A 109,056-nucleotide genomic window follows, 5' to 3' on the forward strand; every position below is an offset into this window, starting at 1 on the left:
CTGTATCCTCCCTCCCCATCTCAACACTATCCCTGTCCCTCCCTCCCCATCTCGACACTACCCCTGTATCCTCCCTCCCCATCTCAACACTATCCCTGTATCCTCCCTCCCCATCTCAACACTATCCCTGTATCCTCCCTCCCCATCTCAACACTATCCCTGTCCCTCCCTCCCCATCTCGACACTATCCCTGTATCCTCCCTCCCCATCTCAACACTATCCCTGTCCCTCCCTCCCCATCTCAACACTATCCCTGTACCCTCCCCATCTCAACACTATCCCTGTACCCTCCCCATCTCAACACTATCCCTGTATCCTCCCCATCCCGACACTATCCCTGTATCCTCCCCATCTCGACACTATCCCTGTATCCTCCCCATCTCAACACTATCCCTGTATCCTCCCCATCTCGACACTATCCCTGTATCCTCCCTCCCCATCTCAACACACTATCCCTGTCCCTCCCTCCCCATCTCAACACTATCCCTGTATCCTCCCCATCTCGACACTATCCCTGTATCCTCCCCATCTCGACACTATCCCTGTATCCTCCCTCCCCATCTCAACACACTATCCCTGTCCCTCCCTCCCCATCTCAACACTATCCCTGTATCCTCCCTCCCCATCTCGACACTATCCCTGTATCCTCCCCATCTCAACACTATCCCTGTATCCTCCCTCCCCATCTCGACACTATCCCTGTATCCTCCCCCTCTCAACACTATCCCTGTATCCTCCCTCCCCATCTCGACACTATCCCTGTATCCTCCCTCCCCATCTCGACACTATCCCTGTATCCTCCCTCCCCATCTCAACACTATCCCTGTATCCTCCCCATCTCGACACTATCCCTGTATCCTCCCTCCCCATCTCGACACTACCCCTGTATCCTCCCTCCCCATCTCGACACTACCCCTGTATCCTCCCTCCCCATCTCAACACTATCCCTGTATCCTCCCTCCCCATCTCAACACTATCCCTGTATCCTCCCTCCCCATCTCGACACTACCCCTGTATCCTCCCTCCCCATCTCAACACTATCCCTGTATCCTCCCTCCCCATCTCAACACTACCCCTGTATCCTCCCTCCCCATCTCGACACTATCCCTGTATCCTCCCTCCCCATCTCAACACTACCCCTGTATCCTCCCTCCCCATCTCGACACTACCCCTGTATCCTCCCTCCCCATCTCGACACTATCCCTGTATCCTCCCTCCCCATCTCGACACTATCCCTGTATCCTCCCTCCCCATCTCAACACTATCCCTGTATCCTCCCTCCCCATCTCAACACTACCCCTGTATCCTCCCTCCCCATCTCGACACTATCCCTGTATCCTCCCTCCCCATCTCGACACTATCCCTGTATCCTCCCTCCCCATCTCGACACTATCCCTGTATCCTCCCTCCCCATCTCAACACTACCCCTGTATCCTCCCTCCCCATCTCGACACTACCCCTGTATCCTCCCTCCCCATCTCAACACTACCCCTGTATCCTCCCTCCCCATCTCAACACTATCCCTGTATCCTCCCTCCCCATCTCAACACTACCCCTGTATCCTCCCTCCCCATCTCGACACTATCCCTGTATCCTCCCTCCCCATCTCAACACTACCCCTGTATCCTCCCTCCCCATCTCGACACTATCCCTGTATCCTCCCTCCCCATCTCAACACTATCCCTGTATCCTCCCTCCCCATCTCGACACTATCCCTGTATCCTCCCTCCCCATCTCGACACTATCCCTGTATCCTCCCTCCCCATCTCAACACTATCCCTGTATCCTCCCTCCCCATCTCAACACTATCCCTGTATCCTCCCTCCCCATCTCAACACTATCCCTGTATCCTCCCTCCCCATCTCAACACTACCCCTGTATCCTCCCTCCCCATCTCGACACTACCCCTGTATCCTCCCTCCCCATCTCAACACTATCCCTGTATCCTCCCTCCCCATCTCGACACTATCCCTGTATCCTCCCTCCCCATCTCAACACTATCCCTGTATCCTCCCCCTCTCAACACTATCCCTGTATCCTCCCTCCCCATCTCGACACTATCCCTGTCCCTCCCTCCCCATCTCGACACTACCCCTGTCCCTCCCTCCCCATCTCAACACTATCCCTGTATCCTCCCTCCCCATTTCCACACTATCCCTGTCCCTCCCACTTTGCTTTTTCCTCATGGTTTATTTTTCGTCATTAGCTTCCCAAAAGTACCATGAAACAGACCTAGGGCTCTATTTAATGTGCATGGCAGAGGTTCAGCTGTACAGCACACTCCCTGCTTTACAGGAGACTGTATGTCGACGTAAACCGGAAATTACCTTTACATTTCTATCGCTTCAGCTTTATACACTTTGAATAGAAGACACTAATTAAGCTATATTTTACTCAATACAAATGTGGTCAAATATATATTAGAGCAGCTGTGAGGCATTGGAGCGTGTCCTTATATTCCAGTTTAGGGGACCAAAAACAAAACTGAATCGGCAGACATGATTGATCTATGACAAAAGTAGCATTCAAAGTTTTTTTTTCTCTCTCTCAAAAATATAATGTTAAAAAAGGTGACATATTAAATGGACTTCCTTATTTTCTTCATCTCTCCAGAACTTCCACGAGCCAACTCACTGGTTTTATTTGGGCACTGTGCTGGAGAAGGTGGACAGTTGGTTTATCTGCTGTCATCGTCACCACCGCCGAGCCCCCGGTTCCTCGGATGCATCCCTCTACCACAACAACATCAAGTCCATTGGGTAGAAAACAGAGTATCAACATATAACATTTTTGTTGTAAAAAAAATAAAAAATAAAATAAAGTGCTCCTTTGCGTGAGGCATTGGACGGCACTTATATTGTGTAACGTACCTTTAAACCCCTGAAGCTAGTTTTTTGTTTTACCTTTAGTAGTCTCCTGCGGTTTCTCTTTAACTTGTAAAAAAGTTACCAAGTTAACAGCAGATATTTGAAAATTCTCATCTATTTCTAATTGAGTCTATTGTAATAGCATAAACTGTGTATTGTGAGACACAAGCTTAGACTGTAAATAATAATAGACCAAACTCTGTTTGGCGAGACCATTATATCGTAAGTACTGTGAGAAAGGGACCGTTTTGATTAATACGTTTGTTCTTATTTTCGAAGTGTAGAGACAAACAAATAAAGATGTATAGACTTCTCTGTACTCTGTTTTTTGATAACTGAAGATTACACAGACACCGATTACACAGACCGTACCAGACATCGATTACACAGACATCGATTACAGACCGTACTGGCACAGATTACACAGACCGTACTGGCACAGATTACACAGACCGTACTGGCACAGATTACACAGACCGTACTGGCACAGATTACACAGACCGTACTGGCACAGATTACACAGACCGTACTGACACCGATTACAGACAGTACTGACACAGATTACACAGACCGTACTGGCACAGATTACACAGACCGTACTGACACCGATTACAGACAGTACTGGCACAGATTACACAGACCGTACTGGCACAGATTACACAGACCGTACTGGCACAGATTACAGACAGTACTGACACAGATTACACAGAACGTACTGGCACAGATTACACAGAACGTACTGGCACAGATTACACAGAACGTACTGGCACAGATTACACAGAACGTACTGGCACAGATTACACAGAACGTACTGGCACAGATTACACAGAACGTACTGGCACAGATTACACAGACCGTACTGGCACAGATTACACAGACAGTACTGGCACAGATTACACAGACAGTACTGGCACAGATTACACAGACAGTACTGGCACAGATTACAGACAGTACTGACACAGTTTACAGACAGTACCGACACAGATTACAGACAGTACCGACACAGATTACAGACAGTACCGACACAGATTACAGACAGTACCGACACAGATTACAGACAGTACTGACACAGATTACAGACAGTACTGACACAGAGAAAACAAACTGTTTGCAGCACTGTCATTTAGACTTGGAGTCAATTCCATTTCAATTCCAGTCAATTCATGAAGTACATTTCAATTCTAAATCCAATTCTCTTCAATGAGGAAAATTAGGAATTTTGTTTACTTTCTGAATTGACCTCAACAGTGCTTCTATTCCTCTTCTGCATGACCTGTTGTATGACAGCAGAGTGGATGGACCAAACGCCTTGGATAGATACAATTGAATCAGAACACTGTGATGACAACAGTTGAGTTGTACTTAATACTATTACATAGAGAACCTGAACGATCTGTGAACATGGACATCATATATCACACTTTACCATCAGCTGGTGGTTTCATTTATTTTATTTAACCTTTAACTAGTCAAGACAGTTAAGAACACATTCTTAATTACAATGACGGCCAAACCCTTTCTTAACCCGGACGACGCTGGGCCAATTGTGCGCCGCCCTATGGGATTCCCAGTCACGGCAATGTTGTGATACAGCCTGGAATAGAACCAGGGTCTGTAGTGACGCCTCTAGCACTGCAGTGCCTTAGACCGCTGTGCCACTCGGGAGCCCTTGTGTTGTTTATGAAGACAAGGGATGTGTCCCAAAAGGGCATCATATAACCTTTGGGCCCTGGTCAAAAGGGCATCATATAACCTTTGGGCCCTGGTCAAAAGGGCATCATATTCCCGTTGGGCCCTGGTCAAAAGGGCATCATATACCCTATGGGCCCTGGTCAAAAAGGGCATCATATTCCCTATGGGCCCTGGTCAAAAGGGCATCATATACCCTATGGGCCCTGGTCAAAAGGGCATCATATTCCCTATGGGCCCTGGTCAAAAGGGCATCATATTCCCTATGGGCCCTGGTCAAAAGTAATACAAGGGAATAGGGTGCCATCTAGGATGCAACCAAGGATAGAAAAAGAGCAGAGAGTTGAAGTGCCATCATTTAATATAGTTAATAGTAACACATTTGAACAAAGTCAACCTGAACCAGAAGTATAAATGTAACCACCTCATCTGATCCATCTACAGGGTCGCATTCATTAGTGCACACCGTTTCAAAACGTAGCAAAAAAAACATTTGGCAACAGGAAACAAAACAACAGAAAAAAAAGATTTGTTATTGGACAATTTCGGGTAGTCCCTTCCTGTTTCAGTGTATTTTATTCCGTTTGGTACCTGATGAATATGACCGTGGAATGTAAGGTATAGTTCTGACCGAGGCGGAAGTCATGACAGTCTCTAACCCAGATAGTTAGTGGCTATTTGACAAAAACTGTTTTCTGGACAAAATAAATGCTCAGTGAAGTTCTCCTTGGTTCCGAACCAATCGTGTTTCTTATGTAAACGTAACCCAACCCATAAGCTAAGCTTTCGTGGAATGACTTGCTTAGTATCACATTTCTCGCCTAAACTGAACTATTCACATTTGTTTCTGCCTCCCCGTAGAACAAGACGGAATAAGAAAAACTCAATTTCTGCAAGTGAAGGCATGTATTGGGGTTCTGAGCACAGCTTCCCCTCTGTAAAAATACATGTTGTTACATACTCGATCTAGTTCATTGGTCAGTTCATTCTTAACAATACACTTTGGATAAAATACATCTCTTAATTAATTATAAAGGCTATAAAATATCAAGATGTGAATTCCAAAATGGTCTTTCATTCAAATAATCAATAAGTATTGTATTATAAAGTGGTGTGATAAAATTATTAAATCTCACTTGACAATAATCAATATTCAATGATCAATATTATACAATAATGTGCCGTAGTGAACAAGAGTCCTAACATATAAAAAATACTGTTCAATACAAAGTGGTCCATTTGTAATTTAAGTTTTGAAAATGAATGAACAAATAAAGGACGTAGCCTAGGTAACACCTCTCAATAAGGACGTAGCCTAGGTAACACCTCTCAATAAGGACGTAGCCTAGGTAACACCTCTCAATAAGGACGTAGCCTAGGTAACACCTCTCAATAAGGACGTAGCCTAGGTAACACCTCTCAATAAGGACGTAGCCTAGGTAACACCTCTCAATAAGGACGTAGCCTAGGTAACACCTCTCAATAAGGATGTAGCCTAGGTAACACCTCTCAATAAGGACGTAGCCTAGGTAACACCTCTCAATAAGGACGTAGCCTAGGTAACACCTCTCAATAAGGACGTAGCCTAGGTAACACCTCTCAATAAGGACGTAGCCTAGGTAACACCTCTCAACAAGGACGTAGCCTAGGTAAAACCTCTCAACAAGGACGTAGCCTAGGTAACACCTCTCAACAAGGACGTAGCCTAGGTAACACCTCTCAATAAGGACGTAGGCTAGGTAACACCTCTCAATAAGGACGTAGGCTAGGTAACACCTCTCAATAAGGACGTAGGCTAGGTAACACCTCTCAATAAGGACGTAGGCTAGGTAACACCTCTCAATAAGGACGTAGGCTAGGTAACACCTCTCAATAAGGACGTAGCCTAGGTAACACCTCTCAATAAGGACGTAGCCTAGGTAACACCTCTCAATAAGGACGTAGCCTAGGTAACACCTCTCAATAAGGACGTAGCCTAGGTAAAACCTCTCAATAAGGACGTAGCCTAGGTAAAACCTCTCAATAAGGACGTAGCCTAGGTAACACCTCTCAATAAGGACGTAGCCTAGGTAACACCTCTCAATAAGGACGTAGCCTAGGTAACACCTCTCAATAAGGACGTAGCCTAGGTAACACCTCTCAATAAGGACGTAGCCTAGGTAACACCTCTCAATAAGGACGTAGCCTAGGTAAAACCTCTCATGTTAAAGTTGAGACAAGACTTTAAATAAGGATGTAGCCTAGGTAACAACTCTCAATAAGGACGTAGCCTAGGTAACACCTCTCAATAAGGACGTAGCCTAGGTAACACCTCTCAATAAGGACGTAGCCTAGGTAACACCTCTCAATAAGGACGTAGCCTAGGTAACACCTCTCAATAAGGACGTAGCCTAGGTAACACCTCTCAATAAGGACGTAGGCTAGGTAAAACCTCTCAATAAGGACGTAGCCTAGGTAACACCTCTCAATAAGGACGTAGGCTAGGTAACACCTCTCATGTTAAAGTTGAGACAAGACTTTAAATAAGGATGTAGCCTAGGTAAAACCTCTCATGTTAAAGTTGAGACAAGACTTTAAATAAGGATGTAGCCTAGGTAACACCTCTCAATAAGGACGTAGCCTAGGTAACACCTTTCAATAAGGACGTAGCCTAGGTAACACCTCTCAATAAGGACGTAGCCTAGGTAAAACCTCTCAATAAGGACGTAGCCTAGGTAAAACCTCTCAATAAGGACGTAGCCTAGGTAACACCTCTCAATAAGGACGTAGCCTAGGTAACACCTCTCAATAAGGACGTAGCCTAGGTAACACCTCTCAATAAGGACGTAGCCTAGGTAACACCTCTCAATAAGGACGTAGCCTAGGTAACACCTCTCAATAAGGACGTAGCCTAGGTAACACCTCTCAATAAGGACGTAGCCTAGGTAACACCTCTCAATAAGGACGTAGCCTAGGTAACACCTCTCAATAAGGACGTAGCCTAGGTAACACCTCTCAATAAGGACGTAGCCTAGGTAACACCTCTCAATAAGGATGTAGCCTAGGTAACACCTCTCAATAAGGACGTAGGCTAGGTAACACCTCTCAATAAGGACGTAGCCTAGGTAAAACCTCTCATGTTAAAGTTGAGACAAGACTTTCAATAAGGATGTAGCCTAGGTAAAACGTGATGAAAGATGGCCGATTTAAAAAAAATCTCAAAACGTAAAGAGTTAGGTGCACGTCAAATCTATCACATTAATTCCTGATCCATCTTTAGAGCATTGACACGACTTATAGATGGAATCTGATTTTGTAAAGAAATCCCAAATGAAAAAGACAGTTTGAACTACAAACAACACGTCATAAAAACATGGTTTTACAGGAAATTAAATGAGATAATTAACTCAGTGAACGAATGCAACAAAGTGTAGATAACATATATATATACATATATATATATATTTTTAAAGTGAAATATTGACATGAGAGATGTCCAGCTTGGTGGTTTGGTCCATTGTGCATACCGAGTAGACAAAACATTATGAACACCTGCACTTTCCACCAGACTGACCAGGTGAAAGTTATCATTGTAGATGAAGGGGAGGATTTCTAAGCCTTGCTATAATTGAGACATGGATTGTGTACGTGTACCATTCAGAGGATGAAGGGGCAAGACAAAAGATTTAACCACCTAAGGTCGATGTCCACACCCCAGTGGGAAAATGAATAAGCATAATAAAATACAAATATAATATGAAAACCTGTCAGTTTAAGCTAGAGATACATTTTTTTTTTTGCTTTGGATGTATCTCAATCCACCGCCGTTGTAACACTTCCTCATCTGTGGTGAAAAGGTGACAAAGCTAGAGAGGTGTGTGTGTGTGTGTGTGTCAGACCATGAGACATTGTAGAATAATAGTGAAGAACATCAAAACTATGAAATAACACATATGGAATCATGTCCTGTTCTGAGGGCAAAAGGGGGTTTGCAAACTCAATAGTAGGAAGGTGTTCTTAATGTTTTGTACACTCAGTGTCTACCAGTATTGTGTCAATGTATAGATGGGAGCACTGGAATGGAGAGAAGGGATATGTTCCAAAGACATCCTATTCCCCTATATAGTGTACTACTACTCTGCACTACTACTCTGGTCGAAGGTAGTGCACTACTACTCTGCACTACTACTCTGGTCGAAGGTAGTGCACTACTACTCTGCACTACTACTCTGGTCGAAGGTAGTGCACTACTACTCTGCACTACTACTCTGGTCGAAGGTAGTGCACTACTACTCTGCACTGTTACTCTGGTCAAAGGTAGTGCACTACTACTCTGCACTACTACTCTGGTCGAAGGTAGTGCACTACTATTTTGCACTGTTACTCTGGTCGAAGGTAGTGCACTACTACTCTGCACTACTACTCTGGTCGAAGGTAGTGCACTACTACTCTGCACTACTACTCTGGTCGAAGGTAGTGCACTACTACTCTGCACTACCACTCTGGTCGAAGGTAGTGCACTACATAGGGGATTAGGTGCCATTTGGGACACAGCCAATGATAATTTCTTCTATCTGTGTGATGTGTTGGTTAAATCAACCAAGTGCCATAAAAACATCACTCCACTCCGCCTACACTGAACAAAAATATAAAAACGCAACGTGCAACAATTTCAAAGATTTTTTCAGTAAGGAAATCAGTAAATTTAAATAAATTAATTAGGTCGTAATCTATGGATTTCACACGACTGGGAACACAGATATGCATCTGTTGGTCACAGATACCTTAAAAAAAAAGGTAGGGGCGTGGATCAGAAAACCAGTCAGTATCTGGTGTGACCACCATTAGCCTTATGCAGCGCAATATCTCCTTCACATAGAGTTGTTCAGGATGTTGATTGTGGCCTGGGGAATGTTGTCCCACTCATCTTCAATGGCTGTGAGAAGTTGCTGGATATTGGCAGGAACTGGAACACGCTGTCGTACACATCAATCCAGAGCATCCCAAACATGCTCAATGGGTGACATGTCTGGTTAGCATGCAGGCCATAGAATAACTGGGACATGTTCAGCTTCCAGAAATTGTGTACAGATCCTTGCGTCATGGGGCCGTGCATTATCATGCTGAAACATGATGTGATGGCGGTGGATGAATGGCACGACAATGGACCTCAGGATCTCGTCACGGTATCTCAGTGCATTCAAATTGCCATCGATAAAATGCAATTGTGTTCGTTGTCCGTGGCTTATGCCTGCCCATACCATAACCCCACCGTGACCATGGGGCACTCTGTTCACAACGTTAAAAGCAGCAAACCGCTCGCCCACAAGACGCCCACAAGACGCAGATGTCTGCCATCTGCACGGTACAGTTGAAACCAGGATTCATCTGTGAACAGCACACTTCTTCAGCGTGCCAGTGGTCATCGAAGGTAAGCATTTGCCCACTGAAGTCGGTTACGACGCCGAAACTGCAGTCAGGTCAAGACTAAGTAGATGAGCTTCCCTGAGAAGGTTGCACAAACCCACAGTTTGCATCAGCTGTCCGGCTGGCTCGTCTCAGACAATCCTGATGGGGCAGAAGCCAGATGTGGAGGTCCTGGGCTGACGTGGTTCACACGTGGTCTGCGGTTGTGAGGCCGGTTGGACGTATTGGCAAATTCTCTAAAACGACGTTAGAGACGAGAAATTAACATTAAATTCTCTGGCAATAGCTTTGGTGGACATTCCTGCAGTCAGCATGCCAATTGCACGGTCGCATAAAAGTTGGGTCATCTGTGGCGTTGCGTTGTGTGACAAAACGGCACATTTTACACTTATCTTTTATTGCCCCAGCACAAGGTGCACCTGTGTAATGATCATGCTGTTTAATCAGTATCTTGATATGCCGCACCTGTCAGCTGGATGGATTATCTTGGCAAAGGAGATATGCTCACTAACAGGGATGTAAACAAAATTCTGCACAAAATTTGAGAGAAATAAGCTTTTTGTGCGTATGGAAAATGTCTGGGATCTTTAATTTCAGCTCATGAAACATGGGACCAGCACTTTACATGTTGCGTTTATATATTTTTGTTCAGTGTAAATTATCTGGAACTAAAAACAGAAGTATTCTGTAGTCTGACTTGGCAGTTCCCATAGAAGTCACAGTGACTATATTTCACTGCTTAAGGTTTTTCCCCACAGTTCAGTTCTGTCCTGAGCTCAGTGTATCAGAGGGTTGAACATGGAGAAAAATAAAAGTGGTAAAAACAGAAACAATCCCAAAATGCAGTATTCATCATCCTCTGTATTCAGCATGGCAACCAACAGTCTCAATCGCTGGTTCTACTTTCCATTATCTTCTTCTATTTCCACGATCATCTAATGCAAATCTCCCAAGTCATCTCATATCATCACCCCCCCTTCCACGAGGCTCACGGTCCACCAGACACCTACAGAAGAGGAAGAGAGAGGATAAAAGTGAACCATTATAAAAAAACATATCTATGACTGCATCCAAACTGTGCTGACATCACAATGAAGCACGCCCCCCTCATGAATCCAAGCTATCATGACATCACAATGAAGCACGCCCCCCTCATGAATCCAAGCTATCATGACATCACAATGAAGCACGCCCCCCTCATGAATCCAAGCTATCATGACATCACAATGAAGCACGCCCCCCTCATGAATCCAAGCTATCATGACATCACAATGAAGCACGCCCTCCTCATGAATCCAAGCTATCATGACATCACAATGAAGCACGCCCCCCTCATGAATCCAAGCTATCATGACATCACAATGAAGCATTCCCCCTCATGAATCCAAAATATCTTGACATCACAATGAAGCACGCCCCTCTCATGAATCAAAGCTATCATGACATCACAATGAAGCACGCCCCCCTCATGAATCCAAGCTATCATGACATCACAATGAAGCACGTCTCCCTCATGAATCCAAGCTATCATGACATCACAATGAAGCATGCCCCCTCATGAATCCAAAATATCTTGACATCACAATGAAGCACGCCCCTCTCATGAATCCAAGCTATCATGACATCACAATGAAGCACGCCCCCCTCATGAATCCAAGCTATCATGACATCACAATGAAGCACACCCTCTCATGAATTGCTTCATTACAACACCTACACATGCTGCCACTGAATCAAACAATCAAGAGGACAAAGAATCTGTAACATACAGTCATCTTGGCGTTCTGCGGACTATCCAGTCCTTTCAGATATTACCCAAATGCCCCAAAAATAAAAATAAAGCTTCTGCAGCTTTAACCAATAACAGGTGTATATCTACAGTGATGCAGTATGTACAAAGTTCAAAAGGTCACTAACCTGAAGCTCCCTGTCACCTCCTTAGAGGCCAAACCCTAACAGTTCTCACAGCAAGGACATGTTCGAGCCCTCATGGTTATGGGTTCAATCTCCCCGCTAGCCTTTCTGTGGGTTCAATCCCCCCGCTAGCCTTTCTGTGGGTTCAATCCCCCCGCTAGCCTTTCTGTGGGTTCAATCCCCACGCTAGCCTTTCTGTGGGTTCAATCCCCACGCTAGCCTTTGTGTGTTCAATCCCCCCGCTAGCCTTTCTGTGGGTTCAATCCCCACGCTAGCCTTTCTGTGGGTTCAATCCCCACGCTAGCCTTTGTGTGTTCAATCCCCCCGCTAGCCTTTCTGCGGGTTCAATCCCCCCGCTAGCCTTTCTGTGGGTCCAATCCCCCCCGCTAGCCTTTCTGTGGGTTCAATCCCCCCGCTAGCCTTTCTATGGGTTCAATCCCCCCGCTAGCCTTTCTATGGGTTCAATCCCCCCGCTAGCCTTTCTGTGGGTTCAATCCCCCCGCTAGCCTTTCTGTGGGTTCAATCCCCCCGCTAGCCTTTCTGTGGGTTCAATCCCCCCGCTAGCCTTTCTGTGGGTTCAATCCCTCCGCTAGCCTTTCTGTGGGTTCAATCCCTCCGCTAGCCTTTCTGTGGGTTCAATCCCCCCGCTAGCCTTTCTGTGGGTTCAATCCCCCCGCTAGCCTTTCTGTGGGTTCAATCCCCCCGCTAGCCTTTCTGTGGGTTCAATCCCCCCGCTAGCCTTTCTGTGGGTTCAATCCCCCCGCTAGCCTTTCTGTGGGTTCAATCCCCCCCGCTAGCCTTTCTGTGGGTTCAATCCCCCAGCTAGCCTTTCTGTGGGTTCAATCCCCCCGCTAGCCTTTCTGTGGGTTCAATCCCCCAGCTAGCCTTTCTGTGGGTTCAATCCCCCAGCTAGCCTTTCTGTGGGTTCAATCCCCCCGCTAGCCTTTCTAAGGGTTCAATCACCCCGCTAGCCTTTCTGTGTGTTCAATCCCCCCGCTAGCCTTTCTGTGTGTTCAATCCCCCCGCTAGCCTTTCTGTGGGTTCAATCCCCCCGCTAGCCTTTCTGTGGGTTCAATCACCCCGCTAGCCTTTCTAAGGGTTCAATCCCCCCCGCTAGCCTTTCTGTGGGTTCAATTCCCACGCTAGCCTTTCTGTGGGTTCAATCACCCCGCTAGCCTTTCTGTGGGTTCAATCACCCCGCTAGCCTTTCTAAGGGTTCAATCCCCCCCGCTAGCCTTTCTGTGGGTTCAATTCCCACGCTAGCCTTTCTGTGGGTTCAATCACCCCGCTATCCTTTCTATGGGTTCAATCACCCCGCTAGCCTTTCTGTGGGTTCAATCACCCCGCTAGCCTTTCTAAGGGTTCAATCACCCCGCTAGCCTTTCTAAGGGTTCAATCACCCCGCTAGCCTTTCTAAGGGTTCAATCACCCCGCTAGCCTTTCTAAGGGTTCAATCACCCCGCTAGCCTTTCTAAGGGTTCAATCACCCCGCTAGCCTTTCTAAGGGTTCAATCACCCCGCTAGCCTTTCTAAGGGTTCAATCACCCCGCTAGCCTTTCTGTGGGTTCAATCACCCCGCTAGCCTTTCTATGGGTTCAATCACCCCGCTAGCCTTTCTGTGGGTTCAATCACCCCGCTAGCCTTTCTATGGGTTCAATCACCCCGCTAGCCTTTCTGTGGGTTCAATCACCCCGCTAGCCGTTCCTATATCTATTTTCCTGCTGTCTCAATAAAGCAAAAAAATACATGAGGGTGGAATTCCACAAGTCAAAGGTCACTGACCTGAAGATTCCTGCTCCCCCTCAGTAGAGTCCATACTCCTTGAGGTTGATCTACAGGAGGGGGTAGGTACTAGGGGGTAAGGGTTGATTTGGTACTGACCTGAAGATCCCTGGTCCCTCAGTAGAGTCCATACTCCTTGAGGTTGATCTACAGGAGGGGGGAGGTACTAGGGGGTAAGGGTTGATTTGGTACTGACCTGAAGATCCCCGTCACCTCAGTAGAGTCCATACTCCTTGAGGTTGATCTACAGGAGGGGGGAGGTACTAGGGGGTAAGGGTTGATTTGGTACTGACCTGAAGATCCCTGGTCCCCCCTCAGTAGAGTCCATACTCCTTGAGGTTGATCTACAGGAGGGGGGAGGTACTAGGGGGTAAGGGTTGATTTGGTACTGACCTGAAGATCCCCGTCACCTCAGTAGAGTCCATACTCCTTGAGGTTGATCTACAGGAGGGGGGAGGTGCTAGGGGGTAAGGGTTGATTTGGTACTGACCTGAAGATCCCTGGTCCCCCCTCAGTAGAGTCCATACTCCTTGAGGTTGATCTACAGGAGGGGGTAGGTGCTAGGGGGTAAGGGTTGATTTGGTACTGACCTGAAGATCCCCGTCACCTCAGTAGAGTCCATACTCCTTGAGGTTGATCTACAGGAGGGGGGAGGTGCTAGGAGGTAAGGGTTGATTTGGTACTGACCTGAAGATCCCTGGTCCCCCCTCAGTAGAGTCCACACTCCTTGAGGTTGATCTTGATGATGACGTCTGTGACGGCGTCGAACACGAACTGGACGTTCTTGGTGTCGGTGGCGCAGGTGAAGTGGGTGTAGATCTCTTTAGTGTCCTTCCTCCTGTTCAGATCCTCAAACTGACACTGGATGTAAGCTGCTGCCTCCTCATATGTACTGGCTCCTGTAGTAATAATAATAGTGCATTATGGGTACTGTAGTACACTGGATGTAGGCTGCTGCCTCATATGTACTGACTCCTGGAAGGTTATTATGACATATTTGTATTGATGCGCACACTGATGATGATTCATTTGCACTGTCCCTGTATACATTTATACATGTTATAAATTATATAAAACATGCCTGGATTGGACAACATGATGTTAGATTCAGAACAATCTTAAATGAAACAAAACCCGGAAATGGTACTGTGCACTGCATGATACATTTTCAAAATTGTGCACTACTACGGATACAGAGAAATATGTTTCAGTACAGCTCCCTAACTCCATGCTGCATTCCCCCTGTGTCCTAAACCCCGATAAACAGGAAGACCTGTCAGAGTGGATCAGGAGTAAGACAGGGGTCTGGGTTATCAGAAACCAGTCTAATGCAACAGGGGGACACACACTCCTATTCTGACTGGATCTCAATACAGTTGGATTCAATTATTTAGTACCTAACTGTTACGCACATCTGGTTACTATTAGAGGTATGAAGCGCCATCTAACTACTTGGGTAAACATATGAATTACCTGTTGCACAACGTTCGGCGCAGGTGTTGGTAACTGGTTCGCCATACACCTGTGCAGGTAATTCACATGTTTACCTAAGCAGTTAAATGGTTTGTCATTAAATGTATTAGATAGACATGCTTCCAATATCCGTACATTATTGACCCGTGACTGACAATTTTGAAGTACGTTAGCTAAAACCCTAAAACGAGGTGACGTCAGACCGTCTACTTAATTAGGCAATAGAAAAAAAGAAGCCCGTCTATCATGTTCATTGATTGGGTTAAGACGAACTGTCACTCCAACACTCGCGGACCAATGGAGACTCGTTGTCTACGCCTCCATGTAAACCCCGCCCATCACGGAAAAATAATGCCACAACTCGCAATTGAAAAGACCGGTCAGTGAAAGCAAAGAAACAGACATTGAAAGCAAAGATACGAGTAGCGTAACCAAAAGATACGAGTAGCGTAACCAAAAGATACAAGTAGCGTAACCAAAAGATACGATTAGCGTAACCAAAAGATACGAGTAGCGTAACCAAAAGATACGAGTAGCGTAACCAAAAGATACGAGTAGCGTAACCAAAAGATACGAGTAAGCGTAACCAAAAGGCAGTACATGCAGGCAAGAGACTAGGCAACATGTATTCAATAGGATTGGTTGCTGGGAAAGTTTAACTGAAAACGATTTATGCATTCGTTTTCAATTATATATTTTTAATAATTTGTCAGAGTTTTGCTCTCGCTTTAAAATGATTTGCTTACAAGTTTTTGGGTTTTGCTTTTGATGTCTTATATTTGTTTAAATAACTATACATTTTTCTTTCAATTGTTTGGTTTTTGATTTCAACATCCATTATTTCACCCGTCCTCAAAAATATATTGTTTACATTCTCAACTTTATTTATCATGTTCACGATTTATTTTATTTTGAATTCAATACATATGGCGTGAAGTTGACCCCAATATTACGCTCTGTATCTGGCTCTCTGTCTGTCTATCTGGTTACCTCGATTGGTAGGCTCGCGTCACTGGACAGCTCGCAGCTGGGTTTCCCTTTGTAATCCATGATGGTTTGCAAGCCCTGCCACGTCCGACGTCAGTGTCGGTGTAGTAGGATTTGATCTTGGTCATGTACTGACGCTTTGCCTGTTTGATGGCTCGTCGGAGGTCATAGCGGGATTTCTTATAAACATCCAGATTAGTGTCTCGCTTCTGGAAAACGTCAGCTCTAGCCTTTAGCTCAGTGTGGATGTCGCCTTTAATCCATGACTTCTGGTTGGGATATGTACGTACGGTCACTGTGACGTCATCGATGTACTTATTAATGAAGCCGGTGACGGATGTGGTAAATTCCTCAATGCCATCAGACAAATCCCGAAACATATTCCAATCTGTGCTAGCGAAACAGTCCTGTAGCTTAGCATCTGGTTCATCGGACCACTTCCCTATTGAGCGGGTCACTGGTACTTCCTGTTTGAGGTTTTTGCTTGTAAGCAGGAATCAGGATAGTTATGGCCAGATTTGCCAAATGTAGGGTGAGGGAGAGCTTTGTTTACATCGCTGTGTGTGGAGTATAGGTGATCTAAAGTTGTCTCCTCTAGTTGCCCAGGTGACTGGTAGAAATTAGGTAAAACAGATAGAATTTGTCCTGCATTAAAATTACCGGCCACTAGGAGCGCAGCCTCTGGGTGAGCATTTTCCTGTTTGCTTATGGCCCTACACAGGTCGTTGAGTGCGGTCTTAGTGCCAGCATCGGTTTGCGGCGGTAAATAGACAGCTACGAAAAATATATACTGAACAAAAATATAAACTCAACATGTAAAGTGTTGGTCCCATGTTTCATGAGCTGAAATAAAAGATCCCAGACATTTTCCATACGCACAAAAAGCTTATTTCTCTCTAATTGTTTACATCCCTGTTAGTGAGCATTTCTCCTTTGCCAAGATAATCCATCCACCTGACAGGTGTGGCATATCAAGAAGCTGATTAAAAGTCCACTCTAAAATGTGAAGTTTTGTCACACAACACAATGCCACAGATGTCTCAAGTCTTGAGGGAGCGTGCAATTGGCATGCTCACTGCAGGAATGTCCACCAGAGCTGTTGCCAGAGAATTGAATGTTCATTCCTCTACCATAAGCCTCCCTCAACTTTGTTTTAGAGAATTTGACAGTATGTCCAACCAGCCTCACAACCACAGACCATGTGTAAACAGACCTCCACAAAACGAATTCTGATTGGCTGTGCCTGGCTCCCAAGTAGGTAGGCCTTTGCCCTCCCAGGCCCGCCCATGGCTGCGCCCATGCCTAGTCATGTGAAATCCATAGCTTACGGCCTAATTTATTTATTTAAATTGACTGATTTCCTTATAACTCAGTAAAATCGTTGAAATTGTTGCATGTTGCGTTTATATTTTTTTGTTCAGTATAGATGAATAGTCTCTTGGTAAATAGTATGGTCTACAGCTTATCATGCGGTATTCTAACTCAGGCAAGCAGAACCTTGAGACTTAATATTCTATCTTATTGGATCTCTCGTATTGGCACTGTAGCAGAGAGCATTGGCCATATCCCCGGTGACTGGAACGTTTCTTATAGGACAATAATTTTGTCCTTCAGGCTAGATGGACGTCATAGCCTACGTCTCCCCTTTTCATAGGCCACGAAAAATACAGCTTCCTCAAGCTTGAAACCCACGCGCCGCCTATGGCTCCTTGTATTATATATAGCAGATCAAAACATTTATTTTAAGACTGTCGCAGAGCCAATGTCAACGGATACCGGTAGTAGAAAGGCAAGCCAAAGCAAAACTTCTTAGAAGTTCTGAAAAAGGCCAACCATTTAAAGATGCTTGATTTAGTTGTCCAGGTAACCATGGAACCAATGGAATGGTCCCAAAATAGGAAACACAACAGGTTCGAACAGCTTTTTCAATAATGCCTTTGTGCTTTAAAAAAAAGTACACAAACTAGTTGAATCAGGAACAACTCAAACACTTCCAAGTATTTCATATCATGTATGTGGTGTGTGTGTGTGTGTGTGTATTCTTCACATGCGCACAGGCGCGTGTGTGTTACAGTTGAAGTCAGAAGTTTACATAAACTGAGTTTAAATGTATTTGGCTAAGGTGTTTCACAATTCCTGACATTTAATCCTAAAAGAAAATCCCTGTTTTTGGTCAGTTAGGATCACCACTTTATTTTAAGAATGTGAAATGTCAGAATAATAGTAGAGAGAATGATTTATTTCAGCTTTAATTTCTTTCATCACATTCCCAGTGGGTCAGAAGTTTACATACACTCAATTAGTATTTGGTAGCATTGCCTTTAAATTGTTTAACTTGGGTCAAACGTTTCAGGTCGCCTTCCACAAGCTTCCCACAATAAATTGGGTGAATGTTGGCCCATTCCTCCTAACAGAGCTGGCGTAACTGAGTCAGGTTTGTAGGCCTCCTTGCTCAAACACGCCTTTTCAGTTCTGCCCAAAACATTTCTATAGGATTGAGGTCAGGGCTTTGTGATGGCCACTCCAATACCTTAACTTTGTTGTCCTTAAGCCATTTTGCCACAACTTTGGAAGTATGCTTGGGGTCATTGTCCATTTGGAAGACCCATTTGCGACCAAGCTTTAACTTCCTGACTGATGTCTTGAGATGTTGCTTCAATATATCCACATAATTTTCCTGCCTCATGATGCCATCTATTTTGTGAAGTGCACCAGTCCCTCCTGCAGCAAAGCACCCCCACAACATGATGCTGCCACCCCCGTGCTTCACGGTTAGGATGGTGTTCTTCGGCTTGCAAGCCTTCCCCTTTTTCCTCCAAACATAACGATGGTCATTATGGCCAAACAGTTCTATTTTTGTTTCATCAGACCAGAGGACATTTCTCCAAAAAGTACGATCTTTGTCGCCATGTGCAGTTGCAAACCATAGTCTGGCTTTTTTTTATGGCGGTTTTGGAGCAGTGGCTTCTTCCTTGCTGAGCAGCCTTTCAAGTTATGTCGAAATAGGACTCGTTTTACTGTAGATATAGATACTTTTGTACCTGTTTCCTCCAGCATCTTCACAAGGTCCTTCGCTGTTGTTCTGTAATTGATTTTCACTTTTCGCACCAAAGTACGTTCATCTCTAGGAGACAGAACGCGTCTCCTTCCTGAGAGGTATGACGGCTGCGTGGTCACATGATGTTTATACTTGCATACTATTGTTTGTACAGGTGAACGTGGTACCTTCAGGCATTTGGAAATTGCTCCCAAGGATGAACCAGACTTGTGGAGGTCTACAATTTATTTCTGAGGTCTTGGCTGATTTATTTTGATTTTCCCATGATGTCAAGCAAAGAGGCACTGAGTTTGAAGGTAGGCCATGAAATACATCCACAGGTACACCTTCAATTGACTCAAATTATGTCAATTAGACTATCAGAAGTTTCTAAAGCCTGGACATAATTTTCTGGAATTTTCCAAGCTGTTTAAAGGCACAGTCGACTTAGTGTATGTAAACTTCTGACCCACTGAATTATAAGTGAAATAATCTGTCTGTAAACAATTGTTGGAAAAATGACTTGTGTCTTGCACAAAGTAGATGTCCTAACCGACTTGCCAAAACTATAGTTTGTTAACAAGACATTTGTGGAGTGGTTGAAAAACGAGTTTTAATGACTCCAACGGTAGTGTATGTAAACTTCCGACTTCAACTGTACTTGTAGTATGCTTATCACCCACCTGCGTACTCGGGGTAACAGATGGTGAGTGGACTCCTGGCGATCTTCTCCTCAAACAGATCCTTCTTGTTGAGGAAGAGGATGATGGAGGTGTCTGTGAACCACTTGTTGTTACAGATGGAGTCAAACAGCTTCATGCTCTCATGCATCCGGTTCTGTAGACCCGGAAACACAGTGTGTGGAATCAGAACAGGATAACAGTAGACCTGGCCGATATGGACAAAAATCTATTTCGCAATAAACTGACAATTTATTTTTGCGAAAACAATAAATCTGCAACAAATACTTTTTTTTGGGAGGGGGGGTGCTATAGCTGGGCGATATGGACATAAAGTCATGTCGTGATAAACTATTTAGCTTGATAACAATAAATACAACAACAACAATGTAATGTCTTCCAGTGCCAAGTCAGACAACTGAGATGGCAGCCTTTGATTAAAAAAGCTATTTGATCATATATCCAAGGAACAAATGGTTGATATGTTGATATGCAACCTGTCAAAATAGGATCCAGAATGATCAGATTTATTTTCGGCTTTTCAGAGAATTTGCCGACGTCTTTGCGCATATTGACTTGGAACTGTCTATAATATTCACCATCTGAAGAAGTGGGAACTCAAAACACTTTCCAACAATAAATATGATATTGTTGCTACAGCGCCTTCAGAAAGTATTCATACCCCTTGACTTATTCCACATTTTGTTGTGTTACAGCCTGAATTCAAAATGGATAAAAAATATTATTTACACATAATACCCAATAATGACAAATTGAAAACATGTTTAGACATTTTGGCTAATGTATTTCAAATGAAATACAGAAATATCTCATTTATACTAAACAAAAATATAAATGCAACATTGGTCCCAAAGTGTTGGTCCCATGTTTAATGAGCTGAAATAAAAGATCTCAGAAATTTTCCATAGGCACAAAAAGCTTATTTCTCTCAAATTTTTGCCACAAATTGGTTTAGTGAGCATTTCTCCTTTGCCAAGATAATCTATCCATCTGCCAGGTGTGGTATATCAAGAAGCGGATTAAACAGCATGATCATTACACAGGTGCACCTTGTGCTGGGGGAAATAAATGGCCACTCTATGTGCAGTTTTGTCACACAACGCTACAGATGTCTTAAGTTTTGCGAGAGCGTACAATTGGCATGTTGACTGCAGGAATGTCCAACAGAACTGTTGCCATAGAATTGAATGTTTATTTCTCTACCATAAGCCGCCTCCAACGTTGTTTTAGAGAATTTGTCAGTATGTCCAACTGGCCTCACAACCCAGTCTAGGGGGGAGGGGGGTGAGGAATTTCTGTCTGTAATAAAGCCCTTTTGTGGGGGAAAACTAATTCTGATTGGTTGGGCCTGGCTCCCAAGTGCGTGGGCCAATGCCCACCCATGGCTGCGCCCCTGCGATAGATTAGGGCCTAATTTATTTATTTAAATGGACTGATTTGCAAACATTTTTTAAAACATGTTTTCACTTCAGCAGATGGGAGAAAAAAAAATATTTAATACATTTTGAATTCAGGCTGTAACAACAAAATGTGGAATAAGTCAACGGGTATGAATACTTTCTGAAGGCATTGTATTTGTACTCACAGAAAGCTGTGACTCTCCTATCTGTAACTAGAACAACATTAGTTGTATTTTGAGCAATGGTCATATGCTTGTGCTTTCAGAATGCATCTCTCCCTCCTCTGTGCTCACAGTGGGGAGAGGGGTGAGAGTGGCTCGCACTTCTTCCTCAACACCTCTCCCTCAACTCCTCTCCCCCAAGTCCTCACCCTCCACTCCACTCCCCTCCACTCCACTCCCCTCCACTCCAGTCCTCTCCACTCCAGTCCTCTCCCTCCAGTCCTCTCCCTCCTCTCCTCAACACCTCTCCCCCAACTCCTCTCCCCCCACTCCTCTCCCCCCACTCCTCTCCCTCCACTCCTCTCCCTCCACTCCTCTCCCTCCACTCCTCTCCCTCCACTCCTCTCCCTCCACTCCTCTCCCCTCAACCTCCTCAACACATCTCCCTCAACTCCTCTCCCTCCACACATCTCCTCCAGACTTAACTGAAGACCCCTCTCCCTCTCTCCACCCCTCCTGCTCTCCCTCCTCACCATCTCTTTGTCCTCTGCCAGCAGCAGGTCATAATCGCTGAGAGACCACACAGAAGATAATGGCCGTCACACCCTCCCTCAGCACCCCTCACCCTCTCTCCACCCCTCCCTGCTACCCCTCCTCTCTCCTCACCATCTCTTCGTCCTCTGCCAGCACCAGGTCATAGTCACTGAGCGCCACACAGAAGATAATAGATGTCACGCCCTCAAAGCAGTGGATCCACTTCTTCCTCTCAGAACGCTGGCCGCCCACGTCAAACATCCTGAGGTGAAACAAAGGGACACAGGGTGAGGTGACGCAGCAGGGTAAGGGTGAGGTGACGCAGCAGGGTAAGGGTGAGGTGACGCAGCAGGGTAAGGGTGAGGTGACGCAGCAGGGTAAGGGTGAGGTGACGCAGCAGGGTAAGGGTGAGGTGACGCAGCAGGGTAAGGGTGAGGTGACACAGCAGGATAAGGGGGAGGTGACGCAGCAGGTTAAGGGGGAGGTGACGCAGCAGGGTAAGGGGGAGGTGACGCAGCAGGTTAAGGGGGAGGTGACGCAGCAGGGTAAGGGGGAGGTGACGCAGCAGGATAAGGGGGAGGTGACGCAGCAGGATAAGGGGGAGGTGACGCAGCAGGATAAGGGGGAGGTGACGCAGCAGGTTAAGGGGGAGGTGACGCAGCAGGGTAAGGGAATAATGAACAGACACCACTATTTAACTGTCCATCACTTATTTAGTTGAGCTTCTGCTTTGCTTTCTCTGTGGGGGGGGGGGTCAACGTCGGGTTACGCCGGGTTACTCTAAAGCACTTTGTGACATCGGATGATGTAAAAAAAAAAGGGCTGATTGTATTAATTAAGAACTAATGGATTGTGTTTGTCTAAACAAATGAATGAATTAAGTATGATTATTGAATCCATCTACTTAATGAATCATGTTGACGCTATGACAAATCACCTGTCCCCATCACCTGTGAAACAGTTGTCTGTCTCATTAGGCTCTGGCTTGGCACTGAGCCGAGTATTCTCAAATAACTAAGACCCATCTCAATCAAAATGGTGTGTGTGTGTAGCTATCGGTGGGTATAAAGACTTGAAGCAGCACTCCTTGAAGGTGTGTATGTGTGTGTGTGTGTGTGTGTGTGTGTTCTCGTTTTTGAGATCGTATTAGGACCTCAACTTATATAAACACCTTCCATATTAGGACCTTTGACCAAGTTAGGTCCAAAACCATGGTCTCAACTAGGGAAACCATTGGAATAGCCTGCAAATAGCATGCTAATATGCCTGGTTTGAAAATCACACAAAACTGTCAGGGTCCTAAGAAGGGGGTATTTTTGTAAGCCACCTGGTGGTAACATACCATACTGCAGCGTATCAAAACAAATCAAATCAAATGTTCTTGTCACACACACACACACACACAGTCTTGTATTTGTAACCATTTTAGGACACATTGTAGTAATATCTAACAAGTAATCTAGCAATTCAACACCAACCGTTCCAGAACAACTACCTAATACACACAAATCAAGTAAAGGGATGGAATAGAATATATACATATAAATATATGGATGAGTAATGACCGAGCGGCATAGGCAAGATGCCATATATGGTATAACATACCGTATATAAAGACACATGGTTAGCAGATGTTATTGTGGCGAATGCTGTAAATCAGTCAGTTCTTAATGTAAAGACTTGAAACTCAGGATTCTGTAAAAGCCTACCCCAATGAGGATATGTGTTTATTTTCAGCTTCCTGTGACAACCGGAAGTGCCTTGAATTGGGGTCATAGGGGCTGTTTCAAAGGGTTAAAAAGGTCACATCTTTCTAAAATGTCATGTGTGTGATTAGGCAACCCTCATGAACCGGTACATATTATAAAAACAGATTTTTATCCGGTTTTTTTGGCTCTTTTTGGAGGACTTACAAGTTCCACCTAGGTAGTGCTATGTATCCATGTATAGTCTGAATTTAATATATTTCCAGATTATGGTTGGGGGCCATATACAGAGCCACATATGTGAAGAGCAGCTGTCTCTGACGTTTTTGGGGAACGATATTGACATCCAGAAAGGTCTTAGCACAAGGCCCAAAACGAAGCCTGACCTAAATGTGAGGTGCTTTTGGGTGACAGCGGCAGAACCGTTGAGGCTAGAAGCACAATTCAATCACAGGAACCTTCCCAAGGTCCTCCCGATCTGTGCAAGCCTAACCTTGACAGTGTGGAATTAACCCTTAACAGTGAAAACAGGGTGTTTTCTTCTAACAGTTTACATTGACATCTCTCCCCATAGGAATACATTGCCTGCTGCCCTAAATTCAACCTGATGCCTATGTGGGTTATGATTGCCATCTCAAGCTGTCTTCAATGACAATCCATCAGGCCACTATGAGGATTACCTGTGTTGAGTTTAAGCTTCCTAGAGCAACCGGAAGTGGTTAAATTACCCTAAAAGTGGTTTTGATATACCCAACCTGCAGTTTGTATAAACACTGAGTTCAACCCTCTGTAAATCAGTCAGTTCTTAACGTAAAGACTTGAAACTCAGGATTCTGTAAAAGCCTACCCCAATGAGGATATGTGTTTATTTTCAGCTTCCTGTGACAACCGGAAGTGCCTTGAATTGGGGTCATAGGGGCTGTTTCAAAGGGTTAAAAAGGTCACATCTTTCTAAAATGTCATGTGTGTGATTAGGCAACCCTCATGAACCGGTACATATTATAAAAACAGATTTTTATCCGGTTTTTTTGGCTCTTTTTGGAGGACTTACAAGTTCCACCTAGGTAGTGCTATGTATCCATGTATAGTCTGAATTTAATATATTTCCAGATTATGGTTGGGGGCCATATACAGAGCCACATATGTGAAGAGCAGCTGTCTCTGACGTTTTTGGGGAACGATATTGACATCCAGAAAGGTCTTAGCACAAGGCCCAAAACGAAGCCTGACCTAAATGTGAGGTGCTTTTGGGTGACAGCGGCAGAACCGTTGAGGCTAGAAGCACAATTCAATCACAGGAACCTTCCCAAGGTCCTCCCGATCTGTGCAAGCCTAACCTTGACAGTGTGGAATTAACCCTTAACAGTGAAAACAGGGTGTTTTCTTCTAACAGTTTACATTGACATCTCTCCCCATAGGAATACATTGCCTGCTGCCCTAAATTCAACCTGATGCCTATGTGGGTTATGATTGCCATCTCAAGCTGTCTTCAATGACAATCCATCAGGCCACTATGAGGATTACCTGTGTTGAGTTTAAGCTTCCTAGAGCAACCGGAAGTGGTTAAATTACCCTAAAAGTGGTTTTGATATACCCAACCTGCAGTTTGTATAAACACTGAGTTCAACCCTCTGTAAATCAGTCAGTTCTTAACGTAAAGACTTGAAACTCAGGATTCTGTAAAAGCCTACCCCAATGAGGATATGTGTTTATTTTCAGCTTCCTGTGACAACCGGAAGTGCCTTGAATTGGGGTCATAGGGGCTGTTTCAAAGGGTTAAAAAGGTCACATCTTTCTAAAATGTCATGTGTGTGATTAGGCAACCCTCATGAACCGGTACATATTATAAAAACAGATTTTTATCCGGTTTTTTTGGCTCTTTTTGGAGGACTTACAAGTTCCACCTAGGTAGTGCTATGTATCCATGTATAGTCTGAATTTAATATATTTCCAGATTATGGTTGGGGGCCATATACAGAGCCACATATGTGAAGAGCAGCTGTCTCTGACGTTTTTGGGGAACGATATTGACATCCAGAAAGGTCTTAGCACAAGGCCCAAAACGAAGCCTGACCTAAATGTGAGGTGCTTTTGGGTGACAGCGGCAGAACCGTTGAGGCTAGAAGCACAATTCAATCACAGGAACCTTCCCAAGGTCCTCCCGATCTGTGCAAGCCTAACCTTGACAGTGTGGAATTAACCCTTAACAGTGAAAACAGGGTGTTTTCTTCTAACAGTTTACATTGACATCTCTCCCCATAGGAATACATTGCCTGCTGCCCTAAATTCAACCTGATGCCTATGTGGGTTATGATTGCCATCTCAAGCTGTCTTCAATGACAATCCATCAGGCCACTATGAGGATTACCTGTGTTGAGTTTAAGCTTCCTAGAGCAACCGGAAGTGGTTAAATTACCCTAAAAGTGGTTTTGATATACCCAACCTGCAGTTTGTATAAACACTGAGTTCAACCCTCTGTAAATCAGTCAGTTCTTAACGTAAAGACTTGAAACTCAGGATTCTGTAAAAGCCTACCCCAATGAGGATATGTGTTTATTTTCAGCTTCCTGTGACAACCGGAAGTGCCTTGAATTGGGGTCATAGGGGCTGTTTCAAAGGGTTAAAAAGGTCACATCTTTCTAAAATGTCATGTGTGTGATTAGGCAACCCTCATGAACCGGTACATATTATAAAAACAGATTTTTATCCGGTTTTTTTGGCTCTTTTTGGAGGACTTACAAGTTCCACCTAGGTAGTGCTATGTATCCATGTATAGTCTGAATTTAATATATTTCCAGATTATGGTTGGGGGCCATATACAGAGCCACATATGTGAAGAGCAGCTGTCTCTGACGTTTTTGGGGAACGATATTGACATCCAGAAAGGTCTTAGCACAAGGCCCAAAACGAAGCCTGACCTAAATGTGAGGTGCTTTTGGGTGACAGCGGCAGAACCGTTGAGGCTAGAAGCACAATTCAATCACAGGAACCTTCCCAAGGTCCTCCCGATCTGTGCAAGCCTAACCTTGACAGTGTGGAATTAACCCTTAACAGTGAAAACAGGGTGTTTTCTTCTAACAGTTTACATTGACATCTCTCCCCATAGGAATACATTGCCTGCTGCCCTAAATTCAACCTGATGCCTATGTGGGTTATGATTGCCATCTCAAGCTGTCTTCAATGACAATCCATCAGGCCACTATGAGGATTACCTGTGTTGAGTTTAAGCTTCCTAGAGCAACCGGAAGTGGTTAAATTACCCTAAAAGTGGTTTTGATATACCCAACCTGCAGTTTGTATAAACACTGAGTTCAACCCTCTGTAAATCAGTCAGTTCTTAACGTAAAGACTTGAAACTCAGGATTCTGTAAAAGCCTACCCCAATGAGGATATGTGTTTATTTTCAGCTTCCTGTGACAACCGGAAGTGCCTTGAATTGGGGTCATAGGGGCTGTTTCAAAGGGTTAAAAAGGTCACATCTTTCTAAAATGTCATGTGTGTGATTAGGCAACCCTCATGAACCGGTACATATTATAAAAACAGATTTTTATCCGGTTTTTTTGGCTCTTTTTGGAGGACTTACAAGTTCCACCTAGGTAGTGCTATGTATCCATGTATAGTCTGAATTTAATATATTTCCAGATTATGGTTGGGGGCCATATACAGAGCCACATATGTGAAGAGCAGCTGTCTCTGACGTTTTTGGGGAACGATATTGACATCCAGAAAGGTCTTAGCACAAGGCCCAAAACGAAGCCTGACCTAAATGTGAGGTGCTTTTGGGTGACAGCGGCAGAACCGTTGAGGCTAGAAGCACAATTCAATCACAGGAACCTTCCCAAGGTCCTCCCGATCTGTGCAAGCCTAACCTTGACAGTGTGGAATTAACCCTTAACAGTGAAAACAGGGTGTTTTCTTCTAACAGTTTACATTGACATCTCTCCCCATAGGAATACATTGCCTGCTGCCCTAAATTCAACCTGATGCCTATGTGGGTTATGATTGCCATCTCAAGCTGTCTTCAATGACAATCCATCAGGCCACTATGAGGATTACCTGTGTTGAGTTTAAGCTTCCTAGAGCAACCGGAAGTGGTTAAATTACCCTAAAAGTGGTTTTGATATACCCAACCTGCAGTTTGTATAAACACTGAGTTCAACCCTCTGTAAATCAGTCAGTTCTTAACGTAAAGACTTGAAACTCAGGATTCTGTAAAAGCCTACCCCAATGAGGATATGTGTTTATTTTCAGCTTCCTGTGACAACCGGAAGTGCCTTGAATTGGGGTCATAGGGGCTGTTTCAAAGGGTTAAAAAGGTCACATCTTTCTAAAATGTCATGTGTGTGATTAGGCAACCCTCATGAACTGGTACATATTATAAAAACAGATTTTTATCCGTTTTTTTTGGCCCTTTTTGGAACGTTTACAAATTCTATCTAACTAAGGGTATTCGTACATTTCTAGTCTTCAAAGCTATTGAGGGGATTTGTCTAGGGGGTCATAGCTTAAACATGTCTATGGCAATGAGGGGAGATGCGTATGTGAGTCTCGAGCTAATCAGACCATTGATATAAGAAGCCTTGCCCCTGGACACTTGTAACTTAACTGGGTGGCACAACGTGGCACTCCCGACATCATACTTGAATACTGAGCCAATAGCAGCATCTATATATTAGAAATGGCCTTAGGCCCCATAAAGTTCATAAACGAGATGGGCGTGGCCACCCTACCTTCATACTTGAGGCTTTAGCCAACCGCAAAATATATATACAGTACCAGTCAAATGTTTGGACACACATACTCATTCAAGGGATTCTATATTTTTACTATTTTCTACATTGTAGAATAATATTGTAGACATCAAAACTATGAAATAACACATATGGAATCACATAGTAACCAAAAAAGTGTTAAACAAATAAAAATATATTTGAGATTTGACATTATTTTAAGTAAACACCCTTTGCCTTGATGACAGCTTCGCACACTCTTGGCACTCTCTTCGCACACTCTTGACAGCTTCATAAGGTAGTCACCTGGAATGCATTTCAATTAACAGGTGTGCCTTGTTAAAAGTACATTTGTGGAATTTCTTTCTTTCTTAATGCGTTTGAGCCAATCAGTTGTGTTGTGACAAGGTAGGGGTGGTATACAGAAGATAGCTCTATTTGGTAAAATACCAAGTCCCTATTATGGCAAGAACAGCGCAAGTAAGCAAAGACAAACGACAGTCCATCATTACTTAAAGACATGAAGGTCAGTCAATGAGGAAAATGTCAATAACTTTTTAAAAGTTTCTTCAAGTGCAGTCACAAAAACCATCAAGCGCTATAATTAAACTGGCTCTCATGAGGACCGCCACAGGAAAGGAAGAACCAGAGTTACCTCTGCTGCAGAGGATGAGTTCATTAGAGTTACCAGCCTCAGATTGCAGCCCAAATAAATGCTTCCCAGAGTTCAAGTAACATCAACTGTTCAGAGGAGAATGCGTGAATCAGGCCTTCATGGCCGAATTGCTGCAAAGAAACCACTACTAAAGGACACCAAAAATAAGAAGAGACTTGTTTGGCCCAAGAAACTCTAGCAATGGACATTAGACCGGTGGAAATCTGTCCTTTGGTCTGATGAGTCCAAATTTGAAATGTTTGGGTCCAACTGTGTCTTTGTGAGACGCAGAGCAGGTAAACGGATTATCTATGCATGTGTGGTTCCCACCGTGAAGCATGGAGAAGGAGGTGTGGTGGTGCTTTGCTGGTGACACTGTCAGAGATTTATTTAGAATTCAAGGCACACTTAACCAGCATGGCTACCACAGCATTCTGCAGCGATACACCGTCTGCGCTTAGTGGGGATATCATTTATTTTTCAAAAGGACAATGACCCAAAACTCACCTCCAGGCTGTGTAAGGGCTATTTGACCAAGGAGAGTGATGGAGTGCTGCATCAGATGACCTGGCCTCCACAATCAGCCGACCTCAACCCAATTGAGATGGTTTGGGATGAGTTGGACCGTAGAGTGAAGGAAAAGCAACCAACAAGTACTCAGCATATGTGAGAACTCCTTCAAGACTGCTGGAAAAGCATTCCAGGTGAAGCTGGGTGAGAGAATGCCAAGAGTGTGCAAAGCTGTCATCAAGGCAAAGGGTTTAAAGAATCTCAAATATAAAATATATTTTGAGTTGTTTAACACTTTTTTGGTTACAACATGATTCCATATGTATTATTCTCAGTTTTGATGTTTTCACTATTATTCTACAATGTAGAAAATAGTAAAAATAAAGAAAAACCCTTAAATGAGTTTGTGTGTCCAAACTTTTGACTGGTACTGTATATTAGAGTTGGCTTTAGGCACTTAAAGTCACAGATCTAGGATCAGTTGACCTCCACTCAATGTTAACATGAGCCACTAATATCTTACTTCAGTATTGTCTATAGCAGTTTCTTCATTAAGACTTATATTTGGCCTTAATATACACTGCTCAAAAAAATATAGGGAACACTTAAACAACACAATGTAACTCCAAGTCAATCACACTTCTGTGAAATCAAACTGTCCACTTAGGAAGCAACACTGATTGACAATAAATTTCACATGCTGTTGTGCAAATGGAATAGACAACATGTGGAAATTATAGGCAATTAGCAAGACACCCCCAATAAAGGAGTGGTTCTGCTGGTGGTGACCACAGACCACTTCTCAGTTCCTATGCTTCCTGGGTGATGTTTTGTTCACTTTTGAATGCTGGCGGTGCTTTCACTCTAGTGGTAGCATGAGACGGAGTCTACAACCCACACAAGTGGCTCAGGTAGTGCAGCTCATCCAGGATGGCACATCAATGCGAGCTGTGGCAAGGAGGTTTGCTGTGTCTGTCAGCGTAGTGTCCAGAGCATGGAGGCGCTACCAGGAGACAGGCCAGTACATCAGGAGACGTGGAGGAGGCCGTAGGAGGGCAACAACCCAGCAGCAGGACCGCTACCTCCGCCTTTGTGCAAGGAGGAGTAGGAGGAGCACTGCCAGAGCCCTGCAAAATGACCTCCAGCAGGCCACAAATGTGCATGTGTCTGCTCAAACGGTCAGAAACAGACTCCATGAGGGTGGTATGAGGGCCCGACGTCCACAGGTGGGGGTTGTGCTTAGAGCCCAACACCGTGCAGGACGTTTGGCATTTGCCAGAGAACACCAAGATTGGCAAATTTGCCACTGGCGCCCAGTGCTCTTCACAGATGAAAGCAGGTTCACACTGAGCACATGTGACAGACGTGACAGAGTCTGGAGACGCCGTGGAGAACGTTCTGCTGCCTGCAACATCCTCCAGCATGACCGGTTTGGCGGTGGGTCAGTCATGGTGTGGGGTGGCATTTCTTTGGGGGGCCGCACAGCCCTCAATGTGCTCGCCAGAGGTAGCCTGACTGCCATTAGGTACCGAGATGAGATCCTCAGACCCCTTGTGAGAACATATGCTGGTGCTGTTGGCCCTGGGTTCCTCCTAATGCAAGACAATGCTAGACCTCATGTGGCTGGAGTGTGTCAGCAGTTCCTGCAAGAGGAAGGCATTGATGCTATGGACTGGCCCGCCCGTTCCCCAGACCTGAATCCAATTGAGCACATCTGGGACATCATGTCTCGCTCCATCCACCAACGCCACACTGCACCACAGACTGTCCAGGAGTTGGCGGATGCTTTAGTCCAGGTCTGGGAGGAGATCCCTCAGGAGACCATCCGCCACCTCATCAGGAGCATGCCCAGGCGTTGTAGGAAGGTCATACAGGCACGTGGAGGCCACACACACTACTGAGCTTCATTTTGACTTGTTTTAAGGACATTACATCAAAGTTGGATCAGCCTGTATTGTGGTTTTCCACTTTAATTTTGAGTGTGACTCCAAATCCAGACCTCCATGGGTTGATAAATTTGATTTCCATTGACCATTTTTGTGTGATTTTGTTGTCATCACATTTAACTATGTAAAGAAAAAGGTATTTAAGAATATTTCATTCATTCAGATCTAGGATGTGTTATTTTAGTGTTCCCTTTATTTTTTTGAGCAGTGTATATGACTTTGTGGTTGTGGGTGGATGTCAACTGCTGGCTGGAATTCTCACTCAACTGTACCACTAATATGAACCTGTTCTACAGACTCTTGTAGACTACTATGCACTGAAAAACAGTTAATATGTTACAAATCAAAGCTTAACATTGAAATATGTGATTTCAAATGATTAAGTTAAATTCAGATAGGCATGTTATGTGCTCTCTAACACAAACATAAAATGTGTTGTTGCTGTAGACCTTTTAACAGATCTAGTTGACCTCCACAGAATGTGCACATTAGCCACTAATATCTGACTTCAGTACTGTCTATAGCTGTTTGTTCATTAATACTTATATGTGGCCTTAATATACAGCATATGACCTGGTAAAGGAGAGGGGGATGGGAGCAGAGAAGGGGATGGGAGGCTGCTCAATGATTGGCTGTAGTGTAGGGCGTGTCATACAATGTATCAAAATTTCAACTGCTGGCTGGAATTCTCACTCAACTGTACCACTAATATGAACCTGTTCTACAGACTCTTGTAGACTACTATGCACTGAAAAACAGTTAATATGTTACAAATCAAAGCTTAACATTGAAATATGTGATTTCAAATGATTAAGTTAAATTCAGATAGGCATGGTATGTGCTCTCTAACACAAACATAAAATGTGTTGTTGTTGTAGACCTTTTAACAGATCTAGTTGACCTCCACAGAATGTGCACATTAGCCACTAATATCTGACTTCAGTATAGTTTATAGAGGTGTATATGTCTGTCTGTGTCTTTCAGTTTCTATTTAGACTACATCAAATATGAAGAAGCTGTGCAGCCACACCATGTTCAACATGTTACCTAATTAGCTAGCTAGCTGACAATCTGGTTTACCTGTAGCATATAAACATTTGTTGGCACAGAAAGAAAGGGGATACGAAAAATGATTGATCAAATTCCTCCTGACACTATCTGACTGGGTTAATAACTTAATATTAAGTTAATATGGACCCATTGTCTTAGACTTGAACTCTTGGACCAAACAGTGGGACTCTGATTTCAGCCATAGGGACTTGTGACTCGACTCCTGACTCCAACATTGGTGACTTTGACTCAACTCAGAGTAGCCATAGGGTCTTGTGAATTGACTCGGACTTATGCTTTTGTGACTCAACTACAACACTGCTGCCATTACATGGCTACTACTACTGCTTCAACTACCAATTCTAGCAAGTTGTACCCCAGGTTGGGTACACTTTTCTGCTGCTCCCTCAAAAGCATTAAGCAGACATTTTGATTATACCTCCCTCCCCATAACTCTCTGTTGGGGTGAGGCTTTCTACAAATATACGCAGCAAGAGGATTACAACAGCTAACACAGGAAGCTGAAATCCTGGGGTCTGCCTTATGTTCCCTCAGTTCTACCCCAGTTTGAAAATGTGCTTTTCATCCATGACCAGGCCATGTTTCGGCCATTTTGCCGCACTAGGCAAGTCTGCAATAGACCTTCTCCTACCCGGAAAAGAAATAGGCCTATAGTGTACAATGTTGGCCTATAATGTCATTTTATAACTAGGCCTAACATTTGATAGCCTACCATTTGTAAAACATGCAGTTGCGTTGGCTTTATTAACCCAGTCCTGATTCCTGACAAAGGCTTATAGGGACTTGTCCTTTAAGATATGAACATCAGCTACTCATCAGCTACCCAATGTTATTATGAGTTTTCTTGAGGCTTTTTGCAAAGAGATCAATGCTGATGTAAAGGCCTACGTCTTCACAGCAGTACAAACCTGAAATCACGTATTATCATTACATTTTATTCCACATTGTGAAACCAGGGATCTAGTGGAAGATAAATGCAAATATGATTAAAAAAAGGCCTGTTATAAGAGAGAAAGAGAGATTGTGGGAGTAGCTGAGTGCCTATAGTGAGAGATGGCTGTTAATATCAGTAGGCTGTTTGAGTGGTCTGTGGGCAGGTAATTAATCTGATTGCTGATGGGTTAGGTTGCTAGATCAAATCTTAACCTGCCATAAGCTACTTTTGTGTCAGCAAGTCTCCCCAGTGAAAAATGTACATATCCACCACTCCATCTTTCATGTACAGACCATTCAAGTAGATGCACTTACCACCTCACTGATACTGATTGTGTAAGCTACAAACCCAAATTGTCTAAGGAAATGTGGCTAACAGTAATAACATTGCAGACATATTCAGAAATCTGGGCTGATGGAATCATTGTTATGCATATCTACTGGCCATAATTTCCGCTTGAGGTCCTGCCCCTCCCCCACTGCAAAGTGCACAACAGTACCAAACTATCAAAGGTTTTATAGGTCAACACAGTCCCCCCCCTCCCCCGTCCTTTGTATATTATTTATATATACTTGTGTTCCCATATGTACTTCCTGTATTTATGTGTTGTTAATAAAAATATTATAATAATAAAAGATACACAGTTCCCCCTCCCCCATGTTGCAGCATAAATCTCTGCTCAAGGTTGCCATGTACACTATTTGTGGTTTATTGATGTACTTTTAAAACTTTGTGGCAGGTGAAAGGTTTTGGTCGCTAGGTGGAAGTTGTTATACTACTTCTATATTGCAACGTTACCAACATGGCATTTAAAAAAAATCATTAATTTCGCCGTATTCTGCTAAAATTGTGCTAGTGAAGGTGGGTTTTGAAGGCTGGTTTTGAGCAGACTCCTAGAAATTTGAAATTGACCTGGCAAACCTGTCCCTGCCTGAGCGTGATCACCACTGAAGTAGCTGTGCAGCACGTGTTTTAAGGAAGAGGAGGATGGTTGCAGATGTTTGCATTCATGCAAGAAGGTAAGCTATTAACTAAACTGTTAACCAATATTTTAGCTAAAATTGTATTTGGTGTATTGACAAGCAATGCATGTTCTCGTTGTCTTTATTTTTAATGAATTAATGTCAGTCATGTATGTCTTTCGGTGGAATCCAACATGCATTGACGATGTCTGAAAGCCGCATTGTGTCAGATATACTGCGTCATGACATTGAAATTGGCAGGTTTATCCAAACAATTCATTAATGTGCAATTGTTACTTTGCATGTTTCTACCTTATAGTTATTTGTGGCTTGCTAACGGTTAGTGTGCTAGCTAACTGTTAGCGTGCTAGCTAACGGTTAGCATGCTACCCATGCTAGTTAAAAAAAGAAATATGCTAGCTATGGTTGCAAGCTAGCTAATAAGTTTAGCATAATTGGTAAACGTGTCTATGATTTAGAATACATGATTGTGGTTAACACAATGTTACATGCATTGGAAAATAATATTGCTATAGTGTAACAAGCTAGCAAGAAAAGCCAGTTCCTTTTCATCTGTTTTGTCAAGTCATAAGCCTGTATGTGTGTTAAAATATTTAAACCCCCTCATTAAATTAATGTATTGAAGTTGCGCCCGTTTTTTATAGCCCTTTCTTACCCAAATACCGTTTTTTACATTGAAATAATTCAGATGAAAATAAGAAATATGTTAAACTAATTAAGAAATAAGTGACCAGATTTTTTTTATTGAAAACCATGGACATTAGTTTGGGTGGGGGGAGGGGCGTGGTGGGGTTCCTAGTTCTTTTTTTTTTGCACATAAAAGAGTGAAACACCACAACAAGTATAAGGGTTGTGGAAAGTGTCCATTTTGGTAGGACTGTGACAATTCACTGTCTTGAAAAAATATATACATATACTGGCAGATTCTTTAACCAAATCCCTATTTCTTACACACATTTTTTAAGATCGAAAACATAATGGAAGATAAGAGTCCAGGAACCTACAAAGTAACCAATGCGGTATGTTTTCTGATTTGCCTAGTATTTAGAGTACGCTTGCCTTGCTTTAGCCAAACCACTCATACTGATTCTCTTTTAGTCCATCCATAAAAGCAGATTCAGCTTTAGTTGCATGCAGGAACTTGCATAATGTGCTTCTGTTATGCTTATACTTGCTTTTTTACCTTGAAAGTAGTTTTAAAAAAACAGAAATTGTAATAGATGTTTGTTGGACCTCTATTAGTCAATGATAACAGCCCCTCTATTAGTCAATGATAACAGTCATTGGTGTCCCCCAGCCCCTCTATTAGTCAATGATAACAGTCATTGGTGTCCCCCAGCCCATCCCCTGTTGTGTGCCGAGCAATCTTGTCATTCTATTAAGTCTCAACGTTTCTTTTTGTCTTCCTTTACAAAGGCACTGCAGAGGCTAAGAAGGCGCATGGAAAATCTAAAGAAGCATAGTTCAACTTGTGAGGCCAGATTTGAAAAGGAAAAGATAAATCCCGAAGCGCAGGTTTGTCAGTTGTTTAGAATGAGGATACTGGGGATGGTTGAATCGTTATCATATCCTATTGCCTAATTTGCACATGACTAATATCATTTTATTGTATCCTTAGATGTCAGACACCGAGGCTGCCAGTACCTCTGAGGCTGCCAGTACCTCTGAGGCTGCCAGTACCTCTGAGGCTGCCAGTACCTCTGAGGCTGCCAGTACTTCTGGGTCGATAGTCAATGTGTTGGATGATGCACCACCGTTGATCAGAACAGACAGTATATACGTAAGTTAAAGTGTCATTCAACACCAGCACATACTGTAAGTTCTTGTGAATCAGCTTTGTAAATCAAAGATGGGCAAGTCTGCACTTTCATCCCATATTCATAGTATTATAACATAAACAAGTAGAGGAGCACAGTCGTAACTAATCAAAATGTGCCGGTGTCCAAATACTTTGTAATCTGTCTAGTTATCCAATATAATTTTTTTCTTCAATACAGTTGACCAAAGCTATGCTTGGATACAAGACTGATGACTCAATAACCAGCATTGACAACAGTGAAGGTGATTATGTCCCAGGGCCATCAGAATCATCAGAGGAAGACAATTCTGATGATTTTTCAGAACCAAAGACAAGGGTGGACAGCAGTAAACACGTTGATTTAGTCTCAGAGGGAGACAGTTCAGATAAAATAGCAGGAGTCAAGAGAAGGAATCACTACAAGAAGACTAGCAAGAGATGCAGAAGTTCCTCAGAAGAAAACAGCTCAAATGAAGAAACAGAACTCAAGAGAAAGAATCAATATGCAAATACTTATAAGAGATGTACTAGTTCCCCAATGTCAAACACTAGCAGTGAATCATTGCTTGTAATGAATGTCTCAGAATTAGATGGATCCAAAAAGTACCACCAAAAAAAGCACTTCTGTCTGTTTTGCGAGCAACCGCAATCCAAAATTGCCCGTCATTTACAACGTAAACATGGGGATGAAATAGAAGTAGCTACTGCACTTCGGTTTGCAAAGAGATCAAAAGCTAGGAGACTTCAGCTGAATCTTCTTCGCAAGAAGGGGAATCGGGCACACAACATTCAGGCACTTAAAGAAGGAAAGGGGGTTTTGGTACCATGTAAACAAACAAGTAATGACAAGACCAATCACCAGGACTATCAGCATTGTTTTGCCTGCCATGGGCTCTTTAAACGCAAATCTATGTGGAGGCATGTGGCAAGGTGCACACTAGCACAACACGTTCGAAAGGAGATGCCTGGCAAAACCAGAATACAGGCGCTCTGTGCTAATGCTCAACCGGTTGCTAAAGGAGTGAGTGAAAAGGTATGGAAACTTGTGAGTAACATGGCTCAAGATGATGTAGCCCATGCAGTAAAACAAGACAGATACATCTTGGCATTGGGTGAAAAAATGTACAACAAGAAAGGGGAGAACCCCTCACAACACCAGCACATTCGTCAAACTTTGCGAGAACTAGGGAGACTTGTGATTAAAGGTAGAAAGGTGACACCACTGAAAAAGATGAAGGATTATATCAACCCAAAACACTTCCAACACATCATAAAAGCTGTCAAAGAAGTGACTGGCTATGATGAAAAGACAAACAAATTCGAAAAAGCAACCCTGGCGACAAAGCTTGGGCAAAGCATCCAGAAAATTGCAGACATCATGGAGGGTGAAGCTCTTATTACCCAGAATGAAGAAAAGTTGAAGCTTGTCCGAGACTTCCAAGGCATCTACCGTCTTCGCTGGAATGAAATGATCTCTTCTGCTGCATATCGTACACTTGAACAGAAGAAATGGAACGCACCGCAGCTTATTCCATTAGCAGATGACGTTAAAAAAATACACATGTACTTAGATGAAAAGCAGAAACAATACTACAACCAACTGTGCGATGAGAAAACCTCAGGAAAATGGAGCAATCTAGCAAAAGTGATACTGGCTCAGATGATTATCTTCAACAGGAAAAGAGAGGGAGAGGTGTCAAAGATGTCTGTGGCAACATTTCACTCCAGGGACAAATCCCCACTTAACAAAGATGTTGCAGTGGCGCTAACAGAGGTTGAGAGACTACTCTGTGCGCATTTTGAACGCATTGAAACCTGTGGGAAGCGTGGCAGGAAGGTGCCTGTAATCCTTACTCCAGTGATGGTGGAATCTTTAGAGCTGCTTATCAAAGAGCGGTGCTCATGTGGAGTGAGCGAAGGAAATATCTACTTATTTGCCAGGCCAGGATATGATACACATTTTCGGGGGAATGACTGCATCCGCGCCTATGCCAAACAATGTGGTGCCAAGTTACCTGAAGCATTGTCATCAACTAAACTACGAAAACAGGTTGCCACCCTCTCCAGAGTGTTAAATCTCAATGATACAGAACAGGACCAGTTTGCTGACTTCTTGGGTCACGACATTCGGATTCATCGAAAGTTCTACCGTCTTCCAGAGGGAACGCTTCAGTTGGCCAAAATAAGTAAAATACTGATGGCATGTGAACAGGGCAGATTGGCAGAGTTCAAGGGGAAAAGTCTGGATCAAATAACCATCAGTCCCAGTGGTAAGTTTACCCCCAGTGTTTAGTTTAATGGCAAAAAGTTTACACTGACAATAAAAACAAAGGTTTTGTTTTGCGCAGATTTAGCTTGCCTCAATTTAGCATTCTTCTTTTGGCCATCTTTTAGAAAAAAGCATGGCTGAAAATAATGAGGCTGCAGACTCTTGTTCATCAGAGAACGACTCTGAGAGAGAGGAGTCATCTGAAAAATCCTATGAAGAAAATCTGACCGGTATGCCTATACCTTACATAGATATGGACGTATTCTTAATTACAATGTCCTTTTCGAAAAATACATGTTTTCCACTGATGTTTTCCAGGAGAGATGTCAGCGATTCGGGCCAAACAGCCAATGACTAAGGGAAAGCTGGGACAAAAGAGAGGCTCACATGGTTAGACTGTTTCCTGCTGTCTTCAGTCAGTGCATTTTCACTCTGGCAAAAAATGCTGACTCTAATTTCTTGTGCACTGATTTAACTTGCTGCAATTTGCTTTTGTTTTTATTGTCTTTTACAAACTGTTATGTCTGAAGAAATTGATGCTGCAGCCACTGATTGTGCATCAGAGAACGACTCTGAGAGAGAGGAGTCGTCTGAAAAATCCTATGAAGAAAATCTGACCGGTATGCCTATACCTTACATAGATATGGACGTATTCTTAATTACAATGTCCTTTTCGAAAAATACATGTTTTCCACTGATGTTTTCCAGGAGAGATGTCAGCGATTCGGGCCAAACAGCCAATCACCAAGGGAAAGCTGGGACAAAAGAGAGGCTCACATGGTTAGACTGTTTCCTGCTGTCTTCAGTCAGTGCATTTTCATTCTGTAGTGTCAACGTATAGTACAGTGCTGGTCCAGATCAATCCTGTCTTCATCAGTTGGTGTATTTCCAACCATGCCAGTACAGAACGGATTAGTTTGGATTGGACACAAGTCAAGACGTTAGATCTGAACTAGTGTGTCAGGATAGATGATAACACAGAAGGATTACCACACTTTACATTGTTTTTCCTGGGGGAGGGAACTTAATTTAATAAGTATTGCTTTTATTAGAAGGTTTACATTGCAAACAATTTGATGGGCTTAGATTCCATACAGATTGAGTCTGCCTTGATGTCAGCATTGCACATTCTTCTCTCACATCCTTATCTATGTAGTTATTTAGTTGGGATTGTTAGTTTAACCTCAACACACTTTGCAGAAACAGCTGCAACCTTGTAGAGTTAATACAGAGATGAACACATACTGTATTGTACTCAACCTTTATTTAATGTAGTCATTCATAATGTCATCTCTTTCCAAAGGTGCCAAAGGAACAAAAAGGTTTTGGTCGACAATAGAGGTGGATGCAGTTGAAGATTCCTTGATGAATTTTATCCGAATGGGAAAAACGCCTGGAAAACAAGACTGTGAGAAATGCATTGCTGCTTCTGGCCAAGCGCTAGTAAACAGGGACTGGAGAGCAGTAAAGTTCTATGTACACAACAGAATAGTTGCAGATCAGAGAAAATAAGTGTATAAGATGCTTCTCTCTTGGTGTACCTCTGAGGATTTAATGGGACTTACTTGACTTAAGCTCATAGGCAGTTAATGAATGTCCTCCATCTCACTCTGTTTGGGGGAAGTTTTCCCAGGTGGGTTGTTCACTTTTGGAGTGATTAAGGTCTCAAGAATACAAAGCCTGCTGACTTTGAATGTTACAGAAAAATAAAAAACATTTTTCTAAACTATTAATCTGTTACTTGGATATAATGACTCTATTACTGAAATGGTTGTTCCAGTTTAAATACTTTACAGAAGAACTACACTACAGTAGAACTACACTACAGTAGAACTACACTACAGCCGTTGAGTTGCCATCCGTGTTGCATCATTGTGGCATTCTACATGCAATATTTTCAGTCATAAAATAGAATGAATGCATCAAATATCGATGTAATAAATGTATCACTAGTCACTTAAACAATGCCACTTTATATAATGTTTACATACCCTGCATTACTCATCTCATATGTATATACTGTTAAACCAGCTATAATGGTACCCTACATTACTCACCTCATATGTATATACTGTTAAACCAGCTATAATGTTACCATACCCTACATTACTCATCTCATATGTATATACTGTCCTCTATACCATCTACTGCATCTTGCCTATGCCGTTCGGCCATCGCTCATTCATATATTTATATGTACATATTCTTATTCATTCCTTTACACTTGTGTGTAAAAGGTAGTTGTGAAATTGTTACATTACTTGTTAGATATTACTGCACGGTCGGAACTAGAAGCACAAGCAATGCGCTACACTCGCATTAACGTCTGCTAACCATGTGTATTTGACCGATTTGATTTGATTTGATTTGCAATGTGCGGTCTCAAGTAGGTGGTAAAATTACAAGTGATCTTTTTTCAAGATGTCGGCAACTTTCGGTGATTTCCTCATATTAGATTTTTTTTCTAGCTCATGAGTGTAATTTCTGTGATTCTATGATGTCTGGAAAGCAGGGTCCTAAAAAGGTATGTAAATGTGAGGAGTCCTAAATTGGTTAGAAATGCAAGACTGTGTGTGTGTGTGTGTGTGTGTGTGTGTGTGTGTGTGTGTGTGTGTGTGTGTGTGTGTGTGTGAGGATAGCAGCGGGTATACTGACTTGAAGTAGAGCTCTTTGAAGGTAAAGTGTGTCTCCACGATGCCGGTAGTCTTGACTCTGGTCCTCAGCACGTCTTGCTGTGTGGGGACATAATTTTGTTGGGCAATACGGTCCAGGTCATTCAGATAACTGAGGGAGGAGAGACAACGAGAAACAAGTCAGGCGAGAGAGAGACAGGTCAGGAGAGAGAGAGAGACAGGGCAGGAGAGAGAAAGAGAGAGACAGACAGGTCAGGAGAGAGAAAGAGACAGACAGGTCAGGAGAGAGAGACAGACAGACAGGTCAGGAGAGAGAAAGAGACAGACAGGTCAGGAGAGAGAGACAGACAGGTCAGGAGAGAGTGAAAAAGAGAGACGGGTCAGGAGAGAATTATGGAAGTAACACTGAAGTAGTTTAGTGCCCTAAAAAACATGTTAAATATGGATAAAAATAAATCGAAATAATATCTCAGATATAGGACAGACACTTTAAAACAAACTTCCTTTTTGATGTATTTTTTGACCATCTATTTTTCCATGTATGAATCTGTTATTCAATGTGTTTCTATGAGGAAACAGCAGTCAGGACAAATTCAATGTGTTTCTATGGGGAAACAGCAGTCAGGACAAATTCAATGTGTTTCTATGAGGAAACAGCAGTCAGGACAAATTCAATGTGTTTCTATGAGGAAACAGCAGTCAGGACATATTCAATGTGTTTCTATGAGGAAACAGCAGTCAGGACATATTCAATGTGTTTCTATGAGGAAACAGCAGTCAGGACAAATTCAATGTGTTTCTATGGGGAAACAGCAGTCAGGACATATTCAATGTGTTTCTATGGGGAAACAGCAGTCAGGACATATTCAATGTGTTTCTATGGGGAAACAGCAGTCAGGACATATTCAATGTGTTTCTATGAGGAAACAGCAGTCAGGACAAATTCAATGTGTTTCTATGGGGAAACAGCAGTCAGGACAAATTCAATGTGTTTCTATGAGGAAACAGCAGTCAGGACAAATTCAATGTGTTTCTATGAGGAAACAGCAGTCAGGACATATTCAATGTGTTTCTATGTGGAAACAGCAGTCAGGACAAATTCAATGTGTTTCTATGTGGAAACAGCAGTCAGGACAAATTCAATGTGTTTCTATGTGGAAACAGCAGTCAGGACATATTCAATGTGTTTCTATGGGGAAACAGCAGTCAGGACAAATTCAATGTGTTTCTATGGGGAAACAGCAGTCAGGACAAATTCAATGTGTTTCTATGGGGAAACAGCAGTCAGGACAAATTCAATGTGTTTCTATGGGGAAACAGCAGTCAGGACAAATTCAATGTGTTTCTATGGGGAAACAGCAGTCAGGACAAATTCAATGTGTTTCTATGGGGAAACAGCAGTCAGGACAAATTCAATGTGTTTCTATGGGGAAACAGCAGTCAGGACATATTCAATGTGTTTCTATGAGGAAACAGCAGTCAGGACAAATTCAATGTGTTTCTATGAGGAAACAGCAGTCAGGACATATTCAATGTGTTTCTATGAGGAAACAGCAGTCAGGACATATTCAATGTGTTTCTATGAGGAAACAGCAGTCAGGACAAATTCAATGTGTTTCTATGGGGAAACAGCAGTCAGGACATATTCAATGTGTTTCTATGGGGAAACAGCAGTCAGGACATATTCAATGTGTTTCTATGGGGAAACAGCAGTCAGGACATATTCAATGTGTTTCTATGAGGAAACAGCAGTCAGGACAAATTCAATGTGTTTCTATGGGGAAACAGCAGTCAGGACAAATTCAATGTGTTTCTATGAGGAAACAGCAGTCAGGACAAATTCAATGTGTTTCTATGAGGAAACAGCAGTCAGGACATATTCAATGTGTTTCTATGTGGAAACAGCAGTCAGGACAAATTCAATGTGTTTCTATGTGGAAACAGCAGTCAGGACATATTCAATGTGTTTCTATGGGGAAACAGCAGTCAGGACAAATTCAATGTGTTTCTATGGGGAAACAGCAGTCAGGACAAATTCAATGTGTTTCTATGGGGAAACAGCAGTCAGGACAAATTCAATGTGTTTCTATGAGGAAACAGCAGTCAGGACAAATTCAATGTGTTTCTATGAGGAAACAGCAGTCAGGACAAATTCAATGTGTTTCTATGAGGAAACAGCAGTCAGGACATATTCAATGTGTTTCTATGAGGAAACAGCAGTCAGGACAAATTCAATGTGTTTCTATGAGGAAACAGCAGTCAGGACAAATTCAATGTGTTTCTATGAGGAAACAGCAGTCAGGACAAATTCAATGTGTTTCTATGGGGAAACAGCAGTCAGGACATATTCAATGTGTTTCTATGAGGAAACAGCAGTCAGGACAAATTCAATGTGTTTCTATGGGGAAACAGCAGTCAGGACAAATTCAATGCTTCATCTAATATTATTGGGGTTGTTTTTTTTCTGTATACCTGAAGGAGTCATAAAATTCCACATCAAATATCTAAACGATACTTCCCTTTTAGTAGAACCGTTCCTCACTGTGGATTTATTACTACCTGTTTTACTTTTCTATTATTTATCTATTTACTTTCTCTCTACATTGTTGGGAAGGGCCCCATTTCACTGTTAGTCTACACCTGTTGTTTCTCTCTACATTGTTGGGAAGGGCCCCATTTCACTGTTAGTCTACACCTGTTGTTTCTCTCTACATTGTTGGGAAGGGCCCGTCAGTCAGCATTTCACTGTTAGTCTACACCTGTTGTTTCTCTCTACATTGTTGGGAAGGGCCCGTCAGTCAGCATTTCACTGTTAGTCTACACCTGTTGTTTCTCTCTACATTGTTGGGAAGGGCCCTTCAGCATTTCACTGTTAGTCAACACCTGTTGTTTACGAAGCATGTGAAGGATAACATTTCATTTATTCAGACGGTATGTCCAGTCAATCAATCAAAAGGTATGTAAAGCCCTTTTTACAAAGTGAACAACAGTCAAGTGAATGTGACTGGAGGACATATTCTCTGGACAGACAGACAGACAGGGACAGACAGACAGGGACAGACAGACAGGGACAGACAACAGACAGACAGGGAGAGACAGACAGGGAGAGACAGGGACAGACAGACAGACAGGGACAGACAGACAGGGACAGACAGACAGACAACAGACAGGGACAGACAGACAGACAGGGACAGACAGAGACAGGGACAGACAGACAGACAACAGACAGGGACAGACAGACAGACAGACAACAGACAGGGACAGACAGAGACAGGGACAGACAGACAACAGACAGACAGGGACAGACAAACAGACAGACAGACAAGACAGACAGACAGGGACAGACAACAGAGACAGGGAGAGACAGACAGGGAGAGACAGGGACAGACAGACAGACAGGGACAGACAGACAGGGACAGACAGACAGACAACAGACAGGGACAGACAGACAGACAGGGACAGACAGAGACAGGGACAGACAGACAGACAGAGACAGACAGGGACAGACAGACAGAGAGAGACAGACAGACAGGGACAGACAGACAGGGACAGACAGACAGGGACAGACAGACAGGGACAGACAGAGACAGGGACAGACAACAGACAGACAGGGAGAGACAGGGACAGACAGACAGACAGGGACAGACAGACAGGGACAGACAGACAGACAACAGACAGGGACAGACAGACAGACAGGGACAGACAGAGACAGGGACAGACAGACAGACAACAGACAGGGACAGACAGACAGACAGACAACAGACAGGGACAGACAGAGACAGGGACAGACAGACAACAGACAGACAGGGACAGACAAACAGACAGACAGGGAAGACAGACAGACAGGGACAGGGACAGCCGAGGCCTGACAGACAACAGACAGAGGCAGACGAGGCTGGACTGGAGTACAGAAAGACAGAGACAGACAGGGACAGACAGACACAGGGACAGCCAAAACTAGACAGACAACAGACAGAGGCAGACGAGGCTGGACAGTAGTATAGAAAGACAGACATACAGACAGGGACAGCCGAAACCAGACAGACAGACAGACGGAAACAGCCGAGGCCTGACAGACAGACAGACGGAAACAGCCGAGGCCTGACAGACAGACAGACGGAAACAGCCGAGGCCTGACAGACAGACAGACGGAAACAGCCGAGGCCTGACAGACAGACAGACGGAAACAGCCGAGGCCTGACAGACAGACAGACGGAAACAGCCGAGGCCTGACAGACAGACAGACGGAAACAGCCGAGGCCTGTGGAATCCCATGTGATCCATGTGAATTGAGTGTAAATACGTTGATAACTGATAATAAACATTGCCTGCTAGAGGTGTGAGTGATAACAGAGAGTAGCGCTGGACTGACTCACTCTAGTAGTCTCTCCAACCAGGCAGCTCTGCAACGTGGACACACGGAGACCACCTAGATACAACCAGACTAAAATGTTTAAATACTTTCAGCGTTTGCTCTAGCTTGCCTATATAGTTCCAGGTGGGTGGAGTTTGCACTTTTGGAACTATACTATTGGTCCATTAAGTTCAGGCGAGCTCAATCAAGCACAGAAAGTATTAGAAATAGTTTTGAAATACTATTTGAACCCAGGTCTTGCATTGACAGACAGACAGAGAGCTCTGACCTACAACTACCACTACATGTTCTGTGTTGCCAAAACAAAGTCGACGTGTCCTTCACACCAACCCCCCCCCCCCAGGCAGGATGTGTGACAGGAACACTAAAGGTCGCCATTAACTTTGCATTTATCATAATGGTAAAATGATACACTATTATTCTACCTTAACTTCCTCTTATTGTGACATCGGCTAAATCAGGGATCATCCACTAGATTCAGCCACAAACACATATAATATAAATAAAACATAATAATTTCAAACCTTTGCTTTTGTTTGTACACGATCACATACACACAGCGGCCAGTTTATTAGGTACACCCATCTAGTACCAGGTCGGACCCCCGAATTCTTCAGGACGTGGAAACGTTGGTCAATTGGTATCAATGGACATAACGTGTACTAGGAAAACATTCCCCACACCATAACACCACCACCACCAGTCTGTACCGTAGACACACCATAACACCACCAGCCTGTACCGTAGACACACCATAACACCACCACCACCAGTCTGTACCGTAGACACACCATAACACCACCACCACCAGTCTGTACCGTAGACACACCAGGCAGGATGGGGCCATGGACTCATGCTGCTTACGCCAAATCCGGACTGTCATCAACAGGAACCGGGATTCATCAGAGCAGGCAATGTTTTTCCACTCCTCACCTGTCCAGTGTTGGTGATGGCGTGCCCAACTGAAGCCGCTTCTTCTTGTTTGTAGCTGATAGTGTAACAGTTTAACTTTACGTCCGTCCCCTCGCCCCGACCCGGGCGCGAACCAGGGAGCCTCTGCACACATCAACAACAGTCACCCACGAAGCATCGTTACCCATCGCTCCACAAAAGCAGCGGCTCTTGCGGAGCAAAGGGGAACCAGTACTTCAAGGTCTCAGAGCAAGTGACGTCACCGATTGAAAGGCTATTAGCGCGCACCACCGCTAACTAGATAGCCATTTCACATCGGTTACAATAGGAGTGGAACCCGGTGTGGACGTCTGCTGCAATGGCCCGTCACTGACAAGGACCGACATGTTGTGCGTTCTGAGATGCCGTTCTGCATACCACTGTTGTACTGCGCCCGTTATTTGCCTGTTTGTGGCCTGCCTGTTAGCTTACACGATTCTTGCCATTCTCCTTCAACCTTGAGCTGTTTTTCACCCACAGGACTCTGCCACTGACTGGATGTTTGTTTGTTTGTCGCCACGTTCTCTGTAAAAACCTAGACACTGTCGTGAGTGAGAAGCCCAAGAGGACGGCCGTTTCTGAGATACTGGAACCCGGAGCGCCTGGCACCAACGATCATACCACGCTCAAAGTCTCTCAGGGCTCTCGTTTGGCCCATTCAAATGTTCAAATCGAACTGAATGCCTCGATGCCTGTCTGCCTGCTTCATATAGCAAGCCACGGCCACGTGACTCACTGTCTGTAGGAGCCAACCATTTTCATGAACGGTGGTGTACCTAAATAACAGGCCACTGAGTGTATATATAGCTCTACTATGTGTGAGAATACTTGGATCTGATTTGCTGGTGTTTTTACAGTCTATCCAACAACTAAAACAATAGTTTTTGGAGGGGGGGGGGGATCACTAGAGGGCCAATATAGGTCGGCAGGCTGCCAGTTGGGGAACCCTGGCCTAAATATTCAGTACATGTATAAATAAAGTTTGTTCCCTCTTTTAGATTCTGGTGTACAAATATCGTATACTGTACGTACACAATCTACTGTACAGCTTGTAGGCTACAGTAAATTAGAACCCGTAACTCATTCAAATTATAACTGAAATGGACAAACAATATACTACAACCTACAGTATAACACATGAATTTACACTGTAGAGCAACTCTAATATGTCCTAACTGAAATGGTAACAGCTTTGACAACCAGCTGGGTTACGTCTGTGACGACAGTGTTTATCATAATCTCCCACTGCGATGTGGAACACCATCAGCTAGCATCAGCTAGCTAGCTAGCTAGGTCTACTTTCTGAACGAGCTTGTACAAGACAAAGGGAGATAGCAAGACCAGTCTTGTCCCCTCTCTCTACTGTAAGCGTTTTGCATAGCAAAAAAAACAAAAAACAACGTATTCTTGTTCCTTCAGAAATGTACCTTCTCAAGAGACATAATAAAACGATGAAATTCAGAGGAAAGAGGACGAGGTTACGTTTCAGTCATGTACGACAAGAGGATGTTGTCAGTGAATTAAGAAATCCTGGCACAGTCGTTCCTATAGAAGTGAATCTGTCCACAGTCGTTCCTATAGAAGTGAATCTGTCCACAGTCGTTCCTATAGAAGTAAATCTGTCCACAGTCGTTCCTATAGAAGTGAATCTGTCCACAGTCGTTCCTATAGAAGTGAATCTGTCCACAGTCGTTCCTATAGAAGTGAATCTGTCCACAGTCGTTCCTATAGAAGTGAATCTGTCCACAGTCGTTCCTATAGAAGTGAATCTGTCCACAGTCGTTCCTATAGAAGTGAATCTGTCCACAGTTCACAGGTTTTGTAAGGTGCAATTCAGTTCCAGCATTGTAAACTGCCAGGGTGTATCTTTGTGGCACGTATTTGTATTACGTGTAAATAAAACCAGTCTATAAGCATAACAAGTGGTGTACTGCGCGTGTACTGTGTGTGTGTGTGTGTGTGTGTGTGTACTGTGTCTGTCTGTGTGTGTGTGTGTGTGTACTGTGACCGTCTGTGTGTGTGTGTGTGTACTGTGACCGTCTGTGTGTGTGTGTGTGTACTGTGTCCGTCTGTGTGTGTGTGTGTGTGTGTGTGTCCGTCTGTGTGTGTGTGTGTGTGTGTGTGTGTGTGTGTGTGTGTGTGTGTGTGTACTGCGTCCGTCTGTCAGTCTGTGTGTGCGTGTCTTACTAGGATGCTGAATCGTTGAGCTGGTACTCTCTGGAGCGCAGGAAGCAGGTCTGGACCCCGCTGTCCGTCCACAGTTTCCGTATCACACCGGTTAGATCTGATGAGATCACACCCTCCTCCGTTGTACCAGCCAATACAAACAGCTGACGAGCATCGTCCTGGGCAAAATAGACATGTCCATTAGACCAGTGATTCATTGATTCGTTGATTGACCAGTGTTTCCCAAATCGCATCTGGGAACCATACTTCCAGATACTTCATATATTCCAGAACAAGCTCATCTGATTCAACTGGTTAACTAAACAGAAGAAAAATTTAAACGCAACATGTAAAGTGTTGGTCCCATGTTTCATGAGTTGAAATAAAAGATACAAGAAATCTTCCATAAGCACAAGAAAAAAAAATGTGCACAAATTTGTTTACATCCCTGTTAGTGAGGATATCTACTTTGTCAAGATAATACATCCATCTGACAGGTGTGGCATATCAAGAAGCTGATTAAACAGCATGATCATTACACAGGTGCACCTTGTGCTGGGGACAATAAAGGCCACTCTAAAATGGGCATTTTTGTCACACAACACAATGCCACAGATGTCTCAAGTTTTGACGGAGCATGCAATTGGCATGCTGACTGCAGGAATATCCACCAGAGCCATTGCCGGATAATTTAATATTAATTTCTCTACCATAAGCCGCATCCATCGTCATTTTAGAGAATTTGGCAGTACGTCCAACCGGCCTCACAACCACAGACCACGTGTAACCACGCCAGCCCAGGACCTCCACAGAGTGTCCCATGGTGGAGGTGGGGTTATGGTATGGGCAGGCATAAGCTACGGACAATGAACACAATTACATTTTATCGATGGCAATTTGAATGCAGAGACACCGTGACGTGATCCTGAGGCCCATTGTCGTGCCATTCATCCACTGCCATCACCTCATGTTTCAGCATGATAATGCACGGCCCCATGTCACAAGGATCTGTACACAATTCCTGGAAGCTGAAAATGTCCCATTGCTTCCATGGCCTGCATACTAACCAGACATGTCACCCATTGAGCATGTTTGGGATGCTCTGGATCAACATGTACAACAGCGTGTTCCAGTTCCTGCCAATATCCAGCAACTTCACACAGCCATTGAAGAGGAGTGGGACAACATTCCACAGGCCACAATCAACAGCCTGATCAACTCTAAACTAAGGAGATGTCACGCTGCATGAGGCAAATGGTGGTCAAACCAGATACTGACTGGTTCCGTGTGGAACTTATTTTTAAAAGGTATCTATGACCAGTAGAAACATATCTGTATTCGCAGGCATGTGAAATCTATAGATTAGGTCCTAATGAATTTATTTAAATTGACTGATTTCCTGATATGAACTGTGAAACTGTTGCATGTTGTGTTTATATATTTCTGTTCCGTGTATAATCCCCAACCACCGATCATTTGAATCAGGTGTGCTAGAATAAATAGAACAGGTGGAAGAGCTTTGGGAAACACTGCCATATGTTTTTGAAAGACGAATGCCCCCCTAGGAAATCCCTGGAAGCTGCAAAACCTTCTAACTCTGCTTCCAATAAAGGCTCAGTTCTAAGCTTATACATTCCTTCAGGTGCATTCCTACAGGTGCATTCCTACAGGTACATTCCTTCAGGTGCAGTGCCTACACAGGTACATTCCTTCAGGTACATTCCTTCAGGTACATTCCTTCAGGTGCAGTGCCTACACAGGTACATTCCTTCAGGTACATTCCTTCAGGTACATTCTTTCAGGTACATTCCTTCAGGTACATTCCTCCAGGTACATTCCTCCAGGTAAATTCCTCCAGGTAAATTCCTTCAGGTAAATTCCTTCAGGTAAATTCCTTCAGGTAAATTCCTTCAGGTACAGTGCCTACAGGTACAGTGCCTACAGGTACATTCCTTCAGGTACATTCCTTCAGGTACATTCCTTCAGGTACATTCCTTCAGGTACATTCCTTCAGGTACATTCCTTCAGGTACATTCCTTCAGGTACATTCCTTCAGGTACATTCCTTCAGGTACATTCCTTCAGGTACAGTGCCTACAGGTACATTCCTTCAGGTACATTCCTTCAGGTACATTCCTTCAGGTACATTCCTTCAGGTACATTCCTTCAGGTACATTCCTTCAGGTACATTCCTTCAGGTACAGTGCCTACACAGGTACATTCCTACAGGTACATTCCTTCAGGTACAGTGCCTACACAGGTACATTCCTACAGGTACATTCCTTCAGGTACAGTGCCTACACAGGTACATTCCTTCAGGTACATTCCTTCAGGTACATTCCTTCAGGTACATTCCTACAGGTACATTCCTTCAGGTACATTCCTTCAGGTACAGAGCCTACACAGGTACATTCCTTCAGGTACATTCCTTCAGGTACATTCCTTCAGGTACATTCCTTCAGGTACATTCCTTCAGGTACATTCCTTCAGGTACATTCCTACAGGTACATTCCTTCAGGTACATTCCTTCAGGTACATTCCTTCAGGTACATTCCTTCAGGTACATTCCTTCAGGTACATTCCTTCAGGTACATTCCTTCAGGTACATTCCTTCAGGTACATTCCTTCAGGTACATTCCTTCAGGTACAGTGCCTACACAGGTACATTCCTACAGGTACAGAGCCTTCAGAAAGTATTCACAGCCCTTGACTTTTTTGCACTTTTTTGTTTTATTTCAGCCTGAATTAAAAATGGTTTAAACACAATACATCATAATGTCAAAGTGGAATTATGTTTTTAGAAATGTTTACTAAATAAATGAAAAGTTGAAAATGTCTTGAGTCAGTACGTTTTCAACCCTTTGGTTATGAAAAGCCTAAATAAGTTCAGGAGTAAAAATTTGCTTAACAAGTCAAAAGAATGTGCCAAAAGTGATTCTAACATATATTGACTCAGGGGTGTGAATACTTATGTAAATTAGATATATTATATTTTCTCCAAAATATAAATAGTAAAGTACATTACCCCAAAAAACTACTTAAGTAGTACTTTAAAGTATTTTTACTAAAGTACTTGGGGCAATATTCTGTCCTGAGATCCATGCACTTACATCACATCTTTGAGCAAGCCTCCCATTAAACCCTGTAAACTATTAAAGTGAAAGTCTGAGTCGCGTCCACTTTTCGCAACTCCAACTCAGACCCTCGGTGAAAATGTGAGACCTGTTCAGTAGACGATGAGAACTGTAAAGACTCAGCTCATCAAATACAGAAGGGCATGGGGTTCTTAAACCTTGTTTCAGCGTGAGACCCAAATGAGAAATTGACCGTCCTCTGGTGACTCAAATTGCCCTCCAAAAGACCCAAATTAAGATGAAATAGCATGTGATTATAGACTGGTCGCTCATAACTGGCGACCCACCTCTCACATGCCACAGACCAACTTTGGGTCCCGACCCATAGTTTAAGAAAGTAGGGCATTAAAAAGACATTGACATAATGCGAACCACTCATTAAGAAAACGTTTTGCTAGACCATAAAGTTACGTCGCGTTGTGTTGTGTGCCTACCGCTCGTGCCGCGTCCCCAAAGTCTATCTTTAGGTGTCCCATGGCTCTGATGACGGCGATGATAGACTGGATGGTGTTGCTGTACACCACCACTCTGTACTGTTTACACTCCTCCTCGGAGTAGCCGGCCTCGTGGATGATTCTGAACGGGAGAACATTCAAAACATCATGATAGTTTAGATTTCAGATAAAGTCACTCGGTTTGGTCCAATATCCACACTTGAATATTATTAATAAGGTTGTCCTCCGAAGGGGTGGATGGTGGCAGTCCCCCCTCCCCCCAAAAAATCTTATTTTTTTTGTAATACAACTTAATAAACACTTGGTATGAATCAATGGACTAGGCATGTATTCTATGTAAGGTGGACTGTGGAACATTGTCACTCTGGTCTAAGGGAAATCTAACTGAAGTTTTTAACTTTTCTGTATGTGTGACCATTCAAGACAAGACATTTCCAAAAAACCAACCAACTGTTAATAGGTCTGTTGTGTGAGTAAATAGGCATGCTTAATGTGTGAATCCAGGGTTGCTAGTCTATTCAGGCCGTGCCAGGCTAGCTGTTGGCCTCTGTGGCCATTGTGTTTTGTGATGTGTGCTTCCTCCATCGTCTCTCTGCCTGAGCGCCACGTTAAATGAGGCATCTCTCTATGCAACACACACACACACACACACACACACACACACACACACACACACACACACACACACACACACACACACACACACACACACACACACACACACACACACACACACACACACACACACACACACACACAGAGAGAGAAAGAGATGAACTCAGCTGGCAATGGCAATTATCCCTGCATCATTAAACCCTCACAAAAGACAGTACTGTACATCGACAGCATATTATCTGAATGCCAGTTAACGGTTTAACTGGTTCAACTATCGGGTTAACGGGTTAACTAACGGGTTAACTATCGGGTTAACTATCGGGTTAACGGTTAACTATCGGGTTATCGGTTAACTATCGGGTTATCGGTTAACTATCGGGTTAACGGTTAACTATCGGGTTAACGGTTAACTATCGGGTTAACGGTTAACTATCGGGTTAACGGTTTAACTATCGGGTTAGTTAACGGTTTAACTATCGGGTTAGTTAACGGTTTAACTATCGGGTTAACGGTTTAACTATCGGGTTAACGGTTTAACTATCGGGTTAACGGTTTAACTATCGGGTTAACGGTTTACTAAGTTAAAATAATCAGTTATATAACTTATTAAAATGTCAAAACCAGAAATAGTAACAGTAACCTTTTGCCATGGTTTATGCAAGTTTGTTCGAATTCAGTTTGGACTGCAACAGTGTTGTATGTGAGTTTGAATGCCATTTTGGGCTGGAACATTCTACCCATAGAAATGGAATGAACAGAACAGTCAAACTGCTCATCACCAACTCATTCTAGTTCTGTTCTGCAACCATCATGGGGATTGTGACATAATGCAGTTTGGAATCACCAACTCATTCTAGTTCTGTTCTGCAACCATCATGGGGATTGTGACATAATGCAGTTTGGAATCACCAACTCATTCTAGTTCTGTTCTGGAACCATCATGGGGATTGTGACATAATGCAGTTTGGAATCACCAACTCATTCTAGTTCTGTTCTGCAACCATCATGGGGATTGTGACATAATGCAGTTTGGAATCACCAACTCATTCTAGTTCTGTTCTGCAACCATCATGGGGATTGTGACATAATGCAGTTTGGAATCACCAACTCATTCTAGTTCTGTTCTGGAACCATCATGGGGATTGTGACATAATGCAGTTTGGAATCACCAACTCATTCTAGTTCTGTTCTGCAACCATCATGGGGATTGTGACATAATGCAGTTTGGAATCACCAACTCATTCTAGTTCTGTTCTGCAACCATCATGGGGATTGTGACATAATGCAGTTTGGAATCACCAACTCATTCTAGTTCTGTTCTGCAACCATCATGGGGATTGTGACATAATGCAGTTTGGAATCACCAACTCATTCTAGTTCTGTTCTGGAACCATCATGGGGATTGTGACATAATGCAGTTTGGAATCACCAACTCATTCTAGTTCTGTTCTGGAACCATCATGGGGATTGTGACATAATGCAGTTTGGAATCACCAACTCATTCTAGTTCTGTTCTGCAACCATCATGGGGATTGTGACATAATGCAGTTTGGAATCACCAACTCATTCTAGTTCTGTTCTGGAACCATCATGGGGATTGTGACATAATGCAGTTTGGAATCACCAACTCATTCTAGTTCTGTTCTGCAACAATCATGGGGATTGTGACATAATGCAGTTTGGAATCACCAACTCATTCTAGTTCTGTTCTGCAACCATCATGGGGATTGTGACATAATGCAGTTTGGAATCACCAACTCATTCTAGTTCTGTTCTGCAACCATCATGGGGATTGTGACATAATGCAGTTTGGAATCACCAACTCATTCTAGTTCTGTTCTGGAACCATCATGGGGATTGTGACATAATGCAGTTTGGAATCACCAACTCATTCTAGTTCTGTTCTGGAACCATCATGGGGATTGTGACATAATGCAGTTTGGAATCACCAACTCATTCTAGTTCTGTTCTGGAACCATCATGGGGATTGTGACATAATGCAGTTTGGAATCACCAACTCATTCTAGTTCTGTTCTGCAACCATCATGGGGATTGTGACATAATGCAGTTTGGAATCACCAACTCATTCTAGTTCTGTTCTGGAACCATCATGGGGATTGTGACATAATGCAGTTTGGAATCACCAACTCATTCTAGTTCTGTTCTAACCATCATGGGGATTGTGACATAATGCAGTTTGGAATCACCAACTCATTCTAGTTCTGTTCTGGAACCATCATGGGGATTGTGACATAATGCAGTTTGGAATCACCAACTCATTCTAGTTCTGTTCTGCAACAATCATGGGGATTGTGACATAATGCAGTTTGGAATCACCAACTCATTCTAGTTCTGTTCTGCAACCATCATGGGGATTGTGACATAATGCAGTTTGGAATCACCAACTCATTCTAGTTCTGTTCTGCAACCATCATGGGGATTGTGACATAATGCAGTTTGGAATGCAAAGTGTTCACATCGTGATGTCCTTGTTATATGTGTGACACATGAACTTACTTCATCTGCTTCACTATTGTACTTTTCCCAGACTCCCCAGCACCTGAAAAGAAAAAGAGACTCATCAATTACACGAGAACTAATAATGAAACAAAATCAGCCAGAAAAGTACATTTGGAACTGTAGTCTAAACATTTTCTCTCAATTCAATTTCAATTTAAGGGGCTTTATTGGCAATGGGAAACATATGTTTACATTGCCAAAGCAAGTGAAATAAACACATTTACAGTAAACATAACACTCACAAAAGTTCCAAAAGAATAAAGACATTTCAAATGTCATATGTCTATATAAAGTGTTGTAATGATGTGCAAATGGTTAAAGTACAAAAGGGAAAATAAATTAACATAAATATGGGTTGTATTTATAATTATGCTTGTTCTTCACTGGTTGCCCTTTTCTTGTGGCAACAGGTCACAAATCTTGCTGCTGTGATGTCACACTGTGGTATTTCACCCAATAGATATCGGAGTTTATAAAAATGTGATTTGTTTTAGAAGTCTTTGTGGGTCTGTGTGATCTGAGGGAAATATGTGTCTCTAATATGGTCATACATTTGGCAGGAGGTTAGGAAGTGCAGCTCAGTTTCCACCTCATTTTGTGGGCAGTGTGCACATAGCCTGTGTTGTCTTGAGAGCCAGGTCTGCCTACGGTGGCCTTTCTCAATAGCAAGGCTATGCTCACTGAGTCTGTACATAGTCAAAGCTTTCTTTAAGTGTGGGTCAGTCACAGTGGTCAGGTATTCTGCTACTGTGTACTCTCTGTTTAGGGCCAAATAGCATTCTAGTTTGCTCAGTTTTGTTTGTTAATTCTTTCAATGTGTCAGGTACCGTAATTGCTGGACTATTAAGCGCACCTGAATATAAGCCGCACCCACTGAATTAAAAAAAAAAAATGTATTTTGTACATAAATAAGCCGCACGTGTCTATAAGCCGCAGGTGCCTACCGGTACATTGAAACAAATGAACTTTACACAGCCTTTAAACGAAACACGGCTTGTAACAAAAATAAATAGGCTTTTAAACGAAACACGGCTTGTAACAAAAATAAATAGGCTTTAACGAAACACGGCTTGTAACAAAAATAAAAAAAATAGCAGTAAACAGTAGCCTACCAAGAAAGTCATTGGTCACTACCTTCCTCCTCCTGTGCACTGAAACCACTGAAGTCATCTCCTTCGGTGTCGGAGTTGAATAGCCTCAGAATTGCTTCATCCGATGTTGGATCGTTTTCATTGTCGTTCTCGTCACTTTCATCCAGAGGCAAATTCCCCGCTGAGCTCATGCTGCCCTCTTCAACACGCAGCAGTCCAGCCTTTCGAAACCCGTTGATGATAGTGGATCTTTTGACAATGCTCCACGCTGTCAGGACCCACTGGCAGACTTGACCATAAGTTGCTCTTCGCATGCGGCCCGTTTTAGTGAAGGATTTCTCCCCACTTGTCATCCAAGCCTCCCACTGAACACGGAGCGCCACCTTAAATGCACGATTTACACTGATGTCGAGTGGCTGCAAATACTTTGTTGTGCCCCCAGGAATCACAGCTGGAATTGAGTTTGTCCTCTTGATGGCTTCTTTCACAGAATCTGTTATGTGGGCCCTCATGCTGTCCAACACGAGCAATGCCTTGTTCTTGTGAAAGAATCCTCCCGGTCGCTTGCCGTAACACTCCGTATGCCATTCATGCATTAGGCTTTCCGTCATCCATCCTTTCTTGTTGACTTTCACAACAATTCCTCTCGGGAATTTTTCTTTTGGCATCGTCATGCGTTTGAAAATCAACATCGGTGGAAGCTTTTCTCCCGATGCCGTGCAGCTCAGAACACAGGTGAAGTGCGTTTTTTCATGCCCAGTTGTTTTCAGCGTGATGGATGATTCGCCTTTCCTGTTGACAGTCCGAGTGAGAGGCAGGTCAAACGTCAGAGGAACCTCGTCCATATTTATGATGTCGTGCGGGCCGATGGAATGCTCCGCTATCTTTGCATCAGTGAATTTACGGAAGTTTGAAACTTTTTCCTCGTAGTCGGGAGGGAGCTGCTGACACAGACTCGTCCGTACCCTGATGGACAGGCCTTTACGTCTCATAAATCTTAGACACCACGATGGTCCACCTCTAAAATCCTCAAACTTCATTGCGGTGGCGATTGTTTTGGCTTTCAGTCGGATCTGCACAGTTGAAACACCTCGGCCGTCTGCTCTCTGTGTGTTGACCCAGTCTTCAAGCTCATTTTCTAGTTCGGGCCATCTGCTTTTCTTCCCTCTGAAAGCTTTTGTTGTCTTTCTGCACTGAGTCAGTTGCTCATGCTGCTGTTTCCAACGTCTTATCATACTCATTAAGGCCAAGCTCCCGTGCAGCAGCTCTATTTCCCTTTCCAACAGCCAGATCGATCGCCTTCAACTTGAAAGCTGCATCATATGCATTTCTCAGTGTCTTTGCCATGATGAGGGTGACAAAATGACTACCGTAATCAGAATGATGGGAAGTTTGAGCGCGCTCGATTTACGTCACATTATGTGACGGTGCTCAGTTTTTTGGCGGCATGAATTTGTGAAAGCGGGAAAAATCCATAAATTAGCCGCGTCATTGTATAAAGCGCGAGGTTCATAGCGTGGGAAAAAAGTAGCGGCTTATAGTCCGGAAATTACGGTAATTGTCTTTTTGTTTTCTCATGATTTGGTTGGGTCTAATTGTGTTGCTGTCCTGGGGCTCTGTGGGGTCTGTTTGTGTTTGTGAACAGAGCCCCAGGACCAGCTTGCTTAGGGGACTCTTCTCCAGGTTCATCTCTCTGTAGGTGATGGCTTTGTTATGGAAGGTTTGGGAATCGCTTGTAGAATTTAACCGCTCTTTTCTGGATTTTGATCATTAGCAGGTATCGGCCTAATTCTGCTCTGCACGCATTATTTGGTGTTTAACATTGTACACAGAGGATATTTTTTGCAGAATTAGTCTCAATTTGGTGTTAGTCCCATTTTGTGAATTCTTGGTTGGTGAGCGGAAAGCAAGATCTCACAATCATAAAGGGCAATGGGTTCTATAACTGATTCAACTTGACCTCCCGGGTGGCGCAGTGGTCTAGGGCACTGCATCGCAGTGCTAGCTGCGCCACCAGAGTCTCTGGGTTCGCGCCCAGGCTGGGCTGGGTTCGCGCCCAGGCTCTGTCGCAGCCGGCCGCAACCGGGAGGTCCGTGGGGCGACGCACAATTGGCATAGCGTCGTCCGGGTTAGGGAGGGTTTGGCCGGTAGGGATATCCTTGTCTCAGTATGTAAAAATGTAATAAAATGTATGCACTCTACTGTAAGTCGCTCTGGATAAGAGCGTCTGCTAAATGACTAAAATGTAAATGTAAAAAGTATTTTAGCCAGGTCCTAATTGGTATGTCGAATTTGATGTTCCTTTTGATGGCATAGAAGGCCCTTCTTGCCTTGTCTCTCAGATCGTTCACAGCTCTGTGGAAGTTACCTGTGGCGCTGACGTTTAGGCCGAGGGTATGTACAGCTCTGTGGAAGTTACCTGTGGCGCTGACGTTCAGGCCGAGGTATGTACAGCTCTGTGGAAGTTACCTGTGGCACTGACGTTTAGGCCGAGGTATGTACAGCTCTGTGGAAGTTACCTGTGGCGCTGACGTTTAGGCCGAGGTATGTACAGCTCTGTGGAAGTTACCTGTGGCGCTGACGTTTAGGCCGAGGTATGTACAGCTCTGTGGAAGTTACCTGTGGCGCTGACGTTTAGGCCGAGGTATGTACAGCTCTGTGGAAGTTACCTGTGGCGCTGACGTTTAGGCCGAGGTATGTACAGCTCTGTGGAAGTTACCTGTGGCGCTGACGTTTAGGCCGAGGTATGTACAGCTTTGTGGAAGTTACCTGTGGCGCTGACGTTTAGGCCGAGGTATGTACAGCTCTGGGAAGTTACCTGTGGCGCTGACGTTTAGGCCGAGGTTTGTACAGCTCTGTGGAAGTTACCTGTGGCGCTGACGTTTAGGCCGAGGTATGTACAGCTCTGTGGAAGTTACCTGTGGCGCTGACGTTTAGGCCGAGGTTTGTACAGGTCTGTGGAAGTTACCTGTGGCGCTGACGTTTAGGCCGAGGTATGTACAGCTCTGTGGAAGTTACCTGTGGCGCTGACGTTTAGGCCGAGGTTTGTACAGCTCTGTGGAAGTTACCTGTGGCGCTGACGTTTAGGCCGAGGTATGTACAGCTCTGTGGAAGTTACCTGTGGCGCTGACGTTTAGGCCGAGGTTTGTACAGCTCTGTGGAAGTTACCTGTGGCGCTGACGTTTAGGCTGAGGTATGTACAGCTCTGTGGAAGTTACCTGTGGCGCTGACGTTTAGGCCGAGGTATGTACAGCTCTGTGGAAGTTACCTGTGGCGCTGACGTTTAGGCTGAGGTATGTACAGCTTTGTGGAAGTTACCTGTGGCGCTGACGTTTAGGCCGAGGTATGTACAGCTCTGTGGAAGTTACCTGTGGCGCTGACGTTTAGGCCGAGGTTTGTACAACGGTTCTTCCTTAAAAAGTTTGGAGTTTATGCCGCGACCGTTTATGGTAGATGGTGGCAGATTGCGTAATTCTGTCACCACACTACGACCAGGGGGAGTCAGAATACTGATCTATCAGTGGTCTAAAATGTGGCACATATTGACTCTCTTTCCGGGAATGAATGGAGGTGTTTTCAGTCTCAGGCAAACACACAAACCGCTGCCCCTGGTCCTGGTGTTGAGAGAGAACTTGGGTAAATACAAAAATGGGGGAATTACACTTGACACGTGTACTGACGATTTTCGAAAACTAGGCACGGTGGCCTTTTGGTTTCTCCCTCTAAAAACAGAAATAAATCATTCTAAAATAACAAACTGGCTTTATTTACCTCAGTGTGAAAGGCTGATAGTCCCTCTATATAAAGTGAGTTTCTGAAACACGGAGTCCTTTGCTGATGTGAAGAAGAAACTGAATGAAAGAGACCAGCGAGGATTTGTCAGCATGAAGCTGAGTGACTCACTCATTCATGGCTTCGGATCAAAATAAATAATTACCAACATTCTTTCTGATGGTCTTTAATAAAGAAATGTTTTGACTGTTTTGAACAAGTTAATCTACTCATGTTGTGTGTGTTCAATTATTTGTGACGTTGTGATTATAATTAATGTAAACAAAATAAATCAAACAAATCCTATTCGTAATGAATAATCCGATGCGTGTTAGCTTGATTTTTCCTCATACTCATTTTATATTTTTAGACACTACAAAACATACACATACAAAAGACAACGACATCACACCTGTCCAGACCCCCCCCCCATCTCCAGCGCCTGCATCACTCTGCCACATTGCCTCAAACTGCTCCATGTTGTTTCTCTCCGTCGCCCACAAGCACTTTCAACATTTGGACAATAAAGTATTTAAAAGGCTGACATTGGCTGATTTGACTACTTCTGATAGCCAACATTCTAACTCCACCCAGAACTAACTCCACCCAGAACTAACTCCACCCAGAACTAACTCCACCCAGAACTAACTCCACCCAGAACTAACTCCACCCAGAACTAACTCCACCCAGAACTAACTCCACCCATCTGTCCAAACAGATCCTCAATGTAGATGGATGATTTTTAATATGTTATTGGACCATGAACAGATATGGCTCATTGACCTATACGGTCCAAATAATGACAAATAATGAAAAATATATACACTGCTCAAAAAAATAAAGGGAACACTTAAACAACACAATGTAACTCCAAGTCAATCACACTTCTATGAAATCAAACTGTCCACTTAGGAAGCAACACTGATTGACAATAAATGTCACATGCTGTTGTGCAAATGGAATAGACAAAAGGTGGAAATTATAGGCAATTAGCAAGACACCCCCAAAAAAGGAGTGATTCTGCAGGTGGTGACCACAGACCACTTCTCAGTTCCTATGCTTCCTGGCTGATGTTTTGGTCACTTTTGAATGCTGGCGGTGCTCTCACTCTAGTGGTAGCATGAGACGGAGTCTACAACCCACACAAGTGGCTCAGGTAGTGCAGTTCATCCAGGATGGCACATCAATGCGAGCTGTGGCAAAAAGGTTTGCTGTGTCTGTCAGCGTAGTGTCCAGAGCATGGAGGCGCTACCAGGAGACAGGCCAGTACATCAGGAGACGTGGAGGAGGCCGTAGGAGGGCAACAACCCAGCAGCAGGACCGCTACCTCCGCCTTTGTGCAAGGAGGTGCACTGCCAGAGCCCTGCAAAATGACCTCCAGCAGGCCACAAATGTGCATGTGTCAGCATATGGTCTCACAAGGGGTCTGAGGATCTCATCTCGGTACCTATTGGCAGTCAGGCTACCTCTGGCGAGCACATGGAGGGCTGTGCGGCCCCACAAAGAAATGCCACCCCACACCATGACTGACCCATCGCCAAACCGGTCATGCTGGAGGATGTTGCAGGCAGCAGAACGTTCTCCACGGCGTCTCCAGACTCTGTCACGTCTGTCACATGTGCTCATGTGCTCAGTGTGAACCTGCTTTCATCTGTGAAGAGCACAGGGCGCCAGTGGCGAATTTGCCAATCTTGGTGTTCTCTGGCAAATGCCAAACGTCCTGCACGGTGTTAGGCTGTAAGCACAACCCCCACCTGTGGACGTCGGGCCCTCATACCACCCTCATGGAGTCTGTTTCTGACCGTTTGAGCAGACACATGCACATTTATGGCCTGCTGGAGGTCATTTTGCAGGGCTCTGGCAGTGCACCTCCTTGCACAAAGGCGGAGGTAGCGGTCCTGCTGCTGGGTTGTTGCCCTCCTACGGCCTCCTCCACGTCTCCTGATGTACTGGCCTGTCTCCTGGTAGCGCCTCCATGCTCTGGACACTACGCTGACAGACACAGCAAACCTTTTTGCCACAGCTCGCATTGATGTGCCATCCTGGATGAACTGCACTACCTGAGCCACTTGTGTGGGTTGTAGACTCCGTCTCATGCTACCACTAGAGTGAGAGCACCGCCAGCATTCAAAAGTGACCAAAACATCAGCCAGGAAGCATAGGAACTGAGAAGTGGTCTGTGGTCACCACCTGCAGAATCACTCCTTTTTTGGGGGTGTCTTGCTAATTGCCTATAATTTCCACCTTTTGTCTATTCCATTTGCACAACAGCATGTGAAATTTATTGTCAATCAGTGTTGCTTCCTAATTGGACAGTTTGATTTCACAGAAGTGTGATTGACTTGGAGTTACATTGTGTTGTTTAAGTGTTCCCTTTATTTTTTTGAGCAGTGTATAATAATTATCAACTCTACAAGCAACACTAGACTCTATTATTATGGTGGGGGATTTTAATACTGTTTAAAATACCTCTATGGAGGCCTCCCGGGTGGCGCAGTGGTCTTTTTATCAACTGTAAATTTCAGCTACATTTTAGTAGCTCCACGACCACGGGTTAAACCTTGCTGAGATGATCAATGTATTTGTTGTATTGTCAGTTTCTCAAGCCAAAAAGTCGATGGCATTCACCAGTTCATCTTTGCTTGTAGGCTTGGCAGAGTCACGGATTAATGTTTTCAGTTGATGCCAAACAGGTTGGATTGGGTTTAAAATCAGGAGACCTACATTTAGAGATGAAAAATATATTTTTAGATATAATGTAGCCCTACCGTAGGCGAGGTAATGAGTAATGTCCTGTTAAAAGTGGTGAGTCTCACGAGTGTTGAGTAATGTCTTGTTTAAAGTGGTGAGTCTCACTAGTGTTGAGTAATGTCTTGTTAACAGTGGTGAGTCTCACTAGAGTTGAGTAATGTGCTGTTAAGTGGTGAGTCTCACTAGAGTTGAGTAATGTGCTGTTTAAAGTGGTGAGTCTCACTAGTGTTGAGTAATGTGCTGTTTAACGTGGTGAGTCTCACTAGTGTTGAGTAATGTGCTGTTTAACGTGGTGAGTCTCACTAGTGTTGAGTAATGTGCTGTTTAACGTGGTGAGTCTCACTAGTGTTGAGTAATGTGCTGTTTAACGTGGTGAGTCTCACTAGCGTTGAGTAATGTGCTGTTGAAAGTGGTGAGTCTCACTAGTGTTGAGTAATGTGCTGTTTAACGTGGTGAGTCTCACTAGTGTTGAGTAATGTGCTGTTTAACGTGGTGAGTAATGTCTTGTTTAAAGTGGTGAGTCACTAGTGTTGAGTAATGTGCTGTTAAAAGTGGTGAGTCTCACTAATGTTGAGTAATGTCTTGTTTAACGTGGTGAGTCTCACTAGTGTTGAGTAATGTCTTGTTTAACGTGGTGAGTCTCACTAGTGTTGAGTAATGTGCTGTTTAACGTGGTGAGTCTCACTAGTGTTGAGTAATGTCTTGTTTAAAGTGGTGAGTCTCACTAGTGTTGAGTAATGTGCTGTTTAACGTGGTGAGTCTCACTAGTGTTGAGTAATGTCTTGTTTAACGTGGTGAGTCTCACTAGTGTTGAGTAATGTGCTGTTGAAAGTGGTGAGTCTCACTAGTGTTGAGTAATGTGCTGTTTAAAGTGGTGAGTCTCACTAGTGTTGAGTAATGTGCTGTTGAAAGTGGTGAGTCTCACTAGTGTTGAGTAATGTGCTGTTTAAAGTGGTGAGTCTCACTAGTGTTGAGTAATGTGCTGTTTAAAGTGGTGAGTCTCACTAGTGTTGAGTAATGTGCTGTTTAACGTGGTGAGTCTCACTAGTGTTGAGTAATGTGCTGTTAAAAGTGGTGAGTCACTAGTGTTGAGTAATGTCTTGTTTAACGTGGTGAGTCACTAGTGTTGAGTAATGTGCTGTTTAACGTGGTGAGTCACTAGTGTTGAGTAATGTGCTGTTTAACGTGGTGAGTCACTAGTGTTGAGTAATGTGCTGTTTAACGTGGTGAGTCTCACTAGCGTTGAGTAATGTGCTGTTGAAAGTGGTGAGTCTCACTAGTGTTGAGTAATGTGCTGTTTAACGTGGGGAGTCTCACTAGTGTTGAGTAATGTGCTGTTTAAAGTGGTGAGTCTCACTAGTGTTAAGTAATGTGCTGTTTAACGTGGTGAGTAATGTCTTGTTTAAAGTGGTGAGTCACTAGTGTTGAGTAATGTGCTGTTTAAAGTGGTGAGTCTCACTAGTGTTGAGTAATGTGCTGTTTAAAGTGGTGAGTCTCACTAGTGTTGAGTAATGTGCTGTTTAACGTGGTGAGTCTCACTAGTGTTGAGTAATGTGCTGTTTAAAGTGGTGAGTCTCACTAGTGTTGAGTAATGTGCTGTTGAAAGTGGTGAGTCTCACTAGTGTTGAGTAATGTGCTGTTAAAAGTGGTGAGTCTCACTAATGTTGAGTAATGTGCTGTTAAAAGTGGAGTCAAACTAGTGTTGAGTAATGTGCTGTTTAAAGTGGTGAGTCTCACTAGTGTTGAGTAATGTGCTGTTTAACGTGGTGAGTCTCACTAGTGTTGAGTAATGTGCTGTTAAAAGTGGTGAGTCACTAGTGTTGAGTAATGTCTTGTTTAACGTGGTGAGTCTCACTAGTGTTGAGTAATGTCTTGTTTAACGTGGTGAGTCTCACTAGTGTTGAGTAATGTGCTGTTAAAAGTGGTGAGTCTCACTAATGTTGAGTAATGTGCTGTTAAGTGGTGAGTCTCACTAGTGTTGAGTAATGTGCTGTTGAAAGTGGTGAGTCTCACTAGCATTGAGTAATGTGCTGTTGAAAGTGGTGAGTCTCACTAGTGTTGAGTAATGTCTTGTTTAACGTGGTGAGTCACTAGTGTTGAGTAATGTGCTGTTAAAAGTGGTGAGTCTCACTAGTGTTGAGTAATGTGCTGTTAAAAGTGGTGAGTCTCACTAGTGTTGAGTAATGTGCTGTTTAACGTGGTGAGTCACTAGTGTTGAGTAATGTGCTGTTTAACGTGGTGAGTCTCACTAGTGTTGAGTAATGTGCTGTTTAAAGTGGTGAGTCTCACTAGTGTTGAGTAATGTCTTGTTTAACGTGGTGAGTCACTAGTGTTGAGTAATGTCTTGTTTAACGTGGTGAGTCACTAGTGTTGAGTAAAGTGCTGTTTAACGTGGTCTGGGTCTACTTACTCTGCTGGCTCCTTTTTTGTCTGTAGCAAGGGCCACGGTTGATTCGTCTGTGAAGATGACGTCATTGAATGTCTCGCCAGATTTGATCCATGCCAGGGCCACGCAAAGGTCTTTGTCAGACAAATCATTGTGTCAAAACTAGAGAACACACATGGTTAATGTTCTGGGGGTGAAAAATATATATATATATATATATATAAAATGTCTTACCAAGTCCAGTCTCTGTGCTGGAGTTCTTTTAAGAATAAACAAGAAGCCATGATGTGCTATCAGCAGGACAATAGACTCTTGCCGAGTTTAGGGAATTTAAATGTATTAATGGATGTTTGCGAGGCGTGTCACTTTTCTCCCATCTCTTTTGCATAGACCACCAAATGCATTGTTTTCTAACCATATCTGTCTGGATCCTGAAATTACTATGTGAAAAAATATCACTGAATGACAGAGCTTGGGGACTGGTCTTTATAAATCAATTAGATTTTTATGTGGAATGTTAGGATTATTTTGCTCTTCGCTCGCAGTCACTTAGTAGCCTAGGTCTACTCCGGACCGGTCACGTTGTACAGCATCATATCTTCCTAACAGAAACACTTAGGCCTACATCGGCTACAGTAAGAAATGCATGTTAGTTTTTCTTGGAATAGAAACACCATAATATTAATCTAATTAATTAAGCTACATTTCTAAAAATCAATCACCATAGTGTCTGTTCTATTCAAGGCTCCCTTTAACTCTTAGGCTCTACAGCTCCATGTCATTTCAATAACTTAGCTTCTCAAAGATGCCCTCTGGTGGGCAGACTAGCACTAACTACCATTAATGGCAACAATGGCTGACACTTAAATAACGTGACATAGAATTTTGCGGCAGCCCGCAAGCTGTGCTGCAGTACGACAATTTATAAAGGAAGAATCACTATACAGTTTTTTTGTGTGTCTAGATGGAATTTGTATTTGTGGTCCTGGCAACTGGACCTTTTTGGAACACCATTATTTTTGTCTTACTGAGATTTACTGTCAGAGCCCAGGTCTGACAGAATCTGTGCAGAATATCTAGGTGCTGCTGTAGGCCCTCCTTGGTTGGGTACAGAAGCACCAGATCGTCAGAAAACAGTAGACATTTGATTTCAGATTCTGGTAGAGTGAGGCCGGGTGCTGCAGACTGTTCTAGTGCCCTCGCCAATTCGTTTATATATACAGTACCAGTCAAAAGTGTGGATTCTATATTGTAGAATGTTAGTGAAGACATCACAACTGTGAAATAACACACATCATGTAGTAACCAAAAAAATGATACAAATGTTAATTCAAAATATATTTTATATTTAAGATTCTTTGAAGTAGCCACCCTTTGCCTTGATGACAGCTTTGCACACTCTTGGCATTCTCACAACCAGCTTCATGAGGAATGGTTTTCCCAACAGTCTTGAAGGAGTTCCCACATATGCTGAGCACTTGTTGGCTGCTTTTCCTTCACTCTGCAGTCCAACTCATCCCGAACCATCTCAATTGGGTTGAGGTCAGGTGATTGTGGACGCCAGGTCATCTGATGCAGCACTCCATCCATGATAGTCCCACTAAGCGCAAACCACATGGGATGGCCTATCACTGCAGACTGCTGTGGTAGTCATGTTGGTTAAGTGTGCCTTGAATTCTAAATAAATCACCAACAGTGTCACCAGCAAAGCACCCCCACACCATCACACCTCCTCCTCCATGCTTTACGATTGGAACAACACATGTGGAGATCATCCGTTCACCTTCTCTGCATCTCACAAAGACACAGCGGTTGGATCAAAAATCTCAAATTTGGATTCATCACACCAAAGGTCAGATTTCCACCGCTCTAATGTCCATTGCTTGAGTGTCTTGGCCCAAGCAAGTCTCTTCATTTTATTGGTGTCCTTTAGTAGTGGTTTCTTTGCATGAATCATGCCTTCATGGTCAAATTGCTGCAGTCTCCTCTGAACAGTTGATTTTGAGATGTGTCTGTTACTTGAACTCTGAAGCATTTATTTGGGCTGCAATTTCTGCGGCTGGTAACTCTAATGAACTTATCCTCTGCAGCAGAGTTAACTGGGTCTTCCTTTCCTGTGGCGGTCCTCATGAGAGCCAGTTTCATCATAGCGCTTGGTGGTTTTCGAGGCTGAAATTTTGCGGATTGACTGACCTTCATGTCTTGAAGTAATGATGGACTGTCATTTCTCTTTGTTTATTTGCTTAAAGAAATTCCACAAATGAACTTTTAACAAGGCACACCAGGTGGCTACCTCATGAAGCTGGTTGAGAGAATGCCAAGAGTGTGTAAAGCTGTCATCAAGGCAAAGGGTGGCTACTTTGAAGAATCTCAAATATAGAATATATATTTTGATTTGTTTAACACTTTTTTGGTTACTACATGACTCCATATGTGCTATTTCCTAGTGTTGATGTCTTCACTATTATTCTACAATGTAGAAAACTGTTAAATAAAGAAAAACCCTGGAATGAGTAGGTGTGTCCAAACTTTTGCTTGGTACTGTATGTTGAAGAGGGTGGGGCTTATTAAGCTGCATCCCTGTCTCACCTCCCGGTCTGTGGAAAGAAATGTGTGTGTTTTGCCAGTTTTAACCGCACACTTGTTGTTTGTGTAGATGGATTTTATAGTGTCGTATGTTTTTCACCCAACACCACTTTTCATCAATTTGTAAAGCAGACCCTCATGCCAAAATGAAAAAAAGCTTTTTTGAACTCAACAATGCATGAGAAGACTTTGCCTTTGTTTGTTTGTTAGTCAATTAGGGTGTGCAGGGTGAATACGTGGTCTGTCGTAAGGTAATTTGGTAAAAAGCCAATTTGATATGTGCTCAGTACGTTGTTTTCACTGAGGACATGTACGAGTCTGCTGTTAATGATAATGCAAAGGATTTTCCTAAGGTTGATGTTGACGCATATCCCACGGTAGTTAATGGGATCAAATTTGTCTCCAAATTTGTAGCTTGGGGCGATCAGTCCTTGGTTCCAAATATTGGGGAAGATGCCAGAGCTGAGGATGATGTTTAAAGAGTTTAAGTATAGCCAATTGGAATCTGTGGTCTGCATATTTTATTTCATTTAGGATACCATCAACCCCCACAGGCCTTTTTGATTTGGAGGGTTTGTATTTTGTCATGTAGTTCATTCAATGTAATTGGAGAATCCAGTGGGTGCTGGTAGTCTTTAATAGTTGATTCTAAGATTTGTATTTGATCATGTATATGTTTTTGCTGTTTGTTCTTTGTTATAGAGCCAAAAAGATTGGTTTATCCATGCATCTCCGTTTTGGATAGATAACTCATGTTGCTGTTTGTTTAGTGTGTTCAAATTTTCCCAGAAGATTCTATGGATTCTTCAATGACATTGAGCTGATTTCTGACGTGCTGTTCCTTCTTTTTCCGTAGTGTATTCCTCTATCGTTTAAGGCACAGGCTCAGGTTTGGTTGGATAGGTTTCTTAATTTCTTTTAGGTTTTTGCATTCGTCAAACATTTTGTCACTGTTAATTTAAGGTTGTCTACTTAAATGTTTAGATTTGATAGGGAAACAGGAGGTCAAATATACTGTTTAGATTTTCTACTGCCAACTTTACACCTTGATTACTACAGTGAAACATTTTGTCCAGGTAGTTGTCTAAAAGGGATTGAATTTGTTGTTGCCTAATTGTTTTTTGGCAGGGTTCCAGACTACTTTCCTTCCTTCTATAGCATTTCTTAATATTATTCAGTTCCTTTGATGCCTCGTGATTGAGTATTGCTCTGTTCAAGTAGACTGTGATCTGATAGGCGAGTCAGCGGGCTGACTGAACGCTCTGACTCTGGGTTAACATCTCTGTCTCGCTCTCTCTCGCTCTGTGTCTATTTTAAGTCTTCTGAAGAGAGATGAAATACAGATGAAAGGTTAGGCTTGGAGCCTCTAACTCTGCCATTTTGACTGGTAAAAACTCATGGGTACCCTCACAATGACCGCCTGGTATTGTGATGCGTCTAGGAGGCGAAAGAAACGCACACCAATTTAGGCGAGGTGCTGGCTAGCGGAGTAGAACACTTGAAAAATTAAAAAAGGAGAGCCGCACACTCTAGGAGCTCAGATGGAATAATTTAGTATCCAACGTTTGGACAGACAAGCTGTGTTCGTCAGGGTATTGTGATGCAATCATTTCCATTGTGATGTAGAATGTTCCTTCAAATGATATTAACCTTTTTCACACGTACCAACAAACGGGTGTGATTCTACAGTGGTCCCTGCAGCGTACGCTCAAACCGGTGTGATTCTACAGTGGTCCCTGCAGCGTACGCTCAAACGGGTGTGATTCTACAGTGGTCCCTGCAGCGTACGCTCAAACCGGTGTGATTCTACAGTGGTCCCTGCAGCGTACGCTCAAACGGGTGTGATTCTACAGTGGTCCCTGCAGCGTACGCTCAAACGGGTGTGATTCTACAGTGGTCCCTGCAGCGTACGCTCAAACCGGTGTGATTCTACAGTGGTCCCTGCAGCGTACGCTCAAACCGGTGTGATTCTACAGTGGTCCCTGCAGCGTACGCTCAAACCGGTGTGATTCTCCCGTGGTCCCTGCAGCGTACGCTCAAACCGGTGTGATTCTACAGTGGTCCCTGCAGCGTACGCTCAAACCGGTGTGATTCTACAGTGGTCCCTGCAGCGTACGCTCAAACCGGTGTGATTCTACAGTGGTCCCTGCAGCGTACGCTCAAACCGGTGTGATTCTACAGTGGTCCCTGCAGCGTACGCTCAAACCGGTGTGATTCTACAGTGGTCCCTGCAGCGTACGCTCAAACCGGTGTGATTCTACAGTGGTCCCTGCAGCGTACGCTCAAACCGGTGTGATTCTACAGTGGTCCCTGCAGCGTACGCTCAAACCGGTGTGATTCTACAGTGGTCCCTGCAGCGTACGCTCAAACGGGTGTGATTCTACAGTGGTCCCTGCAGCGTACGCTCAAACGGGTGTGATTCTACAGTGGTCCCTGCAGCGTACGCTCAAACGGGTGTGATTCTACAGTGGTCCCTGCAGCGTACGCTCAAACCGGTGTGATTCTACAGTGGTCCCTGCAGCGTACGCTCAAACCGGTGTGATTCTACAGTGGTCCCTGCAGCGTACGCTCAAACCGGTGTGATTCTACAGTGGTCCCTGCAGCGTACGCTCAAACCGGTGTGATTCTACAGTGGTCCCTGCAGCGTACGCTCAAACGGGTGTGATTCTACAGTGGTCCCTGCAGCGTACGCTCAAACGGGTGTGATTCTACAGTGGTCCCTGCAGCGTACGCTCAAACCGGTAGTGATTCTACAGTGGTCCCTGCAGCGTACGCTCAAACGGGTGTGATTCTACAGTGGTCCCTGCAGCGTACGCTCAAACGGGTGTGATTCTACAGTGGTCCCTGCAGCGTACGCTCAAACGGGTGTGATTCTACAGTGGTCCCTGCAGCGTACGCTCAAACCGGGTGTGATTCTACAGTGGTCCCTGCAGCGTACGCTCAAACGGTGTGATTCTACAGTGGTCCCTGCAGCGTACGCTCAAACCGGTGTGATTCTACAGTGGTCCCTGCAGCGTACGCTCAAACCGGTGTGATTCTACAGTGGTCCCTGCAGCGTACGCTCAAACCGGTGTGATTCTACAGTGGTCCCTGCAGCGTACGCTCAAACCGGTGTGATTCTACAGTGGTCCCTGCAGCGTACGCTCAAACCGGTGTGATTCTACAGTGGTCCCTGCAGCGTACGCTCAAACCGGTGTGATTCTACAGTGGTCCCTGCAGCGTACGCTCAAACCGGTGTGATTCTACAGTGGTCCCTGCAGCGTACGCTCAAACCGGTGTGATTCTACAGTGGTCCCTGCAGCGTACGCTCAAACCGGTGTGATTCTACAGTGGTCCCTCACGTACGCTCAAACGGGTGTGATTCTACAGTGGTCCCTGCAGCGTACGCTCAAACGGGTGTGATTCTACAGTGGTCCCTGCAGCGTACGCTCAAACCGGTGTGATTCTACAGTGGTCCCTGCAGCGTACGCTCAAACCGGTGTGATTCTACAGTGGTCCCTGCAGCGTACGCTCAAACGGGTGTGATTCTACAGTGGTCCCTGCAGCGTACGCTCAAACGGGTGTGATTCTACAGTGGTCCCTGCAGCGTACGCTCAAACGGGTGTGATTCTACAGTGGTCCCTGCAGCGTACGCTCAAACGGGTGTGATTCTACAGTGGTCCCTGCAGCGTACGCTCAAACGGGTGTGATTCTACAGTGGTCCCTGCAGCGTACGCTCAAACGGGTGTGATTCTACAGTGGTCCCTGCAGCGTACGCTCAAACGGGTGTGATTCTACAGTGGTCCCTGCAGCGTACGCTCAAACGGGTGTGATTCTACAGTGGTCCCTGCAGCGTACGCTCAAACGGGTGTGATTCTACAGTGGTCCCTGCAGCGTACGCTCAAACGGGTGTGATTCTACAGTGGTCCCTGCAGCGTACGCTCAAACCGGTGTGATTCTACAGTGGTCCCTGCAGCGTACGCTCAAACCGGTGTGATTCTACAGTGGTCCCTGCAGCGTACGCTCAAACCGGTGTGATTCTACAGTGGTCCCTGCAGCGTACGCTCAAACCGGTGTGATTCTACAGTGGTCCCTGCAGCGTACGCTCAAACCGGTGTGATTCTACAGTGGTCCCTGCAGCGTACGCTCAAACCGGTGTGATTCTACAGTGGTCCCTGCAGCGTACGCTCAAACCGGTGTGATTCTACAGTGGTCCCTGCAGCGTACGCTCAAACCGGTGTGATTCTACAGTGGTCCCTGCAGCGTACGCTCAAACCGGTGTGATTCTACAGTGGTCCCTGCAGCGTACGCTCAAACCGGTGTGATTCTACAGTGGTCCCTGCAGCGTACGCTCAAACGGGTGTGATTCTACAGTGGTCCCTGCAGCGTACGCTCAAACGGGTGTGATTCTACAGTGGTCCCTGCAGCGTACGCTCAAACGGGTGTGATTCTACAGTGGTCCCTGCAGCGTACGCTCAAACCGGTGTGATTCTACAGTGGTCCCTGCAGCGTACGCTCAAACCGGTGTGATTCTACAGTGGTCCCTGCAGCGTACGCTCAAACGGGTGTGATTCTACAGTGGTCCCTGCAGCGTACGCTCAAACGGGTGTGATTCTACAGTGGTCCCTGCAGCGTACGCTCAAACGGGTGTGATTCTACAGTGGTCCCTGCAGCGTACGCTCAAACCGGTGTGATTCTACAGTGGTCCCTGCAGCGTACGCTCAAACGGGTGTGATTCTACAGTGGTCCCTGCAGCGTACGCTCAAACCGGTGTGATTCTACAGTGGTCCCTGCAGCGTACGCTCAAACGGGTGTGATTCTACAGTGGTCCCTGCAGCGTACGCTCAAACGGGTGTGATTCTACAGTGGTCCCTGCAGCGTACGCTCAAACCGGTGTGATTCTACAGTGGTCCCTGCAGCGTACGCTCAAACGGGTGTGATTCTACAGTGGTCCCTGCAGCGTACGCTCAAACGGGTGTGATTCTACAGTGGTCCCTGCAGCGTACGCTCAAACCGGTGTGATTCTACAGTGGTCCCTGCAGCGTACGCTCAAACGGGTGTGATTCTACAGTGGTCCCTGCAGCGTACGCTCAAACCGGTGTGATTAGAACAGTTATTTAGAATATCCAGTTTCGATTAACACAACAGTCAGCATTTGAGCTAGGCACACTGTTTTTTCAAAGAAACAGTTTTGCACAAAACACAGTCCTTACAAAGTTATGTTCTGAATGTGAGCAGTTTATTTTTGGATGGAATGTTCAGACATTCACAGAAGTAGCAACAGCATAACACAATCATCCAAACCGGGAAATATAGGTTACATTAGTCCTAGCATTAACTGAGGAAAGATTGACGTAACACAAGCTGTCATATTAAGATAACTCTCAGCTGACAGAAACCACAATATGAATTAGCTAACAGCAATTACTATTTATAATACATCACGGGTGAGCTCAACATTGATCGAAATAATTGAGTAAAACAGTTTAAAATCCAAAGTAATCCGACGATGGGTAGTTTTTGTGCGCGTCGCAAATAATTGTTTTCAAGTCAACCATAGATAATAGGAAGAGACAAAATGAGTTTGGTCTGTTTGCAGTATGCATGTTGAAGGGGGTATCGTCTACCATCATTCACTTCCCTTCCGGTGAAGTTTACCCGAAAGATGAGTGAACCATTCCTTTGCCTCATAACATCTTTGGTCTGACAGACATTTATGTGACACCCAGAACGCATTGTATAATGTCAACAAACATGGTGCCACACATAGCTGGCAAATAGCTTAGCATTAGCTCATTATAAATGACTAAAACCTTCAAAAAAAGTATTTTACACACACCATATGTGTCCATTACAATCTACGCAATAATCGGAATGCATTAATTGTCCCGAGTGAAAACATGTGAATAAAAATGCAAATACATTATGCTCCATACATACATACATACATACATACATACATACATACATACATACATACATACATACATACTTCATGCTAGAGTAGAAACGACGACAGGATATACAGAAAATAAGGCCCTTACTTTGATAGGAACGCACACGTCCAAAGTTAGTATTTGTAAAGAAAACAATGGAGGCAATGCGAGCGCCAGTCAAAAAATGTGCCAGTTCGAACAAGACTGCGCAAATGTCTGCATACTCTTTTTTGTTTACAGTTTGTCTACAGTGTGGCTACTTCATGTCTGGTCACAACTTGTAGACTTGTTAACGTGCGATTTGTTTTTTAATTAATGAAGATATCCTTTTGTCTCTGTAGATGGCTTGTCCTCTGACAAATCAACTGTAAATGTCTGTGTTCCTCAAGGTTCCGTTTTAGGACCACTATCGTTTCACTATATATTTTACCTCTTGGTGATATCATTCGGAAACATAATGTTAACTTTCACTGCTATGCGGACGACACACAGCTGTACATTTCGATGAAACATGGTGAAGCCCCAACATTGCCGTCCCTGGAAGCCCGTGTTTCAGACATAAGGAAGTGGATGGCGGCAAATGTTCTACTTTTAAACTCGGACAAAACAGAGATGCTAGTTCTAGGTCTCAAGAAACAAAGAGGTCTTCTGTTGAATCTGACAATTAATCTTGATGGTTGTACAGTCATCTCAAATAAAACTGAAGGACCTCGAAGTTACTCTGGACCCTGATCTCTCTTTTGACGAACATATCAAGACCTTTCAAGGACAGCTTTTTCCATCTATGTCACATTGCAAAAATCGGAAACTTTCTGTCCAAAAATGCAGAAAAATGTATCCATGCTTTTGTCACTTCTAGATTAGACTACTGCAATGCTCTACTTTCCGGCCTTCCCGATAAAGCACTAAATAAACTTCAGTTAGTGCTAAACACGGCTGCTAGAATCTTGACTAGAACAATTTTTTTTAAATTATATTACTCCAGTGCTAGCCTCTCTACACTGGCTTCCTGTTAAGGCTAGGACTGATTTCACAGTTTTACTGCTAACCTACAAAGCATTACATGGGCTTGCTCCTACCTATCTTTCTGATTTGGTCCCGCCGTACATACCTACACGTACACTACGGTCAAAAGACGCAGGACTCCTTACTGTCCCTAGAATTTCTAAGCAAACAGCTGGAGGCTTTCTCCTATAGAGCTCCATTTTTATGGAACGGTCTGCCTATCCATGTGAGAGACGCAGACTCTGTCTCGACCTTTAAGTCTTTATTGAAGACTCATCTCTTCAGTAGGTCCTATGATTGAGTGTAGTCTGGCCCAGGGGTGTGAAGGTGAACGGAAAGGCACTGGAGCAGCGAACCACACTTGCTGTCTCTGCCTGGCCGGTTCCCCTCTCTCCACTGGGATTCTCTGCCTTTAACCCTATTACAGGGGCTGAGTCAATGGCTTACTGGTGCTCTTCCATGCCGTCCCTAGGAGGGGTGCGTCACTTGAGTGGGTTTAGTCACTGACGTGATCTTCCTGTCCGGGTTGAATGTGACCCGCCAGTCCACCCATTATGTCATCATTGACTTGAATGTGGCCCGCCAGTCCACCCATTATGCCATCATTGACTTGAATGTGACCCGCCAGTCCACCCATTATGTCACCATTGACTTGAATGTGACCCGCCAGTCCACCCATTATGCCATCATTGACTTGAACGTGGCCGCCCGTCCACCCATTATGCCATCATTGAAATGAATGGGGACGCCCGTCCACCCATTATGTCATCATTGACTTGAATGTGACCCGCCAGTCCACCCATTATGTCATCATTGACTTGAATGTGACCCGCCAGTCCACCCATTATGCCATCATTGACTTGAATGTGGCCGCCCGTCCACCCATTATGCCATCATTGACTTGAATGTGACCCGCCAGTCCACCCATTATGTCATCATTGACTTGAATGTGACCCGCCAGTCCACCCATTATGTCATGATTGACTTGAATGTGACCCGCCAGTCCACCCATTATGTCATGATTGACTTGAATGTGGCCGCCCGTCCACCCATTATGCCATCATTGACTTGAATGTGACCCGCCAGTCCACCCATTATGCCATCATTGACTTGAATGTGACCCGCCAGTCCACCCATTATGTCATCATTGACTTGAATGTGACCCGCCAGTCCACCCATTATGTCATCATTGAAATGAATGGGGACGCACGTTCTATTCATTCTATGGCGGGACATGCAGTCAGGAGCAAAGAAAATGTGCATCTATTCGAATGGTTATTACGGCGACCACGGTTATTTAGCTGGCCAATTACAGTCTTCTAAAATTCATAGTTAGGCCGCCGTCATCAACATGACTGGCTACCCAATAAGACGGTGGGGAAGCTTGTGGGGTTTAGACTCAAAGAAATGACCAATAACATCATACCGAGACGGCGCAGTCTCTCAGTGGATCTGATGTCCCTCTTAGTGTAGCCGTTTTGTATGACTGTAGGTCTACTAATAAGAAAAACGTCATGGTCCATGACATTTTCATCACACTCCCTCACATCCTTTTGCATTCAGCAGAGGAACTAGTAGGTGCCAGCTGGCCCGAGGTTTGTTCCATGTGTGAGCAAGAGAAGGTAGCTAGATTCTGCCTCCTGAAAATCACTCTCTCATTGGCCTATATTTATAGCTCAGTGTGTGTGGGCTATAGAAAAAGGGACATGGGCACTAGTATCATGTAGAAGAATCCTCATTGACCGTACTATAGTATGATGCAGCCTGGGATGTGACACCGCAGTAGAGAGCTGCCAGGCACTAAGGGAATGCATGGATAGTGTCAGATACCAATGGTGTATCCCTTAAAAAGGAGACAGTCAGATACCAATGGTGCATCCCTTAAAAAGGGAGACAGTCAGATACCAATGGTGCATCTCTTAAAAAGGGAGACAGTCAGATACCAATGGTGCATCCCTTAAAAAGGAGACAGTCAGATACCAATGGTGCATCTCTTAAAAAGGAGACAGTCAGATACCAATGGTGCATCCCTTAAAAAGGAGACAGTCAGATACCAAGGGTGCATCCCTTAAAGGAGACAGTCAGATACCAATGGGGAGAATTGGAGCATTTCTGTATACCATGAACTAATGAATGTAAGACAGTTGACTGTAATGAGAAGTAGCACATTAATTCACTATACTGTAGCCTGTAGGGTGTCCAATTAAAAACTAATATTTTGACCAAGTGGGTAAAATAACTGTGCAGATAATCCTCTAAGAAAACCAAAATGGTCCAAACCTCATGTCTCTATCATAATTCATTCACAAGTTATTGGGAGTTTTTACCCTTGTAGGGTGGCCAGAATTAGGGTGACTAAATGAATCCTCCATTCATTTAGTAGGGGTTTAACAGTACATGTACTCATACCGAACCGTTCAGTATGGGGGACCTCGGTTCGGTCCACACTGTGAACCTGAACGAATACATTAAAATTAAAACAAATGTTAAAACACTATGCCTATTGATTAAATCTGAGCTGAAAAAACATGTCAGGCTTTTCAGTTAAATGACTAGAGCCTGTCCTATCGCACGTTATAAATCAAAATTCTAATTTGAATCTTAATCTTTCAAACTGTTCCTTTGTGAAGCACAGACAGGAAGTAGATCTGTTCGATGGCGAGTGGTGGGGTCGTCTCCCCTCCGCACTCAAGCAGCCCTTGGCAGCTTATTCTGACAGGGACAAAGACATTACAAGAGCAATAGGTATATTTGAGGATTTCCGTTATGAAAATGTGGTGCCAAACATTTGACCGGCAGCATTTTAATTTACCGGACATATGAGACATTTACCAGACCCATAATGCATTGGGGTGCGTAACCTGATTGGGGAGTCCACCCACGGTGCTCAGGGAGTCCACCCACCGTACTCAGGGGCGTCCACCCACCGTACTCAGGGGCGTCCACCCACGGTACTCAGGGGCGTCCACCCACGGTACTCAGGGGCGTCCACCCACGGTACTCAGGGGCGTCCACCCACAGTGCTCAGAATGACAGAAATCACTTTATATTAACAGAACATGCAAGTGGAGGATACAACGCCTCGTGTCCTTCTTAACGAATTGAGACGCATTTTGAAGATGTTAAAATAGCTGCCCCTGTTCCTCAGCCAATAAGAAGAGTAACAAACAGCTACATCACTAGTCTATGTATATGAGGCAAGTGAGTTTCAATTTGGGGAAGCGCCTGTTCGCTTTTCAATCACGCTAGGTAGGCTACTCCAGATATTTCACTCCATGTATCAACCACTGTTTGAGGAGCACGCAGCCTCTCGCTGCCCGACAGGTAATATTCCACCCAATCTCTGTATGCCATTGGCTCTCCAACCCTGTTCCTGCAGCTACCCAGTGCTTAATTTGGGAAACCAGTGTGAAATATGTTTAGTTGTGAAAACATTCCCGAAAATATTTCATTAAACGGTTGACAGCCCCTCTGTGTGCTTGAGAAAGGAACGAAGGAGTTGAGGGGAGGAGATGGAAATGCACAGTGGTGAGATATTTTGTACCTAAAAAGGTAATGTGTCAGCCTATTAATTGTGAAAGTATACAAATTCCCTATAATTGTAGGCTAACTCTGTAAACTGCCCTACACAATCAATGAACCAACAGCATTGCCTACAGTGGTTCTCCCCTTAAAAGGTTTTGAGTTTATGCCACGACCGTTTGTGGTAGATGGTGGCAGAATGAGTCATTCTGTCATTGCACCAAACGATCACAAGTTATAACGCTGATCTATCGGTAGTCTAAACTGTGGCACAAATTTACTATCTTCTTTGTCAATGAATGGAGGCGTTTTCAGTCGGAGAGTCTCTCCTCTCTGGCACTAGAGTCCTGGTGGTCTCAGGACTCGGTGGTCCTGGAGTTGAGAGAGAACTTGGGTAAATACAAAAATGGGGAGTGATGATTTTCAAAAATAGACACGGTGGCCTTTTGGTTTCTCTCCCTCTAAAAACAGAAAGAAATCATTCTAAAATAACAAACTGGCTTTATTTACCACAGTGTGAACGAGTGATAGCCGATGAGTTTCGAGAGCCAATCGGTTACCCAACAAAATATCATCAACTTATTTTAGCCTAATTGTTTTCAGGACTACAGGCTACTATTCCTCTCATCCTCCATGCATTCATTCATTTGTCTGCTTGTCTATTCAACATTTGGCTGAAAAGAAACCACGTCATGAATTAAGAACCAATATATATATTTCTCTCTCTAAAAGGTTTTACATTTCTGACTCAATATCACAGACCAGATTTGCCATAACGAAAAAAAAATGCATCAACCCCTACAAATATATTAATTTATTATTAACCCTGTATTATAAATCGTATAATAGATGTTAATTTAGAATCCTCCAATCCTTTAAATTTAATTAGAGATAAGGACATTTTATTGATCTGCCAGTATTTAACATTTAGACGGCACCTCTTAATGAGTTCCGAGAGCCGTGTCATACCAATTATTATTGGATTATTCACCATGGCAACCACTTGTTAGTATAAAAAAAATAAAAACGTATTTCACAGTTCGGTTGGCTTTCGTGGAGATCAGACCATTTTCAATTTGCAGGGATATATTTTTATCGAATTCAATAGTATATTTGTATCACTTGTAGATGTTGTGTTTTTATTTACAGTAGTGAAGGACAGCTGGAGGCATTTTGAAAACATGTTTTCAAACACTTGTTTTTCCACAAGTGTAGCAGGTTGTGAACTCTGCAAACAACGTTTCCATGATGGGCTATTAGCAGGATAATCGGCTCTTCATTCATTTAAAAAAAGGACAGTCTAATAGCACACTTTAGGTGTGAAAAATCCCCCACAACTTGCATTAAGTCCTCTAAAGTCTTACATTTCTAACTCAAAACCTCACGCAACCGCAAAATGTCAGATAAAACCTATAAATGTACAGAATTTGATCATCAACATCTTTATGCTTTCGTTAATAAAATAATGATAAAAATACTCCAAATGGAGATGTTTATTTCAACAACTGTACATTTCAGCTACATTTTAGTAGCTCCACGACCACGGGTTAAACCTTGCTGAGATGATCAATGTATTTGTTGCATTGTTGTATCGTCAGTTTCTCAAGCCAAAACGTCTTGATGGCTTGTAAGCTTGGCAGAGTTACAGATGAATGGTTTCAGTTGTTGCCAAACAGGTTGGATTGAGTTTAAAATCAGGAGACCTACATGTAGAGATGAAAAATATATTTGTAGATATACTGAAGATATACAATATTGAAGTAGGCCTTTATGCCAAAAAGTACAGTAAAAAAAAATGCATGTTAATTTTTCTTGGAATAGAAAAACCATAATATTAATCAAATTAATTAAACTACATTTCAAAAAATAATAATAATAATAATAATCTATCCCATATAGTCTGTTCTAACAACAAAAGGTTTAAAAGCCTCTACTACAGCCAATATTAAAAACGGTCAAATGCATTCATGAATTAAAAATCGCTTTAGCCACCATGTTGCGGTTTATTGATTGTTTAATTATTCACGGCTCCCTTTGTTATTTAGTTTTATAACTAAAACGCTTCACTGTATTTAATGACATGGATGACTTGTATGCTATGTGATGACATGCACAAATTAATGATTGATGGATGTACTGCATATTGAAGAAGGCCTTTATGCCAATAAGTAAATTATGCTAAAACAGCTACAGTAAGAAGCACGTTAGTTTTTCTTGGAATAGAAACACCATAATATTAATCTAATTAATTAAGCTACATTTCTAAAAAAAATCAATCTCATAGTGTCTGTTCTATTCAAGGCTCCCTTTGACTCTTAGGCTCTACAGCTCCATGTCATTTCAATAACTTAGCTTCTCAAAGATGCCCTCGGCAGACTAGCACTAACTACCATTAATGGCAACAATGGCTGACACTTAAATAACATGCCATAGAATTTTGCGGCAGCCAGCAAGCTGTGCTGCAGTATGACGCAACTGTTAAAGGAAGAACCCATTGGCCTATTGTTGTCTCCCAAGACTCATAAATACAAAGTTTGGAGCATAAGGTAACCAGTCCATCCTGTATGCATAATAATACAGTCTACACTCAAAGGCAATCACTTCAATTTAAGTTTACAATTTGTTATAGGCTAGACCAATTATGTACCAAAAGACATCTTATAAATCAGTTTTGTTTCATGTTTTTTCTGCCATGCGTAATATGCGGCAGGCTAATATACAGGACCAGTCAAAAGTTTGGACACACCTACTCATTACAGGGTTTTTCTTTATTTGTACTATTTTCTACATTTTAGAATAATAGTGAAGACATCAAAACTATGAAATGACACATTTGGATATGAGGATTAGCTGTCCTGCATGCAACTTTTGACAGTAGCTATGCCTGTGCATTCTGAGAAGACATAAGAAGAGAAAATAGCGTATCTAAACCAGGTAAGTTGTGTGTAATTTTGCCATAGTGTTTCTTTGTCATAACCCAAGGTTGCATGCCAAATTGTTGCTGAACCCGGAAAATAGACCCAAGTGTAATTCAAGATTCAAAAACACACGATCCAGCAGCGGTGGCCTCCGCAGCTCGAGCCTGCCTCTGCGCTTGACTTTCCAACGGTCGTTGTGAGAGTCAAGTCAGTTGGTTAACAGTGGAGGCCAGCCGGAGAAGGAACCAAAAAGTTCAAAATAGGTCATTGTAGCTATTGTATTTGTAATAGTGTATTTCATTGCAGTAGCTAATTAGTTTGACATTTTATCTAGCTTCATTTCTGGACTGTTCATGGTTGTTGTCAAAGTTTCTCTGTTAACGTCAGCTAATGTTAGCTCGCTAGCTATCTTAGCTAACTGTTAGAGCAGAGGTAGCTAGCTAAGTCAATACGTTTAGGGTCTAGCCTATGTGATATTTAAGTAGCTAATTGAGCTAGCTAGTGTTCTTGTTTGTAAAACATTGGTAGTCTAGCTAAGACTAGGCAAGAAAGCACCCGGTTAACATAGCTAGCTAGCTAACAGTCACAATTAGGGCTCTCGATGGTGCAGCTGTAAAACCTAGAGGATCTGGGGACCCGTGCCACATTTTTTTCAGTCTCCCGTCTTGGTGTGTTTGGACCATGATAGTTTGTTGGTGATGTGGACACCAAGAAACTTGAAGCTCTCGACCCGCTCCCATACAGCCCGTCGATGTGAATTCGGCCTTCCTTTTCCTATAGTGCACAATCAGCTCCTTTATCTTGCTCACGTTGAGGGAGAGGTTGTTGTCCTGGCACCACACTGTCAGGTCTCTGACCTCCTCCCTATAGGCTGTCTCATTGTTGTCGGTGATCAGGCCTACCATCGTCGTGTCGTCAGAAAACTTAATGGTGTTGGAGTCGTGCTTGGCCATGCCGTCATGGATGAACAGGGAGTACAGGAGGGGACTGAGCACGTACCCCTGAGGGGCCCCCGATGTGAGGGTAGTAATGAAGGAACATAATGTGATCTGAGCAGTGGTGTAAAGTACTTAAGTAAAAATACCCCAAAAAACTACTTAAGTAGTTCTTTAAAGTATCTGTACTTTACTATTTATATTTTTGGCAACTTTTACTTCACTACCTTCCTAAATACAATAATGTACTTTTTACACCATACATTTTTCCTGACACCCAAAAGTACTTGTTACATTTCGACAGGAAAATGGTCCAATTCACTCACTTATCAAGAGAACATCCCTGGTCATCCCTACTGCATCTGATCTGGTGGACTCACTAAACAGAGAACATCCCTGGTCATCCCTACTGCATCTGATCTGGTGGACTCACTAAACAGAGAACATCCCTGGTCATCCCTACTGCCTCTGATCTGGCAGACTCACTAAACACAAATGCTTTGTTTGTAAATTATGTCTGAGTGTTGTGTGCCTCTGGCTATCCATGAATAAAAATCAAAAAAACATTGTACAGTCTGGTTTGCTTAATATAAGGAATTTAAAATGATTTATACTTTTACTTTTGATACTTAAGTACATTTTAGCAAATCCATTTACTTTTGATACTTAAATAGTATTTACTAGGTGACTTTTACTTGAGTCATTTTCTATTAAAGGTATCTTTACTTTTACTCAAGTATGAGAATTTAGTACTTTTCCCACCACTGGATTGACGGAGCAGTAATGAAGGAACATAACGATGTGATCTGAGTGACGGAGCAGTAATGAAGGAACATAACGATGTGATCTGAGTGACGGAGCAGTAATGAAGGAACATAACGATGTGATCTGAGTGATGGAGCATTAATGAAGGAACATAACGATGTGATCTGAGTGATGGAGCAGTAATGAAGGAACATAACGATGTGATCTGAGTGATGGAGCAGTAATGAAGGAACATAACGATGTGATCTGAGTGACGGAGCATTAATGAAGGAACATAACGATGTGATCTGAGTGACGGAGCAGTAATGAAGGAACATAACGATGTGATCCGAGTGACGGAGCAGTAATGAAGGAACATAACGATGTGATCTGAGTGATGGAGCATTAATGAAGGAACATAACGATGTGATCTGAGTGATGGAGCAGTAATGAAGGAACATAACGATGTGATCTGAGTGACGGAGCAGTAATGAAGGAACATAACGATGTGATCTGAGTGACGGAGCATTAATGAAGGAACATAACGATGTGATCTGAGTGACGGAGCAGTAATGAAGGAACATAACGATGTGATCCGAGTGACGGAGCAGTAATGAAGGAACATAACGATGTGATCCGAGTGACGGAGCCGTAATGAAGGAACATAACGATGTGATCCGAGTGACGGAGCCGTAATGAAGGAACATAACGATGTGATCTGAGTGATGGAGCATTAATGAAGGAACATAACGATGTGATCTGAGTGACGGAGCATTAATGAAGGAACATAACGATGTGATCTGAGTGACGGAGCAGTAATGAAGGAACATAACGATGTGATCCGAGTGATGGAGCCGTAATGAAGGAACATAACGATGTGATATGAGTGACGGAGCAGTAATGAAGGAACATAACGATGTGATCCGAGTGACGGAGCCGTAATGAAGGAACATAACGATGTGATCTGAGTGACGGAGCAGTAATGAAGGAACATAACGATGTGATCTGAGTGATGGAGCAGTAATGAAGGAACATAACGATGTGATCTGAGTGATGGAGCAGTAATGAAGGAACATAACGATGTGATCTGAGTGATGGAGCAGTAATGAAGGAACATAACGATGTGATCTGAGTGATGGAGCAGTAATGAAGGAACATAACGATGTGATCTGAGTGATGGAGCAGTAATGAAGGAACATAACGATGTGATCTGAGTGATGGAGCAGTAATGAAGGAACATAACGATGTGATCTGAGTGATGGAGCAGTAATGAAGGAACATAACGATGTGATCTGAGTGATGGAGCATTAATGAAGGAACATAACGATGTGATCTGAGTGATGGAGCCGTAATGAAGGAACATAACGATGTGATCTGAGTGATGGAGCAGTAATGAAGGAACATAATGATGTGATCTGAGTGATGGAGCAGTAATGAAGGAACATAACGATGTGATCTGAGTGATGGAGCAGTAATGAAGGAACATAACGATGTGATCTGAGTGATGGAGCAGTAATGAAGGAACATAACGATGTGATCTGAGTGATGGAGCCGTAATGAAGGAACATAACGATGTGATCTGAGTGATGGAGCCGTAATGAAGGAACATAACGATGTGATCTGAGTGATGGAGCCGTAATGAAGGAACATAACTATAGAATAACTATCTTCAAAGTAATGACTCGGGATGTCGGGTTGTGAAATAAAAGCTTCTAATACTTGTTCAAAAAAATGAAAGTTGCAAGCGAAAGTCAGGATAACCACTTGAACATAACTGATGCGTTCTCCTTTTTTCTACTACCTGTTGCAAGGCATTCTGGTACTTGCAGTCAATACCGTAAATCCAATACTAACCAATACAGCAGAAGTATGTATGTAGTTCTCGCCATCGCCATCACACGAATTATAATACAATTACATATGTAAATAACTGTAAAGAAAATATCTTTAGATACAGCTCAATGAATTAACTGTAAACATTAACTCTAACACATTAAAAGTTACAAAATTCTCCCCCTGATGAACAACTGTGTTCAACTCTGAACTGAATAGGTCTTCTCAACAAAGTCCCTGAAGCAGTACGAACTGAACATGACCGAACTAGGTCATCTCGACCCGGAAACAGTTCCTCCATCTTTCCTAGTCTCCAGGTTTGTCTGGGTGTGTTATCTTCGCCGATGAGTGCAACGTCACCCGCTTTCAGTGGGGTGTGCTGTGGTGTGTCACAGCGCTGTGCTGACATTAGATCCAGTAAGTAGTGACTTTGCGCTGTCTCTTCGCCAGCTGTTCTAGAAGCTGGTCACAAGTCTCTGCCTGTACTTCCATCTGCGTGTCATTTCCTCCTTGTTTAGCGTTGGGTGCTGAGTGTCAGCCGGAAATGGATTGGAGAGGTTAATCTTTTACCCAGCAGGAAGTGTGCTGGGGTCAGGGGTTGTAGTTCATCCACTTCATTGTGCACGAAGAGGCCTAGAATTTAGGATAGCTTCAACCTCTGTCAGGACTGTGCACATCTCTTCAAAGTTGAGTGAAGCTCTCCCAAGAACCTTTCTCAGGCATGCTTTCACTGACCTGACGAGTCTTTCCCAGAATCCGCCCCACCAGGCTGCTCGCTCGGCGATGAACCTCCAGGTGATGCCCCTTTCTGAGAAGAACGCCAAGAGTTGGGGATCTTCGATTGTCTTCCACAGCTCTTTCAAGTCCTGATCAGCTCTCTTGAACATTTTTGCATTGTCTGAGTAGATTACCTTGCATAATCCTCTCCTTGAGATTAATCTTTTCAGAGCTAACAGGAATGTCTCTGTTGACTGATCTGAGACCAGTTCCAAATGCACTGCTCTGGTTACAGCACAAGTGAACAGTGCAATGTATGACTTCTTCACGAAACCATTTTCTTTCACATAGTGGTCCTGCAAAATCCACACCTGGGACTTCGAAATGGTGGAGATTCAGGTATTCTGTCTTTTGGTAAAGGCGCAGTGACCTGCTGTCTGGCCCTTGCCTTGAATCTCTTGCACACTATACATCTTGCCACTGTGCTCTTGACTAGCTGTCTAGCACGCAACATCCAGTATCGCTCTCTGATTTGTACTAGAGTGTCTCTTGCTCCAGAATGCATCACCTTCTCATGGTGGTACTGTATCAGCATTTGAGTATTGGTGCTTGTTGGGCAGAACCCATGGGTGCTGCTCTCTGAATGTGACGTTGGACTGTTGCAGTCTTCCTCCTACATTGAGTAGTTTGTGTTCGTCCAGGAACGGTTTCAGTTCTCTGATTTTACAGTCATTGTTTAGGCTTTTTCTTACCTTCAGTAGTTTGATCTCCTGACTGAAACTCGTGTTATCTTGATCCAGTACTTTTGTGCTTCAGTTCGTCAGCAGTCAGTTAACGTCACATCTTTATGTTTGTACGATCATTGCCTAGGGATCTCTTCATCCATGCGGTCACTCTGAACACTCTTTTCAGTTTGCTATACCTTTCAAGCTCCAAAAACAGGTTCAGTGATGTCTGTGCTGTTTGCTGTGAGCTGTACAGCAACCTGGCGACTGGACTTGAGTTCTGTATTCACCTCTTCTGGAACCTTGTTATCATCCGTCTCCTCAGACTGATTGGGTGACGTCAGAATGCTGGGTCCATTCCACCATAGCTAGCTCTGTGTTAAGTTTCGAACAGTTTGTCCTCTTGTAGGGAGGTCAGCTGGATTCGTTTTCCCTTCAATATGTGACCATGACTCCGGTTTGGTCAAGGACTGGATCTCGGTCACTCTGTTCACGACAAACTTTTTCCATTTCTGAGCTGAGTTGGAAATCCAATGCAGCACGATCATCGAGTCTGTCCACACTTTGATCTGTTTTTGTTCCATTTTCAGTGGTGCTCAGGTTGTTTTGCTAGTCTCGCTCCAATCACAGCTCCCATGAGCTCCAGGCGTGGAAGCGTCATTTTCTTGAGTGGGGCTACCCTGGACTTGGATGTGACTAGACTTGTTGTTTCCCTGTCTTGTGATTCACCTTGCAAGTAAGCTACTGCACCACCTTTCACTTGCGTCACAGAACACGTGTAGTTCTGTGGCCGCATGTCTATTCTGTACCACCTTGGTATGGCAAGCTGGTGTAACTGGGGTAGTTCTGAACACCACTGTTGCCATTCTCGTGTCAGATCAGGTGGTAATTCTTCGTCCCAGCTGAGTCCCCTCTCCCACATTTCCTGGAACATGCACTTGATCCTGAAGGGGGTCAGGAAACCAAGAGGGTCGAAGATACGTGCAGACGACTGCAGAACACTTCTCTTTGTGTTTTCCTTTTGCTTTAGAATGCTCAGTAGTGGCCTGAGGTCAAACACAAAGTCATCTGTTCCCGGTCTCCATACTAAACCTAAAACCTTCAGCACTACTCCATTTGTTTCTAGCGTCAACGGGTGGTCAGTTGTCGGTACTCTCCTCCCATTTTGTTTTCAGTTCAAGTTCAGTTCAAGTTGGTAATCCACTTGCAGAGGTCCATGCCTGCAATCGACAGCATTTGCTTTGCAGTTGTTGTCACAAAGTAAGCCTCTTCAACATTGCGTGAACTTGTAATGAAATCATCTATATAGAGTGACTCTCTCAGTATCTCTACAACTTCTGGTTGTTCTGTTTCATATTGTTTCAGGTGCTTCCTGATTGTAGCTGCCAGCAAGAATGGACTTGAGGAAGATCCAAATACCACTCTTTCCATCCTCAGCACACGCAGCTCCTCTTAATTTTCTCCCCTTGGTGGGCCTGTGAGCCATAGGAATCTCACGGCGTCTCTCTCTGCTAGGGATATCTGCAGGAAAGCCTTTTTGATGTCTGCCATGAATGCGATCTCATGTAGTCTGAACCTTACCAGAACGCTGAGCCGATCCGGATTCAGGTTCGGTCCTGTGAGTAGACAGTCATTGAGGGATGGACAGCCATCTTCATGGGACGAGGCATCAAACACCACTCTGTTTTGTCGTCACCTTATCTTCTCAGAGTACTGCATGGTGAGGTAAGTAGTATTTTACGTTGTATGCGCTTGATGCTTTGTCCTTGGGCACGTCCTCTGTCATATCCTGTTTTAAGTAGTCCTGTACTACTTCATTGTATCTGCTGTACAACGTCACATCCTTCTTCAGTCTTTTCTTCAGACTTTCAAACCATTTCTTGGCGATTCTATAGTTGTCTTGGAGTTCTGGCATTTCTCATTTCCATGGCAACTCCACATGGTATTGTCCATCTTTGAAGGTGGTTGTTTTCTCGAACCTCTGTAGAGCCTCGTTTTCCTCTGGGTTCTGTGTTCTCACTTATAATACCCAGAGACTCAAGCTCCCAGAATGCATGCAGTTGTTTGGAGACTAGTGTGTCTTCATCAAGTGCAATGAACATGCATGTTGCCTTGGCGACACATGATATGGACACGGGTCCCTGCACCGACCATCCAAAGGTGCTCTCTAAAGCAACCAGCGTCTCCGTCAGTCGCTCCACTCTGCCTGATACTACCTGCCAGTAGTAGTCTGCTCCTATCAGGACAGAGAGTTCAGGATCATTGTCATCTCCTGGAAAGTCTGCGAGCTGCAGTCCCTTTCTATTGAGCTCATGTTGAATCTGTTCACCAGGAACCACTTGTGGGGTTTTAATTGCCTCTCTCGCTATTCTCTGCTGTTTGTCTCAGACATTCTCCAAGATGACTTTCACTGTGTTGTGTTGGGACGTTTCTGGAACAGAGGAGCCAAAAGTGTGAAGAGTGAGTGCCTCTTGTCTGATTACTGGTAGCTTCAAGCCCTTCATGTACGAAGCTTCTCTGACTGCCTCCATCTAGTAAGCAACGAGCTATCTTCCTGCCCGATGGGCCGTCTACTCATGCCTTTGCCGTTTGTAGAAACACAGTGTTCTGTCCGTCTGGTTTCATCTTCACTGAAATGGGGAATAACTGAGGAAGCAATCATCTGCTTCAGAAACAGTAGGGGGGGTTGAACCTCACTCCTCTTACCAGTACACACTGCAATGTGATGTCTGCTTCAGAAACAGTAGGGGGGGGTTGAACCTCACTCCTCTTACCAGTACACACTGCAATGTGATGTCTGCTTCAGAAACAGTAGGGGGGGTTGAACCTCACTCCTCTTACCAGTACACACTGCAATGTGATGTCTGCTTCAGAAACAGTAGGGGGGGGGGGTTGAACCTCACTCCTCTTACCAGTACACACTGCAATGTGATGTCTGCTTCAGAAACAGTAGGGGGGTTGAACCTCACTCCTCTTACCAGTACACACTGCAATGTGATGTCTGCTTCAGAAACAGTAGGGGGTTGAACCTCACTCCTCTTACCAGTACACACTGCAATGTGATGTCTGCTTCAGAAACAGTAGGGGGGTTGAACCTCACTCCTCTTACCAGTACACACTGCAATGTGATGTCTGCTTCAGAAACAGTAGGGGGTTGAACCTCACTCCTCTTACCAGTACACACTGCAATGTGATGTCTGCTTCAGAAACAGTAGGGGGGGGGGGGGTTGAACCTCACTCCTCTTACCAGTACACACTGCAATGTGATGTCTGCTTCAGAAACAGTAGGGGGGTTGAACCTCACTCCTCTTACCAGTACACACTGCAATGTGATGTCTGCTTCAGAAACAGTAGGGGGTTGAACCTCACTCCTCTTACCAGTACACACTGCAATGTGATGTCTGCTTCAGAAACAGTAGGGGGGTTGAACCTCACTCCTCTTACCAGTACACACTGCAATGTGATGTCTGCTTCAGAAACAGTAGGGGGGGGGGGGGGGGGGGGTTGAACCTCACTCCTCTTACCAGTACACACTGCAATGTGATGTCTGCTTCAGAAACAGTAGGGGGTTGAACCTCACTCCTCTTACCAGTACACACTGCAATGTGATGTCTGCTTCAGAAACAGTAGGGGGGGGTTGAACCTCACTCCTCTTACCAGTACACACTGCAATGTGATGTCTGCTTCAGAAACAGTAGGGGGTTGAACCTCACTCCTCTTACCAGTACACACTGCAATGTGATGTCTGCTTCAGAAACAGTAGGGGGTTGAACCTCACTCCTCTTACCAGTACACACTGCAATGTGATGTCTGCTTCAGAAACAGTAGGGGGGTTGAACCTCACTCCTCTTACCAGTACACACTGCAATGTGATGTCTGCTTCAGAAACAGTAGGGGGGGGGGTTGAACCTCACTCCTCTTACCAGTACACACTGCAATGTGATGTCTGCTTCAGAAACAGTAGGGGGGGGTTGAACCTCACTCCTCTTACCAGTACACACTGCAATGTGATGTCTGCTTCAGAAACAGTAGGGGGTTGAACCTCACTCCTCTTACCAGTACACACTGCAATGTGATGTCTGCTTCAGAAACAGTAGGGGGGGGGTTGAACCTCACTCCTCTTACCAGTACACACTGCAATGTGATGTCTGCTTCAGAAACAGTAGGGGGGTTGAACCTCACTCCTCTTACCAGTACACACTGCAATGTGATGTCTGCTTCAGAAACAGTAGGGGGTTGAACCTCACTCCTCTTACCAGTACACACTGCAATGTGATGTCTGCTTCAGAAACAGTAGGGGGTTGAACCTCACTCCTCTCACCAGTACACACTGCAATGTGATGTCTGCTTCAGAAACAGTAGGGGGTTGAACCTCACTCCTCTTACCAGTACACACTGCAATGTGATGTCTGCTTCAGAAACAGTAGGGGGGGGGGGTTGAAGCTCCTAATCTGAATTTCACATTCATCATATAGCTGCCTCAATGCATTTATGTCAGAGGACTGCTTCACAGGAGTGAGATTCAGCAGCTTTGACATATGAGCACTAATCACAAGATCTTTCCTTCCAAATCTGCTCTTGAGCAGAGCGATTGCATCATCATAGTTACTGTCTGTTAACATCAGTCCTGCTACTGCCTTTGCAGCTGGTCCAGTGAGATATGTTTTCAGATAGGTAAACTTCTCTTTATTACACAGTGAATCATTGTTGTGAATAGCAGTTCAGTCAACCAATTCAGTCGCTTCCTCCCTATGATCTTCGTAGCAGCTCATACTTTCCCCGGGTTTCGGCACCAAAAATATAGAATAACTATGTTCAAAGTAATGACTCGGGACGCCGGGTTGTGAAATGAAAGCTTATTTTAGTAATAATACTTGTTCACGTTACATTTAACAACTTTAGATTCTACAAAACAAATAAAAGAAAGTTGCAAGCGAAAGTCAGGATAATCACTTGAACATAACTGATGCGTTCTCCTTTTTTCTACTACCTGTTGCAAGGCATTCTGGTACTTGCAGTCAATACCGTAAATCCAATACTAACCAATACAGCAGAAGTATGTATGTAGTTCTCTCCATCTCCATCACACGAATTCTACTACAATTACATATGTAAATAACTGTAAAGACAATATCTTTAGATACAGCTCAATGAATTAACTGTAAACATTAACTCTGTAACCCATTAAAGTTACAACAATAACGATGTGATCTGAGTGATGGAGCAGCAATGTACACTTGAGGTATAGGATTTACCGGCATTTAAAGCACACTTCTGGGTTTTCCAATAACGAGTAAAACCGATTACGAGTATCAAGTTGAGATCTTCAAGGTCCTTGGTGTCCAGATCACCAACAAACTATCATGGTTTAAACATACTAGGCTTCCTGAGGTGGCAGGTAGCCTAGAGGTTAGAGCGTTGGGCCAGTAACCGAAAGGTTGCTGGTTCGAATCCCCAAGCTGACAAGGTAAAAATCTGTCGTTCTGCCCCTGAACAAGGCACTGTTCCTAGGCCGTCATTGTAAATAAGTATTTGTTCTTAACTGACTTGCCTAGTTAAATAAAGGTTAAAATAAATAAAAATAAAAACACAAAGACAGTCGTGAAGAGGTTACGACAAAGCCTGGTGAAGACGGCCCAGTACATCACTGCTACCGCAAGGCCCTGCAGCGGGTGGTGTAGACGGCCCAGTACATCACTGCTACCGCAAGGCCCTGCAGCGGGTGGTGTAGACGGCCCAGTACATCACTGCTACCGCAAGGCCCTGCAGCGGGTGGTGTAGACGGCCCAGTACATCACTGCTACCGCAAGGCCCTGCAGCGGGTGGTGTAGACGGCCCAGTACATCACTGCTACCGCAAGGCCCTGCAGCGGGTGGTGTAGACGGCCCAGTACATCACTGCTACCGCAAGGCCCTGCAGCGGGTGGTGTAGACGGCCCAGTACATCACTGCTACCGCAAGGCCCTGCAGCGGGTGGTGTAGACGGCCCAGTACATCACTGCTACCGCAAGGCCCTGCAGCGGGTGGTGTAGACGGCCCAGTACATCACTGCTACCGCAAGGCCCTGCAGCGGGTGGTGTAGACGGCCCAGTACATCACTGCTACCGCAAGGCCCTGCAGCGGGTGGTGTAGACGGCCCAGTACATCACTGCTACCGCAAGGCCCTGCAGCGGGTGGTGAAGACGGCCCAGTACATCACTGCTACCGCAAGGCCCTGCAGCGGGTGGTGTAGACGGCCCAGTACATCACTGCTACCGCAAGGCCCTGCAGCGGGTGGTGAAGACGGCCCAGTACATCACTGCTACCGCAAGGCCCTGCAGCGGGTGGTGTAGACGGCCCAGTACATCACTGCTACCGCAAGGCCCTGCAGCGGGTGGTGTAGACGGCCCAGTACATCACTGCTACCGCAAGGCCCTGCAGCGGGTGGTGTAGACGGCCCAGTACATCACTGCTACCGCAAGGCCCTGCAGCGGGTGGTGTAGACGGCCCAGTACATCACTGCTACCGCAAGGCCCTGCAGCGGGTGGTGTAGACGGCCCAGTACATCACTGCTACCGCAAGGCCCTGCAGCGGGTGGTGTAGACGGCCCAGTACATCACTGCTACCGCAAGGCCCTGCAGCGGGTGGTGTAGACGGCCCAGTACATCACTGCTACCGCAAGGCCCTGCAGCGGGTGGTGAAGACGGCCCAGTACATCACTGCTACCGCAAGGCCCTGCAGCGGGTGGTGTAGACGGCCCAGTACATCACTGCTACCGCAAGGCCCTGCAGCGGGTGGTGAAGACGGCCCAGTACATCACTGCTACCGCAAGGCCCTGCAGCGGGTGGTGTAGACGGCCCAGTACATCACTGCTACCGCAAGGCCCTGCAGCGGGTGGTGAAGACGGCCCAGTACATCACTGCTACCGCAAGGCCCTGCAGCGGGTGGTGTAGACGGCCCAGTACATCACTGCTACCGCAAGGCCCTGCAGCGGGTGGTGTAGACGGCCCAGTACATCACTGCTACCGCAAGGCCCTGCAGCGGGTGGTGAAGGCGGCCCAGTACATCACTGCTACCGCAAGGCCCTGCAGCGGGTGGTGAAGACGGCCCAGTACATCACTGCTACCGCAAGGCCCTGCAGCGGGTGGTGAAGACGGCCCAGTACATCACTGCTACCGCAAGGCCCTGCAGCGGGTGGTGTAGACGGCCCAGTACATCACTGCTACCGCAAGGCCCTGCAGCGGGTGGTGAAGACGGCCCAGTACATCACTGCTACCGCAAGGCCCTGCAGCGGGTGGTGTAGACGGCCCAGTACATCACTGCTACCGCAAGGCCCTGCAGCGGGTGGTGAAGACGGCCCAGTACATCACTGCTACCGCAAGGCCCTGCAGCGGGTGGTGTAGACGGCCCAGTACATCACTGCTACCGCAAGGCCCTGCAGCGGGTGGTGAAGACGGCCCAGTACATCACTGCTACCGCAAGGCCCTGCAGCGGGTGGTGAAGACGGCCCAGTACATCACTGCTACCGCAAGGCCCTGCAGCGGGTGGTGTAGACGGCCCAGTACATCACTGCTACCGCAAGGCCCTGCAGCGGGTGGTGAAGACGGCCCAGTACATCACTGCTACCGCAAGGCCCTGCAGCGGGTGGTGTAGACGGCCCAGTACATCACTGCTACCGCAAGGCCCTGCAGCGGGTGGTGAAGACGGCCCAGTACATCACTGCTACCGCAAGGCCCTGCAGCGGGTGGTGAAGACGGCCCAGTACATCACTGCTACCGCAAGGCCCTGCAGCGGGTGGTGAAGACGGCCCAGTACATCACTGCTACCGCAAGGCCCTGCAGCGGGTGGTGAAGACGGCCCAGTACATCACTGCTACCGCAAGGCCCTGCAGCGGGTGGTGTAGACGGCCCAGTACATCACTGCTACCGCAAGGCCCTGCAGCGGGTGGTGAAGACGGCCCAGTACATCACTGCTACCGCAAGGCCCTGCAGCGGGTGGTGAAGACGGCCCAGTACATCACTGCTACCGCAAGGCCCTGCAGCGGGTGGTGTAGACGGCCCAGTACATCACTGCTACCGCAAGGCCCTGCAGCGGGTGGTGTAGACGGCCCAGTACGTGTTTCTTATTGTTGTTTCATTGTCCAGAAGGAATCTGCAAGTAAGCATTTCATTGGATGGTGTATACCATGTGTATCCGACTAATAAAACGTGAAACTATGAGTGAGACGACTGCTACAGTATAACTGATTTACAAATAGGCCTACAGGGTGTGAACACTGCATATTAACAAAACATGTGAGTGTGGTGCTTGTGAGCCCTCCTGTGTCTGCATGTAGGTCTGTGTGTGTGTGTGTGTGTGTGTGTGTGTGTGTGTGTGTGTGTGTGTGTGTGTGTGTGTGTGTGTGTGTGTGTGTGTGTACACACACACGTGTCTCCTAAATGGAGCACAAATCCCCACAGAGAGACATTAAGTTCAATAAACATGCTTGGATGGTGGAATCAGCATTTGTACTGTAGCACCACACTAATTAGTCTAGCTTAGACAGTGAGGCACTGCTGGAGCAATGTAGTCACTATAGATTGGTTGAACATAATAATAAGCACTTGTTATTCAGCTAAGGAATCTACATCTGAATGATCCGCTGACTTCCAGTGTAAAGAAATGTATATCGTCTACGGTGTTCTAGACTCCATTTCTACAGTGTTCTAGACTCCATTTCTACGGTGTTCTAGACTCCATTTCTACAGTGTTCTAGACTCCATTTCTACAGTGTTCTAGACTCCATTTCTACAGTGTTCTAGACTCCATTTCTACAGTGTTCTAGACTCCATTTCTACAGTGTTCTAGACTCCATTTCTACGGTGTTCTGACTGACGACATCACGGATGGGAGTCGGGGACAACTCTGACGCGACTAGAACAGACAGCGGTTGTAAAGCAAGAACAAGCTTTAGTCAGGGATGGATCGTTAGAGAGGAAAAGATGGAGCTCGGTTTTGTGGTATCCTCACTCATTTTCTCATTCACTAACCTTCTAAACCTCTTAACGATTTGCCTCCAACAAAGTGGTTTTCTGAGAAATAGCTAAATCTGCCAAGTTTGACATGGTGTGTGAGAGTTTGATAGGATTCTATTTGGACTGCAAAATGCTTCCATTGTTAGGACTAGGCCTATGTGATCACATTAAAATGTGCATTTCAGACCAACAGGAGACTTTCACATGTTCCTCAGACTAAGAAAAAGCCTCAGTTAACACGAGTTTTGAATGTGCAATAACATTATTTGATGGGGTTCAAGTCCGGGCTCTGGCCGGGCCACTCAAGGACATTCAGACTTGTCCCGAAGACAGTCCTGCGTCGTCTTGGCTGTGTGCTTAGGGTCATTTTTCTGTTGGAAGGTGAACCTTCGACACAGTCTGAGGTCCTGAGTGCTCTGGTGCAGGTTTTCATCAAGTATCTATCTACACTTTGCTCCGTTCATCTTTACCTCGATCCTGACTAGTCTCCCAGGCCCTGCCGCTGAAAAACATCCCCACAGCATGATGCTGCAACCACGCTTCACTGTAGGGATGGTGCCAGGTTTCCTCCAGACATGACACTTGGCATTCAGGCCAAATAATTAAATCTTGGTTTCATCAGACAAGAGAATCTTGTTTCTCAAGGTCTGAGAGTCTTTAGGTGCCTTTTGGCAAACTCCAAGGGGGCTGTCATGTGCCTTTTACTGAGGAGTGACTTCCGTCTGGCCACTCTACCGTAAAGGCAAGATTGGTGGAGTGCTGCAGAGATGGTTGTCCTTCTGGAAGTTTCTCCCATCTCCAGAGAGGAACTCTAGAACTCTGTCAAAGTGACCAGTGGGATATTGGTCAACTCCCTGACCAAGGTCCTTCTCCCCAAATTGCTCAGTTTGGCTGGGCGGCCAGCTCTAGGAAGAGTCTTGGGGGTTCCAAACTTCTTCCTTTTAAGAATGACGGAGGCCATTGTGTTCTTGGGGACCTTCAATGCTGCAGACCTTTTTTGGTACCCTTCCCCAGATCTGTGCCTCGACTCAATCTCATCTCGGCGCTCTACGGACAAGTCCTTCGACCTCATGGCTTGGTTTTTGCTCTGACATGAACTGTCAACTGTGGTACCTTATATAGACAGGTGTGTGCCTTTCCAAATCATGTCCAATCAATTGATTTTACCAGAGGTGGACTCCAATCAAGTTGTAGAAATAGCTCAATGATGATCAATGGAAACGGGGTGCACCGGAGCTCAATTTCGAGTCTCATAACGAAGGTGCTGAATACTTGTCAATAAAGTATCAGTTATTATTAATCCCTCCACCACCTCCTCTTCGGAGGACAAACATCATATATTTATTTTTTTACAGCTTTTTTGCTACATATACATACATGTTACATATACATTGTACATACACGGCACTTTTATATAAAAGTCACATAACAATAATACATTACCAAACATAAGCTCTTTAATCCCGCCCTCTCAGCCACTCAGCCCATCCCACCTATCACCATAGACCTCAGCTCTTTAATCCCGCCCTCTCAGCCACTCTCAGCCCATCCCACCTATCACCATAGACCTCAGCTCTTTAATCCCGCCCTCTCAGCCACTCAGCCCATCCCACCTATCACCATAGACCTCAGCTCTTTAATCCCGCCCTCTCAGCCACTCTCAGCCCATCCCACCTATCACCATAGACCACCCTCGTTTGGTTTCCATGTGCCATATATTTTTCAATTGTGCTGTTTTACAAAATGTTTGAACCTTTCTAATCATATTTTAGATTGTGAGCTAAAGATGAAAATCTTTCCTCCGAGTATTATTTACTGACTGACTGTGGCTTTCCAACACTGCTATTTGAAAGGGTCATTTTAATTGCACGTTGTGATTTTTTTTAATGACCATTTCTGAACCTGTGATCTCTTCGCAGCTAAATCTAGAGCTGAGATTGTTGTACGCCTCATATGTATATATAGCATTCTATTGGTGGCAAGAATTTGATATAATAATTTTAATTGAAAAACTCAGTGTTGAATCAAGTGTAGTTTTTTGTACCAGTTCATAAACCATGTGCCATGGAATTGGTACATGAAAAAGCTCCTCCCATTTATTTTGCAACCTGTATGGCTCAGCTGTCAACATTTTTGTCCTCAGATGAAACTGGTATATTTTTCTATTTATGCCAGTTCCTTTCAGTCAATTTGTATATTTTAATATATGGCGGACAAACAAGTTCCCTACCTTCTCCCTTTTTCGCTTTCCTCCTCCATTTTTGTGGTAGTGCTGCAATCAGTTGGTTGTAAATGTGTATTGAGCAAATATATGGGAATATCTCCAATAACAGCATATGTGACATACCTTCTCCGTTTCTATTCATAATATAATTGACAAATATAATACCATTTAAAAATAAATAAATCCATTAAGAATGTTTTTTTAAATCAGTATATTTGAATTTAACCATAACATTAGTTCTATCTTTCTGGAGGATTAAAGTGAAATTGTAACCAGCTTTGTTTGGCTTGTTTAAAGAAAAGCCGATACTTTAAAACAAAATTTCATTTTCAATTAATCGGAAATGAGAAGTTGTATAAATCAGTATAAAGGCAAAAAGCCAATTTTTTAACAAAGGATGAGCGTTCCTTAATAATCTACTGGAGAACCATTTGGGGTTTAAGTATAATTTATGTACGAGTGAAGCTTTTAGTGAGAGATTAAAAAGCTTTCATAATTTTAGCACCCCAAACTCATATTCATTATATAAATAGGCATGTTTAATTTTGTCTGGCTTAGCATTCAAAATAAAATGAAATCTTTTTTGCTCATATGATTTTTTTTATTTTTTATTTTTAAACGAGTCATCTGGAGTTTATTTTTAATACATTTGCAAAATATTTATAAAAACCTGTTTTCGCTTCTTCATTATGAGGTATTGTGTGTAGATTGGTTCGGATTATTTTTTTTAAAATCCATTTTAGAATAAGGCTGTGACGTAACAAAATGTGCAAAAAGTCAAGGGGTCTGGAAAGTATTCAGAATGGATGCATGACTAAGTCGCTTTGGATAAAAGCATCTGCTAAATAACATATTATTACAGGGGTTCAAACTCATTTTGGGCCGCATTCGGTCCGTCAATTTTCAAAAAAATAGTCCTCTATCGCTTTTGGTCTTTGACTGTCTAGCTGTCAATTCTGTGATTATTAGCGAGCTGGACTCGGCCAAGATACTGTATGAATGTAGATTTGGTCATTTTACAGTATATAGTTTGATTCCCCTCGCCGTATGTTTGACACCCCTCCATTATTCTATTAAAGAAATGACGTAGTCTGTCCACCAGACTTTAAATCCAAACCTACAGTATCTAGGGGACTTTTCACATGCAAGACCAGACCACATTGAAGACCATTTCACATGTAGGCTAGCCTAGGACTTCTCACATGTAGGCTAGCCTAGGACTTCTCACATGTAGGCTAGCCTAGGACTTCTCACATGTAGGCTAGCCAAGGACTTCTCACATGTAGGCTAGCCTAGGACTTCTCACATGTAGGCTAGCCTAGGACTTCTCACATGTAGGCTAGCCTAGGACTTCTCACATGTAGGCTAGCCTCAGCTAGCAGCAGTTTAATTAAGGAAGTTATTCATGAATCATATTCGTGTGGTCAAGTACTGGCATGATGATTTTCGCTAGAAACTATGTCTATGTCCCAAATGGTACCATATTCCCTATTTAGTGCACTACTTTTGACCAGGGACAATTGGGTTCTGGTCAAAAAGTAGTGCACTAATATACCAAACATTCCTAGCATACCAAACATTAGGAACAGCCTCAATTTTTTTCAGGACATCCTAATAGCCTGGTCCCAGATCTGTTATTAGGCCTAATTGGGCCTGTTATTTGGCCTAAAACTTCCGTGGTAATTTGGCAATACAGCACAAACAGATCTGGGACCAGGCTAGAATCCTAGCAGCTCTGTTTCCCCCTAGAAACTCCTTTCGTTCCAACCCAGGCCTGGGAGAGAGAGAAGTGAGGGCCAAGCCTGGAAATGGAAAACCACTTTTCTGTGCAGTTGGTTAGAGAACTTTTAAGAAAAATGTACTTTTTCCACTAGATGTGTAAACCTATTTAACACCAATCTGCATAGTGCTGTTTCTCTCTCTCTCACACACACACACACACACACACACACACACACACACACACACACACACACACACACACACACACACACACACACACACACACACACACACACACACACACACACACACACACACACACACACACACACACACACAAAGCTAATGATGTGATCTCTCACATGGAACACAGTCTATCCATAACCTAGGTATAGTTGTACTCTATGGCTCCATTGGCAACCGCATGCTTTATGGGGGAGGGGGTAAGGTAACACGTTTCAGATGTTTTAAAGATGATAGTAAAACTTGTCAGGTGTTATCGGTTTACCTGATCCAGAGCAGAACATAAAGTAACTGCTCCCTCTCTCCCCTACTGTCCTGACACATTCTATACAAATCTCACAGACACTGAAAAACATCATTCGTGGTGGGAATTTATTTATCCTCACCACTGAGTCACAATGAAAAACCATAAGGATTGACTTGGCTTTCTAGCAACAGCTCACAGTTAACACTGGCTCTCAGAAGCCCAAGTGGTGGGTGGGTATGCATGTATGTATGTATGTATGTATGTATGTATGTATGTATGTATGTATGTATGTATGTATGTATGTATGTATGTATGTATGTGAGTATGTATGTATGTGAGTATGTATGTGAGTATGTATGTATGCAAGGTATATAGTACCAGTCAAAAGTTTGGACAAACCAACACATTCAAGGGTTTATTTTGACTATTTTCTACATTGTAGAATAATAGCGAAGACATCAAAACAATGAAATAACATATGGAATCATGTAGTAACCAAAAAAAGTGTAAAACCTTTGACAGGGAGGTGACCCAATGGTCAATCTGCCAGAGCTCTGGAGTTCCTCTGTGGAGATGGGAGAACCTTCCAGACAGGCAACCATCTCTGCAGCACTCCACCAATCAGGCCATTATGGCAGAGTGGCCAGACAGAAGCCAATCCTCAGTAAAGAAGGCACATGACAGCACGCTTGGAGTTTACCAAAAGGCACCTAATGACTCAGACCATGAGAAACAAGATTCTCTGGTCTGATAAAAACAAGATTTAACTCTTTGGCTTGAATGCCAAGTGTCACATCTGGAGGAAACCCCTTCCCCAATCCCTACAGTGAAGCATGGTGATGGCAGCATCATGCTGTGGGGATGTTTTTCAGCGGCAGGGCCTGGGAGACTAGTCAGGATCGAGGCAAAGATGAACGGAGCAAAGTACAGAGAGATCCTTGATGAAAACCTGCTCCAGAGCGCTCAGGACCTCAGACTGGGGTGAAGGGAAACGGGAAAACGACCCTAAGCACACAGCCAAAACAATGCAGGAGTGGCTTCGCGACAAGTCTCTGAATGTCCTTGAGTGGCACGGATTTGACCACAATCTAACATCTCTGGAGAGACCTGAAAATAGCTGTGCAGCGACGCTCCCCATCCAACTTGACAGAGCTTGAGAGGATATGCAGAGAAGAATGGGAGAAACTCTCCAAATACAGGTGCCAAGTTTGTAGTGTCATACCCAAAAAGCCAAAGGTGCTTCAACAAAGTACTGAGGAAAGGGTCTGAATACTTACGTAAATGTGATTTGTAAAAACCTGTTGTGATAAAAAAAAAATCTACATTTGCAAAAAGTTCAAAAAAGCTGTTTTTGCTTTGTCATTATGGGGTATTGTGATGTCATTATGGGGTATTGTGATGTCATATATGGGGTATTGTGATGTAGATTGGTGAGGAAAAACAACTACTCAATCCATTTTAGAATAAGGCTGTAACGTAACAAAATGTCTAAAAAGTCAAGGGGTCTGAATACTTTCTGAAGTTATACATTTACAATATTAACATAATTACAATAATATTGTTAAACGGGACAATTAGTAACAACAATAATGAAGGATAAAAATAACTATTACAATGGACAAAAATCTTACCGCACACACTCAGGGGTACGATTACTTTCAGAATGCACTGTAATTCCAAAGTACACTCTGGCAAAATGTACATTGTTTGGTTAATAAAGCAATTTGAATTGAGAGAGAGTGTGTGTGGAGCTTAATATGTAAGAGTTAATTCAACAAGTGGAGAAAGATCCTAAACTACATTCAGATGTCACCTACATTCAGACATAATGATGCAGAAAGTAATCAATTGAGATCCGATCACACTAAAGCAAGCAACGGAAGGGCAAATTAACCCTATGATGCCCAGGACAACAACCTCTCCCTCAACGTGAGCAAGACAAAGCAGCTGATCGTGGACTACAGGAAAAGGGGGTGCAAACACACCCCCATTCACATCGGTGGGGCTGTAGAGGAGCGGGTCGAGAGCTTTAAGTTCATTGGTGTCCACATTACTAACAAACTATCACGGTCCAAACACACCAAGACAGTCTTGAAGCTGGCACGACAATGCCTATTCCCCCCTCAGGAAACTAAAAAGATTTGGCATGGGTCCTGAGATCCTCAAAAAAAGCTCTACAGCTGCACCATCGAGAGCATCTTGCCCGGTTGCATCACCGCCTGGTATGACAACTGCTCGGCTACAGAGGGTAGTGCATACGGCCAAGTACATCACCGGGGTTCAGCTTCCTGCCATCCAGGACCTCTATACTAGGCGGTGTCAGAGGAAGGCCCTAAAAATTGTCAGACTCCAGCCACCCTAGTCATAGACTGTTCTCTCTGCTACTGCATAGCAAGCGGTAGCAGAGCGCCATGTCTAGGTCCAAAAGGCTTAACAGCTTTCACCCCCAACCATAAGACTGCTGAACAGCTAATCAAATAGCTACCTGGCCTATTTGCAGTGAACCCCCCTCTCCCCACACACATTTTTTTTTTGGTCACTTTACCCTACCTACATATTACCTCAATTACTTCGACTAACCTGTACCCCCTCACTTTGACTCGGTACTGGTACCCCCTGTATGGCCTCGTTATTTTATTGCGTTACTTTTAAAAACTTTATTTTGTAATTATTTTCTTAAAACTGCATTGTTGGTTAAGGGCATCAAGTAAGCATTTTACGGTTAAAGTTCTACACCTGTTGTATTCGGCGCATGTGACAAATAAAATGTGATTAGATTTGAAGCGATGTCTAACTACAATTGTACCACTGTTCTGAAAGAGCGAACAGAGCATGTTCTTCCTCCTTTTTGGTTACTGGGAAAATAGCAGGCTTTCTACTGTAAAATGACTTACCAAGCAGTAGGAGTTTTACTTCCCTGGACGCTTTGTCTCGGTCTTCTCGTAGGTCCCGATCAATCATTTTACTCCTCTCCATCGCTGCTTTATCCTCTTGGCTGATCGTGCAACCCATTTTGAATCCCTTGGTTAGCGAGCTACTTGCGGCTTCTTCAATATCTGGTTTGAATTGCAGCTACCGCTCATAAATTGTTTGGGGGGGAAATACAAAACGTTCGGGTGCTTTCGCGATTAGTTTCGCCCAGTCAGAGACAGAAAAAGGCGTTGGCACTCCAACTAGTCTCGACCACTATTGCTGCTATCCCACATGGGAAAGAAACAGAGATGCTGAACAAACTCACGCCACCAAAACAAGTGGTTTCGCGTTGAAAGAACTACGGATGCTGCCGAAGTAGCAGAAACGGTGCAGTCGTTTTCTAACGTAAAGCTAGAGCCTGCGACCTAGGCTAGCTTACAAGTAAGTAGCTACACAAAACACGACTTTCCCTGTTGCAAATGTTAACGTGGTAAAAAGAAACTGGTGAGTAGCTCCCTCGTCCCGAATTCTTTCAAAACTATTGGCTCGCTAGCTCGTAAAACCACTCAAAGCTACTGTGTAATTGATTCATAAAATATATACCTTACAAATGTCTAGTCTTCTTGATTTTGCCAATGTTGTCGCATATGGCGAGCGTGTACGCATCTGCCAGCTGCGCTCATGTACGTCACAACAGGCTAAAAAGACCATCTATATTTGGGGGATGGATGGAAAATGCTGTGCCTCTCTGACACTAAAATAATATCGGCCTACACATTGCTCTGGTCTCAGTAGTAGATGCTCAGTAGATGTAAATGCTCACATTTGAATATGATTGTTGCAGCAATCCAAAAGCCTCTATTTGAGGGAATACAATACAGCATTATTATTTTGGGGGGGGGGGGGGCTCAGAGGAACTTTTTCCTTTGGTATGAGCTCCCCCAGTGGAATTGTATCGTCATTACAGGCAGCTCAGATTTATAAGGGCACATCTGCATCCAGTCAAGACATGATGAGACAGACATCATCATATCTTAAGTTTTTATTGACAATTGCATCATTTAATTGGCAAATTAGATCAACATAGCCTATTGATTATAAAAAGGCAGCCACAGGATTTTAGAAGACGGGTATGTAATTTTGATATGAGCTAAATGTCCTCTCTCCTTCTAAAAAAGAAGAATGTTGAAATAAATCCCTATGTATTGTCATATATATATATATATATATACCTCAGTGGTATATGTCTATTGAGCATAAGAGTGACTGACTCAATAGATCCTCTGTAGAGGGGGATGGTGGGATGAGAGAGGAGAAGGAGAGAGCATATCAGAATCCTTTTCTCCTCTCGTCCTCTTGCTCCTCCTACCCCGCTTCCTCCAAAATGTCATTGGTGACAGGTTGCCATGGAAACAGTGGATGGATTTCATCAGGGGAATGGACTCTACAAGGTGTCGAAAGCGTTCTATAGGGATATTGGCCCATGTTAACTCCCAATGCTTTCCACAGTTGTGTCAAGTTGGCTGAATGTCCTTTGGGTGGTGGACCATTCTTGGTACACACGGGAAACTGTTGAGTGTGAAAAAACCCAGCAACGTTGCATTTCTTGACACACTCAAACTGGTGCGCCTCACACCTACAACCATACCCCGTTCAATCTTTTGTCTTGCCCATTCACCCTCTGAATGGCACACATACACAATCCATGTCTCAATTGTCTCAAGGCTTAAAAATCCTTCTTTAACCTGTCTCCTCCCGTTCATCTACACTGATTGAAGTGGATTTAACAAATGACATCAATAAGGGATTATAGCTTTCATCTGAATTCACCTGGTCAGTCTATGTCATGGAAAGAGCACGTGTTCCTAATGTTTTGTACACTCACTGTATAATCCACAGCATAATTATTAACTTGACCATGCTTAAAGAGATATTCAATGTCTGATTTGTTAAAATATAACCACTATATTTTAGTTATGAATTTTGTATTTATCTTTAAAGAATATATAGTTTGTCTTCCATTTTGACATATGTCTTCAAGAGAGCGAGAGTTGCACCCCTTCTGAAAAAACCTACACTCGATCCCTCCGATGTCAACAACTACAGACCAGTATCCCTTCTTTCTTTTCTCTCCAAAACTCTTGAACGTGCCGTCCTTGGCCAGCTCTCCTGCTATCTCTCTCAGAATGACCTTCTTGATCCAAATCAGTCAGGTTTCAAGACTAGTCATTCAACTGAGACTGCTCTTCTCTGTGTCACGGAGGCGCTCCGCACTGCTAAAGCTAACTCTCTCTCCTCTGCTCTCATCCTTCTAGACCTATCGGCTGCCTTTGATACTGTGAACCATCAGATCCTCATCTGATGGTTCACAGTATCAAAGGCAGCAGCGCCTCTTCAACCTCAGGAGGCTGAAGAAATGTGGCTTGTCACCGAAAACCCTTACTAACTTTCACAGGTGCACAATTGAGAGCGTCCTGTCGGGCTGTATCACCGCCTGGTACGGCAACTGCTCCGCCCACAGCCGCAGGGCTCTCCAGAGGGTAGTGAGGTCTGCACAACGCATCACCGGGGGCAAACTACCGGCCCTCCAGGACACCTACACCACCCAATGTCACAGGAAGGCCAGAAAGATCATCAAGGACAACAACCACCCGAGCCACTGCCTGTTCACCCCGCTATCATCCAGAAGGCGAGGTCAGTACAGGTGCATCAAAGCTGGGACAGAGAGACTGAAAAACAGCTTCTATCTCAAGGCCATCAGACTGTTAAACAGCCACCACTAGCACAGAGAGGCGGCTGCCTACATACAGACTTGATTTCATTGGCCACTTTAATAAATGGAACACTAGTCACTTTAATAATGCCACTTTCAGAATGTTTACATATCTCACATTACTCATCTCATATGTATATACTGTATACTGTATCCTTCACTATATAACCTTTACTATCTATTGCATCTTAGCCGCTCTGTCACTGCTCATCCATATATTTTATACTTATATATTCACATCCCATTCCTTTACTAGATTGTGTGTATTAGGTTTTGTTGTGGGAATTGTTAGATATTAGGTTTTGTTGTGTAATTGTTAGATATTACCTGTTAGATACTGCTGCACTGTCGGATCCAGAAGCATTTCGTTACACTCACAATAACATCTGCTAACCATGTGTATATGACCAATAAAATTTGATTTGATTTACCTGACAACCAGGTATAAGCCATAAAGGCATCATTCCTTACCTGACAACCAGGTATAAGCCATCATTGCAGCCAGTTGCCTCCCATCTCCTTCTACTAATCCTCCTCTAGCCTGGCTCCTCTAGCCTGGCTCCTCTAGCCTGGCTCCTCTAGCCTGGCTCCTCTAGCCTGGCTCCTCTAGCCTGGCTCCTCTAGCCTGGCTCCTCTAGCCTGGCTCCTCTAGCCTGGCTCCTCTAGCCTGGCTCCTCCCTCTAGCCTGGCTCCTCCCTCTAGCCTGGCTCCTCCTCTAGCCTGGCTCCTCCCTCTAGCCTGGCTCCTCCCTCTAGCCTGGCTCCTCTAGCCTGGCTCCTCCCTCTAGCCTGGCTCCTCCTCCAGCCTGGCTCCTCTAGCCTGGCTCCTCCCTCTAGCCTGGCTCCTCTAGCCTGGCTCCTCCCTCTAGCCTGGCTCCTCTAGCCTGGCTCCTCCTTCTAGCCTGGCTCCTCCTTCTAGCCTGGCTCCTCCCTCTAGCCTGGCTCCTCCTTCTAGCCTGGCTCCTCCCTCTAGCCTGGCTCCTCCCTCTAGCCTGGCTCCTCCCTCTAGCCTGGCTCCTCCCTCTAGCCTGGCTCCTCCCTCTAGCCTGGCAGGTCTGCTTCTGCTCCCTTGTCAACTTCTTATGGAATTGCATATGTGGCTTGACAATGACAATGGAGTTGACAAATGCACAAACAGACCTGGAACAAGGCTATTCAACAGCCCCCTAAACAGACCTGGGACCAGGTTATTCAACAGCTCCCTAAACTGACCTGGGACCAGGTTATTCAACAGCCCTCTAAACTGACCTGGGACCAGGCTATTCAACAGCCCCCTAAACAGACCTGGGACCAGGCTATTCAACAGCCCCCTAAACAGACCTGGGACCAGGCTATTCAACAGCTCCCTAAACAGACCTGGGACCAGGCTATTCAACAGCTCCCTAAACAGACCTGGGACAGCCCCCTAAACTGACCTGGGACCAGGTTATTCAACAGCCCCCTAAACTGACCTGGGACCAGGCTATTCAACAGCCCCCTAAACTGACCTGGGACCAGGTTATTCAACAGCCCCCTAAACTGACCTGGGACCAGGTTATTCAACAGCCCCCTAAACAGACCTGGGACCAGGTTATTCAACAGCCCCCTAAACAGACCTGGGACCAGGCTATTCAACAGCCCCCTAAACTGACCTGGGACCAGGCTATTCAACAGCCCCCTAAACAGACCTGGGACCAGGCTATTCAACAGCCCCCTAAACTGACCTGGGACCAGGCTATTCAACAGCCCCCCTAAACAGACCTGGGACCAGGTTATTCAACAGCCCCCTAAACAGACCTGGGACCAGGTTATTCAACAGCCCCCTAAACAGACCTGGGACCAGGCTATTCAACAGCCCCCTAAACTGACCTGGGACCAGGCTATTCAACAGCCCCCTAAACTGACCTGGGACCAGGCTATTCAACAGCCCCCTAAACAGACCTGGGACCAGGCTATTCAACAGCCCCCTAAACAGACCTGGGACCAGGTTATTCAACAGCCCCCTAAACTGAGACAGAAGCCGCTTCACCCCTCTTTGATCCCACTGCAGTTGAAAGGTCAGAGAGCGTTTGAACCGCTGCACCAACCTCCAGGGGGCCGTCCCTCCACCTCCCTCCCTCCCTCTCCAACCCAACATCAAAACACTGAGTCACTCCGTGGACAACGGCTCAATCCATCATTTGAAAACCAACAAAAACGGCAGCCCCCCGCCACTTGGTTCGCTATGACGTTGGTGATCAGAAACAGCTGTACATGGCGTCGCAGATTGGCCCCTTTTAGAGGAATTTATCCGTCAACCACTGTCGAGGTCAGCGAGGATGGAGGTCATAGGTTCATAGAGGAAGAAGGAGGGTTCTAGATGACCTCATTTTAAAGCAGTCAACTGGGCGGAGATTCGATCAAGCCAATGATCAGAGCTAGGACTGTGACAGTTATGGAATTTTTGGATTAAGGTTATTGGTCAACCAGTCACCGTTATAATCATTTGAATAGCAAAATATTATTAAAAAAAAAAAAAATGTAGGTGGAAAAACAATTGTTTCCCTCTCCTCTGCTCTTGTCTACATGTGCTGTGCTGCTGGAGGGAGGGGGGCGTTGCCTTGGCAACCAAAGACACGTTTGCTATAACACCTAGCTTGTTTTATCATGTCGTAAAGAGTCCAAGTAACGACAGAAACGGACTCAACCCGGCCGTCCCGTCGTCAGTCAGCTGCTTGTACCACACAACAACAACAACAACAAAAAACCTGTTAGAACGACAGATGTTTACCTTGACAGCTCGGGGATTCGATCCAGAAACCTTTCGGTTACTGGCCCAACGCTCTAACCACTAGGCTACCTAACTCCCAGTAGAATCAATTTAACCCCCCCCCCCAAAAAAATACATTTAACCCTGTGATTTCAACTATCTGTGATTTACTGTGTGACAATCTTCCTTCATATTGTAGTCAGTCAGTGCTGCTGTTAATGCTGCTACTCCAAATGTCAGACCTCTTTCATCTTGTTCTTATGGCTTCATCTTACCTCTGTGACGTCATCCAATGACATCATCACTTTCAATGCCTCCCGCCAATACAACCTGCAGAGAGACATGTTGAATGTTCGCGCAGACATACACACACACGTGCACACACGCACGCACACGTAAACACACACACACGCATACACACACACACACACGCATACACACACACACACATACACACACACGCGCGCACACACACACACACACACACACGTGTAACGGATGTGAAATGGCTAGCTAGTTAGCGGGTACGCGCTACTAGCGTTTCAATCAGTTACGTCACTTGCTCTGAAACCTAGAAGTAGTGTTGCCCCTTGCTCTGCAAGAGCCGCGGCCTTTGTGGAGCGATGGGTAACGACGCTTCTTGGGTGACTGTTGTTGATGTGTGCAGAGGGTCCCTGGTTCGCGCCCGTGTCGGGGCGAGGGGACGGTTTAAAGTTATACTGTTACACACACATACATACACACACACACACACACACATACACATACATACACACACACACATACACACACACAGACAGACACACACACAGAGAAGCATGCATGATGATTAATGGGCATAATTTAAATAATGTCACTTAAACATATCTAAGTGACATTATTTATCTACAGGGAATTTGACAGCATGAAAAATAG

At 44.3% G+C, this 109,056-nt stretch overlaps 2 protein-coding genes across 6 annotated transcripts; one reads left to right on the top strand and one right to left on the bottom strand.

Annotated features, from left to right (window-relative positions):
* Window positions 1-14,366: 14,366 nt before the first annotated feature.
* Window positions 14,367-102,740, bottom strand: LOC120061450 (guanine nucleotide-binding protein G(i) subunit alpha-like). Its single transcript, XM_039011263.1, has 8 exons — window positions 102,623-102,740; window positions 55,399-55,441; window positions 52,246-52,387; window positions 48,700-48,857; window positions 41,209-41,337; window positions 22,084-22,213; window positions 19,839-19,992; window positions 14,367-14,557 (listed from the first exon to the last, which is right to left on the bottom strand). Exons 1-8 carry the CDS (start codon window positions 102,738-102,740, stop codon window positions 14,367-14,369), a joined length of 1,065 nt encoding a protein of 354 aa, XP_038867191.1.
* On the top strand, window positions 32,167-40,282 carry LOC120061449. Of its 5 annotated transcripts, XM_039011262.1 has the most exons (10): window positions 32,354-34,522; window positions 35,452-35,505; window positions 35,903-36,001; window positions 36,105-36,266; window positions 36,484-38,554; window positions 38,679-38,783; window positions 38,872-38,943; window positions 39,084-39,173; window positions 39,262-39,333; window positions 39,857-40,282. In XM_039011262.1, exons 2-10 carry the CDS (start codon window positions 35,464-35,466, stop codon window positions 40,063-40,065), a joined length of 2,922 nt encoding a protein of 973 aa, XP_038867190.1. In that variant the 5' UTR covers window positions 32,354-34,522; window positions 35,452-35,463; the 3' UTR covers window positions 40,066-40,282. The 5 variants fall into 5 exon arrangements, 4 of the variants coding, with proteins under 4 accessions (XP_038867190.1, XP_038867189.1, XP_038867187.1 ...); XM_039011261.1 differs by having other exon boundaries at window positions 32,354-35,505; XM_039011259.1 differs by having other exon boundaries at window positions 35,452-36,001.
* Window positions 102,741-109,056: the final 6,316 nt, after the last annotated feature.

Source organism: Salvelinus namaycush, chromosome 16 (genome assembly GCF_016432855.1).
Source record: "Salvelinus namaycush isolate Seneca chromosome 16, SaNama_1.0, whole genome shotgun sequence".
NCBI classification, from domain to species: domain Eukaryota; kingdom Metazoa; phylum Chordata; class Actinopteri; order Salmoniformes; family Salmonidae; genus Salvelinus; species Salvelinus namaycush.

Excerpts from the sequence above, each read along its gene's own strand:
- LOC120061449 (XM_039011258.1), top strand. The coding sequence starts at position 35,732 with ATGATAACAGCCCCTCTATTAGTCAATGATAACAGTCATTGGTGTCCC. Across the intron at positions 36,267-36,483 it reads TCAGAACAGACAGTATATAC|TTGACCAAAGCTATGCTTGG; the intron begins GTAAGTTAAAGT and ends TCTTCAATACAG. Across the intron at positions 39,334-39,856 it reads ACAAAAGAGAGGCTCACATG|GTGCCAAAGGAACAAAAAGG; the intron begins GTTAGACTGTTT and ends CTCTTTCCAAAG.
- LOC120061450 (XM_039011263.1), bottom strand. The coding sequence starts at position 102,740 with ATGGGTTGCACGATCAGCCAAGAGGATAAAGCAGCGATGGAGAGGAGT. Across the intron at positions 48,858-52,245 it reads TTGGGGACGCGGCACGAGCG|GACGATGCTCGTCAGCTGTT; the intron begins GTAGGCACACAA and ends TATTTTGCCCAG. Across the intron at positions 22,214-41,208 it reads TTCAAAGAGCTCTACTTCAA|GATGTTTGACGTGGGCGGCC; the intron begins GTCAGTATACCC and ends GTTTCACCTCAG.